We start from the raw sequence: 144179 nt of genomic DNA on the forward strand, positions 1-144179 counted from the left end.
TTGTTGAACTCACTGTTAAGTCCGGAAGGCTGTAAAGTGCCTAGTCGGAAGATGAGGTGCTGTCCCTCCAGTTTGCGTTGAGCTTCACTGGAACAATGCAGCAGGCCAAGGCCGGACATGTGGGAATGAGAGCAGGGTGGAGTGTTGAAATGGCAAGCGACAGGAAGGTCTGGGTCATGCTCGCGGACAGACCGAGTCACCCAGTCTGCGTTTGGTCTCTCCAATGTAGAGGAAACCGCATTGTGAGCAGCGAATGCAGTAGACTAAATTGAGGGAAGTGCAAGTGAAATGCTGCTTCACTTGAAAGCAGTGTTTGGGCCCTTGGACGGTGAGGATGGTGGGGGGGATGTAAAGAGGCAGATATTGCACCTTCTGCGATTGCACGGGAAGGTGCCATGGGAGGGGGTTGAGGTGTAGGGGGTGATGGAGGAATGGACCAGGGTTTTCCGGAGGGAATGGTCCCTATGGAATGCCGATGGCGGGGGGGGTGAAGGGAAGATGTGTTTGTTAACGTTTCATTCCTAGATGTGGTGGCATCATGCTGGAGTTGGAGTATAGCAGGCTATACTAGACCTGGTGTTGCGCAATGAGATGGGAGTAATTAATGATCTCATAGGGAAGGTGCCCCTACATAGCAGTGACCATAATATGATTGAATTTTACATTCAGTTTGAGGGAGAGAGGAGTGAGTCTGAAACTAAGCTTTTAAACTTAAATAAGGGCAATTATGAGAGCACGAAAGCAGAGCTGGCAAAAGTGAATTGGCAAATTAGGTTAAGGGGTAGGTCAATAGAGATGCAGTGGCTAATGTTTAAGGGGATATTTCAGAATGCACAGAATAGGTACATTTCAACGAGTAAGAGAAAGTCCAAGGGATGGACACACCCTCCGTGATTAACTAGAAAGGTTAAAGATAGTATCAAACTTAAAGAAAAAGCATATAATTGTGTAAAGATAGGTGGCAGGCCAGAAGATTGGATAGAATATAAGGAACAGCAAAGAACGACTACAATTAGAGTATGAGAGAAAGCTAGCCAGAAATATGACAACACATTGTAAGAGTTTTTATAAATATTTTTTTTTTAAAATGTTAACAAAGTGAGCATTGGTCCTTCAGAAAGTGAGCCTGGAGAATTGATAATGGAAAACAAAGATATGGTAGATGAATTGAACAGGTATTTTGCATCAGTTTTCACTATAGAGGAAACAAGTAACATCCCAGAAGCAGCTATAAACCTTGGACGTAGGGAAGGCACTCAAGAAAATTACAGTCACTAGAGAAATGGTACTAAGTAAATTGTTGGAGCCGGGGGCTGAAAAGAGCCCGGGTCTTGATGGACTTCATCCTAGGGGCTTAAAAAGAAGTGGCTAGTGAGATAGTTGATGCATTGGGTTTAATTTTCCAAAACTCCCTCGATTTGGGGAAGGTCCCATTCGATTGGAAGATAGCAAATGTAACTCCATTAATCAAAAAGGGAGGGAGACAGAAAGCAGGAAACTACAGGCCAGTTAGCTTAACATCTGTCATAAGAAAAATGTTAGAAGCTACTATTAAAGAAGTTATAGCAGGGCACTTGGATAAGTTCAACATCATCAGGCAGAGTCAACGTGTTTTTGTGAAAGGGGAATCATGTTTAACCAACTTATTGGAGTTCTTTGAAGATGGAACATGCGCTATGGATAAAAGGGAACTGGTAGGTGTACTGTACTTAGATTTCCAGAAGGCATTTGATAAAGTGCCACATCAAAGGTTATTATGGAAAATAGCTCATGGTATAGGGGGTAACATATTGGCATGGATAGAAGATTGTCTGACTAACAGGAAGCAGAGAGTAGGCATAAATGGGTCTTTTTCAGGTTGGCAGGATGTAACAAGTGGTGTGTCACAGGGATCAGTGCTGGGACCTCAACTGTTTACAATTTATATAAATGTCTTGGATGAAGGGATGGTTGGGATGGTTGCCAAATTTGTTGATAACACAAAGATAGGTAGGAAGGTAAGTTGTGAAGAGGACATAAGGAGGCTACAAACTGACAGAGATAGGTTAAGTGAATAAGCAAAGATCTGGCAAATGGATTTTAATATGCAAAAAAGTGGAATTGTCAATTATGGCTGGAAGAATAAAAGAAGCGTATTATCTAAATGGTGAGAGATTGCAGAGCTCTGAAAAGCAGAGGGATCTGGGTGAGCTAGCGCATGAGTCACAAAAGGCTAGTATGCAAGTACACAAGTAAGTAGGAAAGCTAATAGAATGGTATAATTTATTGCAGGGGGAATTGAATACAAAAATAGGGAGTTTATGCTTCAGTTATGCAGGGCATTGGTGAGACCACATTTGGAATACTGTGTACAATATTAGTCACCTTATTTAAGGAAGGATGTAAATTCGTTGGAAGCAGTTCAGAGAAGGTTTACCAGACTAATACCTAGAATGGATGACTTGTTTTATAAGGGAAGTATGGACAGACTAGGTTTGTATCCACTGAAGTTTAGAGGAGTAAGAGGCGACTTGATTGAAACATATAAGATCCTGAGGGGTTTTGACAGGGTGGATGTGGAGAGGATGTTTCCTCTTGTGGGAACATCTAGAACTAGGGGGTCATTGTTTAAAAATAAGGAGTCACCATTTAAAACCAAAATGAGGTGAAATTTTTGCACTTAGAGGGTTCTGAGTCTTTGGAACTCTTCCTGAAAAGGTGGTGGAAGCAGAGTCTGAATATTTTTAAGGCAGAGGTGGATAGATTCTTGGTAAGCAATTAGGTGATAGGTTATCAGCGGTAGGTGGGATGCAGATTACTATCATTATTTCTGGTCGCTATCAGATCAGCCATGATCTTATTAAATAGTGGAGCAGGCTCGAGGGGCTGAATGGCCTACTCCTACTCCTTGTTTGTATGTTCAGAAGTGAATCATGACGTGCACAGTAAAGGTCGAGAGTTTACTATGGGAGAGAGTGTTTTTATATGAAATTTTGCAACTGGGCCCAGATGGGTCCCTGGTACAATGGTCCCTGAAACAGGACCGTTATCTTATCAAGTCAAAGTGGAAAACAGGATTGTTCAGAAGCAGGTGGATCATCTCAGAAGTCAAGAAACCCTCCAATAACCAGTTAATCCACCTGAAATCAAAGTCGAAACTTTGACACCTGAGGTGTCAGATTGACATGGAATAGACATACTGGATGTCTCTGCTGAAGTAAATAATTCTGAATTTCTATTGTCTAGGGATGTCCCTGAGGCTGCAGTTCCTGGTCAAGTCCATCCAATGGTAGAACCTCCAGGTGTAGAGTTGCGTCGCTCTGCCTGAATCTGAAAACCTCCTCAAAGACTAAATTTATAATGGCATGAACTGTATATAATTGTATAAACAGGTTAATATAGGTTAAGATGTTTTTGTAAATAAGAGGGTAAAACAAAATTAAAGGTAATGTAGTGTAATGAATTAAACCATTTCTTACTGTTATGGGGATCATGTGACTATATAGACGAATCAGCCCTAAGCGTGGGGAATCTCAGGGGGCAGAGCTTTTTAGCCTTGGTCTTGGAATAAGCTTGTAGCCTCATCAGGAGTCTGTAAATAAAGTTTACTGTTTCTAACAAGAAATTAGCCCTGCGTTCCAAGTTTATTACATTTTCCTTTCCATTGGTGTTTTTATCTGATTAATCGCGGCTTCCAACTTTGCTCCACATCTAGTGGCAGGAAGTGTTCATTTTTTTAAAAAAAGGTGCACATAATATGATGTTCAAATTGCTTTGAAGTACAGGAAAATAAAATGTCACCTGACAGGAAGTGGTTTGAAGTACGGTGCACGCTCTCTGCTAAAGGTAGCGAGAAAAGGTTCTCATTTTCAGTCAAACACAAATTCTCCAACCTGTGTTATTGACAAACAGCATCTAAACCTGGGCTGTTTGGCAATAATGAGAAAGGACTAGAAGTATCATTGAAGAGAACACCGGAATGAAAAGACAAAGGAATCATGTACAGTAAAAAAGAGAATCTTCTGGGAACATTTTCAAAGGTTACTGAGTTTCCATAACATGTTTGATTTACCTTTGCTAATGCTTTTAAGAGCAATACCTACCAGTGATCAATCTCTCATCCCCACAGTCAGAGATCACTCATTTCCCAGCCCTGACAGGTGGAGGTCAATCCCACCCTCCTTTCCTCAAGCAGCCGGTGGTCATTCACACTCACCCGCTTCCACTCCCCCTCCAATAGCGTATGGTCACCCTCTCACACCCCATGGTCAAAGTTCACTCTGGCGCCCCCATCCAGAGGCAGTGGTGGTCATATACGCACCTCACCTATAGCAAATGTCACACTCGTTCATCACAACATGCAGCAATTACTCTCCGCTCCCAGCACACCAGCAGAGGTGAGGCCCCTGACCTCACACCCACATCAGTGGTCACTCATGCCCTGTACAGGCAGTCAGTGGTCACTCTTATCATCCCAAGGTTCCTACCTGCACTCTCCCATACCTTCAATAATCATTGCTTATATGCTTTATGTTACCGTTGATGGCTAAAAAATGATCAGGAACTCAAAACCAAACAACAGCAACAACAAGTTGTACTTATTTCGCTCCTTTAACATAATAAAATGCCCCAAAGTGCTTCACAGACGAATGATAAAGCAAAATGTGACACTGAGCCACATAAGGCGCTATTAGGACAGATTACCAAAAGCTTAGTCAAAGATGCAGCTTTCGCAAAGCGTCATAAAAGAGGGAATTGATTTAGAGAGACAGAGGCTTAAGGAGGGAATTTCAGAGCCAAGAGCCTAGGCAGCTGATAACACAACCACCAATGGTGGAGTGATTAAAATCAGGAATGCTCCAGAGGCCAGAATTAGAGGAGTGCTGGGATCTCAGAGGGTTGTGGGGCTGAAGGAGGTCACAGAGATAGAGAGGGGCAAGGCCATGGAAGGATTTGAAGACAAAGGAGAAGAATTTTAGAATCAGTGCATCGCTTGACAGGGAATTGGTGCAAGCTAATAGATGGGCAGCAGAGCTTTGGATGACCTCAATTTTAAGGAGGGTAGAATGTAGGCGGCCAGCCAGCATTAGAATAGTCAAGTCTAGAGATAACAATATGAGTGAGGGCTTCAGCAGCAGATAAATTGAGATGGGTGGGTGGGGATGGGGGCGGGGAGGTGGGGGGGTTGTTGGTGGCAGGCATTGTTGCAGAAATGGAAGCAGGTGGTCATAACCACACCATGAATATGAGGTTGAAGGCTCACCTTGGGGTTGAATGTGACACCAAGGGTTTAGTCTGAGGCGGCTGTCAGGGAGGGCTGGAGTCAGTAGTTAGGGAGCGGAGTTTGTAATGGGGATCGAAAACCATGGCTTCCATCTTCCCAACATTTAACTGGAGGAAATTTCTGCTCATTTTTGGATCAGCAGTCTGACAGCAGTGGAGGAATCGAAAGAGGTGGCGCAACAGACGAAAACTCATGAAAAATGGCTCTTTCTACTGGATTAAAAATTCAGTTGGATTATTATTGGTTGGGTGACCTGTACAAAATGACTACAGTGCAGACAGGTGTGGTTGTGCTTTCTGCTGAACCAATGTCCATAAGATCATAAGACGTAGGAGCAGAAGTAGGCCATTCGGCCCATCGAGTCTGTTCCACCATTCAATGAGATCATGGCTGATCTGATAATCCTCAACTCCACTTTCCTGCCTTTTCCTCATAACCCTTGATTCCCTTACTGATCAAAAATCTGTCTATCTCAGCCTTGAATATACTTAACAACCCAGCCTCTACAGCCCTCTGCGGTAAAGAATTCCATAGGCTAACAACCCTCAGAGAAGAAATTCCTCCTCATCTGTTTTAAATGGGCGCCCCCTTACTCCGAGATTATGTCCTCTGGTCCTAGGCTTTCCCAAAAGGGGAAACAACCTCTCAGCATCCACCCTGTCAAGCCCCCTAAGAATCTTATATGTTTCAATAAGGTTGCCTCTCATTCATCTAAACTCCACTGAGTACAGGCCCAACCTACTAAGCCTTTCCTCGTAAGAAAATCCCTCCATACCCGGGATCAACCTAGTGAACATAATAATTAATTAATTAATTTAAGATAATAAAGGCACAATCAAATCAGTCAGATGGTAGAGGGTCGCCATCTGCTGGAAAGTGCTGGCATTGACCAGACAACCAAAGTTAAAATTGTTGCTGAACCCGTGTGGCTAATCTGGCACTTTGACATAGGGTAGGAAGAGGTAGTCTGCTCAGAATGATGGAGTTGGGGAGAATTACTCTGCTAAATCCACTTCAAGTAAACCCAAAAAATTCCCACGAGCAGTTAGAAAGTAGATCAGGCCCCCTTTTGGCTTGGTATAAAAATGAGAAAAGGCAACGTCTAAGGGAAGGGAGATAACATTTCAAATGGAGGGTAAGAGTGTTGAAATGGCCAAAGTGATGCTGGTGCAAGGCAAAGGAGGGGTGATAATGGGGCAAGTGTAGAAAAAAAAAAGACAGGTCCAGAGGAAGTGCAAATGGTTACAGCAGAATAGCAGAGGCAGGGGGCGGAGGTGGATGAAAATCTGGAGGCAAAGAAGGAAGCTCCCTTGGCCCAGAAATATGGTGGAAAAAAGTCATGTAGATCCAGCGTATTGAGGCTATTGTCTAGATAAGGAGAACCGTGTAGTGGTAATCTGAAATATTTAAACGCACCATCCACATTTGGTGATCTTGGGGACATATATGTGGAATGTAAAGGAACCACTTAGGACAGTGCTTCCAGACTATTTTCCAATACAACCACATTTTAACACTTAACATAAGCCCAGACATTAATAAAACAAAAACAGCAATAAAGCAGCACAGTAACATTCAGTATATAATTGCTAAAATTCACGTGTTATAGATCAACACATAATACATCATATAAATATGAAAATCTGTGTTTTTAAAGTGCTTTGTAAAAATGTTATTATTTTATGCTCTCATTACTTCACCTGAACCACTCCAGTCATGGAGCTCGGTCTTGAAGCAGCAGAAGCGCAGGTTGAGAGCCTGGAGGTGGTTGATTTTACAACCCAGCTCTTTCTATAGTGTGAGAGTGGCAGGGTTAGACTCAGGCAAGCCACAGTTCAGCAGTGGAGGCATTGCCATCAAGTTCACCGTCAGGGCCTAGCTTTGAAACTGAGTGAAGTGGCCACAGGCAAAAGCCTGGAGAGCGACACTGGGAGGTGAAAAGGGCAAGAGCAGGGCTAGACATTGCCAGGCGTTCGGAGTGAATGCAAGACACAGTCTCACAGGAGGGGGTGCTTTCAACCACTAGCTTTTGAATTCAAGACTTTTACAAATTGAATTTAAATTCCACCAGCTGCCATGGTGGGATTTGACCCCACGTCACCAGAACATCAGCCTAGACTTCTGCATTACTAGCCCAGTGACATTACCACTATGCCACCATCTCCCCTCAAAAACAGGAGAGCATAAACAGTGACTGGAAAAGCACCCCAATGACACAGCATGTTAGACATTTCTAGATTGTGGAGGGAACTGAAAGCAGACTCAGGCAATGGAACATGTATGTCATCAATAGTGTTGTGACTCTGTCTATGTTAATATATGGCAATGGCTACACTATTAACAAGAAAATTCATACACCAGGCTTTAAACACTTGTTAACTGTCATACTTCACTATGCACAAATTCTGAGCAGGCATGTGGTGAAATAGCTAACTACAACTGAATTCTAAGGATGATGGGGAGAGGAGGGAAGATTAGGGCCGACAAATTTAAAATGAAGAATTCAGGAGTGAGAAGAAAAGTCAAGTGGAACTATTTCTCCAGTGGAGTAATAATTGTGCGGAGGAAATTATTGGGAAGTATCTTTGAAGCAAGCTTTTTAAAGAGATTCCAAAGATGATGTACATGCATAAGATAAAGGCAAAATACTGCAGATGCTGGAAATCTGAAATAAAAACAGAAAGTGCTGGAAAAACTCAGCAGGTCTGGAAGCATCTGTGGAGAAAGAAACAGAGTTAACGTTTCGAGTCCGTGTGACTGTTCTTCATAGCTCTGAAGTCATACAGACTCAAAATGTTAATGATGTACATGCATTTTGGTGGCGAGAATATGGAAACATATGACATGTCAGTGGGGAGATGGGGCTGAAATCAAGTCGAAATTCATGCTTTGAGAGTAACTATCTTCAGGTTCCACAGATCACTGATGCTCCTACAGGTTGTGGCAAAAAGCCATATCTACAAATCTAAACGGGATATTATCCTGGAAATTTAAGGCAACATGCTGTTTGCTTCAATGATCAAAAACACCCTATCTCTATTATGATGATGTGGGGGGGAGAGAGAGAGTGTGGGTGGGGGTGGGAGACAGAGAAAGGGGGAGGAGGGTGAGACAGAGAGAGCAGGGGGGGTGAAGAGAAGATGAGAGAGAGCGGGGGGAAGAGGTTGAGAGAGGGAGAGAAAGTGAGAGGGGGTAGAGAGAATGAAAGTGAGTAAAAAGAGAGAGAATGAAAGTGAGTAAAAAGAGAGAGAATGAAAGTGAGTAAAAGAGAGAATTAAAATGAGTAAAAAGAGAAAGAAAGAGGAGTACAAAGAAAAGAATGAGCAAAAGGGAGAAGAGAGGGATACAGAAAACAGCACGGAGAGAAAGGGAATGGTTGGGGGAGTGGGGTGGTGGAGAGTGAGACACACACACACAAGTGGTAAATCTTGCCTCCGCCTAAACCTAACAGTGAATATTGTCTAGACGCTAACAGTATTATGATCTACTGGATCAACATGGATGAGGCACAAAACTAAGAGTCTTCCAACACCTTACCTTGTAAAATACAGATGTTTGACTGAGGTTTGATTTTGACCAATTCTATTGAATTTTAAAATTCAAGATAGTTATTTGGACAAGTGTGGATGCATTAAAGAAAACTGGTATGGATTTATTAAAAGCAAATTGTGTTTAACTAACTTAACTGAGTTTTTTGATCAGGTGATAGAAAGGGTTGATGAGGGTAATGCAGTTGATGTGGTCTAAATGGGCTTTCAATAAGCATTAGGTAAAATGCCCCTAATAAGCACGCTAGCAAAGGTGAAACTCATGGAATAAAGGGGAGGTTGGCACATGGATATGAGAGTGGCTGAGTGATAATAAATAAAGAGGAAAGTTTATAGGGGAGTTCCCCAGGGGTTGGTATTGGGGCCATTGTTTTTCCTGATACATATTAATGGCCTAAATATTGGGTATACAAGGGAAGACTTCAAGATGACACAAATCATGGAAATCTAGTGAACTGTGAGGAGGATACTGATAGACTTCAAGAAAACATAGGCGGGTGGAAAGGAAAACATGTGGAAGATAAAATTTAACACAGAGGACTGCAAAGTGATACATTTTGATAGGAAGAATAAGGAGAGGCAATATAAAATAAAGGGTACAACTTAAAGTGGGTACAGGAACAGAGACCTCGGGGTATATGTGCAGAAACCTTTGAAGGTGACAGGCAGGTTGAAATAAAGGTAGACTGGACCCTGGGCTTCATAAATAGAGGCAGAGAGTACAAAAACATGGAAGTTATTATGAACCTTTATAAAATCGTGGTTCTGCCTCAACTGTGATATTAACCTGGATTTTCACCGGGTTGGAATGACTCAGGAGCCCTTTGAAAATGGCAGGCAGACCCTGATTCTTGGATACCTGACCCCGTTCCCAGGCTGTCCAATTTTCAGGAGTGCCTTTAAAAAGGGCACAAGCTGGTACGGTCAAACATCTGGACCATGCACGGCCAACCAGGCCAGTTCCATTGCGGAGGTAGGCATGTCTACTCCTCCTCAATTTTCATGGAATCAGGCCGGGTTTTAAAGGAAGCATGATCCACATTCGCAAGAGGCAGCCTTTTAAAAGTTAAGTTCAAAATGTACACTTCGAGTGCCCCCCCATGCCAAGGTATGCCCCCACCCACCCATGATGGCCCCTCATGTCCACATGCCAAGGTACAGCCCTCACCCACCCCTATGGCCTCTCATGCACCCATGTCAAGTTATCCATGTCCATTCATCCACAATACACTGTATAGAAGCAATGAACTCTATAGTGACGTAGGATGTGTAAAACAAACTTCAAAAATTTAAAATTGTCCACATCCTATAAAAAACCTTTTTACTGCAGCCCAATAAAAAAGTGTCAATCAAGACCCTTTAAAGTTTCAATAGCTGAAACTACAAGTACTTGAAACCGCTTTATCTTGTATAAACAAACATTGAGAAATTTACAGCATAGATTAGAGAGCCAGAGCTGTCAATTAAGCAATGTATTTCCTAGGGTTCAAGTGTTTTAGTACTCTAATAGATTTCTGGGCTCTCAGCCAAGCATTTGGATCACCATGTGTGGTTTGTATAGGCATAAAGTTTGGGATTTTCTTGACAGAGTATAAGTCCTTACGTTGGAACCAAATGTGATGATTCAAAAAGTCAGTAGGACACACTTGGTACTAGTTACAGCACAGCAGTCGATTCTCTTCAATAGTTTTACAAATTAAGCGTGAATTTTCCTTCACTTATAGAGCCCAAGAATTTTGTGAAACTTGCCTTTCACCTCACGTCACAAACATGAATCCAACCCAGACTCCACTACTGGAAATCTCTCCCATCAGTTACAAAGATCCTCCCAGAGGCAAGATTGGGAATTGGTTCTGGGCAGAAACCATGATGCAGAGGACTTATTTTAATGCAGCATGAATTGAATTAAATGGTTAATATAACTCATGAAAGCTTGTATAATACGTGACGAGAGAAATAGGGACATCAATCTTGTGCGGGTGCTTGGCATTAAGGCACATTAGCAGTGAGGTATAGGCACAGGGAACTTTTACTTTGTATCTGACCCATGATACAGCAAATTGCAGGTTGATGCTGGCGATTGCAATCAATAAGAGGGAAAAATTCACATAACCCACTTTACAACCAATGTGGGAATATCGGTTCCATGCCCCAAATAAGACTTCAGTTACGCTGGTGTGTATTTGTTGTGATGACCTCCATTACCAGGAAAACTGGGCTCAGCTCCCAAATAGTGGGACTGTTGATGGTGCCAGGTATGGATTACTGTATGAAAGAACTTATAATTGAATGAAGCTAACTCTTGAAATGATTATTTTGCAGCCCTTAATAGGTATGCAATAAATCAATCAACATTTGGCATACTTAGACTGCTGATCTCTTTTGAACATTCCTACAACATCATATTAGAGCTGATCTGGCCAAAGTAAGCATAAGGCCTCAGCTGGAATACTACACCAGTGGTTTACAGATACCTTGTTGTTTTATCATACATATACATACATACCACATTATAATTCCAATTAGTCTAACAAATATATAACATGTTGTAATATACGTTGTTTCAGTTATATTTTAACCTTATGTTTTCTGAAACACAATAGTAATCAGATCTGAACAATGATTTGGTATAATGCACAATTACAACCCCTTGAAGTAACATTGCAACAGAGTAAGAAAGGAAGCAAAGGCTAGGAATCCTGCAGCAAGTAACTCACATCCTGGCTCCCCAAAGCCTGTCCACCATCTACAAGGGACAAGTCAGGAGGGTGATGGAATACTCCCCACTTGCCTGGAAGTCCAGCTCCCACAACACTCAAGAAACTTGACACCATCTAAGGCAAAGCAGCCTACTTGATTGGCACCCCATCCACAAACATAAACTCCCTTCACCACTGGCACACCGTGGCAGTAGTGTGTATCCTTTACAAGATGGACTGCGGGAACTCACCAAGGGTCCTTAGACAGCACCTTCCAAACCCATGACCACTACCATCAAGAAGGACAAGGGCAGCAGACACATGAACCTGGAAGCTCCCCTCCAAGCCACTCAGCATCCTGACTTGGAAATATACCACCGTTCCTTCACTGTCACTGGGTCAAAATCCCTGAATTCCCTCCCAAATAGCACTGTGGATATACCTACACCACATGGATAGCCGTGGTTCAAGAAGGCAGCTCACCACCACCTCCTCCACAAGGGCAATTAGGAATGGGCAACAAATGCTGGCCTAGCCAGCAACGCTCACATCTCATGAATGAATGAAAAAAGCAGCATTTCCCCGTTTTCATCAATAAGATGAGCTCATTAATAAGCTCATTAATATCAATGAATTAGGTGGCAGCCACTGGCAGCAAACTTGACCAATAACCTATGAATAAGACCATAAGACATAGGAGCAGAAGTAGACCATTTGGCCCATCGAGTCTGCTCTGCCATTCAATGAAAGGTGTGGCTATGGGTGCCCGCATGGGTCCCAGTTATGCCTGTCTCTTTATGGGGTATGTGGAACATTCCAGTTCCAGTACTATTCCGGCCCCCTCCCAGAACTCTTTCTCTGGTACATCGATGATTGCTTCAGTGCCGCTTCATGCTCTCATCTGGACCTGGAAAACTTTATTAATTTTGCTTCCAATTTCCACCCCTCCATCATTTTCACATGGTCCATCTCTGACACTTCCCTTCCCTTCCTTGACCTCTCTGTCTCAATTTCTGGTGATAGAATGTCCACCAATATCCATTACAAGCCTATCGACTCCCACAGCTACCTCGACTACAGCTCCTCATACCCCACTTCCTGTAAGGACTCCATCCCATTCTCTCAGTTCCTTCGTCTCTGTCGCATCTGTTCTGATGATGCCACTTTCAAAAACAGTTCCTCTGACATGTCCTCCTTCTTCCTTAACCGAGGTTTTCCACCCACGGTGGTTGACAGGGCCCTTAACAATGTCCGGCCCATCTCCCGCGCATCCGCCCTCACACCTTCCTCTCCCTCCCAGAACCATGATAGGGTTCCCCTTGTCCTCACTTATCACCCCGCCAGCCTCCGCATTCAAAGGATCATCCTCCGCCATTTCCGCCAACTCCAGCACGATGCCACCACCAAACACATCTTCCCTTCACCCCCCCGGCGGCATTCCGCAGGGATTGTTCCCTCTGGGACACCCTGGTCCACTCCTCCATCACCCCCTACACCTCAAACCCCTCCCACGGCACCTTCCCATGCAACCGCAGAAGGTGCAACACCTGCCCCTTTACTTCCCCTCTCCTCACTGTCCAAGGGCCCAAACACTCCTTTCAAGTGAAGCAGCATTTCACTTGCACTTCCCTCAATTTAGTCTACTGCATTCGCTGCTCCCAATGCGGTTTCCTCTACATTGGAGAGACCAAACGCAGACTGGGTGACCGCTTTGCGGAACACCTTCAGCCTGTCCGCAAGCATGACCCAGACCTCCCTGTCGCTTGCCATTTCAACACACCACACTGCTCTCATGCCCAATGTCCGTCCTTGGCCTGCTGCCTTGTTCCAGTGAACCTCAACGCAAACTGGAGGAACAGCACCTCATCTTCCGACTAGGCACTTTACAGCCTTCCGGACTTAATATTGAGTTCAACAATTTTAGATAATGAACTCTCTCCTCCATCCCCAACGCCTGTCTGATCCCCCTTTTTTCCAATAATTTATATAGATTTTTCTTTTCCCACCTATTTCCATTATTTTTAAATGTATTTACATCCACTGTTTTATCTCTACCTTTTAGCCCATTTTGATCTCTTCCCCCCCACCCCACCCCCACTAGGGCTATCTGTACCTTGCTCGTGCTGCTTTCTACCTTTAATGTCACTTATTATCCCATTCCTTAGATAATATCACCACCTTCAACACCTCTTTGTCCTTTTGTCTATGACATCTTTTGGTTATCTCCACCTATCACTGGCCCTCTATCCAGCTCTACCGGTCCCACCCCCCCTTAAACCAGCTTATATTTCACCTCTTTTCTATTTTTACTTAGTTCTGTTGAAGAGTCATACGGACTTGAAACGTTAACTGTGTTCCTCTCTGCAGATGCTGCCAGACCTGCTGAGTTTTTCCAGGTATTTTTGTTTTAGTTCTGATAATCTTTAACTCCACTTTCCTGCCTTTTTCCCATAACCCTTGATTCCCTTACTGATTAAAACAATGTCTATCTCAGCCTTGAATATACTTAACAACCCAGCTTCTACAGTTCTCTGTGGTTAAGAATTCCACAGATTAACTACTCTCTGAGAGAAGAAATTCCTCCTCATATCTGTTTAAATGGGCACCTCCTTACTCTGAAATTATGCCCACTGGTCCGACACTCCCACAAGGGGAAACAACCTCTCAGCATCTACCCTGTTAAGCCCCCTAAGAATCTTGTATGTTTCAATAAGGCCTCCTTTTATTCTACTAAACTCCAATGAGCACAGGCCCAACCTACTCTACCTCTCATCATAAGAAAATCCCTCCATACCCGGAATCAACCAGTGAACCTTCTCTGGACTGCCTCCAATGCCTGTATGTCTTTCCTTAGGTAAGGGGACCAAACTGTTCACAGTATTTTAGGTGTGGTCTAACTAGTGCCTCGTATAGTTTTAGCAAGACTTCCCTACTTTTATACCCCATTTCCTTTGAAATAAAGGCCAACATTCCATTTGTCTTCCCTATTACCTGTTGAACTTGTCTGTTAGATTTTTGGGATTCATGCACAAGGACTCCCAAATCCCTCTGTGCTGAAACTTTCTGCTGTCTTTCTCTATTTAAATAATATTCAACGCTTCTATTCTTCCTGCCAAAGTGCATAACCTCACATTTTCCCACATTAGATTTCATCTGTCACTTTTTTTCCCAATCACTTAACCTGTCTATACCCCTCTGTAGACTCTGTCATCCTCACCACTTGCGTTCCCACCTATTTTTGTATCATCTGTAAATTTGGCAATAGTACATTTACTTCCCTCATCTAAGTCATTAAAATATATTGTAAATAATTGAGGCCCCAGAACTGATCTCTGTGGCACTCCACTAGTTACAGGTTGCCATCCTGAAAATGCCCCCTTATCCCAACTCTGTCTTCTTTGAGTTAGCCAATTCTCTATCCATGCTAATATACTACCCCCAACACCATGGGCTCTTATCTTAAGTAGCCTTACGTGCGGCACCTTATTGAATGCCTTTCGGAAATCCAAATATATTATATCTACAGGTTCCCCTTTATCTATCCTGCTTGTTACCTCCTCAAAAGAATTCTAATAAATTTGTCAGGCAAGATTTCCCCTTCATGAAGCCATGCTGACTCTGATGGATTAGATTATGTAATTCTAAATGCTCTATTACATCCTTTGTAATAGACTCCAACATTTTCCCAATGACAGATGTTAAGCAAACTGGCCTATTGATGAGCGATTCTCATTCTAATCAAGAATTGCACATACCTTTTTTATAATGTAATGTTTAATTGGGAGATAGGATTAAAATTCACATATGTAATACACTGAACTGAATGATCAGATATCACAATCTACCAGATAGAAGCCTAGATTGGACATCTTCTATATAAAACTACTATACATCACAGGATTCATGTTCAAACCATGTATTCAGCCAAATCATCCATTATCCTTTCAGATCCCTTGAATGGTGAGACTAACCTTTGGCTCTTATGATGCTTCCCAAATGTAAACAGGAAATGGATGGTTTTAATCAGAAGGAATTTGTGATGTCTTCCTGAGCACACTCAAGAAGGTAGAGAAGCTCAATCATATACGATGTGAGAGGTTTAACCAAGGGTTTACAGATACCTTGCAACCTATTCAGATTCCTTCCTTCTAGTCTCTCCCAGAGTAAAATTATCACATTGCAACATTACCCTGCACCTCAAAACCTAATGTGATTCGATTATTATATCAAGTGTAAGTCTTTATCAGAACTAGACCTAGATTGTGACTATCACTTAGTACGACCTAATGCATGTACAGGTGAAGAAAGTCCATTAAATCTCTTGAATTTCCTTGTTCCAAAGGGCCATCATTGCAATGAATACTAAATAAAAACAAAGCACACAAGTTGATTGTAATGTTGGCCACAGTTACTTGTTTTATCATACATATACTTATATATATATATATATTATGTATATTATATATATAAAATTCTTTATATGTTGCTCTACCGAGTCACCCTGTGCCTAGGCCCTACAATTACACTGTGACAGTTGACATAATAGAAGCAGATAGGAAATACTCACACAGCATTTTCGAATGTCAATACAAAATTATAAGCAAAAATGTAACACAACCAAGCAAAGCATGTGGGTAAAAAAAGTGTGTACTCTACAGAAGATTTTCAACAATATATAGATCTATTAAAATTTGATATTCCAACATTCTAATACTCTGGTACTTTCATAAGATAATGAGGGTGTATGTTGGATTATTAATGAGCAGGTTGCCTTTAGCCCAGAGACCACCAAAAGCACAGTCGCCGGTCTCTATTAGTCAGGCACAGTAAGTTTTAACAATCACATTATAAGGCTTAACACAGGTTTCACGCTAAGTCTAAAGGGTACATTACACAAAATCCATTTTATAACGCTCAGATGTTAATAAGGGAGCCAGCCATACAATGTTGATTATACCAGAAATGCAGGACCTTAATGCCCAATAGGTGCTGTCATCCTTACATTTTCTGAAAAAGTCTATAATAATAAGGTTGTTACAAGTCTTTACATGTTGAAAACATGATTTCTTAATTAACATGTGGGAAACTCTTCATTGTGATATACTACTTAAACTCAATTTAACATTTACAAGATTAAAGTAAGGATTGAAGTTCACAATTTTAGTCAATTCAGTATTAATAAGTGATTTAGTTAAATTAAAAAGCACGGCTTTTATTACCAGAAATGTGTCGCACTTCAATAAGCATGATTACAGATGTAATGCAAATTTTTTTGGGGGAGTGGGGGTGGGGGGGGGTGTGGCGGTTAGGGAGGGGAGAAGGACATGAACAGGCTTACATGAACAGTGATCCAATGCAAGAGAACTGGAATTAAATAATGAAAGAGTGATACTGGGTGGTTGCATTGTACAGGTGGCACCAAGATTCAGAGACAGGATAGAGTCCCAACAATTATACGAGTTCTCTAATCTAACAAGGTTGTTTAAAGTGAGGGATAAAGAAAGGGTAATTGTCTTACTTCAGTTTTCAAGTGTTGCCTGTAGCTGATCTTTTCCCTGAAGTACGCTCTAGTGTATTGTACTTACAAAGACTCCAGCTTTTTGAAGTGTTGCTGGTGTCGATGATGTAAGATTTAGAGCTAAAATTCTAATTGTTCAAAAGATTGGTTGCTCACCATCTAATGTTTGTGCCGGTGCAGAAAGTGACAGAGAGCTCAACCAGGCCACAAGATTTACCACTGTACATGGTTGAGGTGGTGGTGATAACATCACTGTGGACTGAAAGTTCCAGCACTTTTTTTCACTGTCCTTGGGTGACATTTCATTGGAATTTTATCCCCTTTTCTCCATATAGCTGAAATGTACTCTAGAGTCTGTAGCCTAGAGAGTGGGAGCTCAGAATATCTGCTAAAGGCAACCACCAACAGGGGACCATCAGGCAATAGTCCCTCTTGGTGGGTCTTGGCTCAGTCTCTGAACATTGTCTCTCAGCTCACCTTGGCCAAGATCAGGAACAAAGTTCATCGGAACTCACGCCTCGTTTAATCCACTCGATAAAATTACATCAAATTTATAAAGAAAACATTTCCAATTGTAAATGACTAATCCTATTCTTAAGACATTTTCAGAAAGAGATTCCTGCCCTCAGTGATATTCAGCTACAAATTGGATCACTGAAACATTTCTCCTCAGTTATGCTACCTCACTCAACATTAGTTTTCAACATTTTGGGGCTTAATGGCTAGAAGTGTGGCTCCAAATGTTTAATAAAACTGCTTTTTCCTGCAAATCAAATCTGATATAACAACTGCAATTGGTCAGTTACCCCCAAGAAACAAGGCAAAAGAAATGGTTCATAGTCTCTAAAATAACAGAACTCTTTGTTCACTATAAATGGGCTGTGTTCAAGATGAGAGACTCCTTTATAGTCAGCCTTCATTACAGTGACTATGAATTCAGAAAGGATTAAGAACTCAAAACCCAGAGGGGGGCAACCTTCAATACTCTGAAAATCTTCTTCATGGTCCGTTCTACTCTACGGTGTGAGTGTGCAGAATAACCAGCATTGATCAGTGTCTTCCCGGTGACTTTCAGGAGTCTCTCTTCCAACAGCAACTCCAATCAATTGAATTTGGCTGCTCGTCTCCATCATCTGTAGATCAAAGTTCCTCACTGAATTTGCTTGATGTCTCTATTGCCATTGAGATACTGAGGGCTAGGTTCCAGGTAGTAAACATACAGATCACCTGTTAGCTTGAGTGCCACGTTTCTAACTGCGTTGGATCAAATCCAGTGGGTAAACAATCAGTGTGGCTGAACAAGTCTGCTCCCCCAATGCATTCACCGCCTTGCACGCATAATGCCCAGAGTCCTTTTGAGTGAGATTAGTAATAATTAGCGAGCAGCTCCCATCCTCTTGATAGTTGATTTGGAAGTGTGAAGACTCAGTGAGTGGATCTTCATTTTTATACCAAATCACTTCAGGGTCAGGGTAACCTGAGTCAGGGTAGAAAAAGGCAAAGAATGATGAGAGCCATAAAGGGAACACTTTATGTCCTGGGGAAAGTACAAGGTAAGGCTTTAGTTTCAATCAGGGATCATGGAAATACAAATTGCTTTAGGACTCCCTGTAGAAACATTGCTACTCCCCTACACCCAGCAAGTGTAAAACTAGACCAAACTGATTCAGCGCTGAGAGTGTTGAACAGGATGATATGTTATGTACCCAGAGAGAAAAGATATAAGTATCTGCATTTACATAATACCTTATGTCTCACAGAAGCATTACAAAGTGTTCCCCAGCAACTAATTCCTCTTGAAGTGAGGTGACTAACGCAGGTAAATGGGGCAACCATTTTCTGCACAGGAAGACTCCACAAACAACAAATGGATTTTTCAGCCATATTGTTTGGTGTCGGAGGCGGGGTCGTGGTGGTGGTGGGGCTGCAGGTGGTGGTATGAGGCGGAATGAAGTTGATGATTTAGGAGAATTGCCTGTTGTTCCCAGTCTATTACAAAAACAAAGTAGATTGAGAAGCAACAGGGCAATTTCACTACAAGTGTACTTCCTCCTTAAATCATCAAAATACCTATTCTCCACCTGGATCACTGAAATCTCATTGACTCTGAGGCAGTTTGACATCTTAGAAAACATAAATTCAATAATTGATTAAAATAAATGAAATCATTGGATTTAGAGAGAGGTGATAGTGACCACTTCTGCTGTACTGTGAGGGGGGTGGAAAAGAGGTCAGGAGACTGGGAAACACAAGGAACAGCCCCATCCAGAAATATAGTCCAGTGTCCACAGTGCTAAAAAATAGACAGCTTGTGCATGAACTGGCTGTCTTATTTCCTACCTTATAATAGTGATCACTTTTCAAAAATGCCTATAGCTACTCATGGCTATAAAGTGCTTTGGGACTGTAGTAATTATGGTTTTATTTAGTGTGTAATGTTCCTTTAAGAATAATGCTAGTTAGGAAAGACCCTCCTTTATATGCAAAGTGTGGCAATCATCCTTCATTCTTCAAACTGATTGAAGAATTTTGAAAAAAGGTGTTTGAAGTCTAATCCTGCTGAGAAAGATACAGCTTTTGCTGGCAGTGTCCATACAAAACATGGAAATGGCGTTTGCCCTCCTCACCAACAAACAAAGCACTGTGAAGGATTTAATCCCGAATTAAGATTGTCTAACATTTCCAATGGTGCTCACCTTCAATGTGACACTGAAGACATGAGGCACTGCCTTCCACTTCTTCCAAGTCCTCCAAAGCTTGGCTGAAAAATGGCTTCCTCTGAATTTGCTCATCCAGGGAAGACAGCACTTGCTGTTGCTCGATTGAACTCAGGGCTGGGAAAGAATGAGAAAGTAGAACATGACAGATAACATCCACCATGCAGCCACAGCCAAGAACCACTATGCACATCTGCCTGCAGTGGATTGAGGTAGATGGGTGAAACACCTTTCATGTCACAACTCCCATGGCTGTTACTTATCGTCACAGAAAACAAGTCAGTCTTTTCCCTGGTGAGCAATCAGCAGCAGGAACCCTGGCCAATTGTCCACTTCCAATCCCATGGGAATGATGACCAAATTGTGGTTCCCTAAAGGCTTAAATCAACTAACATGGCACAGGGTAGGAATCAATAACTTGCGTATGCTTCAGCTGCCCAGCTGAGTTGTTGGCATGAATTGACCTATTCTGATTGTCATCATCAGTGGGGGGAGATGGTAGCACAGTGGTAATGTCACTGGACTCATAGTGCAGAGGCCCAAGCTAATGCTCCGGCGTCATGGGTTCAAGACCCACTATGGCAGCTGGTGGAATTTATATTCAGTTAATAAAATTTGGAATTGAAAGCTAGTCTCAGTAATGACAACTATGGAACTATCACTGATTGTTATAAAAACCCAGCTGGTTCACTAATGTCCTTTAGAGAAAGAAATCTGCCATCCTTACCCGGTCTGGCCCACATGCAATTCCAGATCCACAGCAATGTGGTTGACTTTTAACAGCCCTCTGAAATGGCCTAGTAAGCCATTTAGTTCAAGGGCGATTAGGGATGGGCAACAAATGCTGATCTTGCCAGCGACGCCCACATCCCATCAAGGAATAGTTTTAAAAATCTAGGGGAAAGACATTAGAAACAAGGAAAATAGTTGAAGAGAAAACAAGGTAGATATTAGGTAACATCAAAATTATAGGTTGTAAAAGGAAGAGTGAGGCACAGGATTGTTTTGGGCCATTAAAATATCATGAGCTTTCAGCTCTTTGACTTCTGGAAACCCAGCTTGCAAGTTAACCACAATAGGGCTTCCGTTCACCACTAGAGAAAAACAGGAGAAAAAAAACACACAGGACAGGAATAGTTGTGATTGGAAACTGCACCAAAAGAAAAATAGGACAGAGCCAGCCTTACCTGAAAACTGTATAACAATCAGGATGAGCACTGACATTGGGAGGGGAGGGAATGAGAAACAAGCAAGTATCGCTTTGGTAGGAACCACTGACCCCCCCCCTATTATAACGGTCTGAACAATCCATGCTTGGAACCTTATTTTCAGCTATGAGTACTCTAGAGAAAGTTACTAAACACTATTTGGTTGCTGAATAATAATCTTAGTACTGGTTTCTATGGATATTGTCTCCCCTCAAGGTTATAGCCAGTATTAGGGTTATTTCCCAAAATATAGGGAAAAATTAATAACAATTCTACAGAAGTGAAGACTGGGAAGGATAGGAATGTCATCTTTCATCATTTATCCTGAATAATCAGATATCGGTATCCTTTTATTGTGAAGAAATTTATTTCACAGAGTGTCACTGGGGCATCAAATGCTTCATGACAAGTGGCACTTGAGTTAGACTGTCATTCAAAGGGGCTCCGATACATATTCAAATGCCTTACCGTTTTTATCCTGAGACGTGGGTGCAGACTCTACATTGTCCTGTTTGTTTAATGGCAACGCTAGTCTCTTGAGAGCAAGAAGTGCCTTCCCTGCTTTCTAAAATGAAAAAAAGGTAGAAACACCCATTTAAAACTTCCTCTTCAAAATAAATCATCAATCACCACAGGTGGACAGATATGACTGACTCAAAATAAAATAAAAATCAGAGAATCACACAGCACAGGAAGTGGCCATTTGGCCCATCATGCTTCTGCAGGCTCTCTGAAAGAGCAACCAATTACTTTCACTCTCCCGCTCTTTCTTCTAACCCTCCAATTTTTTTTTCCTTTTTAAATACATATTCAATTCTTGTTGAAATTTACTATTGAATCTACTTCCACTGTCCTTTCAGCAGTGCATTCCAGAGCTTAACAACTCTGAGAGAAAAAAAAGATTCTCATCTCCTGCTCTTGCTCGTTTGCCAGGTACCTTAAATCGGTGTGCTTTGGTTATCGACTGTCCCGCCTGTGGAAAACATTTCTCCCTGTATACTCCATCAAAACCCAACATAATTTGGAATACCTTGACTCAATTACAATTATACAGCATATAATATTGGATAATCCTTCAGTCAAAGCATATAATGAATTAAAAAAGGCTCTTCAGATAGAAACCAAGAAACTGTATTACAGGTTTCTTCTGACTCCATCTACACACCATATCACTCAATTCCTTCTTACTGCAGAAATACAGGCCCGAGATTTGGTTGGCCCAATCTCTTGCCATAACATGTGTAGAACCCCCAAGAGAAACCGGCCATTTACATCTTTTACTTGGGTTCCACCATTATCTTGACAAGGCAATGGCAAAATGGTGGAGGTAATTACCACAAAAATTCAGGCCAATATCTTATAATTGCCCCTTGATCCCTAATATGCTTCTAAATCAATGCCCTTTTCTAGTAACCTATTCCAAAATGCCTTTATGCTTTAGCCGAATAAGATCTCTTCAACTTGCTTCCATACTTCTGGCTTTCTCACCTGAGTCCTTTTTTTTTAACCCTTCACCACCGTTTACAATTTGCCTTCATCAGTTTAGTTACAACTTAAATTAGGTCCCATCAAAATCTTTTTTGCAAAGAAAATAAGTATTCGCTCCCAAACCTTTCCTCATAACGTAAATTCCTGATTTCCAGAATATTTTCCTGTATTGCTCTGACTACATTACTATTTACCATTTCATTTCAGTAACTCCTCATTTTAAGCTGCCCCACTTTAAGCTGTTTCACTTTAAAGTTGTTTTGTTTTAGGCCCATTTTCCCTGATTTAAGTCATGGGGCTGAATTTTTGCCCCGTTGGGAAGGTTGTGCGAGGGTGGGTGGGAGCAAGCGCAAACCCGGTTGGTGTCCCCAATCTGGTGCGTGCCACCATTTTATGCGGTCGGGCCAATTAAGGCCCGCCCAGCATGGTGCACACCCGGAATTGCTGTGCACTCCCTGTGTGGGCAGGGGGGGGATTCCTGGGTCGGGGTCTGCGCTCTTTCATGTGTGTGCACGCGAAAGAATGCAGAAATCTGTGCCTCAGGGAAATTAGTTTAAGTTCTGGATTATTTAATAAAGGTGAAAAAAATTTTAGGGACATGTCCCCTCATGTGAAACTGTCACATGAGCTGGGACATGTCCATTCATTTTTTAAAACTTTTTTATTTAAATAATAAACCCTTCATGAAACCTCATCCCACCCATGGATGAGGTTTCATGAAAAATGCGAAGGCCGCCTGGGCTTTTCGCCTGCCCCCCGACAACCTTAAGGTTGGACGGGCAGCATTCTTAACAACTTCAATTACTTTGTTAATGGCCTTACTAGGCATTTGACAGTTCGGCAGGTGCGGTGGTGTTGGGATGTCCGCCCGATGTCACCACGCATCATTTTACGCGTCGGCGAGCGGGCCCCACCCTGTCTCGCCGGCGGGAAAATTCTTCCCATGATTTCCGCTTTAGACTCCTTTTGCATCATTGCTGTGCGTTTTCATTGTGTGCATGTGGGTGTGTGACACTGCCGCCCACTGTCATCACGCAACATGCATCAGCTCCCTTCATGTAACGCCAGGTCCTGAGACCTGATCAGTGCCATTGTTAAGGAGGATGTTCGTACTGTATTTGGGGCAACATTGAATTTTTAATTAAAAAGAAACGAAAGTTGCTTTTTTCCCCCCAAGCAAAAAGTTGGATTGAAATTTTGGAGTTTCAGGAGCACCTGCTGTGGGTGAGACTTTTAAATTACTTTTAAACATGAGCCAGAAATGCCCAGTTAGTGTGGGTAGTGCACCTACTGCTACAAAGACAACAAGAACAGCCATCAGCTCTCAGTCAAATTGGATGTTTTCAAATATCTTGAGGCTGGTGAGTGTTATCAAAGTTGAATTTATACAGGATTTTATACTTGGTGATTTATTTTATTTCGCAAGTTATTTCAGCTAGGAATGCACAGTGCTGCACAGATATGGTCCAGTATTTCAACTTGTACAATGTATTATTCCGGGTGAGAAACGTCCGAGGGAACCCAACTCCAGCTTTAATATCGATTCCTCTGGGAAGGCCATGATTCACATAAAGTCGCGATTTCCAGGAACGCAGTCACCACTTAAGATGAGGACTTATTGTACAGAAACCGGTCATTTGACACAACTGCTCCCTGGTGGTGTTTACATTCATAACCAGCCTCCTCCTGGCTTACCTCATATCAACACCTCAAAAGGGATTCCTTTTTCCCCTTTATCTGCTCTTCCCTTAAATTAATCTGTGCTATTTGCCTCAAATACTTAATGTGGTAGCAAGTTCCACATTCCCACCATTCTCTGGGTACAGAGGCTCTTTCTGAACTCCTCATTGTTTATTAGTGACTATCGTAGACTCCGCTTTTGGGCAATTCTACAAGTGGAAACATTGGGCAAGATTTTAACTCGCTCAAAACTGACAACTACATAGAGTTAACATCAGGCCTACGTGTGCTCTGTCAAACCCCTTCATAATTTTGAAGACCTCAATCAGATCATCTCTCAGTTTTCTTTCTAGAGAAAGAAGCGCCAGGGTGTTCAGTTTTCTCTGATAGTGCTTTGGCTCTAGACACATCCTTGTCTAGCATCATTTTTCTTTGCGATTCATGTAAAGAAAGTTCAGTAAAAATGTAAAATTAACTGAGGTAATTAATTCAGTAAAAATGTAAAATTACCTCATGACTGAGGAAATTAATTTAATATTTAAGATGAACTGGACCTAATATCAGTTCAAGAAACAACCAGCTGACTAGCAAGGCATAATTAATGGAAAGTACCCCGAGTTATCGAACCATCACTGGAAACCTCTTCCCAGCGCCCTTCCCCATCCCTTCCCGCCTTCTCCTCAGCCTTCCCTCAGGCCAAAGCAATCATCAGAAGGGCTGCTCTCTCCAACCCTCAAACAAGGTCACTTTCTTTTTTATTCACGAGTCGCTGGCTAGGCAAGCATTCATTCAGAGGGCATTAAAGAGTCACATCCTTACCAGACCAGGTAAGGACAGCAGATTTCCTTCCCTAAAAGGACATTAGTGAGCCAGGTGGGTTTTTACAACAAAAAACAATGGTTTCATGATCATCATTAGACTGTTAATTCCAGATTTTTATTGAACTCAAACTCCACCATCTGACGTGATGGGATTTGAACCCAGGTTCCCAGAGCATTACCCTGGGTCTCTGGATTACTAGTCCAGTGACAATACCACTACACCATCGCCTCCCCACAAGAGAGGTACATGAGATACAAAAAAAGGGTCTTCTTCTCCCGCAGGGCAGGGAGTGCCAAGTTATTTGGAGGCCCATCATTCTGTCAATAAGTAGAAGAGAAGCAGTCATTAATTTATTATAATTGGCTGGTGAGGTTCTTACCCTCCATTTCTGCTTGGCGAGGAAACGTTTCATTCTCTCCTTTGACAGCATCTTGGCACCTCCCTTGTCTGTGCTCTGTAGCCATGAATGTTTGAGGCAGTCCTCACAGGTTAATCGCTTCCTAAATGCAGGATAAAGCACATAAAGGTACACACATGTCTTTCACCATAACTGGTGGGGTAGTGCATGGCCTTTAGCTATTTACAATCTGAATTAACGAATCAGATGATGGGCCCCGAGTGCGACGTACCCAAGTTTGCTGACTGTACAAAATGACGGGGGGCAGTATCTTAAAGGAGGAAAATGAAGTAGAGAGCGGAAGAGGTTCAGGAAGGGAATTCCAGAGCTTGGGACCTAGGCAACTGAAGGCAAGGCCACCAATAGTGCAGAGATTAAAACTGGGCTGTTCATGAGGCTAGAAATACAGGAGTGCAGGTATCTCAGAGGGTTGTGGGGCTGAAGAGATTACAGAGATACAGAGCGGTGGGGCCATGGGGGGATTTGAAAATCAGGAGGAACATTTTAATATCGAGGTGCTGCTTAGTCAGGAGCCAATGTAGGTCAGGGAGCACAGGGGTGATAGGCGAATGGGACTTGGTGAGAGCTTGGGTACAAGTAGCAGAGTTTTGGATGATGTCAGCTTTATGGAGGGTAGAACATGCGAGGCCAGCCAGGGTGCATTTGAATGGTCAAGCCTAGAAGTAACGAAGGCATGAAAGAGAGTTCAGCAGTAGATGAGTTGAGATAGAGGTAGGTTTGGATGATGTTGGGGAAGTGGAAATAGTGATGGCAGAGATGTGTGCTTGGAAGCTTTTCTCAGAATCAAATATGACACCAAGGATGCAGTTTGGTAAAGCCTCAGACAGTTGGCAGGGAGAGGTATGGAGTCAATGGTTAGGAAGCGAAGTTTGCGGGAGGGACCCAAGACAACGGCTTTGGTCTTCTCAATACGTATTTGGAAGAAATTCTTGTTCATCCACCACCTGGACATCAGATAAGAAGTCTGATGATGGAAAGACAGTGAAGGGGTCAAGAGAGGTGATGGGGAGGTCGAGCTGGGTATCATCATCTATAGTCAGCATATAGATGAGAAAGAGGAGTGGGCCAAGGTAGATCCTTGAGGGACATCAGAGGTAACTGTGGGAAAGGGAAGGGAAGTAATTGAAGGGGATTCTTTGGATATGATTAGATAGATAAGAATGACCAGCTAAGTGCAGTCCAGCCAGGTGGACAACAATGGACAGGAGTTGGAGGAGGATGGTGTGGTCAACAGTGCCAAAGGCTGCAGACAAGATAAGGAGGTTGAAGAGGTAAAGTTTAATTTTGTCACAGTCACAAAGGATGTCATTTATGACATTGATGAAAGATGTTTCAGTACTATGGCAGGGAAGGAAACCTGATTGGAGAGGCTCAAACATGGAGTTCTAGGAAAGCAAGTAGTAGTGTGCTAGTCTTTATTACAAAGGGGTGAGAGTATAACAATGAAGAAGTCTCACCGCAACTGTATAGGATCTTTGTGAGACCACACCTTAAGTACTTGGCACAGTTTTGGTCTCTTTACCAAAGGAAGGCTTTCCGTGCCTTAGAGAAAGTACAACAAAGATTCTCTGGACTGATTTCAGTCATGAGGGGATTATTCTATCAGGAGAGATTGAGTAGACTAGGCCCACATTCCCTTGTGTTGAGAAGGATGAGAAATTACCTCGTTAAAACATAAAATTCTTAAGGGGTTTGACAGGGTAGATGCTGGGAGAATGTTTCCCTTGGCTGGAGAGTTCAGAACTGGGATCACAGCCTCAGGATAAGGAAGTGATCATTTTGGACCAAAATGAGGAGAAAGTTCTTCACTCAAAGGGTTGTGAATCTTTGGAATTTTCAGCCCCAGAGAGATGTGGATGCTCAGCCGATGAGTTGCAGGAATGGCCGATGCACAGCAGGAATTCACCAAGGCTCTTTCGACAGCACCTTCCAAACCCACAACCAATACCATCTAGAAGGACAAGGGCAGCAGATAGATGGGAACACCACCACCTGGAAGTTCCCCTCCAAGTCACGCACCATCCTGACTTGTAAATATATCACCGTTCCTTCACTGTCGCTGGGTCAAAATCCTGGAACTCCCTCCCTAACAGCACAGTGGGTGTACCTACACCACATGGACTGCAGCGTTTCAAGAAGGCAGCTCACCACCACCTTCTCAAGGGCAACTAGGGATGGGCAATAAATGCTGGCCCAGCCAGTGAAGCCCATATCCCATGAATGAATAAAAAAACAAGTTTATTCAAGACAGAGGTCACTGATTTTTGGATTCTAATGGAATCAAGAGATATAGGGTTAGTGCATGAAAGTGGAGTTATAATAAAAGATCATCCATGATCTAATGAAATGGCAAATCAGGCTCTAGCTCCCACTTCTTAAGCTCTTAAATTGCACATTTACCAAATAATCTACAAACAGCAGCAGGAGCTCAGAGCCAATCTGTAATAGTGCCAAAAACTTGCACACATGATCTGAAACATATTTGTTTATTTGAATCACATTGATAAAATGTTCCTGCTTCTGTGCTACGAACATAATCCTGATCTTTAAGTAGCCAATTTGATTAGGACTATGATGATAGAACCAGAGTACTTTAGGATGCCCAAAATGAGCTTAGAGACCCTCTTCGCCCTATAGCGTGGTGAATCAAAGTCAGAACCAGTCTGGGCATATCCATTTTCACTCTCCCTTCTCTAAGCAGGAGACAGAAGTAGCCCAACTAGATCCTTACTAGAAATTACACTGGGTTTCTACCATGCTTTCCAAAACTAAAATGCATTCATGGAGTAAGATTGTTTGAGGGGAGGAGGTATTTTTTTTATTCATTCATGGGATGTGGGCATCGCTGGCTAGGGCAGCATTTATTGCCCATCCCTAATTGCTCTTGTTCAGAGGGGATTTTTAGGAGTCACATGTAGGCCAGATTTCCTTCCCTAAAGGGGCATTAGTGAACCAGATGGGTTTTATATGACAATGGTTTCATGGTCATCATTAGACTTTTAATTCCAGATATTCATTGAATTCAAATTCCACCATCTACCCATGGTGGGATTCAAACCTGGGTCCCCAGAGCATTACCCTGGGTCTCTAGATTACTAGTCCAGCGACAATACCACTACGCCACCACCATATACAAGTGACTACCATTCCCTTGAAATACGATACAATAAGTTGAAAACTGTTGTGGCTCAGGTTAAAACGTTTCTTTACCTCATGTCCTTCTGTAACAAACATCTGATGAAATGTTTTGCGTTTTCAGAGATCTCGGCAAATGCCTCCTCGTCAAACTCCCAAGAAACAGCGGTGACATTAGCCAGGGTCTCGGGGTCACTATCCCCTTGGAATGGAGACAATCCACTCAGCCTGCAATGGAACAGGGTTTAGATTCAAAGTTAGGACATCTCAAAGCACAAATACTTCACTGGATCCAAAGTGGTACGCTGTTACAATATAGGACCAGAAACAACTGGAGCAGCCAGATAAATACTGTGGCTACAAGAGCAGGTCAGAAGTTGGGAATTCTGTGGTGAGTAACGTAACTCACCTCCTGACTCCCCAATACCTTTCCTGATGCAAGTTAGAGTGTGATGGAATACTCTTCACTTACCCGGAGAGAGTGCAGCTCAAACAACACTCACAAAGCTCATCACCATCCAGGGCAAAGTAGCCACCAATACACAGTGGCTGCAGTGTGTACCATCAACAAGACGCACTGCAGCAACTCACCAAGGCTTTTTCAACAGCCCCTCCCAAATTCAAGATCTCCATCGCCTTCTCCAGCTGTTTTCCACAAGGACAGCAGGCACTTGGGAACACCACCACCTCTTCTGGGTTCAAATCCCACTCCTGGACTTAAAGCAGAAAAAAAACCCAAGGCTGACACTCCAGTACAATACTGAGGAAGTGCTGCAGTGTCAGAGATGCGGTCTTTTGGATGAGAGACCAAAGCCCCAACTGTTAGTAGACATAAAAGATCCTGCAGAACTATTTCGAAGAAGGGCAGAGGGAGTCAGCCCCAGCCAATATTGCTCTCCCAATCAACATCACAAGAGCTGATTATCTGAGTTTTGGATGATGTCAGGTTTATGGAGGGTAGAACATGGGAGGCTAGCCAGGAGTGCATTTGAATGGTCAAACCTGGAAGTAACGACGGCATGAAAGAGAGTTCAGCAGTAGATGAGTTGAGATAGAGGTAGGTTTGGATGATGTTGGGGAAGTGGAAATAGTGATGGCAGGGATGTGCTTGGAAGCTTTTCTCAGAATCAAATCACCATCGGTTGCCACTCCACTCCTTTTATACTAGATCTTGGTCTGGAGCCGCACACTTTTCACCTGCACTTCCAACCTGGGTCCTGTGAGAAACGTGCAGCGCATCTGTTCCTGGATTCCCTTCAGTGCAGCACAGGATCGTCGAGGGAAAGGAGGCCACACCCCCTTTTTATGGCACTAGCTGCCATAAACCGGTAAGTTCGAAGGTCCCAGCCGCTCTGATGGGTGAGAAGGTAAGTGTGGAAGGTAAATGAGTGAGGGGTTAGGGTGACTGTTTGGGTAGTCGCAGGACAGTTGGTGGGGTGGGGGGGGATCTAGTGATCAGGGAGGGTGTGGGGGGGTAGTCGGGTGGTCGGGGGAGGGGGGCAGTGGCATGTGGGGTCGCTCAGTAGCATAGTTACCCAGAAGTCAGAAGTGGTTTTAATCCTTCTAACTTTTCCTGGGCAAGTATTCTGCTAAGAGAGAATTGGAACCACCCGAAGTCTCCAACTTAAAAATCGGAGATTCGGAGGGTTCCAGGTCCATGTGAAGTTGAAACTTTCCGGACAATTCCTGTGCGGTCCTTACCTGGGATTTACAGGATTGAGGGGGTGGGTCCCCAGCACGTCTTCTAGGGTACCTCTGGGGTATGACTCCCCATGGAATGGAGAATCTGGGCCAATGTGTTTTACTCTGCTTGCAGTGATGCTGGTGGAGGGATAAATAGGAACCATGAAAAATTCCCCTGCTCTTTTTTGAAGCATGGGATTTTGCACATCTACGTAAGAACACGCAGACACCGCTGAGTTGGAACATCTCATCTGAAGGACATGAACTCTGACAGTGCAGCACTCCCCTCAGTACTGCATTGGGGTGTCGGATGTGCACAATTCTCTCGAGTGGGACTTGTCTCAGAATCAGAAGTTTGAGAGCTACCCACTGTGCCACTGCTGACATCTGGGCAGATGGAAAGCAATGGCTCCACCAATACCTCAGCAACTAAGTACTGCAGCCCCAAACTCAAAAGAGGCCCCATCTCACCCGTGTAGCACATTAACGTTGACACCGAGGGCCTGATTTTAACTCATTCAAAACCCATTCGTTCACAGAGTTTAAATCGAGTATCTGATCTCAGAAGCTGTTTCGACCCCAGCACCAACATTCCTCATCATAAGGATTAAACATTCAGATAATATTTAAAAGTGCAGCAGAAAGGATTGAAGCTTTGAGAAGAGAAGAAAGAGAAAGACAGAAAATGGACAAAAATTTAAGAAACCAAAACTGCAATGGAGCGGACAATGAACAGAAAGCGACGCTGCTTTGAAAATGGATTTAATCTTCATTCTACAGAGGCTGTATTCACTCACAGGATGTAACAGATAACTCCAATGCTCCAAGTATCTGTGGTGAACCCTATTGGGTCATAATTGATAACTTCCGGGGCCACAAACTCTGGTGTTCCAAACATGACTTTCAATGATCCATTACAATCTGTAAAGAGAGAGACAGTGTGAGAGTGAGTGTGAGGAAAGGCAATGCCAGAGAAGCGAGCAGTACTGTACAACACCAGCATGTGGCGCCCCTGCACAATCTGGGCCTCTGTTAGACACGGAGTAGGAAACGGAGTGAGCTGAGTGCAGCACAGCTGGTTAACAGATTAAGTATGAATTAAAGCTAAAGAGGTCAATTTTCTTCTGATTATATCAACATAATCCGGAGCAGAATCAGATGAATTAGTGCAAAAGATCAGGAAATTTTGATCTCATGTCCATATACATGATAATATACATATTATCTATATTTATATATATATATATCATATCATATAATTGTAAATTCAACCAAGCCTTCAAATTGATCTAATCACAGTTGCCCAGATGAGTTCATCACATAGGGTGGTCATCCGCCCAGTTTTATACTGGGCTCTACAGTATACAGGGCTCGATTTGAACCAGGCACCTTATTATCCGGCATTTTTATTTTGCAGCACTCAGCCTCAAGTGAAGCATTTAAACTTGAAACTATTGGCCCTGCCTGCGCCTGCAAAAGTTTGGCCCAGGGCCACCCTTGTGGCCTAACAAAGGTCCTACTGGGCCTATCCAGGGGTGCTGGCTGCCTTATGATGTCCTCACACTACGTTGCTTGTGCCATAACTAACATAGACGTGGAACCACACTGCTCAAGAAGCTGCCCTGAGGAGAGACACAACAGCAGTTTGGTGAAAACTGTCCATGCCTGTCTGTGCTTTGGCCCAATCTCAACCTGGATATTTCTGCCCATAAAATGGACCAGTTTACTAGACAGCCTCACACTTGCTAATTAAAAGCATCACCTTTTTTTTTTTAAAACCAGCTTTCGCTCCTCCAAGGTTCACTGTAAGCTGGAAATGTACAAGCTCCCCAAGTTTAGCTTTCTATAAGGCACTGGGTCCATTATGTAAGGAATTCTCACTCATTTGAGCAAAAGGTTCAATGGTTATTATTAATTATATATTTTTTATTAAAAATAAATTGCGCGCACACGTGGGGCTTGGCAGAGTTGTCCAGCACTTTTGAGATCCAGTGGTCACGCTAACGTCAAAATGGTACAGCAATTACGTAGACAGGTGATGGGAAGAAGTCACCGTCAATGCTAATCGTTCCAATTTACTCTTGGTAATTCAAGGCTGGGCTTGAGCAGCCTGCTCTTTGTAGCGGTGCTGGAGGGTGACACTGTGAGTGGAGGCTTTGGAGCAGTAAATTCCCTTCTGCACCACCTTCTGATAGGATTAGGAACAGGAGTCAGTCAGTCAGTCAGTCATTCAGCCACTTCATTTTTACAACCTGGCTGACCTGCACCAAAACTGCCTTTGTTCTACATCCTTTGACACTTTACCTAATATTAATCTCAGCCCTGAAAGCTTCAATTGGTCCCCAGCACCCACAAGCTTTGGGGGAACTAATTCCAGGCCACTTTACTTTGAGTGAAAAGTGCTTCCTGATTTCACTCCTGATTAGGATCTTGCTCTAATTTTAAGATTATGTCCCCTTGTTCTTGATTCCACAGCAGAGGAATCGACCCTTTTAAATCCTTTTAGAAGTTTAAAACATCTTGATCTGATCACACCTCAAATCTTCTCTACTCAGGAAAAAACAAACCAAGGCAGTAACAATCATTGGCACACAATTAAATGCATTGCTTCAGAGCCAGGAACTTGCAACACACTACACATTGTGCAACATGCGAGGAAGGGCTTTTCAAATCGATGAACTTGCTGCGCAGAGCGAGAAAACAAGTGTTGAGTCCGCATAGGCTATAAGGGGCAAAGGTCAGACTTGGCACCTCTGTACAATTGCTCGAATGCAAACTATCCAGATTGAGTCTTCGGGGATGTTAAAATATCAGCCTGTTTTACACAGCTGTGGATAAAAGTTAGGTCAGAGGCATCAACACTGACAATGCACAGCCCCATTGTGAAGCTGCTGTGAAATGTTGGTGCAGTTGTCTGGGTGATGGAACATGTCAATTTACAACAGGTCTCACTCACACCTGGTCCTGCATGTCTATTGGCAAAAGGAATACCCAGTATGAATCTTGTCCCGGCCAATGCCACCAAAGGGAGAAATCATGAACTTGAAAGCTCAGCTATGGTGAAGAGCTCATGTGATCAGAATGGCCTAAAGCTTTTTCCAGTCCATTGAAAGGTGATCAAAGGCCCATAGGGCGGCCAGTAAAGAAAACAGGTGCAGCTATGACATCTGCAGCAAGACCCGGCAGGATAGTGCTAAAAACCTCATGGAATGACATGCAGTCTGTAACATCACCTTCAAACAGTCAAAGAGAAGGGGTACACATCAAAGGGAACAAAAAGAAAAGGACAACTTTATCCCCGAGATCAGCCTCCAGCCACAGAGTACACAGACGGTAGCTGTGCTGCACGTCATATATTGTGCTCACAGGTTACCCTATGCAGTGTCTCTGACAGATGCAGTTACTGTTGGTCACAAAGAGCATCGCCAAAACACTCAAGTGACAGCATCGAGAATGTCCAGGGTAACTTCCCCGCTCTGAAACTGCAGATCAAAGTCCCCTTGACCTTGCCCAATAACATCTCGAGGTCTACACCTCAAAGGTGCGCTACATCAGCATGACACTTCCAGCGCTACACTGATCATCCTGTGACCTAACTGAGACTGCCAATGTCACAATGTCAGCACACATCAACTAGAAACTGTATTAGCCCATTTTGTACAGAACCCCAACAGCAGAGAGGAAAGACTGCCTTCATTTAATTAATCTTAGCCTGGCGTGAATCATAACTAATTATGTCACTAAATAAGCTAATAATCAAGCAAAAGCATCCTGACCCATGCCATTAGGTTTGGTAAAAAAAAATTACCTAAACCTCTGAGGAAAAAGGCTCCAGTCACTTTAAAAAAATGCACGTGCTAAGTTTGACTTTGAAAGATTTAGGTTTTGTTGTGTTGGCGCTTCCCGTGGTGTATTACATACAAACATATGAACAAGGAGCAGGATTACGCCATTCAGCCTTTCAAACCTGCTCTGCCATTTAATAAGATCATGGCTGATCTGATAGTAATCTCAAATCTGCATCCCACCTACCGCCAATAACCTATCACCCTTGCTTACCAAGAATCTATCCACCTCTGCCTTAAAAATATTTATCTTCCACCACCTTTTCTGGAAGAAAGTTCTAAAGACTCATGACCCTCAGAAAAAAATTCGCCTAATCTCCATTTTAAATGAGCAACCCCCCATTTTTAAAGTAACCCCTAGTTCTAGATTCTCCCACAAGAGGGAACATCCTCTCCGCATCCATTCTGTCAAGGCCCCTCAGGATCTTATGTTTCAATCAAGTCACCTCTTACTTTTCTAAACTCCAGCGGATACAAGCCTAGCCTGTCCAACCTTTCCTCACAATAAAACCTGATAAACCTTCTCTGAACTGCTTCCAATGCATTTACATCCTTCCTGAAATAAGGTGAGCAATACTGTACACAGTACTTTAGATGTGGTCTCACTAGTGCTCTGTATAACTAAAGCATAACCTCCCTACTTTTGTATTCAATTCCCCTCACAATAAATGATAACACTCTATTAGCTTTCCTAATTACTTGCTGTACCAGCATATTAGCCTTCTGTGATTCATGTACTAAGACACCCAGATCCATCTGCATTCCTGAGCTCTGCAATCTCTTACCATTTAGATAATATGCTTCTCTTTTATTCTTCCTGCCAAAATGGACAATTTCACATTTTCCCACATTATACTCCATTTACCAGGTCTTTGCTCACTCAATTAACCTACCTATATCTTTTTGTAGCCTCCTTTTGTCCTCTTCGCAACTTACTTTTTTATCCACCTTTGAGTCATCAGCAAATTTGGCAGCCATCCCATCCATCCCTTCATCCAAATCATTTAAAGAAACTGTAAACAGTTGAGGTGCCAGCACTGAGCCCGGAGGCACACCACTTGTAACAACTTGCCAACCTGAAAAAGACCCATTTATGCCTACTCTCTGCTTCCTGTTAGCCAGCTAATCTTTTATCCATGCCAATATGTTACTACCATACCATGAGATTTTATTTTATGCAATATCCTTTGATGTGGCACTTTATCAAATGCCCCCTGGAAATCTAAGTACAGGGCATCCGCCAATTCCTCTTTATCCACAACACATGTTACCCGCTCAAAAGAACTCCAGGAAGTTGTTTCAATGTGTTTTCCCTTTCACAAAACCATTTTGACTCTGCCTGATTACCTTGAACTTGTCCAAGTGTCCTACTATAACTTCTTTAATAATAGCTTCTAACATTTTCCCTATGACAGATGTTAAGATAACTGGCCTGTAGTTTCCTGCTTTGTCTCCTTCCCTTTTTGAATAATGGAATTACATTTGCTATCTTCCAATCTAATAGGACCTTCCCAGAATCTAGGGAATTTTGGAAAATTAAAACCGAAACCAACTATCTCACTTGTCACTTCTTTTAAGACCCTAGAATGAAGTCCATCAGGACCTGGGCTCTTGGCAGCCCACAGCTCCAACAATTTACTCAGTACCACTCCTCAGGTGATTGTAATTTTCCTGAGTTGCTCCTTTCCTTCCATTTCCTGATTTATAGCTGCTTCTGGGATGTTACTTGTATCTTTTACAGTGAAGACTGATGCAAAATACCTGTTAATTCATCTGCCATTTCCTTGTTTTCCAAATATTTATAGAAACTTTTGCTATCTGTTTTTATATTTCCAGCTAGCTTTCTCTTGTACTTTAATTTTTCCCTCCTTATTAATCTTTTAGTCATCCTTTGTTGTTCCTTATATACTGTCCAATCTTCTGGCCTTCCACCTATCTGTGCACAAATATATACTTTTTCTTTAAGTTTGATACTATCTTTAACCTTTCAAGTTAACCACGGATTGTGTATTCATCCCTTAGACTCTTGCTTACTCATTGAAATGCATCTATTCTGTGTATTCTGAAATATCCCCTTAAACGTTTGCCACTGCATCTCTATTGACCTATCCCTTAACCTAATTTGCTAATTCAATTTAGCCAGTTCTACTTTCATATCCTCATAATTGCCCTTATTCAAGTTTAAAAACATAGTCTCGGACCCACTCCTCTCTCCCTCAAACTGAATGGAAAATTCAATCACATTATGGTCGCTGCTACCTAGGGGTGCCTTCATTATGAGATCATTAATTAATCCCATCTCATTGCATAACACCAGGTCTAGTATAGCCTGCTCTCTGGTTGGTTCCAGAACATGCTGTTCTAAGAAACTATCCCAGAAACATTCTATGAACTCATCTATGCCAATAGCGCTAATGCCATCATTAACTAACAGAGCCACCCCTCCACCTTTTCCTCGCTTCCTGTCCTTCCTTAGTGTCCTATACCCTTAAATATTCAGGTCTCAATCCATGTCCTCCTGCATCCATGTCTCTGTAATGGCTATCAAATCGTACTTATTTATTTCTATGTGCACTCTCAGTTCATCTGTTTTCTTTCAAATGCTTTGTGCATTCAGATACAGAGCCTTTAGTTTTATCCGCTTATTCTTTTTATAACCTCTAGTTTCATCTGTTGATTTACTATTAGGTTTGTATTCTCTATCCCTTCCTGTCACAGTCTGTTTTTCATTTCCCATAATACCTTTCCCTTTTTCCTTGTCTTTACTCTTTGATTTACCACATCTTCCCAAATTTGTACCTTTGCCCCCACTACTTACTTTAAAACCCTCCTTACTTCCCTAGTTGTGTAGCTCACAGGAACACTGGTCCCAGCATGGTTCAGGTGTAGACCATCCCAACAGTACCGATCCCACTGTTCCCAGTTCCGGTGCCAGTTCCCCATGAACGGGAGCCCACTTCTCCCACACCAGTCTTTGGGCCATGCAATCATCTCTCTAACCTTTTTTGTCCTATGTCGATTTGCACACAGCTCAAGCAATAATCCAGAGATGATGACCTTTGAGGTTCTGCTTCTTAATTTGGTGCCAAGCTCCTTATACTGACTAAGTAGAACTTCCTTCTTTGTCCTGCCTATGTCGTTGGTACCAACATGTACCATGACAAATGGGTCCTCCCCATCCCACTGCAAGTTCTGCTTCCCCAAGCAGATGTCCCAAACCCTGGCACCGGGCAGGCAACAGAGCTGTCGGGACTCACGCTCTTTGCTGCAGAGGACAGTGTCAATTCATCTAACTATGCTGTCCCCTACAACCACTACATTCCCCCGCTTGGAATGGCTTCCCGTACCACGGCGCCATGGCCAGTTAGCACATCTACCCTGCAGCCCCACTCTCATCCAAACAAGCTGAAAAACCTCAAACCTGTTGGACAATTGCAAGGGCGCAGGCTCCTGCACTCCTGCCCTCTGGGTCCCCTTATCTGCCTCACTTGCAGTCACACCCTCATGTCCCTGAGCACTGACTAAGTGAGAAAACCCTATCCTAAGGGGTGTGGCCACCTCCTGGAATAAAATGTCCAGGTAATTTACCCCTCCCTGTCTGCAGCTCGGCCTCCAGCTCAATAACTCAGAACCGAAGTTCCTGCAGCCGCAAACACTTACTGCGGATGTGTTTACCCTGGATCACACCGGTATCCAGAAGCTCCCACATCCTGTAATCGCTGCACATCACCTGCCCTGCCAACTCCAATATGTGTTAATTAATTCATAATTGCTAATTAATTTATAATTAATAAAGCCTACACTGCCCAATAGGTTTTGGCACTGCCAGTAAACTTTACAATCCTGATAAAACAATGAAGTACTTACAGTACTGACAAATCTAATAATACCAGTTACTGATTTACCTGCTCCTTCTGCTGCACCAAAGTGGAAATCAAATACTGGAGCCTGAAAAACAGCAGAAGGAAAAAGTACCTCCTCCCTGCCCTTCAGCGAACTCCCCACTCAGCACACTTTAGTTCTTGCAGTAAACTTTACCTAAAGCACCTCTTTCCCCCTATGCATTGAATTCCCGCTTTGAACCAAATTCCCAAATATACTCACTCGGTCTCTGCCTCAAGCAGGTCGAAGTCTCCCCTCACTGACCGTGTGCCTTTTCTCCTTAGACACCATAAAGCAGTCTTGTAGAAGTTATTAAGAAGTCTTTATTAACATTACTGAACTATGTACATATTTACAGTAGATGGCACCAATATGGAGAGGACTCCAAGGCATGTCCTTACATATCACTACCTAGCTCTATACTGTTGACCTAAACTCTAGGTCAGGTGCCCTCTTACATCACCGGTGGGTGGTACTGTACTCGGTCCCAGGTTAACCATTAATGTACCCGATCCTTCTACTACAATTTTAACACCACCAGCCCTGAACTTACAATACATAAGAGGAGAGGATGGCAATCATCACCGCCCTGCACCAACTTACATGAAGTGGATACAGATATGAAATGCGTGGTCTCCTTCGCATTCCCAGTGTGCTTAGTAAACTAGCTAAATGCTGTTGTTAATGTGGCTCTCTGCAAATCTCTGGAGACTGATGGCTTGAGAAATTAGAGATTTTCAAATGACAATAATCAGTGCAGCTTACAGAATAATTACCTTCACTACAACATTTCAATATAGGCACCAAATAGGGGCAGTCCCTTCCTATTGAGGAGCTAGAGTTGGAGCATTGGGATTGCAATGGTATATTCTGATTCCCTGTCCACACTCCTTATATATGCAACTCATTCCTGGTTGCACGAGATCAGAGGCTTATTCCTAGAGGAAGAAGTTATTACCAAGTGATTTCATAAAAAGGTATTGCTTTACTCACCCAGCTTCCGGGCCAATCCAAAGTCAATGATTTTAATAAGTGTGCCATTCTTGTTGACGCACACAACGTTCTCTGGCTTCAGGTCCAAGTGCACAATGCTCTGTTGGTGCATGAACTGCAGCCCTTCCAGGATTTGGCGGACATATAAGACACAAGTCGGCTCCGTTAGCTCGAAATCCTCATCCACAATGCGCTCAAAGAGTTCGCCTCCAGAAATACTGCACAAGATCAGAGTCACGTCAGAGCATGGCAAACACTAAACTATGGGATGTGCTGTACAAAGGATCAAAAATACTAATGACGTAATTCACTGGAATGAGGCCTAAGCAGCCCAATAGTATTTTGGGATTTAACTCTCCTTTCAAAATTGTGCCTGGCAAATCCATATGAACTTGGCTGCAGTGTATAGTCAGGACCTGCCTAGGGTGGCATTATGTGGGCACTCCTTCCTCCATCCATGCCAGTCTTGACTCAGTTGATAGGAAAGTTGCCTCAGAGTCTGAAGCCTGTCATTCAAATTTCCCTCCAGGACTTGAGCACAAAAATCAAGGTTGACACTCCAGTGAAGTACTCAGGGAATGCTGCACTGTCCGTGGTGCTGTCTTTCAGATGAGACGGTAAACTGAGACACCATTTGCCCTCTCAGCTGATGCAGAGAAACCAACAGCACTACTTTGAAGAGGAGCAGAGCAGCCTTCCCTGATTCTCTGGTCAATACGTACACCTCATTAACATCAGAAACACATTGCTGTTTGTGGGAGCTTGCTGTGCACGAGTTTGTTGCTCTGTTGCCCACATTACAACAGTGGTTACACTTCAAAAAGCATTTCATTCGACCTGTGATCGTGCAAGGTGCTATATCATTTTATCCCCTCCATTTCCCATAACCCTCACCAGCACGTTCTCAAGAGCTGTCAGCGATGAGCAACAAATGCTGGCTTTGCCGGTGATACCAGGTCCCATGAAAGAATTAAAAAAACTTCAGCAATCATGTTTGAAGTTGAAGGCGTCACCATAATCCATTTTGCCCCAGTGAGATCCCAATCTCAGATTTACCCATCTCTTTGCTTCTTAAACTCTTCTTTCTGTTGAACAACTGATTCCCCTTCTATGTTCACAGCAGAGGCTTGGTGTCAGCAGGACTATTAGATGAAATAGTTTGCTTAACACGGAGTGTACCAACACCTGGATTTTGTTTTGTATTTGCTCATCCCAAAATACTCTAAAAATAGCAACCAAGTCACTTGCTGAGGCTTTAAGGATCAGCCTCATAGTCCTGTATTATTATTCTTCTCGAGCTCTCTGCTAGATGGCATTTTAAACTCTATTGACAATCATGGCCTCCCCTCTACTAAAATAGTTAGTGGATTTGAACTTGTGACCTCTGCTGTTTGCTCCCCGCCCCCCCCCCAATTTTCTTTGGTCATTCCCATAATAGGGGAGCTGCAGCCTGACTATCCTGGTTCTGATGAACAATTAACTTTGTACATCTTTTCTTCAGAAGCTGGCAGAGCTGTTATGTATTCCCTACAGAATTGGGTTTTCTTTAAGATTTCCAGCATTCAGAGGTTTAATTCTAAACAAAAAATCCTTCCAAGCACTTCAGGAAGTCACATTACAGTGTAGTTACAGCATAATTTCAATGGGAATCAATGGCTCAATTGAAGTTGTTTACACAATTCAAAGTCAACTGGAATTCATGCCTTGGGTGTCAGGGGACATTGGGATGGGTTTCCCGGGTATCAGCTGGAAAGAGGGAAATTTCCAGACCACTATCAGTGGTAATGTCATGACAATTACATTGTTGCAGTTAAGAGAAACAGCTGATAGGTATGAATTGTCTTTGAGCACATATAAATATGGGATAGCCGGAATACTGGGTTGTGAGGGAGGAGAGCTGCGAGACTGAACTAGCCAATAAACTCTCTCAACAAAGAAAAGCTCTACGTCTTAGTTTCAGCTTCACCAACCAGTATGGATCCTATTAACAGTCAGGACTTGAAACTGGAGCACGGTTGGTAGAATCATAGGGCTTTATGAAAAGAAGAGGACAGGGACAGACTGAAAAAGCTAATCCAGGTTTCCCCATTCCAGAAATGTTAGTCCAGCTGTTCCATCAAATTTTCTCCCTGTCATCCAATTTCCAGGTACAGGCAAAAAGACAGACAAAACCCAAGGTTAATTTAGAAAAGACCCTGGGAAAATCCCCTTTTCCTCCCAAAGGCGATCAAGCAAACTCTTGCAGACTCTAGTGACTGATATCACTAGTTGCCTACCTTGCATTTTTCCACTTGCAAGAATACACCCTGCTCCCCTTGTGATGGCCTGCAGTTGCCAGTAGCTCTGTTAACTTATTCCAGAGTCAAAGATGTTTTACAAAGAGTGCTACTTCTCAATACCTAACCTATGATTTCTTATTTTGTTCTGATGCTCCAATCTATCCCCTCCCTATCTGGTTTAAATTATCTATCCTGCCAAACAGAATATGCTCATTTCAGCACTTAACGATTTCAATCATTTTTCCTCAAAGTTGTCGCTTCTCCAATGGGAAAAAAAAAGCCGCAGTTCTCAGAGACTCCCTGATAACTGAGAACCCAAGACTGGATTCAATATCCTCACCGTGCAAGGGGCCTGAAACTGGGTACAGAGTCAGCTGTAGCAATTGTATCGGGCATGTCTTACATTTCCAGTTTTATATATAAACGTGTTAACTATACACCATTCCACCTTTCCCTATAGCCTCACAACATTGGTCACAAACCTCATGATCTGTCAGGTTCCTCCTCTGGTTCTCATTTTTAAACAAATGTCCCTGCATGTACAATTTCTGTTACCTAAATGCATCGCACGGAATTTATCTACACTGAGGGGCATTGACATCCAGGCTCATTCCCCTAATCATGTATTTTATCTAAAGTCCTAACTCCTGCACACATCTCAATGTCAATATCAAACCAAAGAACTATGACCTGGGTGTTTTAATCCAAATCGCTGCTAAAGATGGTGCAGAGCAGTATTCTAACATTAATCCCTGTGAGGCTCCATTCATGATTCAATCCCATGCAAGTGAAAACAGGAAGCAATGTTTCACTTAAAGGACAGTGGAACGCTGAAGCACCAAGAAAAAGTGTGGATGCTCAGTCAATTTGAATTTTCAAGAACGATTTTGATAGATTTTTATTGAGGAAGGATTTCGAAGAATCGGGATCAAATGTGGAATTAAATGGAGGACATGATCTAATCGAATGGTGGAGCAGGCTCGAGGGGCTGAGCAAACTTATTCCTGCTCATGTACTCCAGAGCTGCTGCTATATACAGCTACTCTTTGTGTAGGCGAAAGCAACCAACTTGTAATCCAGTTTAAAACTTGGCCACCAGCTGTCACTGGGTCAAAATCCTCAACCTCCCTCCCTAACAGCACTGTGGGTGTTCCTACACCACCTGGACTGCAGCGGTTCAAGAAGACAGCTCACCACCACCTTCTCGAGGGCAATTATGGATGGGCAATAAATGTTGGCCTAGCCAGCGACACCCACATCCCATGAACGAATTTTTTAAAAAAAACTTCCAGAGATGTTTCCATTGGATTAAGGATTACTGCAGGTAAACTCATTCTTTGGGTGTGGTTAAGAAGCCTCTCTCATCACTTGCCTATAGCTTTGTACATGAGACCATACTTACTATTCCATCACCATGACGATCTCAGTCCGACTTTCGAAAGCATCTAAGCATTGAACCAGCTTTGGGTGGTGCAGACAATTCATGATCTCAATCTCATCGCGAGCGCTCTTCTTATCTTTAATTGTTCGGGCTTTGTAAAACTTGCCTGCTCGAATTTTTCCGGTGGATTTTTGCAACAGTTTGTAAACTTTACCAAACGTCCCTCTGGAAATGATCAAGAGAGTTTGGTTAGAGACGAGTTAAAAGAAACTAGTCACAGCTTATCGCAATTGGCCTGATCTCGAATCCAATAACACGTTTATGGATGTGGCTTTGTTGAGCTTAGGTATTGTCCATTCAAACATGTTCAGTTATCAGTGGTGGGTTTTGCTGCCATCTTTTCCCATGTGGGTTGCCAAAAGCTGAGCAGGCAGATGTGGCCAAACTGGAGTGATGTGGGTTAAATCAATATTGTGCCTCTGATGCACCCCTAATCATTATTAAACTGGTTTTGCCTGCTCCCCATCTCCGACTTGCTTTCCTGTTATTTATCAGGAATTGGACTGGCCCAGCCCTGTTTACATGGATTTCCAGATGGAAAAGGCAATCTGTTACGGACGGGGAGAGATGCAGGATAATTTTCCCCCTTATCTCACCTCTCCGCTCACCACAACAGGACATATTTTAGTCAAAAACAAAAAACTACTGCGGATGCTGGAAATCCAAAACAAAAACAGAATTACCTGGAAAAACTCAGCAGGTCTGGCAGCATCGGCGGAGAAGAAAAGAGTTGACCTTTCAAGTCCTCATGACCCTTCAGCTGAAGGGTCATGAGGACTCGAAACGTCAACTCTTTTCTTCTCCGCCGATGCTGCCAGACCTGCTGAGTTTTTCCAGGTAATTCATATTTTAGTCAAGGAGTGTATTCACCACTTGGGTGCTGTGGCTTTAAAGAACAGACATGCTCAGGCATTCTAGTAAGTTTAAATCAAAGGAAAGGATAAACGGCTATATCTTACAACACCACCCCCCACCCCCACCAAAATGTAATTGCAACACTCCTCACACATACCAGTTACACACACACACACACGAAAAATGGTTTCTAAAGATGTAACATGCACTCAAATTATTAAGAGTGCTAAAAGAAACAGGTCTCTTGTTTATACAGGTCTTAAGACGGTGGTTGCAATGTTGCAATGTTGCAGGCCTGAAGTTTCACTGGAGTCAATGGAGGTTGCAAGTTTCTTGATGCTTCAGACAAAATTGTGGCCAAGCTCCTGTAGTGGAGAAACGTAATGCTGCAGGTAATATAAATCAGCCCCTCTTCTCAGCCCATGGTGACTTTTGAGGCAGGGTCCTCCCTTGTGCTGGCCAAGAGATGACCTCCCTCTAACCTTCATTATGCAAACTGACCCCTTTTCTCCCCTTGTGGATTATTAAAGGTATTGGCTCTCTCTCCAGCCAATTTCAGTCATCTGATGACAGTATTGATATGTTTCATTGTCCATACAATGGAGGAATGTTTGATATCCCATCAACATGCCAGCTACGATTATCCTCCTGAATAACTTTATTTGAAATCCCATCTTCAAGGGGCCAGCGAGGCTTGCAGCCATTGGCATTTTAAATCTCTTCCATTGAAATAGACAATAAGCACCTGGGAAGGCCATTTGCATTTTAAGTGGCATCCCAGAGATATGTTCAGACATAAAAGCAAAATACTGCAGATGCTGGAAATCCGAAACAAAAACAAAAATTGCTGGGAAAACTCAGCAGGTCTGACAGCATCTGTGGAGGGGAAGACAGAGTTAACGTTTTGAGTCCATATGACTTCATCAGAACTGATGAACTTCACAACAGCACGCAAACAACGTGCACTTCACAGAATCACAGTGCAGAAGAGGCCCTTCGGCCCATCGAGTTTACACCTGACCTACCTACCTAATCCCATTTACCAGCACTTAGCCCATAGCACTTGGTGACCTTCACTTTGTGGGGACTGAGGTGAATGAACAGCATCGCTTTCCACAGCTCGCCAGGGTTGCCTGTTGCTTTGCAGGTTTCAGGGGTACCAGGGGGCCTGGGTGAAGTGCCACCCTGCCTTGGAGGCACCTGTTTTCTAAGGGTGGGGGGGGGGGATATTGTCCAGGGGAAACTGCTGCCCTGCCATGGAAGCGACTGTTCTCGGGGTGGGGGCGGGGTGGTGTCCAGAGGCAACTGCTGCCCTGTCATTGGATTGTGCGCTCAAGCAATCGAGGTGGGGGGGCAGGGTAAGTGAGGGAAGTCGCCACACATTACGGACACCTGTATAAACTGACCTCTCTCCGCAACTGAGACAGTTCAGGTGCAGCCATGAAATGATTGGGGTCCAGCTTCTATCCTGCTCATCCACGCAGGCAATGAGGAGGCACCAAAGTGCCACCAAGCTCTCCAGACCTTACCCCCCACAACCCCAGCATAGACTGCGAGTCTGCAATCCCTTTACTGGACCGCAGAGCGGTTGGACTGCACACGTTGTACAATCTCCTCACCAATGCTGGCCATGTAGCAGTCACTGCTGGAGACGCTCACAGCCCTTTGCAATCTCAGCATCCCGGTTTGGACCAGTATTCCCCCAAGTCGCAGGTTGACAGGGCAGCCATGCTGTTCACTCATCTCTGGCCATCCGAGGAGTAAAGGGGCGGTTACACTGGGCCAGGAAAGGATGCTAAGTACATCCATGCTAACCACGTCTCTCTATCTCTCTTTCATGCTGCAAGAGGACCATGTCAGGATCATCGATCCTGGTGACCTAGCTGTATGCCTGATGGCCTACAGAGACCATAGAAGACGGAGGAGAGAGCGACTGAGGCTCCTAGCTGTGCAAAGGCAGGAGCAGCGACCTCATGAAGAAGGGGCTGCTGGGGCTCTCACCCACACTGCCCAGGAGCGACAGTGAGCCGTGGCTGGTCGGCGCCTAGTGACACCCAGGGTCTATAGACACCGCCTGCCATTCCTGCAGATGACTGAGAACCAGTGTCACTGATGACTGTGCATGTCTAGGGACCTGGTGGCTCACATCTGCCACTTACTGCAGGACTTGGTGCCAAGGGGACATGGAGGGCATCCACTGTCAGTGGCTGTGTAAGTGACCGTGGCGCTCAATTCCTATGCTCGCATCTCCTTTCAGGGCTCCACAGTTGACCTCTGTGCCGCCACCCACAAACACATCCACGAGGTCACGGATGCCATCTTCTCCATGGCCACAACTTTGTGCGTTTCACCCGGGACTGGGACAGCCAGGATGCAAGGGCCATTGGATTCGCCCAGATCTTGGGATTCCCACAGGTGAGATTGACTGCACCCATGTGGTGCTCAGGTCTCCATCACTACACACGTTGGACTATAATTTCAATAATTTATATAGATTCTTCTTTCCCCACCTATTTCCATTATTTTTAAAACTAAAACTAAAACCTTGTTAGCCTTTCCACCCCACCCCCACTAGAGCTGTACTTTGAATATCCTGTCTTCCATTCTTAATTAGCACTTTTCTCAGACAAAACACCTCTTTGACCCTTTTGTCTGTGACATCTTTTGATTATCTGCTCATCTCCACAATCACCACACCCTCAATGTGCCTCTCCCCACCCCCGTCCCCCCCCGCTCCCACCCACCTTAAACCAATTTATATTTCTCCCTTCTTCTAACTATGCTTCAGTTCTGCCGAAGGGCCATGAAGGCTCGAAACGTTAACTGATTTCTCTCCGCCGATGCTGCCAGACCTGCTGAGTTTTTCCAGGTAATTCTGTTTTTGTTTTGGACTACATCAACTCCACTCACTGAACGTGCAGCTGGTGTGCAACCACCAGGAGCACATGCTACAGGTGTGTGCACGGTTTCCAGGGAGTGTGCATGACGCCTATATCTTGAGTCGCTCGCAGGTCCCTGCAGTCTTCCAGGGTCCACAGAGGCTGCAGGGTTGGCTCCTCGGGGTCAAAGGCTACCCACAGAGGCCGTGGCTGATGACACCCGTGCGGCGGCCTCAGACTACAGCAGAGTGCCACTATGAGGCTCATGCAGCAGCTCACAACTTGGTGGAGCAGATCATCGGGATGCTGAAGATGCGGTTCCGGTGCCTGGAGTGGTCTGGCGGTGACGTCAACTGTGCTCCTCTCCGCAGATGCTGTTAGACCTGCTGAGTTTTTCCAGCTATTTTTGTTTTAAGTTTACAGCATCTGCAGTATTTTGCTTTTATCTATATAAATGCAAGTTCTTCCAATAGGCCAACCTGAGAGAAGCTAGAACTTAGGGACACAGCTTAAAAATAAGGGGTCTCCCATTTAAGATGGAAATGAGAATTGTTTTCTCTGAGTGTCATTAACCTGTGAAATTCACTTCCCCAGAGAGCAGAGGAGGCAGGATCAGTGAATATTTTTAAGGTAGAGTTAGACAGAACCTTGATTGACAAGGGAGTCAAAGGGTATAAGGGGTCAGGAAGAAAGCAGAGTTCAGGCCACAATCAGATCAGCCAGAATCTTATCAAATGGCGGGGAAGGCTCAAGCGGCCGAAACGCCTACTCCCGCTTCAGATTTGTATTTTTGTATGTTTGTATGCCTCCCAAACCACAGCATCCCATAATAATCCTGCCAGCTCACTTATAACAAAAAAAAAACCATAACCTGCCCACCAACAAATGAGATATCGGTAAAATGAAGAATAAGTTTTCTTGAAACACTAAATATTAATAAATTAACATCAAATCTATGTTACGACATTCATGCGAATATATTCAACTCGGAAAAATGATCACCAGGCTCATTCAACACCATAACCTCTCCGGTCTGGAAATCCAAACTCTGGGACAGGAGTTGTCCAGAAATATTTTGAGCAGAGTCACCACTCAACTGTACAGGCACTGCAGCAAAACCAAGAGGGCAGCAGCTCACCTGATGTGGTGACGGTGCAGGAAAACACACAGCCACTCCATTTCTCTCTCTACACAGTCTCTGTTTCTGGTCTCACTCGATGTCTCTCTGTCTCTCTCATTGTCTTTCCCCCTCTCTTTCCCTCTCCCCCTACTCCCATTTTGCCGCAGTGCTTTTGAGCAGACCCAAACCTTCCTAGGGTGTACTTTGGTTTGTTTAAGCCCTCATGGTATCTAAGAAAAGCGAAACATAAGCATGTTACACTTACAATATTTGAAAAAGAGGAAATCATGAAGAAACTTGAAATGTTTGCCTCAGTGAAAGATGTGTGCAAGGTGTGTAGTGTGGGGGTCGCAACAGTTTACGACGTTTACAATCAGCGTGAAAAGACTGAAGATACAGTATTTGGATAAATAAAACCATTTGTATTACTGATTTATAATATTATCATCAGTATTTTATGTTTGAGGTAAACGTCTATATCTACAGTGTATTCCAGTTCACACAATTGTGGTTCGGCAATCTATCATCTGGAAAATTCCTAAATCCAGAAAAGATTCATCCCAGGCATTCCAGACTCGAGAGATTATAGTGTATAAGGTACTCCACACTGAAAAGTCACCAGACTTCTGTGCCACATTAAAAACAAAAGGCAAGTTATGGGTGGACTGGTATTGTTGACACTTACACGCCAAGACACTCTTGCTGTATGTATAGATCTGTCAATTTCTGAGATGTATTTATTGTCACACGGTACTCTGGCTCTTCATTCTCCTCGTCTTTCTCTTCAAAAAGAAAACAGATAACTGCATTAAAAGAACAGTAAGATGGCAACAACTACTCCTAACAGCCCATTCTGTCTTACCTGTCTCATTTCTGAAGCAAACATCGGGTGTATAAGCCATATGGTCATCAGCTTGGAAGGGATGGCGTTTTGATGTTTCCAATCCTTGCCCCCCCACAGTACAACTGCTGTACTCATTTTCCTTAGGAAATCACACAGAATTCTCTCTACATTCAATCTATGAAAATACAACCTGAATGCTATAATCCAAACTTCAATTTGTACCCTCAGGAAAAATATATTCACTAAAACTCATACCATGCCGTATTGAGATAGACAAAAACTTTGAGACAGGTGGAGCAAGTTCCAGCCTGAATTATGGAGAAGCCAAGAAGAAGCCATTTTTGTTTCATTCTGCAGTAGTTATGTCAGAAGCAAACTTTATCTTCATCATGTTCAAATTTAAGTGGGAGGCTAGGTTACAAGATTCTGAACAGTAAATGAAAATAGGTTAAATAAAAGGAGCTATTAAGAACAATCATTCAAAATTCCACTTGTGCACCATTTCCATTTACCATCTTTCTCTGTCACTACTTACATCCCTATGAACGTTTTGGCAATTATTCTGAGGCTTCTTCTCATCCACCCCACTGCACCCACCACCACACCATCCCATCCCGCCACTCCCATCAATAGCACTCCTGGGAATCCTTCTCCCTGCCTTCACAAAAGGAAGAGAAGAGGAGAAAAAAGAGGGATGGAAAGCAGGCTAGTGGCTTCCTGTGTCTACCCATCATCACCTTCAGACCTCGAGATGCTGGTTCCCTACATTTAAAAAGGATTACTGCATGCAGAGGCTGGGATAGCAGAGCTAATTAGAAAAATTAAATGAGCGAATGCCTGACCCATGCGCAATGGTTTCCTGGAGGAAGACCAATCACAATGTGCCATGCTTTCAGTAGCATTACACAAAGGAAAACATGCCAGAGAAGCCAACAGCAGTAAAGCCCGACTGATGGTGTTTTGTTATGGCTAGCAAACCATGTGTGAAGAGTTGGTAACACATATCTAGCAACGATCATGATCATCATAGTTTCCAGGTAAGTAGATGAATGCAAAATTGTGCCACATTCTGCAAGGATGCCTGCAGCTAATGTGCAGGATAGGTTTTTTTTCATTCTATGTGACGGGAAGTGGGTACTGCTGGCAAGGCCAGCATTTGTTGCCAATCCTTAATTGCCCTTAGACTGAGTGGCTTGCTAGGCCATTTCAGAGGGCAGTTAAGAGTCAACCACATTGCTGCGGGTCTGGAGTCACATATAGGCCAGACCAGATAAGAGTGGCAGATTTCCTTCCCTAAAGGACATTAGTGAAGTAGATGGGTTTTTATGACAATCGATGATTGATTCATGGTCAGCATCATTGATGGCGAACTCTCAATTCCACATATTTTGTTAATTGTATTTAAATTTCATCAGAGGCCAAGGTGGGATTTGAACCCATGTCCTAGAGCATTAGCTTGGGTCTCTGGACTACTAGTCCAGTGACATTACCGCTGCTCCATCATCTTCCCCAGCAGACAACAACAATAGCAGTCAGCTGTAGCCTCAAGCCTGACTCCCTTGTCAAAATACTGCAATACAAACCTTTGGAAATGGCAACAGAGTGATAAACAGCGCTATCTTTCTTATAGCATCACTTCTATTTCAACAGCCAAACAGTGCAGGGCTGCACTGTCACTTCAACTAATTCCTGAACCTTGTGTTTTCTTTCACCTAATCCTTTCCATTTGCATTCTTGGCAAAAACTTGAAATGTTATCTGAATTTTTCCTACTTTTAAGAATTTTTGACCCCCTATTCTGCCTCCTATTTGGAACTCTCTATGTCACCAACCAACAATTTTCTGCTTCCACCATTTTGTTAACCCACTGTTACACCCATTCAAATACATCTAGAGCTAAGCACGGTTATGACCTGGGAAAATTGAGTGCTATTAACACACTACTAATCTAGTGAGGTGTGTGTGCACCCATTCTTCACTATTTAGAATAGAGATGGGCCAGCACATGGAAATCAGCCCAGTATGTTCCCACTACTCCTGGCAAACTTCCAAAAGATTGATTCAAATTACTGAGATGCTGCAGAGCCCATGGCATCATAACCCAGCAGAACCCAGCACATTTAAGATAGACCAAGAGAAAATTGGGAACTTTGCTTATTCCACCCAACAGATGTCCCTAGGGCTTAAAGTGCACTAGAGCTACTCCCAGTCAGATCCATTATTGCTAATGAACCTAAGATGTACCATCTAGTCAGCTTCTTCATGTCCAGACATTTGCAACAGGTGGCATTCAGTCTTGTTTCTATGGTTCAATCATTGAGTTTAGGATGAATTAGGAAATTGAACAAAACAGACACAATTACCATCACTCAACTCTATTCTTAATCCCACAGACTGGAAAAATATTTGTGAATTCAGGTAGATTTTTCATAACTCTAATAGCCCAAATTTGGACATGTGTGTGCATGCATTATCTGTGCGTACGATTAAATATTTTAACATGTCAGTCATGTCAAAATAAAATAAATCAGAGGACTCAAATTCTTACCTTCTACATCGTTTAGCTTAACAGGTGTGGATTCCTCACCAACTTCACTAATGCCATAAGAGTTCACTGCATATATGCGGAAGCTGTACTCTGCATCTGGCTTTAGACAGTTCACATGATAAGAGGTGCTACTGCATGAATCCGTCAATGTTTTCCACTCCGAATCTCCAGATTGCTTTATCTCAATGATGTAGGACTTGATAGCGCTCCCACCATCATAACATGGACCAGACCAGGACAGGGAGAGGGAGTCCCTACACAACTCAGAGATATACGGTCTTCCAGCTGGAGGCTCCGGCCTGTCTGAGAAAAGCGGTAAACTGGGTTTTAACATGAGTTGGCATTTGTCCCACCATCTAGTCCACCTTGGGTTCAGTTATCTATCAAACATTCAATCCACATCGGCCTCTATTAAGCTGCAGCTATACAGGACATCTGTAAACAAAATGTGATGATGTGGCCTTTCCTTTGTTTATATACATAAACAACATTTCTCACATTCTTGGGATAATAAAAAGCAGGCAGAGTTTTGAGATGTGTGGAAGTTCAATAACTCAAATCATTTGCACCTCATCTTTTTATTGCTATTCTTTTGCTGCATTAATTTTCCTCAGCAGAATGCTTGGTACTTCACTTACCTACAACAGCCAGATTGATCTGATGCTGCACACTCCCGTTTCTGTCCTTCACCACTAGTGTGTAATGGCCTGTGTCATCCATTTGCACGTCCTTTATCACCAGTTTGGTCTCAGTGTCTGTTGTGTCCACAGAAGTTCGAGAACTATTCAAGATCTGAAGTAAATGGATGAGCTGAGATGACAATGAACAGTCCAAATAAACAGCTAAATGACAGACCAATGTGCTACAACCTAAAAGAACATTCCTTGGGCAAAGAATGATTGGAGTACCAGACAGTGCAATGAGTGCAGTGCAGAAGGAGAACAATATGTTTTCACATTAGGGGGAAGGGAGGGAAGTCTAAGAAAGCACTGACATGTTCCTACCAAAGGTAGGGGCAGCAAAAGCTGAGAGAAAGGTTGCATAAGGACGAGGGAGAACGAGAAAGAAGAGAAGAGGTTACAGATGAGAGTGAAAAACACAAAATATATAAGGAACTTTTTGAAATAAATTGTTAAGAATCTTTCCAGCTGTGGGAGCAATAATCCAGTCTTGGGCTCAATCGAGTCAAGAGTTATTGCAGGGATAAGAAGCAAATTTATTATGAAGTCTATTCCAATCATTTAAGTAATTCTACATGGTCCAAGGAAGGAGCAGATTTTAGCAGCTGATTGCCCTCTTCTTCCTCTAGCTTTTCTAATGTAACTGCTAGACCACATGTTGATATAGCTGGTATCTTGAGGGTCAAATTTTGTATACCTGGTCTTTCTGTTTAAGCCATGTAGCAGCAATGGGCGGAGTTCCTATAATCCCCATGTACAGTTCTGCCTGTTGTCCTGCCTTTACCTCCACGTGTGTCTGGGGATCCACTAACTGAGGAGGCTCCACTGTAATGCAAGGACAAACAAAGATCAAACACATTCAATCTGTTTCATTTACCATTTCAGGTAAAGACGACACTTTGTTCATGAGAGGTTTAACAAGGTTGATTAAACAATGGAAGTTTAATACAAATTGTCTCCTAAAGTAACTGAGATGTGGCGAATAGGATTACATTTACGATATCAATACCTATGCTGCCGTGTGAAAGGAGGCTTAAATCAAAAAAACTCTCTTTTCCACAAGGTGTAATTTCAACTGTGATTCCCAAAATTTCATCCAGACAAATGATGGGATATAATCTTCTCTCAGCGGAGTTGGTGATAAAATGAGATTAAGTAAAGTGAGAGGATGCTTGTGTGGATCATTGTTGTAAGAACATAAAGTAATAAAAGCAGGAATATGTCACATGGCCCATCGAGCCTACTCCATCATTCAATGAAATCATGGCATTGTTCATGTTCTGAGCAGGCATCCAACAAAGGAAGTAACTGCAGCCAGTCTGTCTTCAACATGTATTATACTGGGTTTTGTGATTAAACCTAAGTGCAGGCAACTTTTCCCTGTCACACAGTTTCGCCCCCACCCACCCAGGTGGAAACTGGTTACATTTGCCCTAACCTTTCCCCAATTAGTATCAGCCGCTCTTAATCATGGCTATAGCATCACTCAATTGGCACAGAATTAACAGGCAGGTCTTCCACATCTTTCCATATCACTCAATTTCCTTTGTGCCCAAAAAATATCAATCTCAGCCTTGGATATATTCATTAGCTGACCAGCACCCACAGTTTGCTGGGTAGAACAGTTCAAAGATCCACAACCCTCCAAGTGAAGAATTTTCTCCTCATCTCAGGTTTAATGGCTGACCTGAAACTACAACCTCTAGATCTGGACTGTCCAGCCAAGGGAGACAGCCTCTACCCTGCCAAGCTCCCCAAGAGCTTCATACATTTCAATGAGATCAACTCTCGCTCTTCCAAATGCCAGAAAACATAAGCCCATTCCAATCAATCTTTCCACATAGGACAGCTTTCTCATCTCAGGAATCAATCTAGTATCTAGTGGGCAAAATCTTTGCTCCGTTGGAGGGGGTGGGGGGTAAGTGTGGAGGCGGGCGTGGGTGGGCGGCCCTCCGATCGGCCCCCCGGATTGGAGTGGGCATCACCACTTTTAGTGGGCAGGCCTTAGTGTGATGTCCGCAGAGAAGCCCTATGCGTTTCCTGTGCGGGCGGAAGGGATTCCTAAGATCGCGAAGGAGCGCTCTGATCTCCCTGAGACTAAGTGCTGCCTCAGGGAGGTCAGTTCCCAAAGTAAGAAAGTTACTACAGTGAAAGTTTCATTCACCATCCATGTCCCCTCATGTGACAATGTCACATGAGTTGGGACATGGACATAACATTAATTAAGTGTCTCTTAATTTTTTGAGTCAGCAATGAAACCTCATCCCTCCCGTGGATGAGGTTTCCTGCTTTTTCAGGTGGCCACCAGCGCTCCATACCTGCCCGCCAACCTTAAGGTTGGACGGGCAGGTCCACTAATGAGCTTAATTGTTTTTTGAATGGGCCCAATAGGCCGTTGACAGGTCGGTGGGTGCACAGCTGACTCGGCTGCGCCCCCGCCAACCTGAAAATGCAAATGGCGAGTGGTGATGTCGGGAGTTCCGCCCAATGTCATCCCGCGTTATTTTACGCCTCAGCAACCCAGCCCCGCCCCCGCTCACCGACGGGAAATTTCTTGCCAGTGAGCCTTTGTTGCACCTCCTCTAAATCAAATTTATCCTTTTTTAGGTAAGCTGACCAAAATTGTACACTGTACTCCCGATGCGGTGTCACCAAAGCCGATATTACAGCAAGACTTCCCTACTGTTAAATTCCAAGCCCTTGAAATAAAGGTTTGACATTTGCCTTCCTAACTTAGTGTACTTGTCTGTACTTTTGTGATTTTTTAAAAATTCATTCACGGGATGTGGACTTCACTGGCTGGGCCAGCTTTTATTGCCCATCCCTAGTTGCCCTTAAGAAGGTGATGCTGAGCTGCCCTTCTTGAACTGCTGCAGTCCCTGTGGTATAGGTACACCCACAGTGCTGTTAGGAAGGGAGTTGCCAGGATTTTGATCCAGCGACGGTGAAAGAACGGTGATATATTTCCAAGTCAGGATGGTGAGTGACTTGGAGGGGAACTTCCAGGTGGTGGTGTTCCCATCTATCTGCTGCCCTTGTCCTTCTAGGTGGTAGTGATCAGAAAGGTGCTGTCTAAGAAGCCTTGGTGAATTTCTGCAGTGCATCTTGTAGATGGTATACACTGCTGTTACTGTGCGTCAGTAGGTCCTTTCAAATCCCAAGTTACCATTCTCTCACCTCTAAAAAAAAATCCTGCCTTTCCAATCTTTTATTGAAGTGAATAATTTCACACTTCCCCTCATTACAATCCATCGGTCACCTTATTGGCCAATCACTAAATCAGTCTACATCCCTTTGCAGCCTCTTAATCCCCCTCACAGCTTGTTTATTTATTTTTAGTAAACTTGGATATATTTCACTCAGCCTCTTCATCCAAGTTATTGATAGAAATTGTAAATAACTGAGGCCCAAGCACCAATTCTTGCGACACTTCACCAGTTACATCCTGCTGAGCCATTTATTCCAGTACTCTGGTTAACAAATGGAAAACAATCTTCAATGCATTATAACATATTATCCTCAATCCCATGAGCCTTAAACTTGCATAGCACCCTATCAAATGCCTCTGGAAATCCAAATATACCACATTCATAAAACAGTTTTGTCACTGCCTGATCATATTATGATTTTCCAATTATCCCGTTACCAATCCTGTTGTGCCAAATGGCCTGTAAAGTCAATGTAAAGGACCCTGTGTGAAATTAATTTAGGCAGTGTCAACTTCTGGCACAAGAGCACCTTTACAGATTGTCTCACAGAAAAATCTTAAAGCAATGAATTACTTTGAAACGCAGGGGCTTGCGCTAGTAAAACTAACCACAACGCCAACAACTCACTCAGAGATCATAAGAGCATATGAAATGGAAAATTAAAACTGATATGTTGCTAGGAGGTTGGAGTTTGGATAATCTGTTGGGAAGGAGTGAAAAGGGATTCAAGCTCACATATGAAAATCATTCTATCAACCAAAATTACTCTAGGACATGCCAAGGTCATTTTGTGTGGCTCCATCTTTCTTTTTAAAAAAAAATGCAATTAAAACTTCTTGAAGTTGCACTTGTTCTGTTGGTTGGAGAAATGGTGTAAACAGATATTTTTATTTTGTATGGTTAGGCTGCAATACTGAATAAATGTTCACACGTGATAATAAACTAGCATAGTTTAGAAGGAAGTAGTGGAAAATTATAGATTTGATCCACACAGGAGCTGACTTGTGCATATATATTCTCACCGTCAAGTTTGATCAAACATATTGAAATTGTGACAGTCAAATGATTAACCATATTCAATAGCTATATAATTTAACTATATGCATTTTCTCACATTCCAGGGAGAGATATGGGAAGCATTTTAGAAACAAACAAATACAACATGTAGGATTCACAAGAAACTCAATTCCTATGAGCTTCAGGCAATACTAAATGTTGAGCTCATTCATTCTATTTAACCCATTAGGGCACAGTCTGAGCCAACTGCAAAGCTCACTGGACAACAGCTCCCTGAGAAACTGTAGCCAGTAGTGTGGTCCCCGTCTGTAAACATGAAATCACAGCTCATCGGCTTGAAGACAGAAAAATCACCTGGTTTAGAAGACAGCTTCTTCTTCGAAGGGGATGAGCCTGAAAGAAGGGTAAAATTTTTTAAAGTGTTAAGAACAGGTTTGAACAGATGAATGAAAGAAGCACACCAATGAAGGTCAGTGATGTGGGTGGAGGAGTAAGTAAATACAATATTCACTGATTCACACATTTAATGAACATAAGTACATTCCAAATTAAACACAGAAAATGCCGGCAATACACAGCAAGCTTGGCAGCATCGGTGGAGAAAGAAAACAGTTAACCTTTCAGATTGTAACATTTCATCAGTAGTATTTTGCTTTCAGATAAAGACTGGAATGACTAAGCATGCATGCCACAGAAACCTACAGTTCCCCCGCACATCACTGCCACCAATCACAATGTCTAATTACCTCTTGGATAACTCCAGTATTTTATAAACTTACTATTTTACATACCTCAATGAGGTTCTCGTCCTTGCCCCCTCTGAAGGCTGAAGAGCTTAAATTGTTCAGTTCTTTCCTTTTAATTCAGGCCTTTGACACTAGGCTCATGATCCTTGCCTCCATCTTTTTGAGGGCTTACATATTTCTCTTGTGCATGGACATGCAGGGCTCCACACTGAGCAAGCTATCACCTGGCCTGAGCAATATACAACCTCAACGTCAGAATAGTCTACCGATTTGGAAATGTGGCTCAACATTCTCTTTGATAGGTCAAACCCTGCTCCAAAATAACTGGACATGATCAGTGTGGAGTCCATCAGTCTTGGGTCTCTTTTGGTTTTGCCCGCTAGCTGGCACAACACATCCTAAAAAATAATAATATTGTGCAACAATCTCTTCACCTCTCCACTGAATTTGTAGGCCCTTCTATAGTTCCTTGGCTGCTTTCAATCAAAACACCCACCTATCCAGTTTAATGCCATCTGTGAATCTGGCAACTTCCACTGTGTTTCTAAATCCAGAGCTTTCTTTTAAGCAGCAGTAAGATTTCCAGCACCAAACCCCCGAATATGCATGTCTTGGCTGAAACCAACTAACTCAGGAGCCTTTTAAATCGTAATATTCAAATTAAACTGTGGAGTTGATGCGCCAGCATAATTGTTCCCAGTAAACATCACCAACACTTACAACAATAAACACAACTGAGTGTTGTTGGCGTAGAACAGAAGGCGGTCACCATCCTAGCTGTCGAGGCAACTTTCTGGAAGCCAACTAGAAATGAGGGCATTACATTGAGAGAGGAGTTTCAAAGGCTCTTGCTTTTAGTTGGATGGTACATAGCTTCAGGAGAAGAGATACGCGCACACTCACGCACGCAGACATATAAACACACACACAATAGCTGATCATTTTTAAAGATATCCTTACCATAAATAAACCAAACATGCCTAAAGGGCTGGATTTTAATGATCTTAGAAATAAGTGCTTCTATTCCTTAATGCTTCACTAAGGATTGCTCATTGCTGGATTTACCTTATTCCTGAATTTGCCCCATTCATTTCACACCAAAATGCTTCACATCTTCAACAAGTGAAGGGGCTTTTAAGGAGACAATCCTCCATCTGAGATCACACTAGCATATTTACTCCCATGTGCTAATCAAAAGATGAGGCAGCGAGTTTAGCAAGGCTCAATAGCCACTCCTTCAATACAACGGGAATAGTAATGAAGGAGTGCTTCCTGACGGCTCAATGATTTTCAGATGAGGGCTGTGCCAAACCTCACCGAAGGCCTGCTCTTCAATGGATTCACTAAGTTATAGTTAGATGTTTGCAGGTTCAATCCTTGGTTTATGCCAAGTATTTTACCCACCCTCTAAACTTTCCTGGGAAAAGTAATTCACAGGCCTTTATATGGCTTCATGACCTCAATGTCCCAAAGCAATTACATCCAATGAAATACTTCTGAAGCACAGTCACTGTTTTAACGTAAGGTCCACAAACACCAATGAGTTAAATGATCAAATAATCTGTTTTAGTGGTGTTGTTTGAGGGATAAATGTTTGCCAGAATAATGCTCCTCTTCGAATAATACCATGGGATCTTTTACACCTGTTTGGAGAGGGCAGATGCAGCTGAAACTTAATATTTCATCCAAAAGATGGAACCTCCTACAGTGCAAGAGGAGATACTTCAATCTCCATATTTATGGGGAAAGATTCTTCTCTTCCCCCATATGTGTATAAACACAACACAACGCAACTGGGGAGAAATACATTTGGTGGAAAAGATTGGAAGACACTTCCGGTACCAAGACCCTGCAGATGGTTCTCACAGAGAATTTGTATTAGCTCCTCCAAAGCTTAGTTAGGGGGCAGCATTGTCATCCAATTTGACTGACTCACCCGGTGCAAGGAAGGGTTTCACGTGAAGTCGAATTTCAGGAAATCATTTTAATTCCCAAAAACGTATGGGTTGGAATCACAGGGTGATGTAAAAAAGAAATTGAAAATCTCAACCCCAACACCATCCAACCACTTTGGGTGTAATGGAGGGGTGGATGGGGGGGTTGGGGTGGTAGTGGACAGGGCAGATGATCAACTCACACCACTGATTAACTCTGGGAAATCCAGCAGCTCAAGCGAGTGAGGACTGCTTTGGGGAAAAGATAAGTGCATTCATAGCACTGCTTGTGGTCCATGAGGAATAGAAACTCGCTCTCTTCTGCTCAATTCAGCCTTACCTTCTTTTCTGCAACTAAACCACACCTTCGAGCAAAAGACTCCCACCTCCTGTATCTGAAATTGGATTTCCCCTTAGACCCCTCCCCCACACTCCCACAAACACAGTAGCAGGTCCCTTACCTGCTCCTGTGACCTCCTCCAGTGTTCCCTACCCAACTGGGAGCCAAGCTTGTCAATCAGGCTGGCTTCAGGGCAGGGAATCTGCAGGAAAAGAGGCACACTGTGGAGTTTTAGCCCCAGCTTCTTGACTTCCCAACCAAAACCCTTCACTTACACAGCCTGCCCCAGACAATATCTGGGCCTTCATTTCTAAGGTCTACACCTAGAAACGTAAACTTGCTTTTTTCTTTACAGGCTTACTTGCAAAATTTCCTTTAATCTGTGGAGCAACTCGGAACCTCCTTCACAGCCAGAGCACAAGTCACCCTCTAAGTTACCATGTATGTTGGCCATGCAAAAAGGTTTAAATGTCCCATGCATTTAAATGAATAGGTTATGCACAACTAAAATAAAGTTAGAGGGAGCAGTACTTACTTGCTGTGTATTTCCAACATTTTTCTGTTTCTATTTGGGACACTACTGGCTGATATAATGAAATCAAGAATTTTGTGAAACATAGAACCACAAGCCAGGAATGCTACTGATTGCTATAGGTAGTGACATCATAAAAAACACTGGAGAAAATTTATTTTGATTTTCTTAAGGAAACCATGAACACATTCTAAATGATTATATTTATGATTTTATTCGGAACAAGCAACCAGAGGAAATCTCCAGCCTGTGTTTGATGTTATAACATTCCCAATCAACAAACAACAAAGTAGTGCCCTGGAAATAGGTATCACTGGGGCATAAGTCTGGTCAATCTTTGGTAAAGCAAAATATTGTTTTCTTTCCTGTCCACCTCCAAAACTGAAGCATTTCTATCAATGATAGACAAAATATTGATGCATTGAAAAGACTAGTAAATTGCCTGAAGATTCCAGTAGCTAAATACTTCAGGAACCAGGTATTTGAAAAAGTCGCTTCAGATATTCAGTTCACCATATTGAACACAGTTAAGATTTTCTGGAAGCCATATTATCCTTTCATTCCCCATTCCACCCACAACCCCCTCTCAAAGTTGTTTCCCCTGTTCACGCATGTCCTTCAGTCTTACCCCTCCCTGCCTCTTTAACCACCTCCAATCTACAAGCCTCTGAGAATTCTGTGTTTCTCGATTCTTGGCCTCTCATTCATCCCCAGTTTCCTTTGCCCTACCACTGAAGGCCATGCCTTCAACTGCTTAGGCTCTATGCTTTGGATTTCCTTCCCTAGACCTCTCCATCTACTTTAAGATGGTCCTTAAAATCTCTCTTTGACCAAGGTTATCCTAATATCTCTTAATGTGGCTCAGTATCACATTTTTTCTGATAAGCACTCCTGTGGAGTGCCTTTAGTCTGTTAAAGACACAACATAAACATATGCACAGGTCCTAGACTCATGCCTTTGCAAAAGGGATGGCACAAGGAGATGTACAATTGCATCCTAGCAACATACCTCTCTTCTGTTAAGCATTCAATCTCTCTCTCTCCCCCCACTCTTCCTCCCACACCCACCCTTCATATGCACACACCAACCCGCCTCCTACCAACCACTTTGGGTGTAATGGAGGGGGTGGTGGGTGGGGAGGGTGGTGGAGGACAGGGCAGATGACCAACTCACACCACGGATTAACTCCGACCTTGGGAAACCTGGCAGTTCAAGGGAGTGAGGGCTGCTTTTTGGAAAAGATAAGTGCACTCATAGTACTGCTTATGCGGAGGGGGAATAGAAACTCTCTCTCCCTTCTGGCGCAATTCAATCTTACATTCTTTTCTGGAATCCAGGAATAAAGTCAGCACCTCTGCAGAATGAGATGAGAAGCAAATTAAAGCTGATGAGCTTAGGGCGAGGTGCCAGGTATTCCTGCAGTACCATGTTGCGCCCCCTCTGCCTGGCAGGCTCCAAGTGGACCAAAAATTATTTGCATACAACACCCTGCCATCAATCAGCTCCTGCGCCAGGTTTTCTATCTACATGAAATTTGGCTTCTTGTAATTTTAAGGTCATTTTTCTACTCGAAGAATAACTTTGGTTTATGTAAGTTTTTACAGCATTGTTGCTAAACACGTTGAAACAAATAGGAATGCTACGTTTTAGAGGAAAAATAAGCTGAAGTCCCTCACCACTGAGGATCTTGTCAATCACAATATTAACGGGAAAAAGCACTAATGTTAAATCAGCTCAAGCTGAAAGCTGTAGATAACTGTAGAAACTGATTTGAGATATTAAAGTGTTTATGAGGAATTTCTCTCATTTTAACAGGAATACCTGGTCACTATGGTTGAAATAGATTTAATGTTAATTCAAAAAACAATAGACAACAGGAATGTTAGCAAATGCATGAAGTGCTTTGCCCAAACAAGTTTGTTTGGTGACGATTGTCTAACTGGAGTGAACCTGCCAGACCTTACCTAGGAGTTTTGTGGGATGGGGTTATTATTCTAATGGACCAGGAAACTGTATAATCCTATCTTTCCTGTTAGCAGCCTGTACTTTCACTATGGAGATACTGGTGAGAAGATCATGCTTTCAAAAGATTTCCAGGATAGCGGACCAGATTGCTTGCACATTCCTGGATTTAAGCAGTGATCCTTTTTGACTGGCATGTTCCACTGCTCATTTATGATGGTGAAGGTGGGGGTGGCGGGGGGGGAAGGAAATGAGAAGATGGAGGTTATTCTATGGGACAGCGATGAATTCTTTTGCTCACTAACAGTGAGAGATGCACCAGTCTGTGTATTACAGGAGGCCCCTGAATCCCTGGGAACCACCCAAGTGTCCAGGGCAATGGGTCTGAGGTCTGACTGATTAGTATTGGTCTTTGTGGCACCCTGGAAATCTTTCTAAACCAATGTACACAATTACACCAACAAATGCATTGCACCAGTCTGTGTCCCAGTAATGAACAATGATGAGAAGAGTCACTCTAGTCTATTCAGTCTGTCCAGTATAACTGCAATGCCGTGTGCCTCATAATAGATACGCTAACCACCGCCTAGTAGCCATCTAACACACAGGAAAGTAAAAAAGATAAAGGCCAAACCAATTAGGGAAATAAAAAATGTGGAAAATCCTTCTCTGACCACTGAGGCATCAAAAGTAGCGTTGGAGACCAATTTGGTTCTGATCAAATGCCATGCAAGCAAAATACACAATTACACTAGCTTCTAAACTAGTTTAAAATTCTGCAAGGTAGATTTTTAGGTGCATTAAAGACAATTAGCTATTGTAATTGTTAGAAGGATAGAGATAGCCGAGAAATTTTTTTTTTCACCCAGAGCGTGCTGGGGGTCTCTGCCTGAAAAGGGTGGGTGGGAGAGGCAGAAACCCTCATGCTATTTTAAAAAAAACTTAGCTATGCACTCAAAGAGCTGTAAGCAAAAGGGCTATGAAGCAAATGGAAAGTAGGATTAGGATGCATGGCTCTTCTTTGGCCAGAACAGACACAATGGGCCAAATGGTCCTACTCTGTGCTTTAAATTTTCTGTGAATCTATGGGCCAGCTTGATGAGGAAATGTGGCACATTTCAATACCATTTTCTCCCTGTATTATGCAATTGGAGCAGCGTGCCATTTAAATGCCACATAAGACATTGGTCAGAATGCATGTCAATGTATGTTGCTAATTTCTGAACAGTCACCAGCTTGCGTGTCATCCTCGGAGATGATGATTGGCAGTGCTTTGATAAAGGTTGCCCTCTGTGGTTTACCACTAACCTGCCTCACTGAAGGATGGTAATGCAGATGAGGCACTAGTGGCATACTGGCATTTTTGGAACTATAACCTACAAAATTATCAACAAGGACAGCTAGAATTGAGCATAAAATTGGAAACAAAGTAATCAGATGAGTAAATGGGAGATGACTGACTAGTTGGTTTAAATTGTACATGCACTAAGAAGAATAGATGTCACCTCACACTGTTATAAGACTAATGTTAGTAGTAATTACTGTTGAATTAAAAAGCACTCATCTTACACAAATCTTCAGCATTACCTTTAGGAAGGCTTCTGTTCTTTGCACTCTGCCTCTCTTCTTGGGGACTCAAAAAATTGGTTGAAAATTGGGCCTTTTCAACCTTGGATCCAGTACCATGATGTTTACTTTCAATTCCACTGTCACAGTTAGTGTTTCTCATTTGTTTTAGTCGTTGAAGTGTTTCAAAGTCTATTAAACAGAGGACATATCTTCGTATTTATTTCATATTGTTCCAAATGGATAATAAACATAACGAATTAAACAGGCTCTCTATATCTAAAGGGCATTGCACCACACCCTTCCTAATTGGTCCAATTACGGTATTATTGGATCCACTTTTGGCTTACCCTGTGGATTACTGAATCAGTTGTTCATGTGAGGACATCCCGTGCCAAGGAGATTAAAAGAGCACTGAATTTGATCTGTTCTGCATGTGCAGAAACAAATACTGTATCAAACAGATACCAGAGCAGATATGTACTTGAATAGAACCAGCACAAGCATGAACAGATTTTGCAGCAGTGGATAAGAATAGGAAGGGACGAATATAACCGAAAAGCAGAAAAATTAAGAATTCAACTTGTAATATTGTGAAAATTACTACTAAAGCAAAATGTCTCGATACAACTTAGCTCTCAATTTACAGCTGGCCAACAATAAAAAAAAATGTGAGAACTGCACCTCTCAGATGCCTCACATTTTCTGAAGGATTTCACAATCTTGCCATCATCATCATCTTATCAGGTATTCAACAGGTTTTCTCTGATCCTCCACCCTGGTGAAAGTTCATAGTGTCAGCCCAGCTACAGCTCCTGTTATGTGAATTTTGCTGGGTGTTCCTTAGCTGAAGGAGGTGTCTTTTGAAAGGAGGCTTAAAGGTGAGACAAGGGCAGGGTTGGGAGAGAGGAGGGTGCAAAGGAAAATTTTTGTTAAAGACTGTTTCAATCCTGTGATAGTGTCGGCAACCTGACTGGATAGATTGGAACATGAGTTGTGGGAAGATAACAGAGGTTTGGTGGACAGCAAGTTCAAGACTTCAAATGAAAGGGAAAACTTTTCGTGATGCTTCACAGGGGCAAAAAGGAATTTGGAAAATGACACAAAAGGAGGAGACAAGAGAAGTTCTCTAAATGTTGGTTAAAGAGATAGGTTTTAGGGAAGGTCTTAAAGGAAGAGTAGAAGGGGCTTAGAATAAACTTCAAAGATTGGCATCATCATGATTGGAGGCATGGCCATTAATGATGGGATGGGTGTGGTGGTTGGTGGGGGGTGAGGGAGAAAAGGCAAGAAGCCAGAGTCAGAGCGATGGTGAATGTGGGAGGTTTTTCAGTATTGGAAGAGTAATAGGAAGAACCAAGACCATGAGGGATCTAAACACAATGAGAATTGTTATGTTGAGGCACTAGAGGACCAGGAGCCACTGTAGATCAGTGAGGGCAAGTGTGATGGGTGGTCATGAGCACACGCAGAGTTAAGGATGAGCAGAGGTTGAGATGGCGGAGAATGAGAGGCTGGCCAGGTGAACATTGGAATGTTTGAATCTGGAGGTGACAAAGGTGTAAATATAGGTTTCAGCGAGAGATGGGCTGAGGTAGGGACAGACTCGAGCAATGTCAGAGAGGTGGAAGTAGGCTGTCTTTGCGAAAGAAATTATATGGGGGTCAACCAGGACACAGAGGTTGCAAAAAGCATAATTAAATGCTTTCAAAAGGAGATTATAACAATTGTTTGAAAAGTAGGAATATTAAAGTATATGGGGGAAATGAGGAACATGGAATTAGACTCAATGGCTCATGTGGGGAAAAAAACACTGGCACAAATTTCATTGGCTAAATGGTCTATTTCCATACTGTAATATTCTATGATCTGAACTGAGCAAAAATTTAATATCAGACTTAAAAAAACAAATATTTGTGGTCAAAATTCATTTCAGGTCAGAGACAGTGCAGAAAAGGTTCACAAGAATGGTTTCAGAGATAAGGAACTTCAGTCACTTAGATAGATTGGAGAAGCTAGAACTGTTTTCATTGGAGTAATGAAGATTGAGAGGAGATTTGATAGAGGTACTCAAAATCATGAGGGGCCTGAACAGAGTAGATAGGGAAAAACTGTTCCCATTGGTGGAAGGATCGAGAACAAGCGGGCACAGATTTAAAGTAAGTAGCAAAAGTAGCAATGGCAGCATGAGGGAAAACTTTTTCATGCAGTGTGTCAGGATCTGGAATGAACTACCCGAGAGTGTGGTGGAGGCAAGATCAATCAAGGCATTCAAGAGGCAATTAAATTGTTATCTGAAAAGGAAGAATTTGCAAGGCTATGGTGAAAAGGTTTGGGAAGGGCACTAGGTAATTTGCTCCTACAGAGAACCAGCACAGACTCGACAGGCCAAATGGCCTCCTTCTGCGTTGCAACAATTCTATGCTTGGTTCCATCTATGGTTATCAACACTATTTAGCTGCCAACAAGAACCTACAATATTTACTTAATATCAATCACTGTACAAACAAACAGCAGCACTTTCACTGTCCTCACACACCTCGGACTGTTATTGTAGCACTGCTTGATGTTCTTCCTGCAACATTTTCTGCAACACATTCATATATTCCGGCATCTTCTGGCAAACAGTCCTCAACCACCCACTGTGCGACTCCATTACTGAAAGAAGCTCTGCCAAACTTTGCTGTTTTACCTGAAACCAGATCAGGGTCAGCATTGCGTAAAGATAGACAGCCATCAAATAACATGTACTCCGTTGAAGTTACAAGATGAAGCTATGTACTGTACCACGTATGTTCATGATGCATTATCATGATTTATAATGCATAAATTTTAACTATACTGTATACTGAATGTTTCTACGCTGTTTTATTGCTGTTCTGTTTTTGTTGGCTTCAGGGGTCACGTTAATTTTTAAGCGTTAACATTGGGTCACATTGGACAATAGTTTGGGAATGGTTTACTGTAATTAAGGTTTTAGGACCCATTCATATTTTCTTCATTCCAATGGGGGAAAAAATCAGATGCAACCACCGAGTTGTTCATGACTGTTTCTGCACTAACTCCAAGCCTGCCTCTACTTTCAAATATTTGAGGCATAGAGCACTGTCACCAAGAATTGAGGCTACTGTTCACGACTGACCTATGCTACTGGTCATTGACCACCTCAATGTTGATGGAGTGGAAGACCATGCAGATCACTAACACCATGTTTAGCATCATGTTTAGTAGTCTGATTGGTCACATGGTTACCACCAATAATTCCCTAAATGTTGAGAATTCTGCAATATGGAAGAATTGTAATGCTTCACCATTCAGCTGTTGCTTTTGCAAGTGCCCATTTTTTGGGTGTGAAACAAAAATGAAGCATACTAATTTATTAACAGGGCTACTTGGGCCCCATCTGCTCAAGTTATGGGGACCCATTTGCTAGGTGTCCCAAGCAAACGCCTAAAAGGCACAATCACCCTTAAATATATGAATGAATGGCTTAACAACTGTTGAAAGGGAGGCCCCATCTGGAAATTAGTCAGTGATGTGCAGGGCAGGTATCGGGCCTACACCAATCAGGGTTCTTCAGGGGCCACCAAAATAAGGTAAATTATTTATTTTAAAAATTCCCATTGCCTAACCTATATTGAACTCTTCATTACAGCTTTGCCCATCATTCAATAAATAGAAAGTATAATGAACAAAAAAGTGTTTCTAGGGCTCACTGGGTCTGATTCAGTTGCCAAAGGCACTTAACAGTGACAACGTCAATACTTGAGTATGGCTGATAAACACCATGAGTGATTATTATAGCTGACTTAATGACATAAAACTTGGTGTTCTCACACCAAAGGGTTCTGAAGTCAATGAAGGGAAAACAATCATATAAATATCATATTGAAATTGAGGATATTCAACCTTGAAATTGCAAGTAATGGATCATCAGTGAACAGCCAACTGCACTCAGCCACGTTAGCTAACTCATAAATGTACAACAGTCAAATTGCTACTAGGGTGAGATTTTTACTCTCTCTATACATGTCCACTTATAGATTTAAACTTGGTCCCCAAGTTTCTGCCTCTTACAGATTAAGTCATGGTCTGATTCTTTTGCACTCCTGGACATCAGAAAGCTGAACTCTTCTTAGTGTGGCCACTCTCTTGAAATCAGCCTCCCACATGCAGGTTTGAACACTCATTGCCAGGATTCAACCTCACCATTTAGAAGCCAGGAGATGGTGATTGGAGGTGTTCCAGCAACTTTCCCCTGAAGCCTGAAGGTGCTGCTTTCATCCACAGTGACATCCGTCAGGGGCTGTGAGAACATAGGGCACTCTGCAAACAGACAAATGAGAGAAGAGTCAGTGCAAATACAATACAGCAATAATGCAATACCTTGCACAAACTGTTATTTTATTCATTCATGGGATGTCAGTGTCACTGGTGAGACCAGCATTTATGGCCCGTCCCTAATTTCCTAACCCACTGCATCACCCTGCATCTCCAATGAAGGTATTTTGTCAACAGTAACTGTTGTGTATTCAGTAGGTCTCACAGAGGTTCTGAGTCTTGTATGGTTGAATATCAGCTGTTTATTGATAACACTTAACTATGTACATGCATACAAGGTGTAGCCCAAGCTAGGAGCTAACACCATGCTTCCTTCTACAGAGGAATTTGTCCAATACAAAACTGAACCTCGTCTCAGATCATGTGTCTCTTTACATCACATTGTGGGTGGTACTGTTTCCCAGTCCTACCCTTTAACCCTTGCTATGTCAGATACACTTGTACTACAATAACTTTCATTGTATAGTGTTTTTAACACAATAAAAGGCCGAGGCACTTCAGGGGCACTATATAGCAAAACAAAATTGACACCAAGTCAAAAGAGATAGGGTAATTTTTTAAAAAATTTGTTCATGGGATGTGGCCATCGCTAGCAAGGCCAGCATTTATTGCCCGTCCCTAATTTCCCTTGAGAAGGTGGTGGTGAGCTGCCTTCTTGAACCACTGCAGTCCATGTGGTGTAGGTACACCCACAGTGCTGTGAGGGAGTGAGTTCCAGGATTTGGCCAGTGACAATGAAGGAACAGTGATATAGTTCCAACTCAGGATGCCAAGTAAATTGGAGGGGAATTTGCAGGTAACGGTGTTCCCATATGTCTGCTGCCCTTGTCCTTCTAGATGGTAGCAGTCACGGGTTTGGAAGGTGCAGTCTAAGGAAGCTTGGTCAGTTCCTGCAGTGCACCTTGTAGATGGTACACACTGCTGCTACTGTGTGTTGATGGTGGAGGGAGTGAATGTTTGTGGATGGGATGTCAGTCAAGCGGGCTGCTTTGTCCTGTACGTTGTCGAGCTTCAGTCACAGACTATTATGGAGAGCCCTGGGGAATTGCCCATGAGAAGTTCAAGCTTCCTGGGCAATTCCCATGGAGTCATGGGGCAGGGCTTCTGCAGGGTCCAAAGTCAGTAACCAGAGGACACGCATTGGTAAAAAAAACCAGGGAGCAAGAGAAAAAGAGGAAGAATTGTCGGTTATTATAGAAACTAGTCACATTTTTGTGCTTTGCATTGAATGCATGAGCTGTTTCCTTGGAAATTGACAGTCCAAAGTGTGTGGGCAGGTACCAGGACGCAGGAGAATGTTTCTCCTGAGTCGGTAGCAGCAGCACACAGGAGATCATTTGTCCTGAGTTTTCCATTTCAGGAGACTCTTTGGCAATCTGTGCGGGTCAGCGACCCTATAGTGTGAAGTTTCCTTTCTTTGCCTGTTCATGGGACATGAGCACCACTGGCAAGGCCAGAATTTGTTGCCCATCCCTAATTGCCCTTGAGCTGATTGGCTTGTTAGGCCATTGCAGAGGGCAATTAAGAGTTAAGCACATTACTGTGGGCCTCCAGTCACAGCTAGGCCAGACCAGGTAAGGGCAGCAGATTACCTTTCCTTAAAAAGGACATTAGCAAACCAGTTGGGTTTTTACAACAACCAATGATAGCTATTTGGAGAAATGCCTTTGTCTTTGTACACTGTGCATGTTGTGTACAGTAGCTTTCCATAGTCATGTGACATCTGGATCACATGACCCTTGATGTCATTTCCTTTGATTCTAGAGGAGTCAAGAAGAAACCATTATAGCCACCACATGGAACAATAGCCATCATGGTCACTATTATTGAGTCTAGCTTTATATTCCACATTTATTAATTGAATTCAAATTTCCCCAGTAGTCATGGTGGTATTTGAACCCATGTCCCCAGAGCATTAGCCTGGGCCTCGATCTGGGTTACTAGTCCAGTGACATTACCACTATGCCACAGTTTCCTGCAAAGTGCTACCAGCTTTGTACTGATGCTAATCTGGAATGATGTAAACCAGGTGTCAGAGTGAATCTGGAGTAATGCAAACTCACTCCTCTAGAGATGCATAATTCAGTGCCAGGCCAGGACTTGACCCTGGCACAATTTGCACCATAAGTGCAGTGACCAAATGGAACAAAATGCAGCAATGCTACAATCTATGAGCAAGGAAAACAAGAAGAAACTGGAACATTAACACTCTTGCAAGCAAGGTAGAATGACAGACTATGGATAAAATATCAGGAGTTGAGTTCCTTAAAAAGGGAGGGGAAGAGCGTTCATAGGAACACAGGACTTAGGAACAGGAGTAGGCTATTCAACCCTTTAAGCCAGCTCCGCCATTCAATAAGATCATGGCTGATCTGGTTGCGACCTCAACTCCACTTTCCTGTCTGCCCCATGACCCATGACTCTCTTGTCTATCAAAAATCTGTTTAACTCTGCCTTGAATAAATTCAATGACCCAGCTCCATTGCTCTCTGGAGAAGAAAATTCCACATATTAATGAGAGAAAAGAAATTCTCATCTTCATTTTAAATGGTAGACCTCTGTTATAGAGCTGATTTTCCAGGCAACTTTGGTGGAAACATTGAACTTTATTTACAAGACGGCAGCAGCAGCTACATATGTGCATCTAAGTCTATAATTAAAAAAAGACTTTCTCCTAGAGGTTCCCCATGCTGCTAACCCTTTGATTTACAGATCATGTGATCTTACAAAAAAGGATTATTCTTAAAGCTGCAGTCCTACGTTTATCAAAACTATAATTACTACAACCTCTTATTGTTAAACTGTGTCCCCTGTTCCAGTCTCTCCCACAAGTAACATAGTCTCAGTATCCACCCTATCAAATCCTCTCAGGATCATCTGTTTCAATACAATCACCTCTCATTCTTCTAAACTCCAATGGGTATCGGCCCAATCCGTTCAACCTTTCTTTGTAAGCTAAGCCCCTCATCCCAAATAGAGCAGTTTATTAAAGACACAATTCTAGCACACATAACACAGATGAACTGATAAAAGGGTTAGCATGTCTCTACCTGCAGTGCTGCTCAGAATACTCAATGTCTGCAATGTCAACATTCATTAATTTTAAAAATGCAACAAGAAGAATCAGCTCACGGAACTAGAGGACACAATATTTACAGATAAGCTTCCATTGCAAGAAGGCGTGCAAATATTGATAATAACTGGATGACCAGCCAGAAGAAAAACACCCCAACAGAACCAAACAAGGAAATGCGAGCAAGAAAGTTCCTAAACCACAAACAAGCATATTGAGGAAATGCAGAACTGCAGCACAGCAGAAGGGAGTGTTCAGTGGAGCATTTCACTTCCCGAGCTTTCTACACTTTTTATCTTCTCTTAAATCCAACTTGCTGGAATTTTCAAAGGGAAGAGCGTATTCAATGGTGAGAAAAATCTAATGCCATGTCCCTTCCAACATCTCAAAAGTAAGAGAAACATGTTCTTGTAATACACAGAACGGCCTTGTTTCCAGTAATATCTGTTTCCTCATTTTCATTCACATTTATTGGATCAGTGTCGTATGAACAAACTTTTAAGAAAACATACCATTCACTTAAAAGCCAGAAGGAGATCATTTGGCCCATCATCCCTATGCCAGCTCAGGTAGAGCTATCCAAATACATTTACTCCCTCCATAGGCCTACAATTTCTTTCCTATTCAAATATTTATCCAATTCCCTTTGGAAGACATCGTTGAATCTGCTTCAATATCCTTTCAGGCAATGCAATCCAGACGGATCATAGTTACACGCTGTTTATATTTTTTTAGCTTTGCATTCCAGATCACAACTCACTTTGTACAAAACAATGTTTCTTGATGGTACAAAAAAAAAGCAGAGATGCTTTAAATACCTGAGGAGATAGAAACAGAGTTAACATTTCAGATCAATGACCTATCATTAGAAAGTTCCCTATTGTCACCTCTGGTTCTTTTGCCAATCGTATTAAATCTGTGTCTTCTGTTTAACCAACCCTTTCACTGCCAACAGTTTCTCCTTATTTATTCTTATCAAAACTAATCATGGTTTTGAAAAGCTCCATCAAACCTCCTCCTAACCTTCACTCCTATAAGGAGAGCAACCCCAGCCTCTTCATTCTCTCCACACAACGGACTTACCTCAGTCCTGGTACCTACCATTCCAGTAAATTTCTTTTGCACCCTAAGGCTTTGATATCCTTTGTAAAACATGGTGCTATCATTATAAACTGAGAACCAGCCAGTGACGGTAGCATAACTTACCCTGTGCCTCTATTAATAAACCCAAGTATCTCAATGTGCTTCTTAAAAAAATACATAGTCTTTTCACACTCGCTTAACTCCTTCAAAGATTTATGCACATACACCCTCAAGTCTCTCTCTTCCTGCAACCCCTTCATCTGTAACATTTTCCAGTTCTGATGTAAGGTCATTGACTTGAAACATTAATTCTTGAAACATTAATTCTTTTTCTCTCGGCTTAGATGCTGCGTGATTGGCTGAATGTTTCCAAAACTTTCTGTTTTCGTTACAATTTACAATTCTTTGCGTCTGCACATTTCATCAGGTGAAAAGGTACACACATCAAATGTTATCTTTACGGACTGACCTGCTGTGTATTCTAGCAGGCTCGAGGGGCCACGTGGCCCACCTTTGCTTCTAACTGGCATGTTCATAACCATATTTACCTTTTCGTTTAGAGCAATTAAGCAAACGTTTTAACTTCAAATTGGCAAAACGCATTATTTAAAATAAAAGCCCATTTTGAATGACGGGATTTTAAATGCTCCATTCACACACATGACCTTCAAAAAAGTTAAGTTTCACAGTGAATTGCCAAAGTAACCAGCACCTTTGAGAACTTTGTGTGGTGTGTAAATAAAATGTTCTCTTTCCAAGTGACACCAATACGAGTACTGGAGTCGTAAAGTTACTAAAGGAACAATTATTTAAAGAGATAAGTGGCTGTCACCAAACAAGCAGGAAATGTCTAGACTACAATATTCCAAAAACCTTCAGGCACAGAATCTACAGTGAACATAACTCATTACTCTCAAATTTCCCAAAAAAAAACACTGCAGTAAACAAGCAAGATCTCACAGGAGAGGTTTTCAGACTTGGATCCCTGAACTCTGTGGGCCCTCTCTCAGAGAGTACTTGAGTAAGTCTGAGAGAATCTGCAAGACTATCAGGTTTCAGACAATCAGCAGCTAATTTTTTTTGTATCTGTTGATATATTTAGCTGGTCTTTTGATCCTGTTTACTAATACCAAAAAACATTTTCTACTGATAACCACACCTTTCCTTTAGCTAGCTGACATGAGTTTTTGAGAAGAATCGAGACTGTTTGTATCAGAAGGTGTGGCAATATAGTGACAGTTTTACCCGCATTTCTCATTGTCGGTATTTTACATTGAAGATTGCCTGATTATGCTGCTATGAAGCATTTTGGATGATTTGCTTCATTAAAAGCATGCTATAAATGTAAATCATTCTTTCAAGGTTTAATTCCCAAACTCAGAAGAAATGGAATGAAAATTGTTGTAGCAGTAATCCAGCAGGTTAAAAATTAAACAATGGGGTTGTTGTGTACAGTTTTAAGCATTGCGTGTCATTCAGATGAAGTAGTTTCTTTACAACACCCAAACAGTGTAGAATGGCTTCATTCAGTGGGTGGTAGGCAAAGCTGGCAATCGGGTGCCTCAGACGCACAAAAAGGCACTTTAACTAGTTTGATAGCTTGGAAAATTTGGCAAGTCCCCAAAATGCCCAGAGCTAAGGGAGGGGCTAAAGAACCCTCTTTCCTTTCTCTTTTTCTCTAAGAAACCAAGAAGGGAGAATGTACATAAGCAAAGTTGTATCTATCAGAGAAGCTTTAGTGTAAATGTCAATAGAATCTGCGAATGTAAAGGGAGTGTGGCATCATTCAGTGAATTTACTGAATTTACCCAGATTACACTGTGAGCTGTTACATTTGCATTATACTGTAATATATCTTTGGGATTTTATGAATAAAGTAAATTCTTTGTCGAAAAGAGAAAATCCATTAATAAAAAGAACATGCACCTACAGCTTGAAATCAGCAAAATTTCACTTTGAGCGTAGGTAAAGTTTATATGAAGGATAAATGTTCCCCAGGACACCAGAGGAACTCAGAAATAAAAACAAAACTGCTGGAAACAGCAGCTCAGGCAGCATTTGTGGAGAGACAAATTGTGTGATGAAAGCATGGTCTGCAAGGTGGATGTGCTGACTGGCCATGGCACTGTGGTACAGGAAGCTGTTCAAGTGAGGGGAGCAAAAAGGAATGTGGTGGTAGTATGGGGAAAATATAGTGAGGGGGATTGACACAGTTCTCTGCAGCAAAGAGCGAGAGTCTAGATAGCTATGTTGCCTGCCTGGTGCCAGGGCTGGAGAGGAACTTGCAGTGGAAAGGGGAAGATCCAGTTGTCATGGTCCATGTAGGCACCAATGACATAGTTAGAACTAGGAAAAAGTCAGTATGAGGAGCTAGGTACCAAATTAAGAAGCAGAACCTCAAAGGTAATAATCTCTGGATTATTACCCGAGCCATGTGCAAATTGGCATAGGGCAAATAAGATTAGAGAGAAGAATATGTGGCTCAAAGGCTGGTGTGGGAGAAGCGGGTTCCAGTTTGTGGGGCACTGGCACCAGTACTGGGGAAAGTGGGGGCTGTACCGTTGGGATGGTTTACACCTGAACCATGCTGGGACGAGTTTCCTTGCAAATCGCATAACTAGGGAAGTAGAGAGGGCTTCAAACTAAACAAGAGGGGTGAGGGATCAAGCTTGGGTAGAGGTGGCAATTTAAGAGTCAGCACGGTTTTGTGAAAGGAAAATCATGTTTAACCAATTTATTGGAGTTTTTTGAAGAAGTAACATACGCAGTGGATAAAGGGGAACCTGTAGACGTGCTGTATTTGGATTTCCAAAAGGCATTTGATAAGGAGCCACATCAAAAGTTATTACAGAAAATAAAAGTGCATGGTTTAGTGGGTAACATATCAGTATGGATAGAAGATTAGCTGGCTGGCAGAAAGCAGAGACTATGCATAAATGGGTCTTTTTCAGATTGGCAGGATGTGACGAGTGGAGTCCCACAGGGGTCTGTACTGGGGCCTCAATTTTTTACAATTTACATCAATGACTCAGATGAGGGGAGCGAAGACATGGTAGCTAAATTTGCAGATGACACAAAGATAGGTAGGAAAGTATGTTGTGAAGAGGTCATGAGGAGGTTGCAGATGGACATAGACTGAGTGGGCAAGGATCTGGCAAATGGAGTTTAATGTGGGGAAAGTGTGAAGTTGTTCACTTTGGCAGGAAGATCAAAAGAGCATAACATTATTTAAATGGAGAACGGCTGCATAATTCTGAGGTGCAGAGGGATCTAGGTGTTCGAGCACGGGTTACAAAAAGTTAGTATGCAAGTACAGCAAGTAAAGCAAGTAATTAAGAAGGCTGAAACAAAAACAGAAAATGCTGGAAAAACTCAGCAGGTCTAGCAGCATTAAGGTGGGGTGGAACATGTGAAGCTGGGTGGAAGGCCAGTGACTATCGCCTGGACTATAACCTGCTCCACTCCACTTAAACAGTATAAATTTTATCACATTTCCACTTCTCCTCAGCTCTGTAGGTGGGTCACACGGACTCAAAGCATTAACTGTTTCTCCACAGATGATGCTAGACCTGCTGAGTTTTTCCAGCATTTTCTGTTTTAGTTTCAGATTTCCAGCATCCACAGTACTTTTCTTTAATGAAGCCAGCTAATGGAATGCTATCCTTTATTACAGGGCATTGGTGAGACCGCACCTCTAATACTATGTTCAGTTTTGGTCTCCTTAATTAAGGAAGGATGTAAATGCATTGGAGGCGGTTCAGAGGAGGTTTACTAGATTGATACCTGGAATGAGTGGGTTGTCTTATGAGGAAAGGTTGGACAGACTAGGCTTGTTTCCACTGGCGTTTAGAAGAGTGAGGGGTGATTTGATTGAAGTATACAAGATCCTGAACGGCCTTGACAAGGTGGACGTGGAAAAGATGTTTCTTCTTGTGGGTGAGTCCAGAGCTAGGGGGCACGGTTTTAAAATTAGGGGTCGCCCCTTTAGGGCAGAGACGAGGAGAAATGTTTTCCTCTCAGAGGGTTGTGCGACTTTGGAATTCTATGCCTCAGGTGGTGGTGGAGGCGGGGCCATTGAATGTTTTTAAGGCAGAGGTAGATAGATTCTTGTTAGGCAATGGCATCAAAGGTTATCAGGGGTTTATGGAAGGATGGAAATCGAAACACAAGATGATCAGCCATGATCTTATTGAATGGCGGAGCAGGCTCGAGGGGCCGAATGGTCCTATTTCTATTTCTGTTCCTATTTCTTATGTTCTTAGCAGAGTTAACGTGTAATGTCTCAATGGCCTTTCAGAGTTCTGATGAAAGGTCATCTTGTTCTGAAGCATTGAGCTGGACTTCCATCTTAGAGGCAGGTAGAGGGAGTCAGGAAAGCTCCTGGCTTGGCTTGTCTGCTCGGGAGAGAATGCCTGCAAAGTCAGGGTTTTTGTTCCAAATGGGCAGGTGCTAAGTGGATTTTGCTCCACTGTCCTTGGATACAGTGCGGAGGCTGTCACAGGAGCTGTCAGGCACCAAGGTGGGCTGGTTAAAAAACCAACCTCGGTGCTCTGGGGCTTCCCCCACCGCCATTCCCCAACAACCCCCACTCACTCCACCACCACCCCCCAACCCCAGTTATAATAAAATCATTAGAATAAAAAAAGCCCTCGAGCCCTCACCCTCCTCACCTCCCACACACTTCCAACGCATTCTCCATGCCGACTCATGCCCCTCTGCCCACACCCAATGACCCCTCATATGCTCCATGCAATCTATAGCACTTCAATGCCCATTCACTCAATATGTACTTTTACAGAACCCAAACCAACAATGTCATTAAAACAGTAATTCATAACTTTCTTTCAAAAAGCTCCTTTTGCTACAGCCCTACAAACATGTCAGTCAACCAGATCGTTAAAGTATGAATAGCAGAAACTACAATCACTTGACACCTTTATCTTATATAAATAAACATTGAACAATTCAGAAATAGGTCGAAGACAGAAATCTGTCAATCGAGCAATGTTTTCCCTTGGGTGCAGCTGTTTCAACAGACTACTGGATGTCTGGGCTCTCAGCCAAGAATGCATTATGAGACTTGGGCTTTCTGTCTTAAATCTATTTCTCAACTGATCAACGTTGCTTTATGCAAGATAGAGCTGTCAAATGCTTGTAGCTTCTGTTATTGAAACTTTAAAGGTCTGGTTGATTGACACTTTCATAGGACTGTAGTAAAAGGAGTTTTTCGTAGAAAGTAATGAATGAATTTTTTTACTCATGGCATTGGTTCTGTACAGAGTGTATACTGGGTAAAAGTAGTGCCATAGGTTGGCATGGAGGCATAAGTGGCCATTGGGGTGGGTGGAAGGGCATAGGTTGGCATTGGGGGGCTTGGGCAAGATCTTTTGAACTAACCTTTCAAAAGTTTCCCTCATCCAAACTATGGTTCACGACACCTCTTAAGGAGCCACGAACCATGACAGATTGAAAAGCTGGCCAGATTTCACTGAAATTGCACAGGGCTAGGAGATGCCTATCCCCACATTGAAGCCAGCCAGGTCAGGTATGCAGAGTGCAGGCTGGCAACCTACGCCAACAAGTATCCTTATCCTGTGCTGACAAAAATTGGGCTGCCAGGAATAGGGCCAGGAATTCAGGAATAGGGCCTCAGGCTGCCATTTTTAAAGGTCCACAGAGTCTTCCCAACTCTAAAAAAAAAATCCAGCCTGTTAACTCTGTTTCCTCTCCATAGATGCTGCCACAGATTTACAAAGTTATGTTGTTCATGGCCTGCTGAGTACTTCCAGCACTTTTTGTTTTCATTTCAGATCTCCAGCATCCGCAGTATTTTACTTTTTCTACCAAGAGAACTGTAAACCACATGATCTTTTGCTTCCATCTTGAGCAGGTAGACAAGGCCTCAGTTTAATGTCTCAGCTAAAATCTCCGACAATGTCAGCACTCCATCAGTACAGCACTGAAGAATCATCCTAGGTTATGGGCCCCAGTGTCTGAGGTGGCCCCAGTGTCTGAGGTGACCCCAGCACCTTCTGACTCAGAGGTAAGAGCTGTCAGTGGTCGCTGAGGCACAGCCTCGAGGGGAATCAGTATGTTGAGGAAAGGAGAGTGAAAAATAAAAATTGACGAGACAAAAAGTCTCACTGGCGCTTTCACACCAGTGGCCAAGTGACACACCAGTGTTTACTTATACCGCCCCCCTCTCTAAAGCTAACAGATCATAAAGCAACAACGTGTGGATGTAACTTACACACATGAATAAGCACCCAAAGAAAATGAACAGATTGACTGGACTAAGCTTGACTGAGAACTTATAGCAGCTCTGCCAGCTTAACATGCAGGCCTGTCAGTGGAATGAAAGACATTTCACCACAACAACAACGAATATACAAGGTGAAGAATACTTAAACATTGATACACTCAAAAAAAATCTCCTTTTATCTCAAATTCAAACAAATCCAAAGAAAGAAGAAACTTAAAGATGTTTTGCTGAAATGCATCTTTCCCGCGCACACCCACCCCCCTCACCCCCACACTAAAGATGGGGAAGATCCAGAAATTTCCAACATACTTGTTAATTTACTCCAAATTCATTAAAAGATGGATAGTCCTAATACAAAAACAAAAGGCACTAAAAAGATGAAAGAGAATTTGAATTGGGGAAGAGAAAAATGAATTGAAAATTATGAAAATCTGCAAACAGAATGCTGGAAATACACAATAAGTCAGTCAGCATCTGAAAGGGAAATGCCATTTAACATTTTGGGTGTAGACTAAGAGGATGATATACCTTAACAGATGATAGGAAAATGCTAGATATCCCATTCAGCCATGATGCTGCTTGGTCCCCATAATCCCCACTGGCCAGGGTGAAGGATCTAGATGCAGAAGGTTAGAGCTCTCTTTCCCCTCTTCAGATGTTGAGACCTGCCTCTAGCATTTTTTGTTTCTATCACATATTGGGAAGCGAGTTACAAGAAAGTAAATCGAATGAAGTGATTATGACAGATCTTCCACCAACTTGGAAATGTTACTCAAGAAGACACCATTTCACAAGGTCTGACCTCACTCAAAGATTTACAAAGTTATGTTGCTCATGGCCCATCATTTTAAAACTAATAAGAAAAAGGTGGGGAAAGAAACAATCCTTGATGATCACATAGCGTCAATCCCTGTTAAACTGTGGAGCTGCTCGAACACACTAGGCCACTCTGGATATGGTACGTCTTGTAGAAAGAATGAGGTATTGTCCAAACTCTACTGGTCTGACATTGGCTCCTTGCTGATCTACTGGTGATCGCGTGCATTCAGTTCTGGCTGGTCATGGTAGAGAGAGCAAGCTTCAAATTCCAGTTGCTTCAGTATAATTTCTGATAAATTAAATTTCCTATTTTCTTGCCTGTCTATTTCAGAAGGGGGTGGGGGGGGGGGGAATGCTTTGAGTTTGTGTTGGATTTAATAAGGAATTTCTCATATAATCCTCGGTGAGGAATATCCATTTGATCTCTGCTTGTTCAGTGAAAGCAGGAAAGGCTACTTCAAACTATGCTCACCTCACTGAGATGGTGTTGTTCACAGTCAAACTAATGGAGACTCTATCACTGCCTTTAACCATAGTAGGTGCTTTAAAAACTGAACTCTCCAAGTTCACTGAGTGCCCAGTTATTGACAGCAAGATTTGTCCTAATCAATTAAATTCAAACTGTCCACTACTATTATTGCCACAGCAACCAAATTTATAGTGAATGGAACTAAGACCAACAATTAAAGTCTTTTCTGTACTTCCTACAAGTAAAAAATTCTGCAATTTTTTTTTTGGATTCATTCATGGGACGTGGGCGTCGCTGGCCAGTGTTTATTACCCATCCCTAATTGCCCCCTTGTTCAGAGGGCATTTAAGAGATAACCACATTCCTGTGGGTCAGGAGTTACATGTAGGCCAGACCAGGTAAGGAGGGCAGATTTCCTTCCCTTAGGCACATTAGTGAACCAGTTGGATTTTTAAAACAATCAACAATGGTTTCATAGTCATCATTAGTTCCAGATTTTTTTTTTATTGAATTCAAATTCCTCCATCTGCCACAGTGAGATTTGAACCCAGGTCCCCAGAGCATTACCCTGGGTCTCTGGATGACTAGTCCAGCGACAATACCACTGTGCCATCGCCTCCCCCAAATGACTGAAATTGTATATCCAATGCAAGTGTATATTCCATAAACATCAAAACTCATAGTTGATTTTGTTTATTTTTGTGTGAAGATTGACCTCTTAATTAACCATGTATTTTAAATTGCAACGGCTGTTCATCAGTCTCTGATGCTTTTCAATTCCCCTTTGGTAATCACCACTTTGATTCTGAAATTGTACCTTCAGTTCCTTATTGAGCCAAATTTACAGTGGCAATATTGTAACGTTTAATCTGATTGGTCAGAAGTTTCAGTGAACTGTTGCAAAAACCACACTGTCTGCAAATATGTTGGTAAATGTGCAAAAATGAGTTACTCAAAACACCTTTTTTTTTTAAAAAAAAAGTTTGCAGCAAGCACCACAGAATTAAAGTGGGGTCAGAGAATCAGGAACTCTAGCATTGGCTCTTCGGTTGCAACAGCTCAACTTTAACAGTTTCCCTTTGTTTTTGCGCACTGGTTTCCTGCTTCTGTCATGTTTCCTTCTCCAAGTGATCATCTCAACAACGAGAGGGTGAGTTAACAGCCTACGCTCCCAGGCCTCAACTTCTCTCTGTGAATGTGCAGCACTGGCTTGTTGTAACCTCTGTAGATTTTCCCTCCCTCCCTGTTTGGGGAAGGGAGGAAGGAAGTACTTAAATTCTGGTTTGATCTGTCCTTTTGATGGTAAGGCCATCACGAGAGGTCACATGCTTGCCAGAGCAAAAACACCCAGCAAACCAACCAATGTATGGCATTAGTCCTGCAACCTTCAACCATTTGTGTACATGAGCTCCCGGATCTCTCTGTTCCTGCATCCCCTTTAAAATTGTATCACTCACTTTATACTACCCTCTTCATTCTTCCCACCTCTCTGCCTTAAATTGCCTCTGCCATTTGTTCACCCATTTCAGCAATCGGCCTTTGTCCTCCCGAAGTCTATTCTTTCCTCATTGTTTACTGTACTCAAAATTCTAGATTAATACATATCAAAAAGTACAATGGTACTCATACTGACTGCTGAGGAATACCACTGTACACTTCCCTCGAGTCTGAAAACAACTGTTCACCACTATCTGTTTTCTGTCCCTTAACCAATTTTATATTGACTCTGCCACTGCCTCTTTCAACCCATGGGTTTCACTTTTGCAAACCAGTCTATTACGTAATACTTTGTCAAACACCATTTGAAAATCCATATGCGCATCAACTGCATTACCCTCTTCAACTCTTTTCGTTAGTTCAAAGAACTCAATCAAGTTACTCAAACATGATTTGACTTTAATAAATCTGTGCTGACTTTCATTTATTAACCACAGTTTATCACACGCCAATTTATTTTGTCCCGGATTATTATCGCTTAAAGGTTCACTGGGGTTTATTCTCCTTCCCTTTTTAAACAGTGGTGTAATATTTACAATTTGTACTTAGGCGAGTTACTACGGGTCTACTAGCACCTGTGGAGCGGTATCTTTAACCAGGAGTAATTATCTTTGGAAGAGGAGGGGCTAAAGACTATATGTGCTTCCCGAATAGGACACTTGAGATTTTAAATATATTTTTTTCCACAAGTTAACTTTACTCATAACAAGATAGGGTGAAGGACTTGGGTGCAGGAGTGGGCCATTCAGCCCCTTGAGCCGGGTTTGGTGTTCAATTAGATTTTCCTATTTCCCATCTACATGCTGACCCTCCGCAGCATCATTCAAAAACAGTTCGTTTTCACATGGTCATTGACAACACTCAGCTCTGCCTCATTGCCACACTCTGGACTCCTCCACAGTTGCTAAATGAACAAACTGCTCATCTAATATCTAGTACTTCAACTAAACACTGGGAAGACTGAAGCCATTGTCTTCGGTCCTCACTACAAATTCCACTCCCTTGCCACCGACTCCATCCCTCTCTGTGGCAACTATGAGGATACCAAATTATTTGCAACCTCAGTGTCATATTTCATTTGAAATGAGCTTCCGACCACATATGCACACCATCACTAAGGTCTATTTCCACCTCTGTAACATCACCTGACTCTGCACATTCCTCAGCTCACCTGCTGCTGAAACTCTCATCTGCGCCCTCATTACCTCTGGACTCGACTATTCCGATGCAGTCCTGGCTGGCCTCCCAAATTCTACTCTCCATAAACTTGAGGTCAGCCAGAGCTCTGCTGCCCATGTCCTTATGCGTGCCAAATTTTCTTGTCCCATCACCCTGTCCTTGTTGACCTAAACTGGTTGCCTGTCATGCAATACCTCAAATTTTATCATTCTCATCCTTGTTGTTAAATCCTTCTGTGGCCTCACCCCTTCCAATGTCTATATTCTCCTCCTAAAACACAACCCTCCAAGATAACTGTGCTCATCTAATCCTGGCCTTGTGAGCATCCTCGAAATTAATTGCTCCACCATTAATGACTGTGCTTTCAGCAGCCTGAGCTCTAGGCTCTGGAAATCCCTTCCCTTCTCTGTCTCTTGACAACTCTTTCTTCCTTTAAGACGGTCCTTATAACCTACCTCTTTGACTAAGCTTTTGGCTATCTGCCCTAATATCTTATGTGGTTTGAGTCCAATTTTGCTTCAGAATGCTCCTGTAAAACACCGTGAGAGATTTTATCACATTATATAAAAGCAAGTTGCTGTTTTTTTTGTGGCTAATCTGTAACAACTCCATTGATTCACCTTTGTTCCACACCCCTTGCTACTTTCACCCAACAAAGACTATTACCATCAGTCTTGAAGTTGGAAGTTCAAAGCTCACCAACTTAGTCACATTAAAAATGTTAATAATTCTCTTTCCAATGTTTTTTTCTTTCAGGTCAAGCAATTAAAGAAAGAGGAGAAGAAACATGCTTCTTTATAGAACCTTTTACACTCTCCAGACCTCCCAAAGCATGTCCCAGCCAATGACTTACATTTGAAACGTAATCACAATTGTAATGAAGGGTTTAAATGTTCACAAATAAGAATTTACATAAATATTAAAAATTGACACATCGGGCTGGACTTTCGCCAAGTCGGAATGACTTGGGAGCCCTTTAAAAATGGTGAGTGGGTCCCAATTCCGGGATTCCCGTGTCCATTCCTGGCTGTCCAATTTTCAGAGTGCCTTTAAAGAGTGTGGGCTGGTTTGGGTCAAAAGCTCGCACCCAGCACTCCTGATCTGGCCAGCTCCATTGCGGAGATAGGCATCTCCTACTCCTCCGCAATTTTCATGAAGTCGGGCCAGGTTTTTAAGGAGCCGTGGTTCATGACCCCTCAGGGGAGTCATAAGCCCTAGTCTACATGAGGAACCTTTTAAAAGGCGAGTTCAAAAGGTCCTCATCACACCTGCCCGTGCCAAGGTAAAGCCCCCCCCACCCACTTCTCATGGCCTCACATGCCCCCCCCATACCAAGGTGAGGCACTCCATCCACCCCCATGGCCCATTCTTCCCCTATGCCAAGCTATGGCACTTCCATGACCCGTGACCCACCCACTATACACTGTGTAGAACCACTGAACTCTATACTGACAGTGGGATGTGTGAAAAAAAAGCTTTAAAAAGACGTTCATTACTTTCCAGTGTTAAAAAAGGGTCATTTCGCAACAGCGCCATAAAAGTGTCAACCATCCAGACCCTTTAAAGTTTCCATAATTGAAACTGCAAGCCCTTGAAACCACTTAACCCTGTCTAACTAAACATTGTGAAAGTAACAGCAGAGATCAGAAAGTCTAAGATGTCAATCAAACAATGTTTTCTCTGGGGCTCAGGTGTTTCAACAAGAGCGATGGAATTCTGGGCTCTCAGCAAGCCTCAGTGTGTGTGATTGGCTGTCTGCCCTCTCTAGTGAGTGAAAAAGCTCCCATGAGACTATTCTGAAAAAGAGCAGGGTAGTTATCCTCAGTGCCCTGGCTAACGTTTATCCCTCAACCATCATCACAAAAAACTTCTGTTCATTATCACATTGTTGTTTATGGGAGCTTGCTGTACACAAATTGCATATGGTGTTTCCTACATTACAACTGTGACTGCACTTCAAAGAGTACCTCATTGGCTCTATGCACTTCGGGACATTCTGAGTTTATAAAGGTGCTATATAAGTTTCTTACATTTGTAAGTGTATCATCACACGTAATGCAGCAGTTCACCTCAGGTAAAAACTCCTCTTAATCTTCACTGCTCCAAGGAGAACAGCCCCAGCTTCTCTAGTCAATCATTGTAACCAAAGTCGCTTAACCCCTGGTGTCATTCTGGTAAATTTCCAGTGCACCCTTGTTAAGGCCTTGACACCCTTCTAATAAAGCAGTTCCCAGAATTGACCAAAACACTCCAGCTGGGGCCTAACTGTGTTTTATAAAGGGTTCAGCATAACATCCCTGCTTTTTTATTCCATGGGTGGAATTTTGTCAGTGACACGCCATTCCCAATGGCGGAATCGGAAGTGTGCACCACTTCCGCTCTCATGCTTCTTCCCGTTTCCCGCGTGGATTACAATTAAAGTTTAAAGTGCCAGCAGCGTGCACGGGAGACACGTGAGATTCTGCAGCAGGAGGTGCTTTTTACTGGTCAAACCCAGCATCAGCTGACAATGCTGCAGCTACAAGAGGGCTATAAATGAGTCTCCTGGTTAAACAGAGAGGCTCCGTATCACAACCAGAACTTTCCTGCTCAACTCCATTTCCATAAGAATTATCGAGAGCACAAAGGTGGCTCGGGTGGGTTTTTTTCCCCCCAAATTTAAGATTTCACTTGTTGATAATTCACATTACATTGGTTTCACTTTACTCATGTGCACATCATTGTTATTTGTCTAGACTAGCTCAGTCAGAGAACTAAATGTACTGGCATGCCTCACGTGTGGCACGTACTGATGATTACAAGAGAATTAGGGGCATTTCCTTTATTTTGGAAGAGACAATGTGTTTTTTTCTTCACTCTTCATTGAACGTTCACGTTAGAGTCCAGTGTTGTACTGGCCACTCTGTGGGACATGGCTAAGTTTGAAGTCTCAGCTGGCCCTCCCTTCTATACGCTGCAAAGGACATTGTCCGAGATCACTCTCAGTGAGGATAATTGAAGGTTATGATGAACTCAAAGCCCTGTAAGGACTTTGCAAGACAACACCAAGATGGACCCACACGTGGACAGTACTGACACCGCCCTTCAGGCGCCTCATTTTCTTACCCTGATTGACGGTCTCCACCAAACCCAAGATGCCAGAACCCGTCCCACTTCACTCTTCCAGGCCCTCAATCCTGCCCTCCCTTGCATCCCTCTTCCATGCCCTTACTAAACTCTGCATCCCCCTCACCACTCACTCACCCTTGTCGGTTCTGAGCCTCCATGCAATTTGTTATTCTCCTGCTCCTCTCCCTTGTGCCATAAAGTACAACAAGGAAAACTACTGCCTCAGGCACAACCACACGAAGTCGGCTGGCGCACACCACCTTTAAACAAACCTGAGGCAGGTGCGACCAAATTCTCATGCGCCGCTGCTTTTGCCTTGTAGGCGGGACTTTATTTTTTAAAGTTTTGCGCCAAATGAGTATTCATGGTATGGAAAGTACAAACCTGCCAGAGGCTGGCACCGCAAACGCGCCACTGACTTTATCTCTGCATCTCAACCCACGTCGCGAAATCTAAATTTCACATCCCACCTAACTTAAATCACCCCCACGCCACATTCCCACTTTTTGCCGGCTCCAGAGGACTCCCCCCCTTGCCTCCATTTATACAGCCCAGATTCCCGTAATGTTAATCCTAACCTTCTCAACTTGTCCTGCCAACTTCCAACACTTGTGTACACACATTGCCAGGTTTCTGGTTCCTACACCCATTTAAAATTATTTCATATTGCCTCTCGATCTTCCACAGAATTGCATCTCTTCACACACCACTGCAACAAATTGCATCCACCCCACAACGGCGCATGTTATCAGTCTGAAGTCTGTTACTATCCTCTTCACTATTTACTTACATTCCTGAGTTTTGTGTCATCTCAGATGTTATGACCTGTAGACCCAGGTGCAGGTCATTGATCTGCATCAACAGTCCCATGTCAAGGAATCTTCCCTTGAACAATACTCAAGTGACTCTGAAGTCAGCTTTTAAAACCCCATTACATAAACATCTTACTCCACAGAATGCAGAATCCAAAACGATTTGGAAATTTAAAAAAAAAATGGGAAATGCTGGAAATTTGAAGTAAAATCAGAAAATGGTGGAAATGCGAAGGAGGGTGATCAGTTCCAGAGAGACACTCCATGTGAGGCCTTATCATTAGAACAGATAGGGCTTTTGTTTGCCTTTTAATTTTTTTTTTTGGGGGGGAGGATGTATCTAAAATGAGAATCGATGCTTTATTCCTAAAAATAGCAGTCGCACATTTAAAAAACAATGTCTGGACATCCATTTTAAAGTAACTTTTTTCCTTTTTCAGATACCAGCATTTTCTGCTTTCCGTCCAACAAATATTGGAATTAAATACAAATAAAACGTCTCCACATTTATAAAATTAATTGCTGCACAAAGCTGATGAAAATTTTAGAAAGGAGCCATAAACACGGTGGTCCCCATACAAACATACTTCCAAACTAACTAGGTTAAATTGGTATTCAGACAAATAACATGCCGTCTGACTTGTGAATATATATATACACACACATATAGCCAGCTCCTTTTAATTCACAGTTCCTGCTTCTAATTATTTGAAATTGTAAATTGTTGGTATTGAATTTCCTCTTTGGTGTGCTTTGGAAATAACTTTGGTTATTTCAAAAGTGGGTTTTGGTTTATCGTAGCCCAAATATTCATCATGTTAAATATACAAGCAAGGTATTCAAAATTTCCCTAACTTGCGTTGTGTAGATGATTGTGTATATACACAGAGATAAAAACAAATAACTACTGCGGATGCTGGAAATCCAAAACAAAAACAGAATTACCACCTTGTGTATACACCTTCCGACATCTCAGTAGACACATACAATGCATGAAGATCCATATATCACAACACACAGACATACAGAGACAGCTTCCAACCTGCACGGACACATTCAGTGTCCCGTCTCTGAGTCCCAGTCCCAAGCTTGGCTGGCGACATAGCCTTGCCTGCTGCCTCCTGCCTGTTGTCCGGTTGCTGGGAGGGTTTCTGCAGTCGTATGTGAACGGTAGAAACGTAACTCATATTTTCTCCTCTCTCTCTCTCAGTTTCACCATAGCTTTTCACTCGAACTCTCCACTGGTTTTTAAACGCACGCTCCGGTGTCTGGAAACTCACTCCCTCCCTCAGCCGGTGACCCACTTAGACATTCCCTCTCTTTACAGAAAACGTGATGGCATTAGGTCTATCCACTCGGTGTATTTATAAACACTGGAACTGGGCTGTTACTGACAACGCTGGCCCCGTTCCAGGAGAGTCAGTGCCGTCGAGGACAGGCGGTGGTGCAAATGAACAGCGAACAGTACAAAATACAAACACCAAGCTGATTAAATAGTTTCAGTTCACATCACAGAGCTCTCTCGATGTCAAAACCCTGTGTGACCTACAAAAAAAAAATCCCCTTCTAAGCAAAAGGCCAGCGGCTTAACACTGTGGTCCATATATATATATATAAAAAACAAGCTTCTTCCGTCTTTCTATGTATTAACAAGGCAGGCTGTGTTAAGACTATTCCCAATATCCTGTACAGCTACCTTGCCCCATAACGAGGTGTCAGCTGTGGCTCAGTTCATAGCACCCCCGCCTTTGAATCAGAGGGTTGTGGGTTCATGTCCCACTCCTGGAAACCAAGAACTGTGAATGTACTCGAAAGAGTTACGTGCGATCTGTTGATAACTCGAAAGAGTTACCTTGCCCCATCTCTCGTGAATCGGGTTCAGAATCACAGAACTGTTACTGCGCAGAAGGAGCCCATTCGGCCCACCATGTCTGCACAATCCAATGTTTGTGTAGGCTACCATCCATTCAGTATCCTGAGAACAATACTTGACATGTGTGGAAGATACACAGCTACAAGGACAGCCCACGAGCACCCACTGATTACTTTTTTTCTCTCTCAGATATTCACAGAAGGGCATTCAGGTATACCAGCATCATTCAGACCACAAACAGTTAAAACCCAAGTATAAATTGTGAAGGGATATCGACTTCACGATCAACAGCTACTCGAAAGCCTCAGCAGACTGACCAACACGTGTGACAATTGATTAATTGCTGCAGCACCTAGTGATTTTAAAGGAATGTCCCTAAATTCCCAGACTCAGACATTGAGAATGTTCCCTTTTTTCCAAGCCAATTAGCTAACATCAGGCTCAATATCAACATGATATATCTACAAGGCTGGTGCACTAATAATAATAAAAAAGGCAGCCCATCCAAGATAATAAAGATGCACTCGATTAATAATGTTTATATCATAGGTTGGAGGGTTTGCCCACTACAGTACTGCGCAGCAGTGTCAAATGAGGTTTTGTGTACAAGTTTAAGGGCTGATATCCAGAAGCCTTTCTTCAGACAAAGAGAGATCAATGGCCTTTCTCATCCAGAAGTATCATGTGAAAGATTTTTTTTGAAATTATTCTTTCATGGGATGGCTAGATCAGCATTTATTGCCCATCCCTAATTGCCCTTGAGAATATGGTGGTGAGCTGCCTTCTTCAACCGCTGCAGTCCATGTGGTGTAGGTACACCCACAGTGCTGTTAGGTGGGGGGGGAGTTCCAGAAGTTTGACCCAGCGACAGTGAAGGAACGGCGATAAATTCCCAAGTCAGGATGGTGAGTGACTTGGGGGGGGGGGGAGCTTCCAGGGGGTGGTATTAACATGTGTCTGCTGCCCTTGTTCTTCTTGGTGGTAGAGGCCACAGGTTAGGAAGGTGCTGTTGAAGGAGCCTTAGAGAGTTGCTGCACTGCATTTAGAAGATTGTATACATATCTGTCACTGTGTGCTGGTGGTGAAGGGAGTGAATGTTTGTGGATGTGATGCCAATCAAGCAGGCTGCATTTTTCTGGATGGTGTCCAGCTTTTTGAGTGTTTTTGGAGCTGCACTCATCCAGGCAAATGAAGATCATTCCATCACAATCTTGACTTGTGCCTTGTAGATGGTGGCCAGGCTTTGGGGGGTCAGGAGGTGAGTTACTCACTGCAGAATTCCCAGCCTCTGACCTGCTTTGTAGCCACAGTATTTATCTGGCTAGTCCAGTTCAGTTTCTGGTCAATAGTGGGGGATTCAGCAATGGTAATGTCATTGAAGGTCAAGTGGAGATGGTTGGATTCTCTCTTGTTGGAGATGGTCATTGCCTGGCACTTGTGTGGTACGAATGTAACTTGCCAGTTATCTGCCCAAGTCTGAATGTTGTCTAGATCTTGCTGCATATGGCCACAGACTGCTTCAGTATCTGAGGAGTCTGACCTTATGATGGAAGGAAGGTCATTTGTGAAGCAGCTGAAGATGGTTGGACCTAGGACACTACCCTGAGGAATTCCTGCAGTGATGTCCTGGATTGACCTCCAACAACCACAACCATATTCCTTTGTTCGAGGCACCATGTGAATTCTACATTGCCACACACTCAGCCAACGGGAAGCTTCAGAACTGGTGCTTTGATCAGTCCAAAGTACTGGTCCATTACAATAAATGGAGCTGTTCTAGGCTGCAACTCCTCCTGAGTAACTGTTAGCAAAGAAATCATTTTGAAATATGCAACTGGGTTCTAAAGAAACAAAGACAAAAATTGCTGGAAAAACTCAGCAGGTCTGACAGCATCAGTGGAGAGGAAGAGAGAAGAGTTCTGATGAAGAGTCATACAGACTCTTCATCAGAACTCTTCTCTCTTCCTCTCCACAGATGCTGTCAGACCTGCTAAGTTTTTCCAGCAATTTTTGTTTCAGATTTCCAGCATCCGCAGTATTTTGCTTTTATCTTGGGTTCTAAAGAAGCCTGACCCTGAAGAGCAAACAAAAATGTAAGTATCACCCCATCCATCAGAAAGATACTCGAGGGTCCTCAGGTCACTTTCAGGATGGCAACATTTGTGTAATGACATCATTGGCCATTGACCCCTGGGTTCCTGCCGATCACAGTTGAAAGATACGAGTGAAGAGAGGTCAATGGTTCACAAACTGTAAATTCCTCAAATGACCTTTGCTTCAAAAATGTAGAGTGGGTGCAGGTGGGGGGTGTTGGAAAAAACAAAACTTTTTTAATGCTTCTTTTCTCCAACATGAACACTTCCTCATTCTTCTGTGCAGTTGATTAGTAATTTCTTAAAGGTAATGAGGCACAAAGAAATCTACAAACACTGGAATTCAGAACTAAAAATTATTAATGCTAGAAATGCACAGTAAATTGATCAACACTTAAAAGGGAAAAGACAGCTTATGTTTATCGGAAATATGTTAACTGCAGCTCAGTTGGCAGCACCTTCAGCTCTGAGTCAGAAAGCGATGGTTTCAAGTCCCACTTCGGAGAGGAGTGCATAATTAAGGTTAGATGAGTGTCAGCGATGGCTCATTTGGTAGCTTTCTCACCTCCGAGTCACAAGGTTCTGGGTTTAAGTCCCACTCCAGGGTCTGAGTACAAAAATCAAAGCTGAGGCAGTACTGCACTGTTGTAAGTGCCTCCTCTCAGATCAGACGTTAAAACAAGGCCCCATCTGCCTGCTCAGTTGGATATAAAAGACCCCTTGGCATTGTTTTGAAGAAGAGCAGGGAAGTTATCCATGGTGTCCAGGCCAATAGTTATCTCACAATCAACATCACAAAATCTGGTTATCACCACATTGCTGTTTGTGGGAGTTTGCAGTGTGCATATTGGCTGCCATGTTTCCTACAGTAGTACCTCAGAAAGTAGTTAATTGGTTGTAAAGCACTTTGAGATGTTTGGTGCTCTTGAAAAGTGCTATGTGAATACAAACTGTTTCTTCTTATTTTTCTTTTAACACTCCAAAGTGGTACTGAGGAACTGTCGGAGATGCCATCTTTTGGATGAGGCATTAAACCAAAGCCTCTCAGGTGGACGTAAAAGATCCCATGGAACAGTTTCGAAGACGAGCAAGTGTAGTAATTATGGTTTTATTTTGCGTGGTAATGTACCTTTAAGAATAAGTATTAAGAATAATACTTGTTAGGCAAGATCACATGATCTGTAATAACCATAGGTGGGTAGCGCAGGCTACCTCAGCAGTCAATGTAGTGATGGATAAAAGCATGTAGATGTAGAGATAGAGTTGGAGTTGAAAGCCCACGTGTAATTGCTGCTGAATGTATTATAAATAAACTTAATGTTTCCACCTCAAGAAGTGTCTGCAGATCAACTCTAACATTAATAGTACAACTCAGCCACCCTACAACAAAGTGGCGATGAAGATAAAACAGGACTCAACAGAAGAAATCAAGTTAAAAAGAAATTGGCACTGTACCTCGCCCAGTGATTGTAAGTAGGAGGCTCCGTTAGAATTGAAGAAATTATCCCCTCTCAAAATGCCACAATTTGCGAGAATTGATCCTTTTGAACCTGCCACAGATGATTGGTCTCAATACATAGAATGCCTAACGTTCTTTTTTCAAGCGAACGAGATTACGGGGGAAGAGAAGAGGTGAGCGATCCTCTTGAGTACTTGTGGGAGCAAAACCTACAGTTTGATCTGAAGTTTAATGGCACCCAATGTCCCAGTTTGGAAGAATTTTGATGAATTGGTAGACCTCGTGAAGGGTCACTTTCAACCAAAGCCCTCAGTTACGATGCAGAGATTCAGGTTTAATTCGCAAAATAGAGCTCCAAGTAAGACAATTGCATACTACCTGGCAAATTTGAAGCAGCTAATGGAACATTGTAAGTTTTGTACATCTCTAAGTGACATGCTTAGACATAATTTAGTGTCCGGTGTGAAAGAGGACACTATTCAGAAAAGATTATTGTCCGAAGTAAATTTGGATTTCAAGAAGGCACTAGAGATAGCGCTGGCCATGGAAAGCGCAGTAAGAAGTTCAAAAATAATACAGGGTGTGCAAAATGGTGCCGCCCTCCACATCGGGCAGGAAACCTCAGCCGAAAGAGGCCAGTAAAAGCAAGACTCTGCCAAGAAGCAGGAAACAGCCCCTGCTATCTGAAGAATAAAGAAAAATAACTTAGCAGCGAAATTGAAAAATAATTTTAATAGAGGTGGAAACAATCAGTATTTTAGCGATTGGCAGTTTAAAAAATCGAATGCTACTATTGTCATAGAAATTGACATATGATAAGGCAATGCATGAGAAGATTCAAGCAGGCTTATAAACAAGAGAAGAAGCCCAATGAAATCTACAATGTAGAAGAGCCTGAAACAACAAGTTCAAATAGTTACTCGTTGTTTAATCTGAAAGTTGGAAAGGTAGAATCAATATTTGTCACAGTGAAAATAAATGGCAAACCTGTTAGAATGGAAATGGACACGGGAGCTTCCACGACAGTAATTGGGGAACATACCTCCAGATATTTGAATAATGGTGAACATCAATTAAGTTTAGAAGATACAGCTGCCAAACTAAAAACATATACGAGTGAAGACATTCAGGTAAAAGGCATAAGCAGAGTCACTGTCCATTATGGAAGCAAATCAGCAAAGCTACCAGTGTTGGTATTGAGAGGCAGAGGACCGAGCCTTCGAGGGTGAAATTGGCTAAGGGAAATCAACCTTGATTGGTCACTTAGATTCCAAAAGGAAGCTGGAAGCATTCCTGTTTTGAAAAAGGAGTGTGTAAGGACTCAACAGCCAGAAGAAATGCAGGCTGTCTTAAGTCAAAACCTGGAAGATCAGAAGGAACTCGAAGAGACACTGCTTATGGCAGAGTTCAAGACAAGGTGGGAAACCTTCACAAGGGAAAAAAACCTGTTGAAAGACCTTTACACACTACAAGGTTCCCTCAGGTCAAAGCTTGTACCTCTGGAAAAGTATGAAGAGAAACAGAAAGAATTCAGCACCTCTCTGAGAAAACTGAAGGACGAATTGGCAGAGAAGACACAAGAATGTTCAATTTTCCAGGAGGCAGCAAAAAAATATAAAAAAGAGACCAAAGAGCTGAAGAATCAGCTAAATGAAGCCAAAGAGGCTTTGGAAGCAAAAGTCACAGAATTTTCCAAGAAGCAGACAGATAATGAAATTTTGGGAGGCTCAGCCACTGAGTTCAGACAAATTGAGCTTTGCATCTGAGAGAATTCTGTCCAACAGTGAAAAAAGAAGGCCGAGATTAAAGCCTGCGCTAGAAAGAAGAAGGTGCGTAGAAAGAAGATACAGAAATACTAATAGGGCTTTAATTCTGGCAGCATACAAATACACTTTTGTACATAGGGCTGGCAATGAATTTACAAATGCAGATGCCCTTAGTCATTTGCCTTTACAAGAAAATGATGAGCATGTCCCAGTTCCAGAGGAACTTGTTTTACTGTTAAATTTCTTAGATTCCTCGCTGGTATGTGCTCGACAGATCAGAGACTGGACAAGTCGGGACCCAGTCATATCTCAGGTATGAGAACGAGTGGTGCATGGTTGGTGACAGGAGCCCATTTCTTATGAACTGAACTCGTACTTCAACAGAAGACATGAAATAACCAGCCAGGGTGGCATCTTATTGTGGGGAGCACGAGTGATAGTGCCTCCAAAGGGAAGGGATCCTCTTTTGTTGAACTACACAGTGCCCATCCAGGAATTTCCTGAATAAAGACCATAGCACGCAGCTATTTATGGTGACCTGGGGTGGTGGCGAAATAGAGAATTTAGTAAAGCACTGTGTGCAATGTCAGCAGCTGCAAAAGTTGTCAGTGACAGCTCCGTTACACCCATGGGAGTGGCCAGGTAGACCCTGGGTGCAGGTACATAGTGACTACGTTGGACCTTACCTGGGAACAATGTTTCTGCTCATTGTCGATGCCCGTTCAAAATGGTTGGACGTATATGAGGTGAAGTCACCAATGTCGGCCGGTACAATTGAGAAACTACGTCAGAGTTTTGACATTCAAGGGCTACCAGAAGTAGTCGTTTCCGATAATGGCACGGCATTTACAAGTGCTGAGTTTCAACGGTTTATCAGCCTCAATGGTATCACTCATGTGAAAGCTGCACCGTATCACCCCTCCTAAAACGGACTGGCCAAAAGGGCGGTTCAAACGTTCAAGACAGGCATGAGAAAGCTAACTGGCCACTCCTTGGCAACCAAGCCTGCACGCTTTCTTTTTGATTACAGGACTACCCCTCATACAAGCAGAGTTATGGTTGAAACGCTGTCACTAGATGAGATTGATCTTAATAATGCTGCATTTAGAGGGGAAGGTGGAAAGGAGTCAGGGAAGCCAGAAAACTAGACATGACTGGAAGAGTCCCGAGAGGAAATTTACCGTGGGAGAGCCGGTATACGTGAAGAACTTCAGGGAAACACAAAGTGGTTACCGGGTGAAACAAGTGCGATGGCTGGAGCTCTGTCTTACCACTTAGAGCTGGAAGGTCAGATCATCCATAAACATGTGGACTATTTAAGGAAGAGAGAGACAAATCACTAAGATTTGGTTCCGCCAGTGATCATGACCAGGTCTGCCTTTCCTGTTGAGAATACTCAACCCAGGACAGACATGTCTGATGTTCCTGTAAGAGTTGAGGATACAGAACTGCAAATGCCCAACGAAGCACCTGATGTTCAGGCAACTCCGGAAAAGGAAGTTCCTGACAAAAATTCTGAAGTTGTGGAGCTGCGACGTTCCACACATACCAGGAAACCACCTGACAGACTGAACTTGTAAATTCCTTACCAGTGTAAATATGATGTTGTCTTGAAAAATATGTACTTGTAAATATAACATGTATAGCCGAATTAAAGGGGGAAGGAATGTAGTAATTAAGGTTTTAGTTACTGGGTAATGTGCCTTTAAGAATAATACTTGTTAGGCAAGATCACATGATCTCATAGTTTCTGTGACCAGGAATATTGATGTCTTGATTGACAAGGTGCTTAAAAAAAGGATAAACTTTTGAGTTTATAATTGAAGGAGTTTACAGACAGCTTCACCATACTCAGGGAGTGGCAATATGCTCCTGATCAGGCCAATTTAAGGTCAGCCACTGAGGACCTAGAAACAAATTGTAGGGGCAATTTTAAAATTGTGTGACATTTTAACTTGTGATAGGATGAGGCCATCCTGCCCTTAGATTTTCAACAAGGTATATTAAAAAAAACTGCTGGAAATGCTCAGCAGTCAGGCAGCATTTGTGGAGAGAAACAGAGATAACGGCCCATAACCTCTGAGCTCCCCAGTGTTGTATCTGGGGGGGGTACCCCAAAGATGTGCTTGGGAATCCCTCTGGGAAGTTCCAAGGTAAGGCTTTGCACAGCAATTGCCCAGAAGTGTACACTTCCTCTGGACAATTGCACTGCGCTGGGAACCATCCAAAACTGCGATTTAAATCGCAAACTTCGGATGGTTCCGCCTGGATTATACCAATAGTTACTCAGAAAAAGTTACAAGAGTTAAAACGTCTTCTAACTTCTGAGTAACTATTGTGAAGACCCAGACCGACCTCACGGGACTCCCCCCCCAAACTCCCGACGCCATCCCACCCAGCGGGATTCCCCCCGCCTCGCCCGACTCCCAAGGCGTGGCCCCCTTAAATCTGCTGGAGCTGCACTTCACTGGGGCCAGGGGGGGAGTCTTTCAATGCAGGCCCCAAGCAGCTCTGGCAAACGGAAGCATCAATGTAATTTTCAAGACCAGCTAAGTAGTTATTTATTTATTCTAATTCCTGTGGCCAGCACTTTCTGGAAGATACAGTCCATTGAAGAGAAACTGTCCCTTCAATCAGGACACATTGACCTTGTGTCACTTCTGTATTTTGCTTTTAATGCCAGGTATCAATAAACGTTTTTGATTCCCACAAGAGAAGAGGTAGGCAATACCATATTTGGGAGAGGATGTACTTTTCTTAGGCCTAGAACAGTATAGTTCACAAGGCTTTCCCAGTCAGAATTTCTGGCTTACAAATAGTACACGGCCCATTTGCAGGCACCGAGATTGTGATGCACAATCACTCGGAACTACCACCTCAGGTACTGGCACTGCACATACTTTAGAGGGCAAGTACACAGATAGGATCAGCACTGGTGAGACACTGGGCATGAATGGGCTGCAGCAAGGCCAGGGGGATAGGATAGCACTTGTGCTAGCTCCCTGGAGAGTGAATTCACAGACACGTTCTGCTGCAGAGGACTCGAATGGAAAAGGCTGATGGCAGAAACATTGAAATGCTTGGTCCATTGGCAGGCCTGACAGAAGGCCTGTGGTCAGTGTCAAGGAGCATGGAGAAGTATGGCTTTCACAGGGCGTCACTCTGAGCTTGGGGTCCATCATTTCCAGCTTGGAAATAGTGGCCAACTCCATAATGGCACCTGTGATGCAGTGTCCGGTGGCTAATGTCTCAGCTTTCGCTGCAGCACAGGCAGAATACAATGTCTGGGCATTGCATCAGAAGCCCACACTGGGATCATGAGATCTTAGTTTGTTGCTTGGTGACATGCAGGCTCAGACTGCTGCCATCATATCTCTGGATACCAGTGCTCAAAGGAGCTTGCAGGGTTTCACAGCACACCAGCAATCTGTCCTCTGGCAGCTTACTAGGATTGCTGAGGTACCAGCACAGAGGCAGTGGTAGTGGCTTCATGGTACATGATCCTGTTGTCCTCTCTCAGGATGCCAGCATTCACGCTGTCACTGCTGACATTGCACCAGTGCCTTACTGTTTGCCTGTTATCCACCCAGTCCGGACGGCTGCCACCCATGCCAAGATGGTGCAGTCCAAAGTCGGGCCCTCAAGCCCCATTGTTGCTTGAGGGGCCCTGCCATGTCTCCACCACTGAAAGGCTTCCACCAGTCATGCTGCAGCCATTGAGGTAGCTCTGCATAGGAGCATTAGGCTAGGTAATAACACCCACAAGACAGAGACTAAGAGAAAGCACAATTGTGAATGGTTCAGTTTTGTACTCGTTATTGCAAATGATGTTGGATGAAGTTGTTATGGAATGATTATTTTCATGGTGGCTTTTATTTCAGGATTTTGACCAAGAGGACGCTGTGATGGTCTGTACCAGAGGAATGGAAAGATGGGGAACTTTGGAGCAACAGTGATGTGGGGATGTTTTCAGGGAACTAGGGTCTGATGAACCATTCACTGACCGCCCATCTGGAGTGTACCTTCATGATTACCAGGAAGTACAGTGCGCAACAGACCACCTTAAATTTGGAGACGCACTCCAGCGAGTAACAGAGGACTCACCCCGAGTGATCCAGGTAACAGAATCATTGTTTGAGAATGCCGATGTTCCTAGTCACAGAATGCTTCTTGCGCAAGTGCTGTCCACATGTGGGTGGGTCACAAAAGGGAGTCATGAGCCACATGTAGAGTGGATAGTCCATGTCCTCTGGTTCAATTTGGTGGCTCAAAGATGCTGGGAACCATTGACTGGCGCAGGATAAGAGTATCGTGGCTGCTGCCAGCTTAGTGGGTATTCACCAACATAATGCCATTTGCATGGTCGAATACCAATTGTGCAGTAAGGGAGTAGAACATTTTGCAGTTCCAGTACACCTCCTCAGCGAGTTATGGCATCCACAGAGCCAGATGGTTGCAGTCAATGGCTCCATTGAGAATCTCTCTACACTGGATTAGCTTGTGCTGCTGGTGCACTCCGCTTAGAAGACAATGAAGTCCCTCTCCTTTTGTACAGGAATTCTGCGACTTCCATGATACAGCGATGCATGGTGAACTGAGAGATGTTGGCGATGTCACCAGTTCCAGCCTGGAAGGAACCTGAGATGGAGGCATTGAGGGTGACAGTAATCTTCATAGCACCGTCCTTGCCCTGCTCTATAGTTGGAGATGGTGGCACACCTCTCTGTTGACCACCTCTCTGATGAAATATTGCCACTTCAGACACTGCTCCTGGCTAAGGTGGGGCTATAAGACATGCTGTCTGAACTCCATAGCTGGGTTTAACCTTTTTCTTTCATTTATTCTTTTATGGGATGTGGGCAATGCTGGCAAGGCCAACATTTGTTGCCCATCCCTATTTGCCCTTCAACTGAATGGCTTGCTAGGCCATTTCAGAGGGCAGTCAAGAGTCAACCGCATTACTGTGGTTCTGGAGTTACATGTAGGCAGACCAGGTAAGAATGCCAGATTTCCTCCCTTAAAGGATATTAGTAACCCAGATGAGTTTTTACAACAATCGATGATAGTTTCATGATCACCAACTAGCCTAATATCCCAGATTTATTAATTGAGTTTAAATTCCACCAGCTGCTGTGGTGGGTTTTGAACCCTTGTCCTTCTCCCGCTGCACACAACTTCTTGTCTTTGCTGCCTCTACTCCATCTCACTGTCGTGCTACAGCCCAAGGGGAACTGCAACTACAGTCCCCATGAGGAAGAACAAACTTTCTGCTCAGAGACCATCAAAATCCTCTCAAATTCTTGCAAAGGACTCAAACATGTGTCAGCTCTTTCAACCACACAGTACACTGTACTTCTACTTACTCTGCAACAGCACAAGAAACTCAAAAGCCTCTCGTCTAGAAGTCTCAAGCTTGAAATAGTGCTGAGTGGTAGTCCCTAGTGCAGCTGAATACATGTTCAGCTGTATGTGTTTAAGAGAGGACATTAACAGGCCCAACAAGGTCTAAAATGGCAGGTCGGACACCCAAACAACCAGATCACTGACTGACGGCACAATCTGCCCACTCTGTCCCTTACAGTGCATGCACACCATGCCCGCGTTATCACCCTTCCTAATATAGCAGCCACACAGGCAGCACCAGAAGCAGATACTCCACTATGCTTATCCCCTTGGGGCTCCCATAGCACTGGAACCAATGCCACTATAGAGCCCAATTTTGTAGCCCCTATCTTTTAAGTGCTTTGGAGGCCCAGTCTCAGGAGAATAAGGTAATTGAACAATTCTCCCATATATGGATTGTAACATTTTCTTATTTATTCTCAGGATGTAGGGATGTGGACAGTTTTGGCAAAGACACATTCCTAATTCAATAGTGATGAAGATACATTTTAAGGCATTAAGCATCAACCAACTCATGTAGAACTGGAGTTATTTGTAAGATGGACCAAGCAGTGATATCAGATTGTATTCTGGTGTTAGCTCACAAATTGTTAGATTTACTGAATTCATTTTACAACGATCTATGACAGGAATTGAGGCAGCCTGTGTCTAAATGCAACAAAACCTGGATAGTATTCAGGCTTGGACTGATAAATGGTATGTAAAAGTCGCAGCATACAAGGACCAGGCAATGACCATCTTCAACAAGAGAGAATCTAACAGCACTACCATCACTGAATCCTCCATTATCAACATCCTCGGGGTTATCATTGACCAGAAACTGAATTGAACCAGCCATAGAAATACTGTGGCTACAAGATAGAAAGAAACTGTTCCCACTCATGAAAGGATCGAGAACAAGGGGGCACAGGTTCCAAGTAATTGGCAAGAGAAGCAAAAGCGATATAAAAAACAACTTTTTCATGCAGCCAATGGTTAAGGTCTGCAATACACTGCCTGAGAGTGCAGAGAAGGCTGTGATGTGATTGAGAAGAAGGTGATGGAAGCATTCAAAAGGGAATTGGTAATAATTCTGTGATTCTGTAAAGAGCAGGTCAGAGACTGGGAATTCTGCAGCAAGTAACTCACTTCCTGACTCCTCAAAGCCTGTCCACCATCTACAAGGCATAAGTCAGGAGCATGATGAAATACTTGCCTGGTTGAGCGCAGTTCCAACAACACTTGAGAAGCTTGACACCATCCAGGACAAAGCAGCCCACTTGATTAGCACCCCATCCACCACTTTAAACATTCTCTCCCTCCACCACCAAAGCACAGTAGCAGCAGTGTGTACCATATACAAGATGCACTACCACCAAGTCGCCTTCAACAGCACTTTCCAAATCTGTGACCTCTACCACCTGGAAATACAAGGCAGCAGATGCATGGGAACACCACCACCTGCAAGTTCCCCTCCAAGCCACACAGCATCCTGACTTGGAACTATTTTGACATTCTTTCACTGTCGCTGTGTCAAAATCCTGGAACTCCCTTCCTAACAGCACTGTGGGTGTATATACATCACGTGGACTACAGTGGTTCAAGGAGGTGGCTCACCACCACCCTCTCAAGGGCAATTTGAATGGATAACAAACGCTGGCCTAGCCAGAGTTGCCCACATCCCATGAATAAAATAAATTAAATAAAAACTGAACGTTCAACTGCTAGTTCACTAGTTCAGTACTAGAGCAGCATGTGATGTGCAACTGCACTTTCAGATTCATATGTACTGCACAAGATGTTTTGTAAAGGCATGTCAGGGAGGTTACAAACCATTGAACTCCCTAAGCTTTTGAACATTTTGGATACTTTAAATTAAGGATGACGATGCTAAATATTCAGAGGGAGAGCAAATAATTAGAAGCAACCAACCAGGTTTTGGGAAATGAATGTTATGCTTGGCAAACCTGATAGAGTTCTTTGAGGAGGTGACACATATGGTAGATGAGGGAAATACATGGCTGTGGTTTACATGGACTATCAGAAAGCCTTTGGCAGGGTATCACACAAGAGACCATTGGAGAAAATTAGAGGAAAGGCAGCAAATTACGTTAAAAGCTCACTAGAAAGGGAGGAAATAGAACAAAGTGATTGAGGAAAGTTTCTCAGTGTGGTTGGAAGAGAACGCTGGTACCCCAAAGAGTTCTGTGGCCACTTCTGTTTACATTTATAGTTTAAATGTAAGACTAGAGGCAATGGCATATAAATTTGCAGATGATACTTCAATGGGAGGCAAAGGGATATTGAGAAGATGGCAGAATGGGCAAAAAAGTGGCAGATTCAATGTCAGTAAATGTAAGGGAATACACTTTGGTAAAAATATAAAAGCTAAATGTACTGTGATTAAAAGGTAGGCTTTTTGAAATGGAAAAGCAGAGGTTTCTGGAGTTCTGTGTCAGATTGCCACAGGAGGTGTTTCTCCAGTTTATGCTGCAAGTTTTTTATTTTTCGCCATTATTGCACACATTGTGCATCATCATGGCCGTTGTTAGAGTAATGGAACAGTGCTGTCAGGAGGTTTGTTTGCAACTTGGGAGTTTCCAAGATCAGCCCTGTTCCCGCCCTGCTCACTGCCTCACTCCCACCCTGATTCTGCCCCACTCGCTGCACCGCTCGCTGCCCCGCTCGCTGCACCGCTCGCTGCCCCGCTCGCTGCACCGCTCGCTGCACCGCTCGCTGCACCGGTCGCTGCCCCGGTCGCTGCCCCGCTCGCTGCCCCGCTCGCTGCCCCGCTCGCTGCCCCGCTCGCTGCCCCGCTCGCTGCACCGGTCGCTGCCCCGCTCGCTGCACCGGTCGCTGCCCCGCTCGCTGCCCCGCTCGCTGCCCCGCTCGCTGCACCGCTCGCTGCCCCGCTCGCTGCACCGCTCGCTGCCCCGCTCGCTGCACCGCTCGCTGCCCCGCTCGCTGCACCGCTCGCTGCCCCGCTCGCTGCACCGCTCGCTGCCCCGCTCGCTGCCACGCTCGCTGCCCCGCTCGCTGCCCCGCTCGCTGCACCGCTCGCTGCCCCGCTCGCTGCACCGGTCGCTGCCCCGCTCGCTGCCCCGCTCGCTGCACCGCTCGCTGCCCCACTCGCTGCCCCACTCTCTGCCCCGCTCGCTGCCCCGCTCGCTGGCTTACTCGCTGCCCCGCTCGCTGCCCCGCTCGCTGCACCGCTCGCTGCCCCGCTCGCTGCCCCACTCGCTGCACCGGTCGCTGCCCCGCTCGCTGCCCCGCTCGCTGCACCGCTCGCTGCCCCGCTCGCTGCCCCGCTCGCTGCCCCGCTCGCTGCACCGCTCGCTGCACCGCTCGCTGCCCCACTCGCTGCCCCACTCGCTGGCTTACTCGCTGCCCCACTCGCTGCCCCACTCGCTGCCCCGCTCGCTGCCCCACTCGCTGCCCCGCTCGCTGCCCCACTCGCTGCACCGCTCGCTGCACCGCTCGCTGCCCCACTCGCTGCCCCACTCGCTGCCCCACTCGCTGCCCCACTCGCTGCCCCACTCGCTGGCTTACTCGCTGCCCCACTCGCTGCCCCGCTCGCTGCCCCGCTCGCTGCCCCGCTCGCTGCCCCACTCGCTGCCCCACTCGCTGGCTTGCTCACTGCCTTGCTCCAAATGGCCAAAATTACTATTGATTTGCTGTTTCCACATCCAGGTAACAAAGACTGGGGAGAAACTTGTTGGGGATCAGGGAGAGACTCACTGGGGATCAGGGAGAGACTCGTTGAGGATCAGGGAGAGACTCGTTGAGGATCAGGGAGAGACTCGTTGAGGATCGGGGAGAGACTCGCTGGGGATCGGGGAGAGACTCGCTGGGGATCGGGGAGAGACTCGCTGGGGATCGGGGAGAGACTCGTTGGGGATCAGGGAGAGACTCGCTGGGGATCGGGGAGAGACTCGTTGGGGATCAGGGAGAGACTCACTGAGGATCGGGGAGAGACTCGTTGGGGATCGGGGAGAGACTCGTTGGGGATCAGGGAGAGACTCGTTGGGGATCAGGGAGAGACTCACTGAGGATCGGGGAGAGACTCGTTGGGGATCAGGGAGAGACTCGCTGGGGATCGGGGAGAGACTCGTTGGGGATCAGGGAGAGACTCACTGGGGATCGGGGAGAGACTCGCTGGGCTTCAGGGTAGAAACTCACTGGGGATCAGGGGACAAACTCGCTGTGGAACCTAATTATACAAGTTTATGCATTAATTCTTACTGGAAAATCTTATCCGCTTAACACTGTTTCACTTAAAGTTGCACTTTTAAAGAACACAACTAGGACATTAATTTAAAATCAAAATACTGCAGATGCTGGAAGTGTGAAACAAAAACAAAAATAGCTGGAAAAACTCAGCAGGTCTGACAGCATCTGCGGAGAGGAATACAGTTAACGTTTCGAGTCCGTATGACTCTTCATCAGAACTAAAGAAATACAGAAATGTGGTGAAATATAAGCTGGTTGAGGGGGGTGGGACAGGTAGAGCTGGAGAGAGGGCCAGTGATAGGTGGAGGCAAAGAAGAGATTGCCAAAGATGTCAAGGACATCTAGGACATTAATTACTGTATGTAAAATCTCAGTGAAACCACTGTTGGAGCACTGTGTGCAGCTTTGGGCTCCCTAGTGCTGGAGGGATTTTGAGGCAATGGAGAGAGTTCTGTGCAAATTTACTAGGCTCCTGTCTGATATCAGGGAGTATAAATATAAAAGAAAAACTTAAAGAACTGGGGCTGTTCTTGTTCGAACAGAGGATTCTGAAAGGATGGCGCAGAGTTGATAGAAACTAACTGTTTTCATTGGTTGAGGAGTTTTGAATGAGAGGACATAGATACAAGATTACTTATAAGAGATTTAAGACCGGCAGCAGGAAAATGTCTTTTTTTACAGAATTCCGACACTGTGCAATGCTCTATGCAACTTATAAACATGAACAACGACAGGAGAAGGCCTTGTGGTCCATCCAGTATGTCCCAGACAAGTCCGATGCCTTGCACATCATAACGTGTACACACCTGAAAGTCATGTGATCTCCTGGGCGAGGCAACAAACCAGGTAAATGCCCATCCAATTATGGGGAGGAAAAAACTAGAAAATTCCTCTCTGACCGTGATCCGGCAATCAAAAGTAATCCAGGCGTTCACTCTAGCCCTGACTGATGTCATACAGTTTTTATGAGGTGTTCTCCACCCCAGACAGAAACAGGTCCAGCTCTTGCTTGAAAGAACTCAGTGACCATCCCCCACACGAGCAGGCAGTCTGTGGCAGAGTCTTTTGTTTTTGTTTTTATCCACAGGTCCATGATTTGATGAGAAAAGAATCACCTCATGATAGTGTACTGGCTTTATGTACCTTAACATTGTAACCCCTGGCAATCCCTAACCTATTTAATTTTAACAAGCTGTCGACACAGTACAATCTATTCCACTAGTCATCTTATGAACCTTGATCAAATAAGTTAGTGATTAAAGCAAAGACCGTGTGATTTTTCTGGAATAGCTTCAATAGCTATTTAATTTAGTGTTTGCTAAGAGATAGAAGAAAAGAGATTAGGGCGATGACTAATGTAGAGGGAGCATAAACACCAATAAACAGCCTATTTCCAAGTCTTGATTTCTATGTAATTCTATGTCCTGATGGAACATTTCTACAGGCAGTTAAATGAACGCATGGATTCCACTCTACCAGAGCTAACATTGTTATTCAGCCCATACTATGTGTTGCTTCAGGTCCCGAGATATTGGAGAAACCATTATCAGTGCAGCACACAAAGTTAAACATAAAATACATCAGGTTCATTAAATAGATTCGTATGAAAAGAGACAGAAATATTTTTGAATGTGGCATAGGACAGAACATAATATCTATCACAGGAGGTCAGAAATAGTCATAGCATGATCTTACATTGTATTAAGTGTGATATATCACTCTTGTTTTGATTCTGTCGAGTGTAAACCCAGGCCTAGTGTAGCAACTGAAGGTATAGCCTCTCTTGCTGTCTATAAGGGTCACGTGATGTTCTTGGACGCTTCGACCAATGAGCTCCAAGTGCAGGTAATCTCGGGGGTGGGGCTTCCTGATGAGAGTCCTGATCGAGCATGTAGCACCTGAAAAGCTCTCTGTCATGAAGTTTATCTGTTTCTTGTTAAAACCTGTCCACTCCGTCAAGTCATTACATTTGGTGACGAGGGTAAGATAGCTCTGACACTGCACCTCACCTTGTTAGCATGAGTACATTGAATCTTAAAAAAAAGAAAAGACTACTCACCAGTCATGCCAGTCTTCGGCAGAATTGATCCTTACAATGAGATTATGGAAGACTGGAGCCAGTATGTCGAGTGCCTTGGATTTTATTTTGTAGTGAATGAAATTACCACAGAGGAAAAGCAGAAAGTCATTCTTTTGAGTGTATGTGGTAACAAGACATACAGTCTCACCCACAACCTGATGGCCCCAAATGTACCAATTCTAAGTCCTTTAATGGACCTCGTGGAAACGCATTTCCAGCTGAAGCCAGCCGTAATAATGCAGCGGTTTAAATTTAATTCCAGAGTTAAGGCCCTGGGAGAGTCCATCACAACCTGTCTAGTGAACCTTAAGCAGCTGACAGAACACTGCGACTTCAGGGACACATTCAATGATATACTGTGGGACCGATTAGTTTGTGGAGTTCAGGACGACGCCATACAGCACAATTTACTCACCGAGGTCAACATTGACTTTACACGCACCCTAGAAATCTTCCTCACCATGGAAAGTGCTGCGAGAGACTCGCAGGCTTTGCAACACATACAACATGCTGCTGTTCTTCATGTGGGGCAGGAACCTACTGCCAGGCGTGGCACGAAAACCAGACCCTCGAAGAGGGAGGAAACGTCTGCTGTTAGAAATATGAAAAGGCCAGTGGCCAAATACACCATGTTTCAGCAGCGACTCCAAGGTTAATTTGTTATAGGTATGGGGCTGACCATGGACAGGACACCTGTAGATTTAAGAAGGCAATATGCCATTACTGCCATAAGAAAGGTCACGTAGTAAGGCAATGCAGGCAAAGTCAAAATAGCCCATAAAGCAGCAAACCAACATGATTGAATTGAAAAATACAGCAGAACATGAAGCTACCGACACCAACTTCTATTGCCTGTATAATGTAACCGCTGTTACGCTGGCCAGCCTGGAGAGGTGCTAATGTCATGAAACTGTAATAAGTTTCATAATATTATTGTGGTTTATTTTAAAGTAGGTTTATAGGTGTGAGTGTAGATGGTTCTGTCTGTGCGATTTAACTAAATTAGAGTCAGATAGGCTGCATGCTTGAAATTATCAAGAGAAGTTAGGGGTAAAAGGGACTTGAAATGCTAATGAGTAAACATGGATGATGTCTTAGCATGTAGGGTGTGAAGGAAATTTGCATTTTTAGGTAAGTGAAGTTGTTTGGGTTTCAAAGGGATGGTAGAATGTTTAAAGCTAACAAAATAAATAGGGCAAGGCTATTGTGTGGTTTATTTTTCCCAAAAGGTACTGACCATATTGGCAACATGAAAGATTTTTATATTATGGGAAAAGTACATTTCTAAAGACATATAGAACCATGGAATTTACAGATTAAAGAGAGAGAAACATATACAAAGAAGGAAGGAAGTGATGTTGTGGGGCCATATAATAACTAAAAGGAATGTTAAAACAGCCTTGGGGAAGCCTCCAGCCATGTTTGCAAAAGTTTGCTGTGTCCAGTAACTAAAGTTGGAGAAATGCCTTTGGAATTCATTTTTAGAAGTCAAGTGGAAGCTGTGGTAAATTTGCTTGCTTGCTATTTATGTATTAATTTAGTTTTTAAAATCTCTAAAGGTGCTAGTGGACTCATTATTTCTGAATTCAGTGCCCAAATCTTCTCGTAATAAATACAAATTGCAAAACTGTGATAGCATGGCTAAGTTTCCCTTGTGGATTTAGTCCACCTGGCACGCATCACCTGCCACGTCATAACACTAAGAAGGTTCATGGAAGCCAGCGTATGATTAAAGAAGGAAAAATGCACATTTCAAGTGCCAGAAGCTACTTACCTGGGTCACAGGGTGGATGCCATGCAAAATCCAAAAGAAGAGAAAGTTCAGGCAATAAAAAGCACCCTCACCATCCAATGTAACCAAACTCAAGTTCCCCCTGGGTATGATCAACTACTATAGCCGCTTCTTGCCTAAATTATCAACTGTGTTGGCACCATTACAATTGTTCTTAAAAAATAATCACCATTGGCCGGGGAATTCACAATAGGAAAAAGCCTTTGAGAAAGTAACAAAACTGTTGCATTCGTCATGTTTATTGGTACACTATGACCCATCGAAAGACCATAAGACCATAAGACCATAAGACATAGCAGCAGAAATTAGGCCATTTGGCCCATCGAGTCTGCTCCGCCATTCAATCATGGCTGATAAGTTTCTCAACCCCATTCTCCCGCCTTCTCCCCGTAACCTTTGATCCCCTTACCAATCAAGAACCTATATCTATCTCGGTCTTAAATACACTCAATGACCTGGCCTCCACAGCCTTCTGTGGCAATGAATTCCATAGATTCACCACTCTCTGGCTAAAGAAGTTTCTCCTCACCTTTGTTCTAAAAGGTCTTCCCTTTACTCTGAGGCTGTGCCCTCAGGTCCTAGTCTCTCCTGCTATTGGAAACATCTTCCCCACGTCCACTCTATCCAGGCCTTTCAGTATTCTGTAAGTTTCAATCAGATCCCCCCTCATCCTTCTAAACTCCATCGAGTATGGACCCAGAGTCCTCAAACGTTCCTCATATGTTAAGCCATTCATTCCTGAGATCGTTCTCGTGAACCTCCTAGGGACCCTCTCCAGGGCCAGAACATCCTTCCTGAGATATGGGGCCCAAAATTGCTCACAATATTCTAAATGTGGTCTGACCAGAGCCTTATAAAGCCTCAGCAACACATCCTTGCTTTTATATTATAGTCCTCTCATGATGCTTCTCCTAATGGGAGATGTTTTATCACACAAAATGGAAAATGGATCAGAAAGGCCGATTCACTATGTCTCGAGAACCCTCTCCACAGCCAGGAAGGGTTATTCCAAGCTAGAAAAGGAAGGTTTTTCGGTGGTATTCGGAGTGAAGAAATTTTACCAGTACCTGCAGGGACAACATTTCACCATTGTGTCGGACCATAAACCATTAGCGGGTTTATTCAGTGAGAATACGGCTAATCCACCAATAGCATCAGCAAGAATACAATGTTGGGCTTTGATATTATCTGCGCATGAGTATACCTTTATGTACCGTCCTGGCTTACATATTGCAAATGTGGATGCACTCAGTCATCTCCTATTACCAGATACCATTGTACATGCTCCTGTTCCACAAGAAGTTGTGCTATTACTGAATTTCTTTGCCTGTGTGTGCGAAGCAAATTAGAAATTGGACGGATAGAGATCCAATTTTGTCGAAAGTCAGAGACCTTGTTTTGCAAGGGTGGTCAAATTTGCCTGTATCTGAAGAGATGAAGCCATCCATGCTCGAAAAACAGGGTTATGTTGTCAAGATGGAATTTTGTTGTGAGGATCAAGAGTTGTCATCTGTTTTTCAAAAGGTAGAGAACCACTCTTGACAGAGCTTCACAGTGGAGCATGCGCGAAGCTATGTCTGGTGGCCAGGCATTGACAGTGACATTGAAAGCATGGTCAAGCACTGTCTCCACTGTCAGCAACAACAGAAGTTGCCAGTTTCAGCTCCACTGCATCCATGGGAGTGGTCTGGTTGACCCTGGGTTAGACTACATATCGATTATGTAGGACCATTCTTAGGTACCATGTTTTTGTTGATCGTAGATGCACATTCTAAATGGATGGATGTATACAAAGTCAGATCACCAACATCGAGCAAAGCTATCAAGAAGCTGCCTCATTGTTTCAGCATACATAGCCTACTGGAAATTGTTTTTTCTGATAACAGTACAGTTTTTACCAGCAGAGTTTCAGAGATTCATGAATCTAAATGGGATCAGACATATTAAAACAACCACAACATCCCTCATCAAATGATTTAGCTGAGAGAGATGTGCAAACTTTCAAATCTGGAATGAAGAGGTTATCAGAAGGTACTCCAGAAACTCAGCTTTCCAACTTTCTTCTCAGTTATCATACAACATTTCATTCAACTACGGGTTCAACACTGTCTGAATTATTGATGAAACGCCGCCTGTGTATAAGGTTAAGTCTGGTGTTTACCAATTTCGAGGGGAAGGTAGAGAGGAATCAGAGTAATCAGAAATTGAATCACGATATTCACAGCAAAGCTTGTATATTCAGTGTAGATGACACAGTATTCGCACGAAATTTCAAAAGTGGACCTTGTTGGGTTCCTGGAACCACTGCCTCAAGGGGCTGGTCCCTTATCCTTCCAAGTGCAAGTGGAAGTTAAGATCATTCAAAATCCTGTGGACCATATTCGTGATAGAGAGACATTCCAACAACCATCAATTATTGAGGTGAGAGATCGACCTAGAATAGATATGACCAAAATCTCTGTAGAGTTGGCAAACCCAGAACTGCCACTTTCTAATGATGTGTCTTGTGCTGCAGTTCCTGATCATGTCGATCCTGTTGAGGAATCTCAAGTGGTAGCGCTACACTGCTCTAGCTGCATAAGGAAAGCACTTCAGAGACTTAATCTTTAATCACCTGAAGTTGTATATATGTATATATTTTTGGATATTCAAATGTTCTCCATAAGTAGAAACTGTTAAAAAAAATCTAAGGGGGGTAGTAATTGAAGGTATAGCCTCTCCTGCTACTTATCAGAGGTCATGTGATGTCTTGGAGTCTCCAACCAATGAGCCCCAAGTGCGGAGAATCTTAGGGGTGGGGCTTCCCGACAAGAGTCCTGATCGAGCAATTAGCACCTGAAAAGTAATAAAGTTTATCTTTTTCTTGTTGAAACCTGTCATTACACCTAGCCTTACCTTTGACTCCAGCCTGCAGCCCCCACCTAGACTCAACCTCACCAAAGTCGCAAATGGACTTTAGCCTAGAGTTGTCAACCCTCCAAGAGCCCCCAGGAATTAAAGATTAATCTCCAGGAGACAGAGGAAAACAGCTTGGGAAAAAAATTATAGAGGCATTAAAATAGAAGTGTACTTTTCATTTTCTTTGGACGTTTGGTTTATTAGTTATAAAATCAGACAGACGGACTTACATTTAAAACATTGAAGATTTGGGGGGAAGAAAGGTGATTTTACCGACAGTCAAGGGTCAACAACAACAACTTGCATTTTTATAGCAACTTTAAAGAAACAAATATCCCAAGGCACTTTACAAACTGAACCACATAAGGAGATATTAGGCCAGATGACCAAAAACTTGGTCAAAGTGGTAGGTTTTAAGGTGTGTCTTAGAGGAGGAAAGAGAAGGGTAGTGGGGCTGAGAGATTTAATAAGGACATTTCAGAGCTTAGGACCCTAGCAGCTGAAGTCATGGCTGTCAATGCTGGAGCAACTGAAGTCAGGAATGCTCAAGTGGCCAGAGTTGGTAAAGTGCATGGATCTCAGCAGCTGTAAAGCTACAGGAGTTTGCAGAGATAGGGAAGGGTGGGGCCATGCAACGATTTGAAAACGAGGATGAGGACTTTAAAATTGAGCCTTTGCTTTTCTGGGAGCTAAGCAAGCCTAGGGGCAATGTGTGGGCAGGACTCGGTGCAAGTTAGGACACGGTGGGCAGAGTCTCGAATGATCACAAGCTGACAGAGGGTAGAACTGGGGAGGCTGGTCAGGGAGTCAAGTTTAGAGATAACAAAGGCATGGATGAGGGTTTTAGCAGCAAATCGAGGGGAGATGGTGGCATTGTCTATACTGGTGTTTTAATGTTTTGCATCAACCTCCAACAACCTTACTCAACTAATACTATCAACATCTCCCTCATGTACATATCTAGCTTCCCCTTAAATGTATCTATGCTATTTGCTGCAACTACTCCATATAGTTTCATGTTCTGTGTTCTAACCACTCTCTGGATAAAGAAGTTTCTCTTCCCTTATGGATTTATTTGTAACCATTTTATATTCATGACCTCTAATTTTGGACTTACCCACGAGTGGAAACATCTATAAATTTACCCTCTCAAGCTGCTTAATGTCACTGGACTAGTAATCCAGAGATCCAGGCTCAAATCCCATCATGACTGGTTGAATTTAATTCAGCCCTCCAACCCCAGGAGCCCAACCACCATTCTTAATTAGACGATGAGCCTGCTCCCTGACATTAATTGGCTGACACTTTAAAAATGGAGGTGGGCATGCGGGGTTGGAATTTGAAACTGGTCCTAACATCAGGTGCTTAAATTCAGAACGGAAATCCTGCCTCTTAACTTTGATTTTTTTTCTCTCCACGGATGCTACCAGACCGGCTGAATTTTTCCAGAATTTTCTGTTTTTATTCCAGGTTTCAAGCATCCATAGTTTTTGTTTTACTGTTATGATCCCAGCTGAGGCTACCACTGAACAAGCCTGATTCCCAGGGTGGAACCCAGCTTGACAGGTCCTAAGATAAAGGCAAAATACTGCGGATGCTGGAAATCTGAAACAGAAACAAAAAATGCTGGAAAAATTCAGCAGGTCTGACAGCATCTGTGGAGAGAGAGACAGAGTTAACATTTCAAGCCTGTATGCCTCTTTGTCCTAACTTTTATTTGTTTGTTTAGAGGGGCTACCAAACAGAATCACCAGAGTCCGCTAATGAACTTTTAGCAAAAGAATAAAACATTTATTCAACAAGAAAATATGAACTATATTACAATACTCCTTCACCCATAACTATACCATTACAGAGACATACAGATTTGTAAGGATAACACAAGTTCCGAAAGCTATCTTATACTTTAATGTCCACAGTAGATACACAGTCCATGTAAATCTATGGCACACCATACTCTGAAACCAAGTAACAGATGCCACCTCAACCAGATGCTATGGATCTCTCCTCAACTCCCCCCAGACACTTGTCACACTGTGAGCCAATTAGTCTCACTGCACTCTGTCTTTCACACAGGGTTTCCAATTTCAACTCCCCAAGAACTTGGAATCTTCTCCCAAACTGACGCTTATTCTCAGATGCTTTCTGCAAGGGTTGACCTCCAGGCTTTTGAACTCTCTTTCCAATGTTCTTCTTCCCCGGGTCATCCACATGCATTCAAGCTGTCTTCCGTGCGCTCTCTCTCTTACCCACTCAACGTTAACAGTACACCGCTGCATCATATGCCCATAGCAATGAGTTACAGACCTTCAGCCATCTCTTTGGACCTTCTTGCCTCTTGCAAGTTTTTCTCACTTTAAATCTGCTTTCTACAACTTTTTGTCTCTTAAATCTGAAGCTTGAAGCCTTTCTCTCTGTCCCTCACCCTTAACTTCATTAACAGGACCTTTTCCAGGTTCCTGTCCTTCTTTTGACTAGAAGGTCTTCTTGGGACTTTCTCTTTTTCCACTCCCCTGGATTTTTAGGGTATTTTTATTTGCTTGGGATTTGCTACCTGTCTTTTCTAGGCTGCTTCTGCTTCACAGCTGTCTACAAACCAACTGAACTCCAACAGCTTCCAAAACAAGCTGCTATTTCTCTTCTGCTGTGTGTCTGTGGGAGGGACCGGCCTCTCTGGCCCCCTGTTGCTAGGCAACAGTCCAATTATTCCACCCTTGTTTGTTTACCTTCTCTTTAGGAGTTGTAAAACTCCTCATTAGAAATGCAAGCACCTTTTAAAGTGAAACTAAAACTTCATTTGATCTTTCTTAACACACAGATACAGAAATACAAATCAAACTCAAACACCAAAGCTATAACTCATTCCTAACACCTACAAATACCAATATAACTTACTTAAACTATCTCTATTCCCTAACATTACCTTATTAAAATGCCTCAGCTTTAGTTTCAAAAAAAAACAAATGTTATTAAGAGTGTGGTTCAGTAACATCTGGGCTCCACTTCATCCAATTTAATTCTACCTGGTGTAAGGCAAGGAGGAGATTCTATACAAATTTCAATCTTCTTTAACACGTACTTCCTTTGGTCTACCAAGATGGAGTAGAATGAGAATAAAACTTCATTATCACTTTTTAATGGTCTTGCTCATCTGTTTATTCACAAATAATTTTGATTAAACTTTTATCAGTACAAAGCTCTAAGGTCAAAAATGAAATACCGCTGTGTCAGTCTGGGGCAATAGCACCACTGGTATGTGAAGTCAGACTGACCATTATTACCAGAAATGGGTATATTAAAGTGTCGGCCTTGGCTCAGTGGGTCGCACTCTTGCCTCTGAATCAGAAGATTGTTGGTTCAAGTCATTCTTTTGACTTGAGCACAAAGGAACATAGGAACAGGTGTAGGCCATTCGGCCCTTCAAGACTGCTTCCCCATTCAATGGCTGATCTGTTTGTGATCTCAGCTCCACTTCCCTGTCTGCGCCCCACAATCCTTGCCTAACAAAAATCTATCTAACTCAGGCTTGAATAATTGTAATGACCTAGCCTCCACTGCCTTCTGGGAAAGAGAATTCCACACTCTAATGGCCCAATCTGAGAGAAAACTGTTCTCCTCATCTCTGTCTTAAAAGGGAGACCTCTTATTCCTTAACTATGTCCTCAAGTTCTAGTTTCCCCCACAAGAGGAAACATCCTCCTGGTATCCACCCTATCAACTCTCCTCAAGATCTTATATGTTTTCATAAGATCACCTCTCATTCTTCTAAGTTCCATTGGATATAGGCCCAACCTACTCAAACTTTCCTCATAAATTAAGGCCTTAATCCCAGGAATGAGCTATGTTTACCTTCTCTGAACTGCTTCTATAGCAATTATATCTTTTTGTCAAATATATACACAGTACTCCAGATATGGTCTCACCAAGGCCCTGTACAGCTGCAGCAAAACTTCCCCACTTTTATATTCCATTTCTCTTGCAATAAATGCCAACATTCCATTTGCCTTTCCAATCACTTGCTGTACCTGCAATCTAACTTCATGTGATTCACATATCCATAATTCAGGCTGGCCCTCCAGTGCAGTACTGAGTGTTTGCTACATTATCAGAAGTGCTGTCTTTCAGAAGAGGTGGTAAACTGAGGCCCTCTGTGCCTTCTCAGGTGGATGTAAAAGACACAATGCCGCACTATTGAAGAAGAGCAGGGGAGTTTTTCCTCATGTCCTGGTGCCAATATTTATCCTTCAACCAACATGATTAAGGCAGACTACCTAGTCATTATCACATTGCTGTTTGTGGAATCTTGCTGTGCACAAGTTGGCTGCTGTGTTTCCTACATTACAATGTTGACTGTACTTCAAAAGTACTTCAGCGACTGTAAGGCAATTTTGGAGATTGAGAAAGGTGCTGCATAACTACAAGTTATTTCTTTCTGAGGCAGCAGTACAATTGGGAACTATCTGTCCAATGTCATTAACTTTAACAGAAGCCGCAGACAGGAGCAGTGACAGAAAATGCAGTAGAAGAGAAAATGATGTTTCCAAGCAGTATTCAAAAATCTAAACTGGGGAAAAGTAAATACTATTAAATAGTACAAATAGGGTGAATAATAGAATAGGTAAGCCAAGTAATAGTTTGGATCAGGTAAATAACAGTTAGGATGGGGTGATATTAGAATATTATTTCAATCTAAGTCAGGACAACAAAACCAAAAGACATAAAATTAAGTACTTAAAAAATAAAATAAAACATATATATTTGATACAATGGGCCAGATTTTGCGGCTGTAATGTTGACAAAACTGTTAGCATTCATTGTCATTACTCTGTGAGCCTGATAAAACCTCCTGGCGGTGAATTTTATGGGGTGGGCTGGGTGCGGTGGGGGAACATATTGTTATATTCCTCACCCTCAATCCCCCGGTCAAAAGGTCAGTCAGCAACTTTAAATCTGGCCGTCCTGCAGCGATAATACAATATGGACAGTTTTAATTCCCTAAGAGTGGGACTGGCGGCTCTCAGGGACAGGAGGTCTGGCCCGCGAGAGCTGCCAGCAAATCTGATTGGCCACCAGCTCTGGCAGCCCCAACAGCACCAGAAGAAAGTAGTGGCCACTGCTGGAACTACATGCAGTCCCAACAAGAAGGAAGATGTCTCCTGGACTTAAAGGTAAGCCTGGGGTGTTTGGTCAGGGAGACCCTAGCAAAGAGGGGGATGGGGATAGGGGGGCTGGGTTTTAGAAGCTGGTAGGAAGGCACGAAGTCACATCCTTCCCACCTTTTAGCCCAAGCTGAGAAAGTTGCAGTCTAGCCACCTTCCTTCCGCCTTCCCCAGCCACATGTATTATTGTGGTGGAGGCAGAATGAGTTCCACCCAAGGGCCTCAATAGACCTAAGGATAGGCGAACTGCCTGATACCTTACCTCACCCACCATAACATGGGGGGTAGGTTGGGGTTGGGTGGGAAATTCACCCCCTCGTGTCTGCACATGCTTAGTTAAAGGAAAAAATCCAGAAATTCCTGTCAGTGGTTCCCTATTCCTCCACTGGATATCCTGTTGAAATCCTCACAGATGGAAGCCAATTAAAAATCATTGATTTGATATGAGCTTCCAATTTTTATGCTGTGGGTCTTGCTATAAAAACCCTTACTACCATTTGTTGAATGAGCTGTAACTGGGTTATTAATAGCATACTAAGTCCATAATTACTTCTGAGCAACCTCTCTGGCCCTGGAAAACTAATTTTAGGAGTCTGGCCTTAAAGCATTCTATAGATTTTTAAAATAATAAAGTTTTAAAAGTTTATTAATGATATTTTACCTTCTACCTTAATCCGATGTGTATCTCCTAATCTTGACTTTGCTTTCTGTACAATTACTAAAAGTGAATGATATAACCTGCATGAAACCTCCTGGTTTGCTGTCTGTGAGAATTCTTCAATGTGATTGGCTGTTTAGCTTGCTGGATGACATCAATTGGTGGACACCAGAAACCCCTGTAGCTGATTGTGGAATGAAATTGGAGTCAAAAAAGCTGAAGTCCATGCCACAGAGATCACTAAAACTTTGAGGGCAGTTTCCATTGACATCAGCTGTAAGCACCATAACTTTGCTGCTGACCGCAAAATCACCTTGCCTCAAATTCCCACAGGGGCAAGAGATCAGTGTAGCCCCCAGAGAAATGGCGGAAATGGCTAAAAATTGGCAGCTTGCATCATTTTTCAAAAATTTTCATCGATTTTCTGCCGTGTTATGGGACAGGATCAGGAGAATCCTGCAGAAATTCTTCTCCATTCTCTTCATTCAAAAAGTGTTAAATGCTTGCAATAATCCACCAGGTTTGGTAATAGGGGCAATGATCTTATGGGAGTTCCAAACACAATTGGATAATGGATTGAACAAGGACAGAGATCTAGAGAGAGAAAAGAGGGCAAAATAACCTTTTCAGGAATTGCGGGTTTGAGGTTACAGTCAGATCAGCCGAGGCCTTATTGAATGGTGGAGCAGGCCTGAGGAGCCGAATGGCCTACTCTGCTCCTAATTCGAATGCTCATATGTTAGTGTGTTCATACATATGTATGTAGCCACATCTGAACAGAGATAATAGTGAACACCCAGCATTCCCCCCAGCCTGGCCCACCCCCACTCTGCTTCACTGCTTTTCCTCCTTTTTTATTCATTCGCGGGATGTGGGCTTCGCTGGCTGGGCCAGCATTTATTTCCCGCCCCTAGTTGCCCTTGAGAAGGTGGTGGTGAGCTGCCTTCTTGAGCCGCTGCAGCCCATGTGGCGTAGGTACCCCCACAGTGCTGTTAGGGAGGGAGTTTCAGGATTTTGACCCAGCCACAGTGAAGGAACAGCGATATATTTCCAAGTCAGGCTGGTAAGCGACTTGCAGGGAAACTTCCAGATGGTGGTGTTCCCATCTATCTACCGCCCTTGTTCTTCTAAATAGTAGTGGTCATGCATTTGGAAGTTGTCTAAGGAGCCTTGGTGAATTCCTGCAGTGCATCTTGTGGATGGTACACACTGCTGCTACTGTGCGTTGGTGGTGAAGGGAGTGAATGTTTGTGGACGTGGTGCCAATCAAGCGGCTGCTTTGTCGTGGACGGTGTCAAGCTTCTTGAATGTTGTGGGAGCTGCACTCATCCAGGCAAGTGGGGAGTATTCCATCACACTCCTGGCTTGTGCCTTGTAGATGTTGGACAGGCTTTGGGGAGTCAGGAGGTGAGTTACTCGTCGCACGATTCCTAGCCTCTGACCTGCTCTTGTAACCATAGTATTTATATGGCTAGTCCAGTACAGTTTCTGGTCAATGGTAACCCCCAGGATGTTGATAAAGGAAGATTCAGTGATGGTAATGCTATTAAAAGTCAAGGGGTGATGGTTGGACTCTCTCTTGTTGTAGATGGTCATTGCCTGACACTTGTGTGGCACGAATGTTATTTGCCATGTGTCAGCCCAAGCCTGGATATTGTTCAGATCTTACTGTATTTGGACATGGACTGCTTCAGTATCTGAGGAATTGCGAATGGTGCTGAAGATTGTGCAATCATCAGTTGAACATCCCCACTTCTGACCTTATGGTGGAAGGAAGGTCATTGATGAAGCAGCTGAAGATGGTTGGGCTGAGGACACTACCCTAAGGAACTCCTGCAGTGATGTCCTGGAGCTGAGATGACTGACCTCCAACAACCACAACCATCTTCCTTTCTGCTAGGTATGACTCCAACCAGCGGAGAGTTTTCCCCCTGATTCACATTGACTTCGGTTTTGCTAGGGCTCCTTGATGCCACACTCGGTCAAATGTGGCCTTGATGTCAAGGGCAGTCACTCTCACCTCACCTCGGGAGTTCAGCTCTCTTGTCCATGTTTGAACCAAGGCTGTAATGATGACTGACGCCAAAATGTGCTGCTGTCCTCTAGTGGCGTCTGCTCAAACCTCGCCCCATGAGGGTTGACTCCCTGCTGCCAGGCTCATCTTGCCTGCTGACTGATTGTAGGAACCGGCTGAAATTGGAACCTTCCACAGGCACCAAGCTGCCACGGGGTGTCTGTTCAGCACCTGCATTCACCAGGGGTGCATTCATATAAGGCACAACCCCCAAAAATGGTTCGGGCCTCCCGACACCAACTTTGAGTGGACGGTGTAGTCGCTCCATTGATATTGCTGCCGATTCTTGGTGAAGTCCGAAATCACCTCCATGACAGTGGTGGTGATAAAAACACAGAACAGAACAGAAGGGATCTCTACCAGAGAATGAAGCAATGCAGAAATTAAATCAAAACTTTTGAAGGGCTCTCTCTCCCGAGAGCAGGTTACAGAGCAGATTCAGACTTGCCATTAATTTACCCTGCATAAATCCTTCTTAAGGACAATTAACACTAAACAATACAAATATAGCCTTACATTTTCCCCTACCTAAATGGAGTCATCTGCCTGTTTATCTTAAACATTTGAACTCCTTTCCAAAAATATCAAACAAAGTAATGCCATATGAACTTAAGCACTGATGCACGCACAGTAATTTCCAGCTTAATATATATTTACCATGAAACTCTGAAACAGTTAGAGAATTGGGGATGTAGGAAGGTGGCAATCTTTTATCATGAATTTTGTTACTCATCATTTTGACTAATAAACACTCAAGTTGAGGTGGTAATATAAAGGCTTCAGGCTCTGGAATACTTAATATGAGAGTGTGATTTCAACAGGAAGCCCGAAGGTGTTCAACCACCAGTATACAAGTATGGTGCATTTCAATGCAAGGACATCACCCATTGTGCCACAGGACATCCCTTTCCTGTCTTACCATTCTTAAATAGCAGAATGACATGCGTAGTTTTCCAATCTAAAGGTACGGTTCCTGAATTCTTCCCTAAAGGACATTAGTGAACCAGCTGAATTTTTACAAGAATCCAATGCTCCCATGGTTACCATTCCTGATACTAGCTTTTTAATTCCAGATCTACTGTGAACAGAATTCAAATTGACTGCCATGGGAAGATTCAAACTCACATCTCTGGATAATTGGTCCAGCCTTTTTGTTTCAATAATCATTCATGGGATGTGGACATAGCTGGCAAGGCTAGCACTTACTACCCATCTCTAATTGCCCTCTAGATTACTAGAGATAAACTCTACATCAGAGTACCCTATTTCTAAACTTAGTACTACATTACTTAGTTTTCTAGATAATCAGAAGAAGACATAATAGGAGGTGAACATATGGAAGGGTGAATTTTACAAATTTTCATCCTGTCACTGCGCTTTGTCCAGCAGAACATATGTTGGGAGTTCAGGTACCAATATCAACATGTACAGGATTTTTTCAAAAAGAGAAAGACTTACATTGATATAGCACCTTTCATGACCACTGGACTTCTGAAAGTGCTTTATAGCCAATGAAGTATGTCTTATTTTGAAACATAGTGTAGTTGTAATTTATGTCATGTGTGTTATGATGATATAAAGACACCAATCGTTCATAAGGGATTATGCACATTGTGGGCTCATTTATTAATCCTGGGCACATGTGAAGAGATATGCATGGACAGAAAGCTTGAAGACATCAGAGCTGCAGAGCTGTGTGTCTGTGTTTTGCTCCAAGCCAAAGTGAAACTGAGGCTGGAACACATGACACACTTCCCTTAAAGTGATGGCATGCTGCTATCCCCTAAAGGCAACAATGTCGGGAACACAACAGCCAATTTGTGCACAGCAAGCTCCCACAAACAGCAATGTGATAATGACCAGATAATCTGTTTTTGTGATGCTGATTGATGGATGAATATTGGCCAGAACACCAGGAGTAACTCCACTGTTCTTCTTCAAAGTAATGCCAAGGGATCCGCCTCAGTTTAACATCTCTCAACTGAAAGACATCACCTCCTGCAATGCAGCATTCCCCAATACTGCACTAGAATGTAAGCCTAGATTTTTGGGTTTAAGGCCTGGAGTGGGACTGGAAACAACAATGCTCTAACCTGGAAATAAGGCTGCTACCAACTGAGCAACAGCTGACCAGTCAGCTGACGGGAAATCCTGTGGGATGGGAGAGAATGGCTGGTGGCTCAGGACACTGACCTCCATGCTCAAATTAGTAAAGCCCAATGCCAGGAGCTTGGGTTCACAAAATGACCCATGAAGCGGCCCAACCCCAGAGCATGAACCACGACATGCACCTAGATCTCAGTCAGAGGTGCTACCTTAGGAACCTAAGCAGAGAAGCAGTTACTTATATGATCTGTGCTCATGCAGAGGTAGTTACCCTGACATTGAACCATTTCTAGTGGTCAAAGTGACCAGAGTGTAATGATCCTTAATACCATTGGCCTGTGCTTGGTGAGCTGTAAATTACTCCAGTTGGAAAGAGTATTAACCTGGCTGATTGGGTTTCTAGGAGAACCCTTTCCATAGAAATTGACCTGCCTCCAAGTAAATTGGGATGTAATTTAGTCTGGTGAAGAAACAGATTGGATGATCCAAGTTCTCCCTCTCATTACATATTCTCCTCAGTTCTAATGTTGCACATCACTCATTTATTGGTGGCCAAACCTCTATTAGAAATGTGACATGAATTGGCTTGCAAAAACTGGCAGCTCTGCACTGGTGTCACACTGCAGAACACCACAAATTTACCTTCAGCTCAATTTACAACGATGTAAAAATATAGATGATGACAAGTTTTCAAATACCAGTGAGCAAGCGTGGTGGATTCAGCACTAACACTTTTATAGTGTTGACTAAAGTTTAAAAATGGAAGGTTTAGTTGTCCAATTGCTGCAGTTTGAAAACAATGCAAAATCTGTTCAGCAAAATTGAGTGCAGTTCTATTTGAAAAACTAAAAGGCTTCCGATAGAAATTTATTTTTAACGACAATCAGTCTATAAAGATACTGAGCCATTTTTAGGATTGCAATTTTGTCAACTTTGTAGTAATACAATCATTGGCCACACTGTATGTTGGTTATCTGTACTAGAGCAGACAGGGCCAAAGTTCTCATTAATTAAATTACACTCTGGACAGTGACACATCTTCACTTCCTGTGGTTTTAACAGGCTTTCTTACTGGTAAATGTAACATGTCCCACTGCTGTTCCACTCTCTGTTTATCACACTAATTCTTTCCAATGACCTTTATGGTCCGTGTGTAAGACTACTGGCGCTGTATTTTGCAACCTGGCTAATTTGACACCAGTCCACATATTCTTATTTAGGTTTGAACAAAGTGGGATTTGTTTTTTACTGCCACTAAGCTAAAATACCAATTTATCAACTTATTATAGTGATGTATCTCAATCTCAAATATTAAGTACCTATATCCTGAAGTGATCATGAAGACTGTGATAAGTTAATATTTTAAAGTTATAAATACATTTTCTATTCACAGAAATGACTGTGAGGTTTGGGGGGATGAATGACAGAAGGATCCTTATATTCTGGCTGTGGCAGCACATCAGTCACTGACAGCTTCACTAAAAAGTTTATAGAACAGCTTTTCAAAGACTCAATGCTCTGAATAAAGAGGAAAGGTGATGACTTCTGACCAGTGTAACAGGATGATTATCTGAAGAGCCACTTTATTTTGCCAACGGTATCCACCTCAGTTGCACAGAGTTACAATATCATCAGGTGACTGTACTTATAGCAGTTTTGCAGTGTCCATTACTTTTTGGATGGCTTGATGTACCTGACCATCACTTCCCCATATGGTCTGATTGCATGACACGATTGGTGAAATGTCAGCACTTCCCTTTGTGGTGGAAATGCACCAATGTCTATTGTGGAAGGCTCTCTGACTTAAATGTCTTAGGATCCTCCGTTGCTGTCACCCAATAGCACAGGTCCTTCATCGTAGCGGGCTGGAATGCATTCCCTTTCCCCTCGTACCCAAGAATTGTCCTCATTGGTGCTGCCTTTCTACGAAACAGCAAGGAATTCTTGGAATCACTGTAGTGCTCTAGATGAAGAGCCATGTGTGAAGGTACAGCGATATGAAGCAATACTGTCATTAATTAACTTCTGGAGATGCATGGGGTAAATCTGATGATGTAATTATCTATTTAATGTTCCAGGTGCAGAGCTTTGCACAGTTTGCAACTCAGCACTCTTGCATCTAAGTCAACAGGTTGTGAATTCAAATCTAACCCCAGAGACCACAGTACAAAAGTCAAAGCTGACAATCCAGTGCAGTGCTGAGGGAGTGCTGCACTGCCAGAGTGGCAGTTTTTCAGATGAGATGTTCACTTGAGGCCCTGTCTGCTCTCTCGATGTAAAAGATCACACTATTTTGTAAAAAAGCAGGAGTTATTCCCAATGTCCTGGCCACTATTTATACCTCAATAAACATTACAAAGAACAGATTATTTGGTCATTATCACATTGCTGTTTTTGGGACTTTGTTGTTCATAAATTGGCTGTCTTGTTTTCTGCATTTTCTACAACAGTGACCATAATTCAAAAGAACTGATTATAAAGCACTTTGGGATGTCCTGAGGTCAGGAATGGTTTAATATAAATGCAAGTCTTTCTTTTGGTCACAGGACGTCAGCAAACACAACCCGCAGCCACACAACTTTCCACCCATTAAGAATGTACAATGCCCAATAATAATCAATTAAATTCACCTCAAGTGAGTTAAGACAAATCTTCATCGGGTATTATTAGCCGTTCAGTACAGAAGATATGTGTTTTAGGATGGTGGTTTCTATTGATAAGCACTGTTAAAAATGAAAGGAATATATAGAGATAGCACTTACCAGAGCTGAAAATACCAGAGGATGAGTTAGACTTTTTAGCCGAAGGTTGATCAGTTCACCATATTTTTTACAACTTTCCTCCAGTCTTTTAATTCTGCCTCGAACCTCGCATTTCCAAATGTTACATATATCTTCTATAGCTTCCTTCTCTCCAGAAGGCCTTGGGTCTTTTAATCATCTGAAAACTCACCCACATGGACATTCAAGTATGAGTGAGGGCTGGCTATTCAGCTCTGTGGATGAGCCTCATTCTGCCCTTGCCAACCCTCAAAAGTGAGCCAATTGCAGGCTCTCTCTGGCCACACCAGCTGACAGTAACAAATTCATCATAAACAGAATCTGAATGTGGGATCTTCCTGGTTTATTTATATATTTAGCTCTATTTTGGGCAGAAACTTTGCATCTCTAACTTTAGAATGCTGTTTCTCTTTAATAGTGATTACCAGGGCATTCCCATAACCTTTTATTGCAGGCAAATGTGGTTTTAGTTCTAAGAAAAGTTTGATGAAACTTGATGTATTGCAATTACAAAAATAAGTAATCCAATCTCACACAAACAGGCTAGATTTCTGAACCTTGATTACACATGGTCTCCTCTCCAACTTCCCATCAGTCGGCTTTTTCTGCCCTCTACCATAAGGCGAGCCATGTTTTCTGTGTAGTTTATTACAACCAGGTGAGGAGGAGTGAAATCCATGCTGGACACCAACTAATAGAGTCTTGCAGCAGTAGCTGGAGCTCCCCATTTGTGCTCGTGTCCAAGCCAGACACAAAACTGGTATCCTACAGGAGGTAAAAATCAAAGTAGAGCCCATTAACCTCCTAGCAATCTGATCTGTAGAAGTGCCTGGGGTTGAGCAATAAATTCACAGGTTACAGAGGTGAACAGGGAAGAGTTACGCCTGACAAGAGCAGCTCAGCCCTACAGTCAAATCAATTTGCATTTACTTAAGGGAAAAGCACAGAATACCCCTACAGATAACCAAGGGGATCTTGGCTATTAGTAACAATGTGGGAGCTAAGAGCCAGATTCCCCTGCCTCTGCTTGGCAAATGCAATTCTTAAAGTCCTGCTCACTGTATATTCCAAAGGAATTTGATTACTGTGTTTGCTGTATTCATTGCTGTAGAACAAGTAATCACATGTTGATGTTTCATCTCAGAAATATGTGACACATTTCAAGATAGTGGAAACCAATAGGAGATGGGTTTTTTTCATCTCCACAGGGGGTTTGAATGTCTATTGGCTGTATATCCTGGCTGGCCAACAGTTCCCCATTGTCTTGTTGGACTCTCGGTCTCCGCTGGAGAGCTAAGATGTAAATGACATGTCCATTTTTATCAATAGTGCTTTTTAAAGTGGATATTGACACCCCCAGGTGTGGAATTCCATGAGCAACATGTCAGGGCATGTCTGCAGTGCAATCCATATAGTAACTTTCCAGAAATGGTCAACTTACAATTCCAGACATCAGGTGACTCATGGCAGCCATCTTTAGTCAGTGCCTTTTCTTGTCTTTAAAAAAATAAGGTCCTCTTTAAACAGTTCAATATAACTTCAACTGGTGAAGTTATAGGTAGATCGCATTCAGTCACAATTTCCCGTCATTGTGACACTTCCATCGCATGAGGGATGGAATGAGATTCACTTTCATTTCATCATAAGGTATATAAAAGAGAAATACAAAACAACAATAATAAACACATTCATTCCCATTCACTCTCAGTCATTTTGATTTATTGTGGTGTTGATACCCAGATGACCCTAAACTCTGGATAACCTGCTTGTACATTACTTTTTTTCCCTTTCAGGTGCTTGGTTACATTCATTTGAAAAGATTAGGCAGGCATCAGGGTTCTGAAGTTGCTTTATTTTTGGTGCTAGTCATGACAGATAATTTTAGCAGTAACCCTGTGCCTGTCCCTTGCTGTAACACCGGATTAGGTATCATCTAAGGGGTTTGGTTGGTTTATCTGGCTCTTATCTCCCACATTGTTACTAATAGCCAAGCTCCCCTTGGTTACCTGTAGGGGTATTCTGTGCTTTTCCCTTATGTAAGTGCAAATTGATTTGACTGTAGGGCTGAGCTGCTCTTGTCAGGCATAACTCTTCCCTGTTCACCTCTGTAACCTGTGAATTTATTTGCTCAACCCCAGGCACTTTTACAAATCAGATTGCTAGGAGGTTAATGGGCTCTACTTTGATTTTCACCTCCAGTAGGGATACCAGTTTTGTGTCTGGCTTGGACACAAGCACAACTGGGGAGCTCCAGCTACTGCTGTTAGACTCCTATTAGTTGGTGCCCAGCATGTAGTTACTATCCTCCCAAGCCTGGGCGAGCTTTCCTGAGCCGAGACGATGGGGATATTGCCTTATGGGAGGAATCTGTCCAACACCCACATCATGTAGAGCTAAAGTGGTGCAGCCTGGCTTGCCTCTGCAGGCGCTTTTAAATGCAGTGAGCAGGCGTTTCAGGTCTCCTCGCTGTCCTGTATTTAAGTGGATGAAAATGATGTCCAATTTCGCTAGAATCTGTATGTTTGTTAGCCAGATAGTTAAGAGTTTAATGTGGCCCTCACCCACGTATCCCTGCAATTCATCCTCACTTTTCCCTCTTGTCCTCTTGTCTTTGGGAATAGTTGTTCCCCTAAACTTTTCCATGGGTAGGATCTTGAGGTCGGTGAGCAGGGGGCAGGGCCTGCTCGCCGACGCGTAAAATGACGCAGGATGACATCGGGCAGAACTCCCGACGTTACTCCGCACCATTTCAATTTTCAAGTAGGCGGGGGCGCAGCTGAATCAACTGTTCACCCGCCGACCTGTCAACAGCCTATTGAGGCCATTTAAAAATAATTCAAGTAGTTAATGGACCTGCCCGTCCAACCTTAAGGTTGGCGGGCAGGCCGGGAGCCCTGGCGGGCTTCAGAAAAAGCATGAAACCTCATCCACGGGCGGGATGAAGTTTCATGAGGGTTTTTAAAATTTTAATAAATGACAGTGTCACATGAGGGGACATGTCAGGGGAATTTAATTTTTGCCCGTTCACCATTTTTAAATTTGGCGCCAATCTCCCTGAGGCAACACTTAGCCTCAGGGAGATGAATGCGCTCTTTCGCGCGCATGCGCACACAGGGAGTGTATAGCACCTCCTAGCGGCCGTCACGCTGGGCGGGCCTTAACTGGCCTTCCCACGTAAAATGGTGGCGCACCCCCAATCGGGGGCACCGATCGGAGGTGTGCCCGCTGGCACCCACTCCTGCACTTCCCCCTCAACGGGGGGAAAGTTCTTCCCCATGTCCCCTGGAACACTACTGCCCTCAGGTGGATGTTCAGCTCCAGCTGCACTCCCCTGTTGCTCTTCTATGGGGCATCAACCTCACTTTTTCCTGGTCTATTTGGAAATTTCCCTGGTCCCCATTTAAATCCACCATGAAGCTATCTGCTAAACAGGTCATTAGCTCATTAGCACCTTCCTTTGCCTTGGAAATGGGCATTCCCCAAACACGTTCTATGCCCCCTGGAACACTACTGCCTTCAGGTGGATGTTCAGCTCTTGCTATATTTCCCTGTTGCTCTTCAACTAAGTGGGGCATCACCCTCACTCTTTCTTGGTCTGTTTGTGAACTTCCCTTGTCCCTGTTTAATTCTGAGAAAAATGCACCTGCCAATCCAATTTCTGGGCCATTGTCTTTGCCTGTGTTACATTCCACTGGTCCTCCCTTGACCTCTACAGGCCTTTTTAAATTCAAGCAGCTTTTTTCTTAGCTCTCCAAACCTCACAGGTTCTATTTCCCCCTTTAGGGCCTCTGAACATTCTCCAGCTCTCTGCACTTCTGTAGAATTCTGCTGTATGTTTCCTCTTTAATTGCAAGTGGCCCTTCCCTGGTTATTCCAACCCTCAACACCTTCCCCTGTAGGACTCCCATACCTCCCATAGCATGGTTCCCTGCACTCCTACAGATTCCTGCTGGCTTTCTCCAGTCATCTCAGCCTCTCTGGATGGTCCCTGGCCTTTCGGAAGTACTATTCTCCGGCCTGCCTCCATCTCCCTTTCCAGTTCCCACAGTCTTCCTTGGAAAGCTTCCTCTCTTTCCCTTTCTCTTTCGTCTCTCTTTCATTTTCTAATTCTTGGAGATCTAATTCTTTTTGCGTCTGTTCTAGCTGTATTCTTGCCAATTCTATTTCTTTCCTTACTCTTGTCTTAGGTTTGCAACCTAATTCTCTGGCCATGCACTTTACCATTATACATTTTATGGCTTTCGGTGAAATTCTAATTCTAAGTGCCTAGCTATCACATTTAACTCTTTGAGGGACAGAACTTTTAAATCCTCAGAAGTAACTTCCGTCTGTTCCAGGAAAGCACTGGCATCAAATGTTGACATTTTGCACTTCAGTATTATAATCCCAAGAAAAGCTTTTGTGGCTTTAAATTGTTTTTGGAGGAATAATTTACATTCACCACTCAAGAAATAATCACTCTGCAGCAAAATAAACGATTCATATGATAAGAGCTCAGAATCAGACTTGGGACAAGGAGGGACAGAGATGCCTTGTCAGTCAAGGGATGTTGCCCAATTAATGGGAGTCTCTCTGTCTTGGTTGACGTGTTTTTTTAATTCGTTCATTGGATGTGGGCGTCGTTGGTTAGGCCAGCATTTATTGCCCTTGAGATGGTGAGCTGACTTCTTGAACCTCTGCAGTCCATGTGATGTAGGTACACCCACAGTGCTGTTAGCGAGGGAGTTCCAGGATTTTGACCCAGCGACAGTGAAGGAATGGTGATATATTTCCAAGTCAGGATGGTGAGTGGCTTGGAGCAGAACTTCCAGGTAGTGATGTTATCACCTGTCTGCTGCACTTGTCCTTCTAGATGGTAGTGGTTGTGGGTTTGGAAGGTGTTGTCTAAAGAGCCGTGGTGTGTTCTTGCTGTGTATCTTGTAGATTGTGCACACTGCTGCCACTGTGTGTCGATGGTGGAGGGAGTAAATGTTTATGGATGGGGTGCCAATCAAGCAGGCTGCTTTGTCCTCGATGGTGTTAAGCTTCTTAAGTGTTGTTGGAGCTGCACTCATCCAGGCAAATGGAGAGTATTCCATCACACTCTCAACTTGTGCCTTGTAGATGGTGGACAGGCTTTGGAGAGTCAGGAGGTGAGTTACTCACCGGAGGATTCCTAGCCTCTGACCTGCTCTTGTAGCCACAGTATTTATATGACTGATCCAGTTCAGTTTCTGATCAATGGTAACCCCCAGGATGTTGATAGTGGGGGATTCAGTGATGGTAATGCCATTGAGTGTCATGGGGCGATGGTTAGATTCTCTCTTGTTGGAGATGGTCATTGTCTGGCACTTGTGTGGTACGAATGTTACTTGCCACTTGTCAGCCCAAGCCTGTATATTGTCCAGGTCTTGCTGCATTTGGACATGGACTGCTTCAGATTCTGAGGAGTCACGAATGGCAATGAACATTGTGAAATCATCAGCAAACATCCCCACTTCTGACCTTATGATGGAAGGAAGGCCATTAATGAAGCAGCTGAAGATGGTTGGGTTTAGGACACTACCCTGAGGATCTCCTGCAGCGATGGCCTGGGACTGAGATGATTGACCTCCAACAACCACAACCATCTTCCTTTATGCTAGGCATGACTCCAACCAGCGAAGAGTTTTCCCCCTGATTCCCATTGACCCAAGTTTTTCTCAGACTCCTTGATGCTGCACTCAGTGAGGGAGAGAGAGAGAGAGAGAGAGTTGAGGGAAGCAAGTTGCTCCATGCACTAGGCATGGTTGGACGTAACACATGGACTGAGGTAGGGCAAGGAGTTAAGATGCTGAGCCTTTGCCCAGTGAACTCCAACAGAATCGATGTCAGATGCAGAGAGAAAGAGCGACCTTAACTTAAAGCTTCATCAATTGTTTCCCCAGTGGTTATGCTTGTTCACACCAAATCAGTTGGCAAAGTTTTCTCTGTGGTTTCTCGAGGAACAAGTCCAACAGTGTTGTCAATCCTGCTGTAATACACAGAAAAAAACAAAGGACAAGGATTCACATGAAAGCGTTATTCAAGCAGCTAGCTAACAGTGTGGAAAACATGTTCCGTCCTGAAGTAAAAGTGTGTGGGAGTTTAGAATATCCAAATGTTTGGAGCTTTGCTAATGTAGCGTGCAGCCTAAACAGGAAACCACTTCTGATTAGAAACTCTTGTGATCAGTTTTTTGGGAACTTTATTGTAAATTGAAATAATAATCAAAACATTTCCCAGAAAAGCTTCTGCTAAGCCCTCATTACACGCAGTTACTTATAGTTCTCAGGCTAACTCGGGAAGGGCTATACCACATGGTTTCCCAACATCTCTGTACCTGTTTACTTCTGAACAAATACAGTTCTATTATTTCCATGTGCGCTTGATTCTAAGGAGGACTCCGTAAACAAATAATCCAATATTTTAGGGACTGTTTGTGGTATTGGCCAGGTTTCCAAGTCAGGAGGGTGGAGAAGTTCTACCCCTCTGAACAATAGCGTGTGTGTGTGGGGGTTTTTTTTGCTAACAAGTCCCTCACCTGGAAGTCAGCCTGGTTGACAGGTTTGTCTTCCTTCTGGGCGGGTAATGCTGCAGAAGAGGTCATAGCCCAGCAGTAGGTAGGTTGAGGTAGAGATCTTTAGGGGGGAAGGATGGGACAAGCATGGTTTGGAGGATCAGGGGAGGGGTCACTGTAGGAGGGGGGAGGCTTGGTGAGAGAGAGCGGTGTTACGGATGGGAGAGAAGTGGTGGGATAGCTTTTCCCCTTTCTCCTCACCTCTTGGTTGTCCGCAATGAGATGTGGGTTTTAGAGGGAGTGTTTTAAACCTTTTGATTTTCAGTAATAGACACAAAGCAGGCTTTTGGGTAAGCCTAAATCAGAAGAAAATATAACATTTATTCACACAATGCCCTGAAATGTCAACACAACAAAAAACACTCACTCCTTCATGCACACAAACACACACAGGGGTAAAGCCGGGTTCTAGATATGGTTATTAGGTTATTAAAAGAAATACAAGAAGTGAATCACGTGTTTAAATTTAGTTGTTTAAGATGTAAGTGTTGCAGACCTGATCGGTTCTCTCTCTCAGTTCTTTCGGTGAATGGAAGTTTTAAGCCTCTGGGTTTCCAGAAAAAGTCATGGCCAAGTGTCTGTAGAGGTGAATCTTTCCAGGTGGCCCTCTCTCTCTCTCTCTCTCCCTCTCTCTCACTCTCACTGCCTGGGTTAACTGACTGTTCCGGGGGGGGTTCTATTCTTCTTGTTGGAGGAATGGTTCCTCTTGTCCTGTTGGTTTCCGGAGTGACTTGTCTCCGGCTGGCTCTTGAATTAATAAGATCTGTTATCTGAAGTCAGTTTCGATCATGGGGTGGCATGATCAATACTTTTATTGTCCACACAAATGATTCAAAGTTAGAAGCCATTGTTACACAGTGGGGGATGAATGGTGGAGGTTTACACCTTCGTGCAATAAATTGGTTTCTCTGCAACTCTCTTCCTTAATTTTTGAGCTCACAGACGCCGAGTCTGGGGGTTTTGATTTTGAGTTTCGGTTAAGACCCTGGTGATAGAAGGTGTAAGTTCACAAGCGGTTTCGCATTTTGAATGCCTTTCCTGCCCAAGGGAGGGCATTCCACCCACAGGGCGGAATTTTCCATCCCCGTTGGTGTTGGGCGCCACGGCGGGCATGAGCAGACAATATGGTGGGATGTCCAAAAATCAGTTTCACACTGTCGTTAAACCAGCTGTGATCGTCCACTCCGCCAGTCAATGGCGGGCCGCCATTCCCACTGCCTTACATCGGGAACCTCATTTTAACACATCTACATATCATTATAAGCCTTGTTTGCTGCAATAATCCCCCTGCACTGGATCATGTGGGTAAGTCTGCGTGATTGCACCAGTCTGTCTGTCAGCCGGGAAAAAAACACTTGCCTGTGCCTTCACCTGAATGTGCGCCAACATGCTTCACAGCAGCATTTATAAGGCGTGCACCTGGTGAGCTGCACCTCAAGGGGAACTCGGAGGTGAGTGCTCTCTAACAGCACTTGCGAGGGTCACCCGCCTGACTTCAAGGTTGAGGCGTCGCACATTCAGGCGATGGCTCGGTCAAGTCGCTCTATCCTGGCTGGCTGACAGTGCTGTGCCTGGCCAAGGACTGCACCGCGGTTGGGGTTAGTTGGGGTGGGAAAGACAGCATTCTGTGAGGAGAGTTGGTCGGGGCAAGTACTGTACTATGTCTGAGATGAGTTGGTGGGGGCAAGGCAGCCCGGTCTGATGGTAGTGCACAAGCGCATATGGGGGAGGTGGGGGGGGGTGGGCCGGTGAGGGGATGGAGGTGGCCATGCAATAGGGAAACCTTGTACAATGGGACCATTCCTCCACAGCTAAGACAGTTCAGGAGCAGCCACATTGATGTGCGTGGAGTTGGGCCTCCAGCTTGTCCCCCCATTCAAGCAACACAAATGCTCCAGAGCTTTTCACCCCTTGGGCACAGACTGCAAACTAATGAGTGTTTTAGTGCACTGCAGAACAGTTGGACGACTGGGCACATCGTACAATCTCCTTGCTAAAGTTGGCCATGGAGCAGTCACTGGTGGAGGTGCTCACAGCCCCTTGGCAATGTCATCATTCAGGTTTGGACCAGTCTCCCCCACGGTTCAAGCTAACAGTGCAGCCTTGCAGCGTGGGTTAAGAGGATGCCTGTGCCTGAGCTGAGAGCACAGCATGCAGTCCAACAGGCAAAGCTGCAGCCAATCGGTCGGGGTGGAGTGGGGTGGAGGTGGGTGGGGTTTTGGGCAGCCATGCAGTGCACTAAGCTCTGGCCATCCAAGTGGTGGCCAACACTCTCTGGGATGAGTTAAGGGGCCTTTAGACTTAACCAAGAGAGGTTCTTAATATACCCAAGCTAACCCAAGCATCTTTCCCTTCTATCCTGCAGGAGGAGTACATCAGGAGCATGGAGCCCAGTAACCTAGTGGTATGCCTCATGGCTTACAGGGGACAGAGACGAAGGAGGAGAGAGTGACGGAGATGCCTGCCTGGACAGAGGGAGGAGCAGCATCCTTAAGAGGATGGGGCTCCCACGCAAGCTGCTGAAGAGCCTAGCTAGCTAGACCTAGGATCTATAGGCGCTGCCTTTCATTCCTGCAGGTGACTGAGAACCAGTGTCACCAACAACTTGTGCGTGTCCAGGGAACTGGTCGGTCACACATGCCACCAGCTGCAGGATTTGGCACCACGGAGGCATGGAGGACATCCACTGCCAGTGACCGTGAAAGTGATGGCGGTGCTCAATTTTTACATAGGTGGCTCCTTTCAGGGCTCCACAGGTGACATCTACAGGATATCACAAGACTCCACCCAAGAGGTCACGGATGCCATCTTCGCAAAGGCACACAAAGGTGTGCATTTCGCCCAGGATCAGGAAAGTCAGGAAGCAAGAACGCTGTGATTTGCACAGATCTCAGGTTTCCCACAGGTGCAGGGTACCATAAACTGCAGTCATGTGGCGCTCAGATCTCAATGGCAACAAGCGATCAACTACATCAACCACAAGGGCTTCCATTTGCTGACTGTGCAGCTGGTGTGGAACCTCCACAAGTGCATCCTGCAGGACTGCGCACGTATTCCCAGAGAGTGTCCATGAGCTGCTAGATTCTCAGTCATTCTCAGGCCCCTGGCGTCTTTCAGGGCCCAGAGAGGCTGCAGTGTTGGCTCCTCGGGGACAAGAGCTACCCACAGAGGATGTGGCTGGTGATGCCCGTGCGGCAGCCTCAGACTGCAGCAGAGTGAAGTTACAATGAGGCTGCAACTCGCACTTTGGTGGAGCAAGCATTGAAATGTTGAAAATGAGGTTCTGGTACCTGGACCTGTCCGGTGGAGCCCTGCAATACAGTCCACAGAGGTTGTTATGCATCATCGCTGCCTGCTGCATCCTTCACAATCTGGGGCTGCAACAGGGAGAGGAGCCGGCTGAGGAGGAGATGGAGGGGTTGCATGTCTCCTCTGATGAGGAGGACGTCGATGGGGTTGAGGGTGAGGAGGTCCTCAAAGGCGAGGATGATGACGATGAGGCCATCGCACTGGCCAGATGAGGCAGGCATGCTCGGGAAGCCCTCATAGCTGCTAGATTCATGGAGGATGATGATGACATGAGGTGAAGAGACACTATAGATCCTCACATTGCAGCTGTGGACGTTTGACTCCAGTCTGGCTGATGGCAAAGCGCATACCCTCAGGCTCCCGTCATGTCAGTGGATGCCCAGAGTCCATACATTTCAGGAAGATGATGATGATATGCAGCGGAGACACTCCATAGATTTTTTAAAATATATTCATTCATGGGATGAGGGCTTCAATGGCTGGACCAGCATTTATTGCCCATCCCCAGTTGCCCTTGAGAAGGTGATGGTGAGCTGCCTTCTTGAACCGTTGCAGTCCATGTGGTGTAGGTACACCCACAGTGCTGTTAAGGAGGGAGTTCCAGCATTTTGACCCAGCAACAGTGAAGGAATGGTAATATATTTCCAAGTGAGGATGGTGAGTGGCTTGGAGGGGAACTCGCAGGTGGTGGTGTTCCCTTGTGTCTGCTGCCCTTGTCCTCCTAGGTGGTAGTGGTCGTGGGTTTGGAAGGTGCTATCTAAGGAGGCTTGGTGAATTCCTGCAGCGCACTTTGTAGATGGTACACACACTGCTGCTACCGTGCGGCGGTGGTGGAGGGAGTGAATGTTTGTGGATGTGGTGCTAATCAAGCGGGCTGCTTTGTCCTGGATGGTGTCAAGCTTCTTGAGGGATGTTGGAGCTGCACTCATCCAGGCAAGCGGGGAGTATTCCAACACACTCCTGACTTGTGCCTTGTAAATGGTGGACAGGCTTTGGGGAGTCAGGAGGTGAGTTACTCGTCACACGATTCCTAGCCTCTGACATTAGCTTATGTAAATGCGTGACTCCTGTCTGGCTAATGGTACCTCACTTGTGCTCTGTGAACAGGGCCATATCATGGAGATGCAGCGAGGAACCTTTAACTTCTCTTGATCCTATGGTTTCCTTCGTGAGCTGAACCCTTCAGGACCAGACTATCACCGGACACAGATGCTGATGAGATGGAGGGGCAGCTGTATCTCAAAAGCGCTGGGAGCACACAGAGAGAATGATGGCCCAGGACATTCTGGAAGCAATGATAAGCCCCATCGAGGTGCAGGCATGACTGATGTGTCCAGTGAGAGTGTAGGTGCACTATCAGTCTGATGGGAAGGTTGCACAAAGCACAGGAAAGAGGCCTTGGACTGAGACATCTGCCTTTATCTTGTGCAGGGACCAAGTTTTAACATCTGAGTGACAAGAACACTGCTCATCAGGACAAGGAGCCATAGGCAGGGAGACATTCTTGGGAGTTTATTTACAATAGTGAACATTATGTACAAGTGATTAACTTCTGTACCCAGGCAGTGCAGCTACATCTTCTTAACCTTCCTAACCCAGCCGCTACATCATGGTGCTCACCCGATATCCACAGCGGAGGTGGAGGCAGCCTGCTGACTGCTGCACCCTGTCTGTGATGACCTTGACGGGCATCCTCTGGAGGGCCGAGTCCTGGACCAAGGTTTCCATGGCGGCCACCATCCTGCCAATGTTGACCTCAGTGCATTGGCATGACGGCACGGTCACCTCGGGCTGAAAGTGGACGGACTCCTCCATTGTGCCTTGCAATCTGAAGAGAGCAGCGGACATCCCTTCCTGTTGTTCTCGTGATTGTCGCTGCAGCTCCAACAACTTATTGGGGATGGAATCCAGAGGCTGGCTCAGACTCAGCAGATCCCTTAACTCCAGCAGTCCTCCGAGTGCCGGCGATCTTGGGTGATCCTGCCTCCGCCTGCTGTGGCACAGGTTGTGTGCTGTGCTCACCAGGTAGTGAACCTGAGCCTGTTGTACATGAGGGTCCCACTGAGGTGTGTGTCGCTGCACCGGTGGAGGGTGTGGGTGAGTGCTGTGATGGGTCTTTGAGGGTACTGTACTCAGGGCCCTCATCTAAGGTGCTGCCAGAGCTGGAATAGGGGGCAAGGTTGTCTGAGGGCGAAGTGGCAGATGTGCCCATGAGAGAAGGTGGAGATTATTAGTGCATGGCTATCGTGGTACACAGAACAGTGGACTCAAAGTTGAGTTGCCAGAGGGATGATCTGGTGCATGATCCTCACTTGGATGCATGGCGCTGACCTTACCATTGCTGCAGGAACGGTCCATGCCCTCTCCGGCCAGCTCTAACACGCGGTCTTCAAAGGGAGCGAGGACCTTGATGCCCGGCACTCCACCCCCAGTGTGGGACCTCTCCCTTTTATTGTGCATGATCTTGTCCTGCATAAAGACAGATGGAGAGAGTGTGAGCAAGACACATGCCCGGTCAAGTGAGAAGGGTGCCAGGTGTGCGAGTGTATGTGTTGAGTGGAGCCATGGATGGGATGAGGAGGCGAGCTCCAGAGGAGGTGAGGCCAGATGAAGATGTGAGGGTGCATGTGAGAGAGTGAGTGGTAATGATCCTTGATCTGGCAGTGAGTGAGATGCCAGTGAATGCGTGATGGGCTTGTGAGTGTGTAAGTTTAGAGTGATGATGGTTGACTTACCCTGGTGGCACAGATAAGATCGTTCATCCTCTTTCTGCACTGGATGGCCGACCTCTTGTGGGCAGGATTGGCACTGACCACTGCTGTTACTGCCTCCCAAGCCAGATTGGTAATGTTGCTGCCCATCCTATGGCCAGAGTGGGGGTACAGGACACCAAGGCGGGCCTCCACGGTGTCCAAAAGGCATTTCAAGGATATGTCACTGAATTGGGGGGCTGCAGTCTTCTTGCCTTTCGGGGCTGCACTTTAAATATGGCGCCCGGCATGAGGAAGCAGCGAGGTGATGGCGTGGCAGGTGAATCAGAGGCCGTTCACCAGTGAAACAGCGTGCTTCCCATGAGTAATGAGGCGGGATTGAGATGATGCGGCGCAAAATCCCGCCATTGCGGCCAGCAGGTAAAACGTCCTTTTTTTCACCCGCTACCGCACTTAGTGCAAATCTGGGACAATTCCACCCACCGTCATTTATATTTTAAGAACTTTCCAGAGAGCTGAGTTAATTCCTTGTCTGCGCAGAAATCACAAAAGGTCACCTGACCCTTGGTAACCATCTTTGCAGCATATTGCCCACTTCTTAAAGTCGATGTCAAAAAGTCCTCTGATGACTTGATGGAGCAGACAGATTTAGTAAAGAAACAGTAAAACTTTATTATGGAGACCCGATCTCTCATCTGAAAGACTCCGCTCCCCCTCCCGCCATTGGCCGAGCTAAGAGCTCACTGGTTGAAGCTCCTGCAGTGACCCACTGATTGACAGGCGGGAGGGACAATACATGCTGTTACCACATTTCCTCCCCCTTTAGTTTTTTTTTTTACAATTACCCTTTACAAAACATGCTTGAACATCCAACAAACACATACACAATTTCAGATAATTATAAATCAAGTCTTTGAGGTGCTCTTTGTGCACTGCAGCTCTACCACTGGAGGTTCCTCAGCAGGATTGACAGGCTCTGGAACTGCAGTATGAGACAGAACTTCATCAGAACTGGGCAGTTCAGGATTTGGGAACACCCCTGAAACATCTGCAATGTCTGTTCCAGGTCAATTACACACCTCAGAAGTCGACGGTTAAACGTTACTCACAGGTTAATCAGTCAATTGTTGGAATGTCTCTCTAGCATGGATATGATCTACATTCCAATGGACAATTCTATCTCCCTCTTGTACTTGGAAAGATAATGGACCGGCCTCTGAAATAATGGCTCCCGGACCCCAACAGGGTCCACTGCTGAAATTTCACAAGTATACCATGTCAACTACACTGATTGTGTGAGCGTTACTGTGTATGCCATGGTTAAATTTGTGATTACTCTGGTTCCGCGCTACCTTCCCCTTTAAATTCAGAAACACCAAGTGTAAACATGTACGCAGACGGCGTTTCATTAATAACTCTGACGGTGCTGGGAAGAGTGTCCTCTGCAGTCACCGTCGCTGTGAAGCAGTCTGGGAAGAGTGTCCTCTGCAGTCACCGTCGCTGTGAAGCAGTCTGGGAAGAGTGTCCTCTGCAGTCACCGTTGCTGTGAAGCAGTCTGGGAAGAGTGTCCTCCGCAGTCACCGTCGCTGTGAAGCAGTCTGGGACGAGTGTCCTCCGCAGTCACCGTCACCGAGTGAAAAGAAAACAGAGTGACATCACTGGAAAACTATTAGTTCATTGGTTGATAAGTAACTGCTAGTTTGAACTACCTATTCTAAGTTGATTCCAGATTAAAGGTGACAACTGGGGCCCAGGATCGGAGGCCTAACAGTTCAGCTTCAACTCAGCAGAGAGAGCGAATTCCAGTTGATTTTATAAAGTGTATTTTGAATCTCTGTTCTAATTGGCATTCAGATTAAAGGTAAATAGGAGAAATATTTTACAGATTGATAAACTGAAGACCAGTAGGAAATTTAAAAACAAAGTTAAAAACTAATTAAATAAAATAGAGATGCAGGGCCAGGCGATGTGTTGTAGCTGCATGATGTGGGAGCTGGTAGACCCCATTGTGGTTCCTAGTGACCACATCTGCAGCAAATGTTGGTTTCTCGAGGACCTCTGGCTCAGAGTTGATGAGCTGGAGTCTGAATTTCGGACACTGTGACACATCAGGGTGGGGGAGAGTTACCTGGACGCTGTGTTTCAGGAGACAGTCACACCCCTTAGATTAACTGCCTTAAATTCAGCCGGTGGTCAGGGACAGGAGGGTGTGACTATGAGTGAGGCAGGTAGAGGGATCCAGGAAGTAGCACTGCAGGAGCTTCAGACCTTGCCCTTATCCAACAGGTTTGAGATTCTTGCTCCCTGTGTGGACGAGAGCGGGGACTGTCAGGAGGATGAGCAAACTGACCATAGCACCATGGTACAGGGAACCATTCAAGTGGGGGAAGAAAAGAGAAATGTAGTTGTAATCGGGGATAGTATAGTTAGGGGAATAGATACTGTTCTCTGTAGCCAGGATCGAGAGTCCCGAAAGTCGTGTTGCCTACTTGGTGCCAGGGTTAAGGATCTCTCATCTGGGTTGCAGAGGAACTTGGAGTGGGAGGGGAAATTTCCAGTTGTCGTGGTCCACGTAGGTACCAACAATATAGGTAGAACGAGGAAAGAGGTTCTGCTGAGGGAATACGAGCAGCTAGGGGCTAAATTAAAAAGCAGAACCAAAAAGGTAATAATCTCCGGATTACTACCTGAGCCACAAGATAATTGGCAAAGGGTCAATAAGATTAAAGAGGTAAATGCATGGCTCAAAGATTGGTGTGGGAGAAGAGGGTTCGAATTCATGGGACATTGGCACCAGTCCTGGGGAAAGAGGGAGCTATTCCGTTCGGACGGGCTCCACTTGAATCAGGCTGGGACCAGTGTCCTGGAGAATCACATAACTAGGGTCGTAGGTAGGGCTTTAAAATAAATAGCGGGGGGAGGGTTCAGTTGCATGGAAATATAAACAATCAAAGTTTAGGGAGAGGGTAAAAGTGCAGGTTAATGACGAGGCAGATTGTTACCAAAAAGTGAAAGGAAGGGACAGAGTGTGTGAACTCCATATTGCACAAAAGAATCAGATAAAAGTAGGGAAAATTGACATGAGGGTAAACTTAAAGGCTTTGTATCTTAATGCGCGTGGCATTGAGAATAAGACTAATGAGTTAACAGTGCAAACAGATATAAATAGGTATGATTTGGTGGCGATTACTGAGACTTGGTTACAAGGAGAACAGATTTGGGAGTTGAATATCCAAGGGTACTCAGTGATTCAGAAGGATAGGCAGGAAGGAAAAGGAGGTGGTGTAGCTTTGTTAGTAAAGGAAGAGATCAGTATTATAGTGAGGAATGATATAGGCACTGGAGAGCAAGACGTAGAGTCAGTCTGGGTAGAAATAAGAAATAGCAAGGGAAAGAAGTCCCTGGTGGGAGTAATCTATAGGTCCCCAAAGAGTAGTTCAGCAGTAGGGCACAGTATAAACCAGGAAATACTGGGAGCATGTAAGAAAGGCATGGCAATAATCATGGGTGATTTTAATATGCATATGGACTGGACTAATCAAATTGGCAAGGGTAGCCTTGAGGGAGAGTTCATAGAGTGTATTAGAGATTGCTTCTTGGAGCAATGTGTTGTGGAGCCAACCAGGGAGCAGGCTATTATGGATTTGGTTTTGTGTAATGAGATGGGATTAATTAATGATCTCATAATAAAGGATCCTCTAGGGAAGAGTGATCATAGCACGCTAGAATTTCAAGTTCAGTTTGAGAGCGAGAAACTTGAGTCCCACACTAGTGTTCTGGAGTTAAACAAAGGTAAATACATAGGCATGAGAGCAGATTTGGCCCAAGTGGACTGGGCAGGAAGACTACAAGATTGATGAACAGTGGAAGATATTGAAGGAGATATTCAATTCCTCCCAAGCAAAATATATTCCAAAGAGGAAGAAAGATGGTAAGAGGGTGGAAAAGTATCCATGACTAAGCAAGGAATACCAAATTGCAAAGGTCAGTGGCAGGCTTGAAGATTGGGAAACTTTTAAAGATCAACAAAGGGTTACTAAAAAAATAAAAAGAGCAACGGTAAATTATGAAAGAAAACTAGCGCAAAATGTAAAAACTGATAGCAAAAGCTCCTACAGGTATGTAAAAGGAAAGAGAGTAGGTCAAGTGATAGTTGGTCCATTGGAGGACAAGACTGGGGAGTTAATAGTGGGAAACGCAGAAATGGCAGAGATGCTTAATCAACATTTTGCATCAGTTTTCACGGTGGAGAACACTAGTACCACCCCAATAGTAACAGGTAGAGCAGAGGGTATAGAGAAGGAGGAACTTAGAACAATCACCATCACTAGAGAAAAAGTACTGAGCAAACTATTGGGATTAAGGGGTGACAAGTCCCCAGGACCTGATGGCCTACATCCCAGGGTCTTAAAGGAAGTGGCAGCGGAGGTAGTGGATGCATTAGCTATAATATTCCAAAATTCCTTGGATTCTGGAAAGGTTCCAGTGGATTGGAAAAATGCTAATATAATGCCCTTATTCAAAAAGGTGGGGAAGCAGAAAGTAGGAAACTATAGACCAGTTAATTTAAAGTCTGTCATTGGGTAATCGTTGGAATCCATTATTAAGGACGTAATAATGGGGCATTTGGAAAGTCAAAATGCAATCCATCAGAGTCAGCACAGTTTTATGAAGAGTAAATCATGTTTGACTAATTTGCTAGAGTTTTTTGAAGATGTGACAAGCAAAGTGGATAATGGGGATCCTGTAGATGTAGCATATCTGGACTTCCAGAAGGCCTTTGATAAGGTGCCGTACAAAAGATTAATACACAAGATAAGATCACACGGAGTTAGGGGTAATATATTAGCTTGGATAGAGGATTGGCTAACCAACAGAAAGCAGAGAATCGGGATAAATGGGTCTTTTTCTGGGTGGCAAGCTGTAACTAGTGGGGTGCCACAGGTCCTTGGGCCCCAACTATTTACAATCTATATTAATGACTTGGATTCAGGGATAGAAGGTACTATAGCTAAATTTGCAGATTACACCAAAATAGGTGGTAAAGTAAGTTGCAATGAAGAAATAAGAAATTTGCAAATGGATATGGACAGATTAGGTGAATGGGCCAAAATTTGGCAGATGGAGTTTAACGTGAATAAGTGTGAGGTTACCCATTTTGGTCAGAAGAATAAAATGGTGACTTATTATTTAAATGGAGAGAAACTTCAGAATGCTTCAGTGCAGAGGGATCTGGGTGTCCTCGTGCATGAATCACTGAAAGCTGGTATGCAGGTACAGCAGATAATAAGGAAGGCAAGTGGAATTTTGGCATTTATTGTTAAAGGAATAGAGTATAAAAATAAGGAAGTGTTGTTGCAACTGTACAAGGCATTCGTGAGACCACACCTGGAGTACTGTGCACAGTTTTGGTCTCCTTACTTGAGGAAGGATGTATTTGTACTGGAGGCGGTTCAGAGGAGGTTCACTAGATTGATTCCAGAGATGTGGGGCTTGTCTTATGAGGAGAGATTGAGCAGTTTAGGCCAATACTCGCTAGAGTTTAGAAGGATGAGAGGAGATCTAATTGAGGTATATAAGATGCTAAAGGGGATAGACAAAGTAGACATGGAGCGGATGTTTCCCCTTGTGGGGTATTCTAGAATGAGAGGCCATAGTTTTAGGCTAAGGGTTGATAGATTTAAATCAGAGATGAGGAGGAATTACTTTTCTCAAAGGGTCGTGAATCTGTGGAATTCACTACCTCAGAGTGCAGTGGATGCCGGGACGCTGAATAAATTTAAGGAGGAGATGGACAGATTTTTAATTAGTAATGGATTGAAAGGCTATGGGAAGAGGGTGGAAAATTGGAGTTGAGGCCAAAATGAGATCAGCCGTAATCGTAATGAATGGCAGGGCAGACTCGAGGGGCTGAATTGCCTACTCCTGCTCCTAGTTCTTATGTTCTTATGTTGAACCTGTGGTCGAATGTGGTGTTGTACAATAACTTAAGAGAAATCGGGAAAGTCGAGATTCCAGAGCGGATGCCGTGGAGCTGAAACAGGCAACTTCTGTTGTTGCTGACACTGGAGACTCTGCTTGACCATGCTTTCAATGTCACTGTCAATGCCTGGCCACCAGACATAGCTTCGCGCAAGCATCTTCATCTTTGATTTGCCTGGATGCGCACGGTAAAACTCTGTCAAGAGTGGCTTTCTATTTTGTGATGGAGCAACAACTCTTGAACCCTACAACACAATTCCACCTCGACAGCTTGATTCCGTGTTTCTGACATGGAATGGTCTCAATCCTTCAGGTACAGGTGACAATGACCATCCTTGCAAAACAAAGTCTCTGGCTTTCGACAATATTGGATCTCTATTTGTCCAATATCAAATTTGTTTCGCACACACAGGCGAAGAATCTAAGAAAATCAATAATAGCACTAATTCTTGTGGAACGGGAGTATTTACAATACTGTCTGGTAACGGGAGACGGCTGAGTGCATCTGAGTTTGCCAGGACATAACATAAAAGTATACTCATACGCAGACAATATCAGAGCCCAGCACTGTATTCTTACTGATGCTATTGGTGGAATGGCCTTATCCTCACTGAATAATCCCATTAATGGTTTATGGTCCCACACAATGGTAAAATGTTGCCCATGACACTTTTTTACTCTGAATACAAGTGATAATCCTTCTTTTTCTAACTGAGAATAGACCTATCCAGCTTGGGAAAGGGTTCTCGAGACATAGCCAATGGGCCTTTATGATCCATTTTCCATTTCATGTGATAAAACGGTTCCTACACCATAAGGAGAAACATCACACATTAACACCAGCTCTTTCGATGGGTCGTAGTGTACCAATAAACACAACGAATGCAGCAATTTCCTTGCTGTCACAAAGGCTCCTTCTTGTGGTGAACCCCATCACCAATGGTGGTTCTTTATTAGCAGCAAGCGTAATGGTGCCAAAACAGTTGATAGATAGTTAGTAAGCAGCTATAGTAGTTGATCATACCCAGGAAGGACTTGAGTTCTGTTACATTGGATGGTGATGGTGATTCTTTTATTGCCTGAACTTTATCCCCCACAGGATGCAAACCCCTTGGGGGTCCACTCTATGACCTGGATAAGTCATTTCTGATGCTTCGTGCAATTCTCCCTCTTTAACCGTACGCCTGCTTCCATGAACCTTCTGAGCACCTGCTCCAGATTAGCTAAGTGTTCAGCCTCGGTTAACCTAGTAATGAGAACATCATCCAAGTATACAATCGCTCGCGGAAGTCCTTGCAGAAGACTTTCCATTGTTCTCTGAAAAAAGCGCATGCTGCCGAGACTCCAAGAGGTAGACAAGTGTACTGATAGAGACCCTTGTGTGTGTTAATAGTATTCTCTCGACGTGCTATCCAATTCTAATTGTTGATAGGCATGGTTCATGCCTAATTTCATATATGACTTGCCCCCTGCCAGCTTGGCGTATGAGTCATCTATCCTTGGAATTGGGTTGAGTTTTGCTGCTTTTTTGTAGTCTCCACAATTTGTAGCCTCCACATATACGTATGGTCTGGTTGGGCTCGACAACTGGAACTATGGATGAGGCCCACTCAGAGAATTGAACAGGCTGAATTATTCCCAGGCCCACTAACCTGCACAGCTTTGCATCCAAATATTCTTTCAGTGTATAAGGCATGGGTCTGGCCTTGGACGAAACGTGGTGTTGCCTGGGGATCGACATATATCTTGACAGGCATGCCTTTCAACTTTCCTAATTCATCCCGAAAAACCATGTTGTATTTCTTCAGAAGCTCTGGGTTTCCATTTGATTTTAGGTGAAATATCTCGGACCAGTCGAGTTTTATCTTCTGTAGCCAATCTAGACCTAAAAGGCTGGGTCCCTCCCCTTTCACAATTATCACAGGCAGTTGGGCTGTCTGTTGCTTGCAACAGACTGGGACAGTGACGACGCCCTTGACTTGAATAGATTCTCCCATGTAAGTTCTTAACTTAGCAGTTGTCCACTCCAAGTTTATTAGCTGTCTTCCTTCATTAAGGTACCTGAAAGTGTGCTCTCCAACAACTGTAGTTGAGGCACCAGTATCCACTTCCATACACAGTGGCTTCTCATTTACTTGTACTGCCACCATAATAAGCTCAGTCTTCACAGCAGTTACATTATACAGGGAATGCACATCAGTATCAGCAGCTTCAGCCTTTGCTATATCCGTTAACTCGAACATGTTTGTTTGCAGTCATGCAGGCTGCTTCATCTTTGTTTGGCATTGCCTAACCCCATGTCTCTTCTTATGACAATAATGACATCCTACCTCTCTGAATTTACAAATATCTGCTCCGTGGTCACCTCCACATCTAGCGCAATTTTGTCTTGAGATCTTTGATGAGGCATTTCTGTTAGGCTTCTTAATGTTTCTTACAGTGGACATTGAATCGTGCTTTAATTTGGCAGGTTTGGTTTTTGCGCCACACTTGGCGGCAGGTTCCAGTCCCACATGCAGCACAGAGCTATTATCCATGTGTTGCAAAGCCTGCGAGTCTTTTGCAGCACTTTCCATGGTGAGGTAGATTTCTAGGGCACGCTTAATCAAGTTGATAATGATTTCAGCAAGAAAGACGCTGTGTGGCATCACCCTTGACTCCACATACCAGCCCCCAGCATATCGTTGAATGCGTCCCCAAAGTCGCGGTTTTCTGTTACCTGCTTGAGGTTTGCCACATAAGTTGCAATGGACTCTCCCGGGCCAAGTAAATTTAAAGCGTTGCAATACCACGGACAGCTTTGGCTTGAAGTGTACATTCACTAGGTCCACTAACTCGCTATATGACTTGGAATCGGACGCCATTGGGGCAGTCTGATTGTGAATCAGGCAGTATGTTTTACTGCTGTGTACACTTTAGAGGATCACTTTCCACTTTTCTTCAGCAGTTCTATCATTTGCTACAAAGTAAAATCCAAGGCGCTCAACATATTGGCTCTGATCTTCAATATTAGCATCATATGGATTGATTCTTCCAAACAGCGGCATGACTGGTGAATAATTTTAAAAATTCAATTTACTCACAGTAACAGGGCCAGGTGCACAGTCGAAGTTGACCCCATCCTCGTCGCCAAATCTGATGACTCGATGGAGCAGACAGGTTTCGTAAAGAAACAGTAAAACTTCATTGCGGAGACATCTTGGAGCGCTCGCACCTAGACCCGATCTCTCGTCCGAAAGGCCCCGCCCCCTGGATTGCCCGCGCTAAGAGCTCACTGGTCAAAGCTCCCGCAGTACATCACAGGAACTGCGATTAACGGGAGGGAGGGACAATACATGCAGTTACCACAAGTTCACACCGTATAAAGTCCATTTCTTGAAAGCTAAGAATATGTTATCTTTACTGGGCATGACACTAGGCAAAGAATGTGGGAGTTTCAGGTGGGTCGGAGATCATATTGGGTTTGATGATTGGAGGGGGTCCTATTTTTGGCGGGTGGGAGGGTGGCGTTCAGTTGTTAACTGTTGCATTTCCCAAGGCCTGCGAAACCTGGCCGGTCTATAACAGAGAAAAATTTGAGGCTCGCACCCTCATTAAAATATTTAAATCAGCGACATGTCTCCTGAGAGCGGGTTGGATATCTATCCCCAGTCTCATCTCCATGAAACTGGAAAAGGGCGGGTTCAAGATGAGTTGGGTTTGGGTCTGTGATTTATTTTTTTTTACATTTTTACTCCCCATCTGACCCAAACCCAC

General features: G+C 43.7%; 1 protein-coding gene across 2 annotated transcripts; it reads right to left on the bottom strand.

The window, feature by feature from the left end:
* Positions 1-16797: 16797 nt before the first annotated feature.
* On the bottom strand, positions 16798-86751 carry LOC144668052 (myosin light chain kinase, smooth muscle-like). Of its 2 annotated transcripts, none has more exons than XM_078529805.1 (17): positions 86537-86751; positions 67061-67177; positions 65391-65543; positions 62873-63043; positions 56125-56163; positions 52242-52369; positions 51503-51656; positions 50865-51167; positions 48159-48255; positions 42581-42784; positions 38900-39117; positions 30977-31100; positions 28572-28724; positions 25323-25443; positions 21422-21518; positions 19725-19862; positions 16798-18505 (listed from the first exon to the last, which is right to left on the bottom strand). In XM_078529805.1, exons 1-17 carry the CDS (start codon positions 86679-86681, stop codon positions 18279-18281), a joined length of 2589 nt encoding a protein of 862 aa, XP_078385931.1. In that variant the 5' UTR covers positions 86682-86751; the 3' UTR covers positions 16798-18278. The 2 variants fall into 2 exon arrangements, with proteins under 2 accessions (XP_078385931.1, XP_078385932.1); XM_078529806.1 differs by having other exon boundaries at positions 86521-86544.
* Between the last annotated feature and the right edge of the window lie 57428 nt (positions 86752-144179).

The sequence above is a fragment of the Cetorhinus maximus genome, chromosome 25 (genome assembly GCF_964194155.1).
Source record: "Cetorhinus maximus chromosome 25, sCetMax3.hap1.1, whole genome shotgun sequence".
In the NCBI taxonomy this organism is placed as follows: Eukaryota; Metazoa; Chordata; class Chondrichthyes; order Lamniformes; family Cetorhinidae; genus Cetorhinus; species Cetorhinus maximus.

Coding starts and splice junctions, on each gene's coding strand:
- LOC144668052 (XM_078529805.1), bottom strand. CDS start 86,681: ATGAGTTACGTTTCTACCGTTCACATACGACTGCAGAAACCCTCCCAG. Junction 63,044..65,390: donor TGCTACAATAACAGTCCGAG/GTGTGTGAGGAC, acceptor TCTGTTTAATAG/ACTTTGAAACACTTCAACGA. Junction 48,256..50,864: donor TAAGCTAAACGATGTAGAAG/GTAAGAATTTGA, acceptor TTCTTTTTGAAG/AGAAAGACGAGGAGAATGAA.